The 126,964-nt window shown below is 42.4% G+C and overlaps 2 protein-coding genes and 1 non-coding gene across 4 annotated transcripts; 2 read left to right on the plus strand and 1 right to left on the minus strand.

Annotated features, from left to right (window-relative positions):
• The first annotated feature begins 4,300 nt into the window (after positions 1–4,300).
• Positions 4,301–4,403, plus strand: LOC144667658 (U6 spliceosomal RNA). Its single transcript, XR_013573353.1, has one exon. It is a non-coding gene; the product is annotated as a U6 spliceosomal RNA (small nuclear RNA).
• A 15,195-nt stretch (positions 4,404–19,598) lies between these two features.
• Positions 19,599–29,635, minus strand: alyref (Aly/REF export factor). Of its 2 annotated transcripts, none has more exons than XM_078528972.1 (6): positions 29,258–29,635; positions 27,558–27,689; positions 24,271–24,418; positions 22,926–22,989; positions 22,595–22,760; positions 19,599–19,850 (listed from the first exon to the last, which is right to left on the minus strand). In XM_078528972.1, exons 1-6 carry the CDS (start codon positions 29,528–29,530, stop codon positions 19,836–19,838), a joined length of 798 nt encoding a protein of 265 aa, XP_078385098.1. In that variant the 5' UTR covers positions 29,531–29,635; the 3' UTR covers positions 19,599–19,835. The 2 variants fall into 2 exon arrangements, with proteins under 2 accessions (XP_078385098.1, XP_078385099.1); XM_078528973.1 differs by lacking the exon at positions 29,258–29,635 and adding an exon at positions 28,091–29,219.
• An 8,627-nt stretch (positions 29,636–38,262) lies between these two features.
• Positions 38,263–117,488, plus strand: rgs9b (regulator of G protein signaling 9b). The gene is made up of 19 exons (XM_078571234.1): positions 38,263–38,959; positions 63,918–64,014; positions 69,331–69,381; positions 70,671–70,777; positions 72,313–72,364; positions 73,486–73,544; positions 75,449–75,525; positions 78,015–78,096; positions 79,036–79,107; positions 91,791–91,820; positions 92,148–92,209; positions 93,532–93,645; positions 93,817–93,932; positions 95,435–95,522; positions 96,774–96,912; positions 97,136–97,221; positions 103,798–103,921; positions 112,695–113,194; positions 117,332–117,488. Exons 1-19 carry the CDS (start codon positions 38,897–38,899, stop codon positions 117,486–117,488), a joined length of 2,076 nt encoding a protein of 691 aa, XP_078427360.1. The 5' UTR covers positions 38,263–38,896.
• Positions 117,489–126,964: the final 9,476 nt, after the last annotated feature.

A 126,964-nucleotide genomic window follows, 5' to 3' on the forward strand; every position in this document is an offset into this window, starting at 1 on the left:
ATATGCTTAACAGGAAGTGTTGTCAGGCTATTTACACAAGAAATTTTGTTGGGATAAACTGTCAAAAAGGACTGAGGTTGTAAAAAAAAATGGGATGAATCAATTATTATTGTGCAGGTGATGCCAACCTAAGTTTATGGAAGTATGTAGCTGGCAAGAAGAATACACATCTGAAATGGGTATATATCTCTGAGGGAGGTAAGGAGCTCCACAGTTTCTGAGGTGCTGAAAAATAATTAGGTAGAATAGGACAGACCGCAAGAAACTTAATGTTAAGACTATTTCCAGGGAAGAGGAAGAGCTAAACATTGAAGTCTGTTTTATACATCTGACATGGGACTCCAGAAATTCAGTAGAACATGCTTTGTTCACTTAATAAAATAAACCCTCTGTCACATTTTAATTCTGAGAACCTAGATTATAACTTTTGTTTTGTTTGAATGGCTTCTTGAATGGTTATCTTGTTTTATTTCGCTCACAAGCATCACCAAACAGATTAAATGACGTGTAGGGATTGTAATTTACACCAAGTATGAAACCTCTGTAATGTGACCTATGTCTCTTGTTATAGTGTGCCCGTGATATGTACGCTTACTGCATTATGTGAGCCCAAAGTAAGACTTTGAGTTGCAAGTATAAATATAATATAGGATTTATTCCCTTGAGATAATTGAGATGTTCTGTTGAGAATATTCTAGGTCAGGGAAATCAGGAAACACAACCACACACAAAGGGTGGTGGAAGTTTGAAACTCTCATCTTCAAAAGGCAATTGATGCTAAATCAATTGTTATTTGATTTATTAGACTTTTGTTATCCAAACGCATTAAGGGATATGGGGCAAAGGTGGGTATATGGAGTAGGATCAGCCATGATCTCACTGAATAACAGAACAGGGTCAAGGGGCTCAGCGGCCTCCTCCTGTTCCTATATTTCTGCTCCTATCCTATAATTATCCAGATGGGGCCATCTAACAAGTGGCTCCTCTCCTTGGTTTCTACATGGAAAGAAAAGACAGCCTTGCAATTCTAGAGAATGTTATTACATCTCCCATAACATCAATGAGTGGTTGGCATGAAATGAATTACTTTGAGGAACTGTGTTCTCTGTTGTGCATTGCTAAGCTGATAGAGATCCTGCATTCATTAATAAATGTTATGCTTCACAATTTAATTGATGCTCATTTTATGAATGTGTCCACTTCTGAGCTGGTGAGACTCACCCCAGCTACACTGGTGTTGTGGAGACCTTAGTGGGGCAGTATATGGATTATGCCCCCACCGACTCGTACTTCACTGAGCCTGTGCATACCTCTGGTATCTGTCTAACTTTAAAATCGTGTGCAGCTGGTGGATGTGGAGATTACCCGGTAATTTAAAACTTGCCAATTGATGGGTAGAATGCCAGCTGGTGTTGAAAAAAACAATGGTGAGCTCCTTCTCTGATAGGACATTGAAGATTTTTGTAGAAGAAATAAGAAAGAAATGGGGGCTGGTTGGGGGGAGGGGGGAGGTGCGGTGTGGTGGGGAGCGAGGGAAGAAGACCTCTTTGACTGCAGGTGCTGCAGACAGCCCAGCAGGTATAGGAAGAGTTGTCCGCCCCCAGTGTAAATGCCATTTCGAGCACATTGCACACCTGAAGTCGGTATAGAGGAACATTTAATGATCTTACCAGGTCAGCTAAGGTAGGGGAAAGTATCTTTGATGTTGAAGATAGTTGGACTGAGGACACTGAGGCTGATGATGACTGGCCTCCGACAACCATGTCTGTCTTCCTCGTCATTAGGTTTATCCTTTAGTCCGCTACGTGTACAGCAGCAAACAACGGTGTAAAGCTACATTTATCCTTCCCGTGAGGAGTCTATTGCAGTGGACAGCACCAAAACCAAAGCCAAATTACACCATTAGTCAACAATTCCCAGTAGGGATGAAGTGATGGTGGAGAAATCAGAATTCAAACCAAAGAAATAGCCTGAGTTGGGGCAAATGGGATTAACAAAATCTTAATTTAGGCATCATAATATCATGGCATTCAACAGCAGTTCAAATCATTTCACATTTAATGAATTAGTTATGTATGAAGAAAAACTTTCACAACCTCAGGATGCCCCAAAGAGTTTTTGCAGCCAGTTAAGTGATTTTAAATGTAGTCCCAGTTGAATTGTAGGAAACATTGGACTACAGGCAGTTTTGCAGACAGCAAAATCCCACAAAAAGCAACGTGATAGTGATCAGATAATCTGTGTTGGTGATGTTGGTTGAGAGAGGAATATTGGCCAGGGTAGCAGGGATAACTGCCTGCCCTTCTTCGAAATAGGGCCATGGGATCTTTTATATCCACCCGAGTTTCAGTTTAACTGAATGGAATCATAAGGTGGAATTTTACCAGCCCCCGGGTGGTGGGCTGGAGGAGGAGGGGGGGTGGGTGGTGGGGGTTGCGGTGGGGGGTGGCGCAGGTGGGGAGCCACATCAGGATGGCTCTGCCATGCAGCCCGACTGCTAGTGAAGTTTCGCAGCGGTGGAAACAACAGTGGTGAGTGTAGGCTTCCTGCTGAATGGTGGCCAATTTAGATAATTAAAGGCCCAATTAGGAGCAATTTTCTTGGGCCTCCAGCATTTTGCCGCAGGCGGAGATGCCCCCACCATGTGGCAAGGCCATCTTTCTCAAAGAGGTGGTTTCCTGGGGGAAAGAGGTTACCACCAAGGAGGGGGTCATCGGCAGCAAAGGTTGGCCCCGTTGACCAACGCTACACTGGAGGGATTTCCCTATCGATCGCTGGGGCCTGCTTATCACCCCTGCCTCAACATGGAGGTGCCCTCCTGTTCTCCTTGCTGCCTCAGCAGTGACCACCTCCCTTGGTGGCACTGCCAAGGCTGCAGAGTTTCCATCCCTCTTTGGCCCACCTGCCTTCCTTAATTGGCTGCCTCCACCACTTGTTGGCTCATGAGTGCATCCCCCCAGACAATATCATGGGGGAAATCTTGCCTCCTGCCCAAAGTGTGCTTGGCAGCTGAAAAATGCCCTGGCGTCAGGATTTCCCACCTTCCTTTGGAAAGATCCCACCCAAAGAATTGTATAATGGTTTATAGCAGCAAGAATCCATAAATAGCCATGAATGTTAGCCAAGACCATGGAAGAGCTCCCTGTCCTTTCAATAGTTCAGTGAGAACCCCCCGCAGTGATTCTCGTGTGCCTATATGCATCGGAGACTTGGACAACCTACAACAGGCACCTCGAAGTACTGGAGAAGTGCCAACAGCAGCACCTTCGCAAGATCCTCCAAATCCAGTGGCAAGAAAACCAGTCCAAAGCAAACCTCTCCCAAGCCAACTTGCCCAGCATCAAGGTGCTGGGTGGAACATGTCACTTGTATCCTTGACACCAGACTCCCAAAGCAGCTGTTCTACTCAGAACTCGGTCGCAGTAAGACACTCCCAGGAGGACGGTCGAAACGCTTTAGGGATGTCTTCAAAACATCCATGAAGAGGTCAAACATCCCCATCGACTCATGGGAGACCCAGGCTTGTGACCGACCAAAATGGAGAAAGGCTCATTCAGGAAGGCAGTGAACTCATCGAGAGACTTTGTCGGGAACACACAGACGTGAAGTCGAGGTATCGGAGGGAGCGGACGAGCCTCCAAACAACCCATCTACCCAACTCTTCAAGCAACATGTGGCAGAGGCTGCAGGTCATGCATCGGACATCTCAGCCTCCTCAGAGCCCATCAAAGCAGAGTGGAAACAAGCATTCCTCGATCCCCAGGAACTGCCTAAGATGAAGAAGATCAGAACTCTATCTTGTGAACAGGACCTCATTTTAACACCTCTGACAGCAGAGAACCCTACCATCACCACCCTTCTCCCCTCAGCACCAAACCAACTTGTGAGCATAGATTGTAGCCCTCAGTCCCTGAATCCACAACCTTCTAAACTCACAGGCAAATGTGCTATTCCATCAGCTGAAGACAGCCATCCACTCAGAACTTAATTACAAATAAGTAATGCAGCCTTTTCCACTCAAGGCACAGAATGGCTTTCCTCTGTTACCCACTGCATTTCTCCTCTGTGGAGACTCAGAGCCTCTCGTCTAAGAACAATATATTCATTGTGCAGTAAGGGGAACTTGAATGGGTTCAAACTAGAAAAACAGTTCGAGGCTGACTCAGCAAGTATGGGAAAGATGATGTCATCAGAAACATCATAATTCCAGGAATCAGAGAAGCTCTCCATTCTGTGCCTGAAGGCTACCAGCTCCTCACTGCCATTTATTTAATTTGACTCCCTGACCTTCTGAAGGTGCTCGCTTTGCCAGCGTGTATACTAAAGTTGGGACGATACAGAGGAGATTAGCATGGCCCCCGCACAAGGGTGACACGCAAATTCGTGAAGGGTTCCATGTTTTGCCAAGGGGTATGGGGAGAGAGCGGGAGCACGGCGTTGAGATAGAGGATCAGCCATGATCATATTGAATGGTGGAGCAGGTTCGAAGGGCCGACTGACCGACTCCTACTTCTAATTTCTATGTTTCTATGTAATTAAGTGATGCAGTTAAGTCCTGCCTTTCGCGGCTTTCCTGTTCGCATGTTCACTCATCTGTGTTAAAGCTTTTGTACACCAGATCACCCATTGCGTGAGCAACTGTTTGCTTATCCGTGCTTTTTTTCTCCCCTCTCTCATTAAAGTCACTTTGTCCCAAATGAAATTTATTCCATAAGCCAAGACGGAGCAGAGACCTCGGCACGTTTTAACGAAGAGATGATGTCAAAGTCTCCGGAAGCAGATTCCTTCCTTCCATCAATCCTGGCCGTGGACATTTAATTCTCTGATTTTAAGCGCCTTCCTGACCAGGGTGAGACTGAAATGCAACAACTGAAGCGCAGAGAGATTAACCTGGAAATGTCTGAATCTCTCAGTCCAGAACTGCAATGACACCTCTGTTCAATTTTGAAATGTTCACCAGTTTAATTGTCTTTTTATGTAAAATGCTGGTCTGCCAATTTTGAGGTGATTCATGGTTTCCTTAAATAAGGACTGTCTCTTTGTACAATTTTCAATATATGTCTTGGATGTTAAAGGAGCAGATGAGTCAATAGTTGAATTCTTTTGTTACAACATTAAGCCCAGCCTCTCTCCCGCTGTCTGTCGCACACCACAATTTGCTGAACAGTAACTGCACAAACCATTGCTGCCCTCCCATTGCTGGAACCTATCTCATTGACTCCCATTGGAAAGTATGTTCGTCGTTGGTGCTTTGGCCATTTGCGAGGTTTCATGGGAACGCAAGCCCCGTGAACCTTATAGGTCTTGGAATAAGGAAGGTGGTGACACATCACACCGACCTTAGTGATTTTGTTTCATCCACTGTGTATTTAGTGTCCAGAATTGACTTTGGTGCTGGTCTTTCACAATTTGCAAATCCTATTGAGCTCAAGATCTTGTATCACGTGTTGCAAAAGTGCAGCAGTCGTCATTTTTTATAATCTCCTTTTACAGGAACATAGGCTTGTAATAAAAAAATTAAAACGTAAGAAACGAAGAACTAGGAGCAGGAGTTGGCCACGACACCCCTCGAGCCTGCTCCATCATTCAACAAGATCTTCCACCTCAACTCTTCATTCCAGCTCTATCCCTATAATTCCTTAATTCCCAAAAAAAACTATCCATCTCTACCTTGAATGTATTCAATAGCTGAGCATCCACAGTTCTCTGGAATTTCAAATGATTCACAGCCCTGAGTGAAGAAACTTCTCCTGATCTCAGCCCTAAATGGCTGAGCCTTTATCCTGAGGCTGTGACCCCTGGTTTGACGTTCTGCAGCCAGGGAAACTGCCTCGCAGCATCTAGAATGGAAGCAAAACACTGTGGATGCTGGAGATCTGAAGTTAAAAACAGAAAGTGGTGGAAAAACTCAGAGGGTCTGGCAACATCTGCGGAGAGAGAAACAGAGTTAAAGTCTCGAGTCCAACATGACTCTTTTTCGGAACTTTGGGTTGTGTTAAAACTACTCAGAGAAGCACAAAAGATGCTGCCATTTAACCATCTGGGCTGGGTGCTCTGGACATATTTGCTCAGGCCCTTCCTGCACTATAACTGACATGCAAATTCATACTGCAGTTCCTGTTTTGCATCTGATCTGTGACCCGTGAGGTCTATGTCTTATCAACACTATTGCGGCTGATTTGTACTTGTTAAAACTTTTAACTTTACGTTATATATAAAAAAAATGTTCAGGATATTTTTCAACCACATTTTTTTGTCTGTTTACTGGACAAAGCCGAGAAACTTACCAGTAAATAAAATACTGAGCCCGTTTCCAACAACTCAGGCCTAGGAAGAACTGTCGTCTTTCTGCTTCATGTTTTTATTCATTTTATACAATGAACAACAAAGAGAAACAGTTGCTAAACAAATTTAAAGATGGAGTTTTGCTCCTTAATTTGGTGAAGTTATCAGTAAAATTATGTGCAGCTGGTTTTCTCAAATGTTTACATCATCTAACACATGTTGTGAGAAGCTCATGAGTGGGCAGCACGTGTCCCATCAGGAATATCATTGTCAGCTCTGGTTGGACATACTCCTGACCTGCTGTCATCTACAGACACCCACCCAGCACCCCCACCTACCCAACACCCTCTCTCCATTGCTCATCCAACACATCTGTCATTACAGGGTGCCGCATTCTTCAGCCAATTGGAAGGTGAGAAGACTCTTTGTTCCTCGATTTTTGACAGTCAGTTTTCTTTCCCAAATCCAATATTTCCATAACAAATAAACAGAGAAAATCAAACTAAAACACGTGGGGATCAATTTTCCCCGACACTTTGAGCCTCCAAGGGGGGCGGGGGGGGCCAAGATGGGGTCTTGAGAGGTGAGGGCAGTTTAACTCTGGTTCAGCAAAGATATCAACTTGGTAAATGAGTTGAAGAATGCCCTCCAAACAGTCACATGGAAGATTGCTAATTGCAGCTGATTCCCACTGAAGTTGCCTGTTAGTGCTCATTAATGGGGTTTGATTTTAATTTAAAATGTGATTCTTGCATTCTTCACACTGTTGAATGCATTTATATCACTCCTTCCACAAACTCAGGACATCGCAAAGCACCTTACAGCTCACCAACTACTCTTGACGTGTGGTTATTGTTGTAACATAGGGAATATGGCAGCCAATTTGCAAACAGCGAGCTCCTACAAACAATAATGTGATAATGGCAATACTCCATTACGGTGATGTTGGTTGAGGGATGCTGGGGAGAATTCCCTGCTCTTCTTCAAAATAGTGTTATGGGATTTTCTACATCCAACTGAGAAGGCAGATGGGCCTCATTTTAACTTCTTATCTGAAAGAAGGCACCTTCAACAGTGCAGGACTACCTCTGTACTGCACTGGTGTACTGATCTAGATTTTGTGCTTAAATCTCTGAAGTATGACTTGAACCCACAACCTTCCGACTCTGTGGCATAACATTAACCTTTCCAGAGAAAGTTAAAATACCACAGTTCTAGTCAATCACTGTCTGCTAATTAATGGACTCATGGGAAATTGCATAAGAACATAGGAACAGTGATAGGCTGTTTAGCCCTTCGAAGCTGTATCTTAACTGTATTCACCCGTCTTGGTTCCCTATCCCTTTATAAACTTCTCTAACCCTTTAAGGGAGATGGTGGCATAATGGTAATTTTGCTAGACTCGTAACCCAGGCTAATGCTCTGGGCACAAGGGTTAAAATCCCACCATGGCAGCTGGTGGAAATTGAATTCAGTTAATACATCTGGAATTGAAAGCCAGTCTCGGTGATGGTGACCATGACAACAATCATCGATTGTTGCAAAAAAACCCATCTGGTTCACTAATGTCCTTTAGGGAAGGAAATCTGCCGCCCTTACCTGGTCTGGCCCACATGTGGCTGCAGACCCACAGCAATGTGGATGGCTCTTAGTTGCACCTTTTATTTGGAGGAGGTGAGAGGAGTTTGAGGAGGGGTTGTTCAGTGAGAGAGCAGGTTCAGCCAGACGGGGGAGAGTAGTATTTCCATCCATTGTTTTATCTCTACCTTTTAGCCTATTTCGATCCCTTCCCCCCACCCCACCCCCCCACTAGGGCTATCTGTACCTTGCTCGTCCTGCTTTCTACCCTTAATGTCACCTATTAGCACATTCCTTAGATAATATCACCACCTTCAACACCTCTTTGTCCTTTTGTCTGTGACATCTTTTGGCTATCTCCACCTATCACTGGCCCTCATCCAGCTCTACTGGTCCCCCTCACCTCTCTCTCTCTCTCTCTATCTCTCTCCCCCCCGCCACATCCCCCTTTAAACCAGCTTATATTTCGCCTCTTATCTATTTTTCCTTAGTTCTGATGAAGAGTCATACGGACTCGAAACGTTAACTGTATTCCTCTCCGCAGATGCTGTCAGACCTGCTGAGTTTTTCCAGGTATTTTTATTTTGGATTTCCAGCACCTGCAGTTTTTTGCTTTTATCTCGCCCCTCTTAAGTGTTCAGTTCAAGGGATGGGCAACAAATGCTGGCCTTGCCAGTGACATCCACATCCGCTGGAAAAAAATAAAGACAAAAGAACAAAATTCTATCAATCTCCCTGAAAGCCTAGCTCTAATTTTAAGGTCACACACCCTTGTTTTGGATTTCCCACTAGAGGCAATAGTTCCTCTCTATCCGCTTCTGAGCACTCGCAGGTCATGTGACTGGAATCAAGGAGGGACCATCCTTGACTCTCATTGTAGCCACATGTCCACTCTGCTCCAGTTCTGTCATGTAGTATGGCAACAATACTCTCCAGCTCGGAGAATGGTAAGGTGTAAGCTTGCGCTCATGACTTTGTGGTTGCTAATCTTCAGCTGAGCAGGGGTCACACTTTGCTGTAGGGAAGGGCAGCATCAGAGGAAAAGAAGTTGAAGGGTGTGTAAACAATCGCTTCCAGCCCATTGTTTGTACGTTGTTTCACAGTTTCCTCCACACAATAAAGCCAAGTTTCAGAAAAAGCTACTATTTGCTTCAAGCTTGCTGCTTCTTGTTCTGTGCACTGTAAACCCTGTTTGTACCTAACAGTAAAGGACAGGGTGGCCACAGACATTAGTACAAATGAACTGTCTCATCAGTAGCAGAAATTCTATTTCACGGATTTCCCCTAAATATACAGCAGTATCTCCTCGAAACTGAAGACTTTAGTTTTGCCCATTTTATGGCCAGTGGCATCAGCATAAATGCCCAGCTGTGAATGCTCCTTGGTGGCAGTCATAGCTCCCCACTTCTTGACAGGAACAGCATCACTTTACAGAGAGAACAAGCGCAGGATGCCATTCGGCCCATTGTACCTGTGCCGGCTCTTTGAAAGAGCTATCCAAATGGGTGCACTCTCCTGCTCTTTCCCCATTTCCCAGCCATTTTTATTTTCAAGTATATATTTTGTCTTTTATTTCTGGAACTCAAATAGGTTGGGGAACTGGGGAGTTGTGTTCACCAGTGGTCTTACGGGTCGGGGTAATGGTCCTTGATATGGCTGCATTCCCGTGTTGATCTGTTGTATTCCCTGAAAGTTGTCTGGGGCAGGGGATGAGTGGATTGGGTTGTGCCGAGTGGGATCCAGACTTCATGCTACTTAATACCTGTTTCAAGTGGAGCTCAAAGATCACTTATTTAGTAGGGTGCATGTCACATTGTGTACAGCATGGAAGGAGGCCATTTGGCCCATCATGCATATGCTATCTCATTGAAAGAGCAGTTGTACTTAGACTGGCACCCCTGCTTTTTGTTCAGAACCCGACAAGTTCCTCTGCCTCAAGTACTTATTTAACTCCCCTCTAAAATTATTTATGGAATCAACTTCCACTACTTTGTCAAATCAAATGTTCCAGAGCCCAACAACCTTCTGAGTGAAAAAAATTCTCCTCATCTCCCATCTGGATCTTTTGCAAAGGCTTTTAAATCTCTAACTCTGATTAATTAGCCCACATGCTGGAGGGAATACATTTTCTCTATCTGCTCTGTTAAAACCCATCATCTTGAAAACCTTTATCAAGTCGCCTCCTAGTCTTCTTTGTTAGTACAAACAGGCACAAACCATGAAAATGTGCAAGAAGTAAAAATGTGTCAGCATGGACAGAGGTTGGGGGAACCCAAGATTCCTGCACTGACTCGGACCAGTGTCTGGCAGTAAAGGAATGAATAATCACCTGACTTTCCTTTTGAATTGGTGGTCTCTGTACTGCCACACTCGAGTTTTTAAGCATTTACGACTCTCTTGTATTAGTCTACAACGCTGTCATTGTCACCACCTTGAGTCACCTACCAAAGGCACCTCTGGGCACTTGAGAATTTCCACCAGTAGTGTCTCTACAGGATACCAAGTGGGAAGACTGGCAAGGAAATTCCAGCATCCTCTCCAAAGCCGCCAACTCTCTCAGCGTTGCAGCTGTGGTCATGCAAAATCAGCTCCGCTGGTGTGGGCACTGCAACTGAGTGCCAAATAATCAGTTTTCGAAGCAGATCCTCTTTTCACAACTTAAGGACTGCACCTGATCTCAAGGAGGACAGAGAAGATACTTTAAAGAAACTTTTTAAGGCCCCATTGGAAAGGGGACAAACCGACGTTGGTATGTGGGAGGAACTTGCCACAAACCACACCATGCCACAACACCTGATCCAGCACAGTCAGAAACTGACTGCATAAACTCTGCTGCAGAGAAGCAACGAGAGTGGAAGGGGAGAGGAGAGCCCTAACTTGAGAACTCCAACCGGTCACCCCTCCCCCACACCCTCTTCCTCAGGGCAACTCTTGTCCCCTCTGCTCAAAGACCCGTGGCTGCATGGCTGGCCTACTGAGCCACCTGAGAACACACAACCCATGAAACCTGGTAGACACGACCCTTATTTTGAGGGGCCAATGATGATGACGAGAATGTGTTTTACTGCGATGATAAATTCTTCCTGAATTAGCACTAAGAACAATCTGGATTATACACACTACATATTACCTCGTGAAGGTACAAAAATGAAGACCTAACAGTTTTGCAAAGGATATTTTATCTCATAATTAAACATCCATAAGCTTTCAAAGCAAAATGCTTCTGCTTCAAAGATTGAATCATAGCAAGAAAGAACTTGCACTTAAGTGTCTTTCACGTCCTTAGGATGCCACAGGGAACTTCAAAAGCAATGAAGTACTTTTGATGTGTAGTCACATTGTGACTGATGCCATGAACTACAGCAGACAAGTTACTCACAGCAAGGTCGCACAAACAGCAACACAATAAAATCATCAGAATCTTAGCTAAGTGGTGTTGGTTGTGGAAATAATATTGCCCAGGATTCTGTACTTCAAAATGCTGCAAAATGCACTGAAAAGTCTTTTTTTTGTGAGTGGACCCCTATATTGGTTTTAGTGTTCACATCCACTTCACAAGTTTCTAGGTTCATCATTGCAAGGAGTATATTTCTGTATACTATAGTATTTTTTTCCCTGTCATCAACATATTGAATATATTAGATATACCTGAAGTTTAAGTTCAGGCTCACCTCATTGCACTTGAATGATAGACTTACATGTATATTGTGCTTTTCATGACTACAGGATGTCTCGAAGTGCTTTACAGCCAATGAAGTACTTTTGAAGTGTAGTCACTGTTGTAATGTCGGAGACATAGCAGTCAATTTTGTGCACAGCAAGCTCCCACAAGCAACATGATAATGACCAGATAATCTGCTTTTGTGATGTTGAGTCATAAACATTAGCCAGGACACCTCCGCCTTTCTTCAAAATAGTGCCCTAACATCTTTAATATCCTGAAAGACAGCACCCTACACAGTACAGCACTCCCTCAATACTGCACTAGTTTTTGTGCTCCTGCAATGGGTTTTGAATCCACAACCTTCCGACTCAGAGGCAAGAGCACTACCCACTGAATGACAGCTGCATAATCATTGATTAATATGCTCTTGTAAACATTCTTGGATTTCATTTGTATTTACAGGAAAAGGGTCCACAGTGCAAAATGTGATCCTGGCCCACATGTGCACCTCCTGGAATCCCATATAATAACAAAATTTAATCTATTCTGTCACTGAAAAACAGTGGTTTGCGACAGGATGTGGGCTTCGCTGGCTGGGCCAGTATTTATTGCCCATCCCTAGTTGCCCTTGAGAAGGTGGTGGTGAGCTGCCTTCTTGAACTGCTGCAGTCCATGTGGTGTAGGTACACCCACAGTGCTGTTAGGGAGTTCCAGGATTTTGACCCAGCAACAGTGAAGGAACGGTGATATATTTTCAAGTCAGGATGGTGAGTGACTTGGAGGGAAACTTTCAGGTGGTAGTGTTCCCATCTATCTGCTGCCCTTGTCCTTCTAGGTGGTAGTGGTTGTGGGTTCGGAAGGTTCTGTCGAAGGAGCCTTGGTGAATTCCTGCAGTGCATCTTGTAGATGGTGCACACTGCTGCTACTGTCTGTCGGTGGTGGAGGGAGTGAATGTTTGTGGATGTGGTGCCAATCAAGCAGGCTGCTTTGTCCTGGATGGTGTCAAGCTTCTTGAGTGTTTTGGGAGCTGCACTCATCCAGGCAAGTGGGAAGTGCTCCATCACATTCCTGACTTGTGCGTTGTAGATAGTGAGTACAGACAATCATTGTAGTTGGCTTTGGGGAGTCAGAAGGTGAGTTACTCGTCACACGATTCCTAGCCCCTGACCTGCTCTTGTAGTATTTATATGGCTAGCCCAGTTCAGTCTCGTCAATGGTAACTCCCAGGATGTTGATAGTGGGGGATTCAGTGATGGTAATGCCATTGAATGTCAAGGGGTGATGGTTAGATTCTCTTGTTGGAGTTCGTCACTTGTGTAGCGTGAATTGTTATTTGCCACTTGTCAGCCCAAGCCTGAATATTGTCCAGGTCTTACTGCATTTGGACATGGACTGCTTCAGCATTTGAGGAGTCGCAAATGGTGCTGAACATTGTGCAATCATCAGTGAACAACCCCACTTCTGACCTTATGATGGTAGGAAGGTCATTGATGAAGCAGTCATTGAAGATGGTTGGGTCGAGGACACTACCATGAGGAACTCCTGCAGTGATGTCCTGGAGCTGAGGTGACGGACCTCCAACAACCACTTTCTTTTGTGCTAGGTATGACTCCAACCAGTGGAGAGTTTTCCCCGATTCCCATTGACTCCATTTTTGCTAGGGCTCCCTGATGCCACACTCTGTTAAATGCAGCCTTGATATCAAGGGTAATCACTCTCACCTCTGGAGTTCAGCTCTTTTGTCCAGTTGGCTGGGTTGGATTTGTTGTGCTTTTTGTGTACAGGGTATACCTGGGCAATTTTCCACAGTTATTTGAATGGTCAGTTTTTGAGAGCTTTCCAAATTGGCATATACATATTGGGAATTGTCACATTATCATCTGGTGCGAAATCTTCTCTGAAACCAGCTAATGGTTGCATGGAAAATGGACAGTGACTTGTTACTGTGCAGCAGATGATCAATGTGGAATGGTGAGTGGAGCTCTACAAATTAACCAGACTGTTGCTTTCCTTTGGTTTGCTATCTCAGTAGTGCAGCCAATCATCTGTATTAACAATCACAACACTGACCGCCAGGCAAATGAAGGAAAATGTGTTTGTGTAAATGTAGACTGGATCCAGTCCCAAACTGCAGCTAGGTATTATAGGCTCAAGGGCTTAAAGATGGCAGTGGTGTTTTTTTCCTCCTACCTATGCAATGGCTGGCTCCCAGCCAGCCAATGTAAGTTTCAGGTAAAGGTAAATTTGGCTTTGTGACCCTCACTTGCTTATTTCAGACTTAATGCAATTCTATCACAATCTGGAATTCCCAACCTGAACCGTCTTCCACTTTTTAAAACTGTCCTGAAAACCCACATCCTTGACCAAGTTTTTGGTCATCCCTCTATTTCCTTTAGATCAGCATACACTTTTTCAATTACACCTGCGAAGCTTCTTGGGACATTTCCCATGTTAAATACCATAACAATTTGGATTTATATTGTGTATTTGTTACAAATATGAAGCTTGCAAGATTATGTTTTAGGCCTCTCTTTTAGGGTAAAATGGGGTATCGGAGTCTGCCCGAAAAGGTTAAAGGGTGGGGCTCAGGTTGTCTTACTGGGAAGGTGCAAGATATTCACACCTGTAAACAGACCAGAGTAATTTCACTGGCAATGGATAGATTGTTAGTCTCCAAGTCTTACAGGAACATATTAGGAATGCTAAGGTTTTGGAAATGGTTATAATTTAAACTATTTAACTTCAAATTAAAATGGAATTGAGACACTAAGGATATCTAGTTAGCATTTCCACCTGGATACAAGTGTTATGCAGTACACACTGCCACAGCGATAGGCTTTGAGAAGGGACAAGTCCACAGGAAACTATTGCAGGAAAACTAGCAACCTATTCCTAAGAGTCTCCATTGTTCACTACACAATGTGGGTGGGAGCTCACACTTGGATTGAAGAGACCAAGTTCATGAGGATTTAAGTGGGGCTGGAAGGTTCCCAGAGTCTTAGTTAGAGGGAAGAATCTCCAGGGTAACCCTCACTGTGAAAGTCAGTTTGGGGATTAGGAGTTATGTGGCTACAAAAGGAAACAAGCCCTCAGGATCTGAGAATAGCTTTGGACTGGTTTATGCAGACGAAGTATCCACTTAAGAGGCAGCAAAGTATAAATATGGAAGGGGATTCTCAGCCATTTAATAAGTTAGATGGGGAAACTTTTCTGTAATTTAGAGTATAAGCTGGCTAGCGAAACAGTATTCAATGTTGCTTTTAGTTTGTTTGTTACAGTAAAAGTCTTAAAAAATAAAACTTGAAATCTTGTGTGATCCTTCCAGTCACTGGAAATTCAAATATCTTCCTAAAGGTCACCAGGGAGTCTGTATCATTAAGAGTAACCAATTTATTTATTGTAAAACATTTTTCATCCTACAATTGTACATGATCCTCTGAGTCAGCAGGAAGAGCATGGGTGAGCAATTTGTATACAAAGTTTCAATGAATACATTCGTGGGACTCTTGCTGTTACAACAGGGCTTTCAATGAGATCACAAACTACAAATGCAAACTCAGGTGGTTGTCATCTAAATACATAACCAAATAAACATTATAAAACAATGTACTACTTTGTGGTGAAAGGCAGTGTATGCATAGAAAGGAAGTACCCCAGTTATTCAAGAATAACAGACACCATTTATAATGAATTATCAATAATTTAATAAGAAAATTTTCCATCACATTGTCAATACTTCTGGAAGAACAAGGTAGAAATGTTAACTTCAACCCAAGCATACTGCTGGCATTTTGAAAGGTAACATTATTTCTATTACCATAATGGAAGGAGGAAACACATAGAAAAATAACTTGTGGTTTATCTAACAATTATGTTCTCAGGATGCCCCAAAGCATAAAATAAATTACTTTGAATAGTTCCTGTTAGTAACAGACATTTATCACAAAGCTCTCAGGCAGCCAGGTAATGTTAGATTGTTTTTGGTTCAAGCAGGAATTTTGACCAGACAACTCATTCCTTACATTGTGCTAGGATATCTTTTCTATCCGCGCCAACAGGCAAATATGTCCTCAAATTTAACATCTGAAACCGAGCACTTCCATCAATGCTGCACAAGATTTGATGCTGCAAGTCAAACTTGGAGGCAAGAATCAGACAGGAATTAAGCTAAAACCTGAGAGGATGTTTTCTAAATACAAGATTTGGTACCTGGAATTTTTTTTGACATGTAACAGGCCTGAGTTCACCATTTTCTCCTTGAAATGGAAAGAAAATTGAAGCATATTGCTTTTTAAGTAATTAAAATGACCAGTGGAAGGACTGACATTGTTTAATACTGTGATTGGTAGGTAGTGTGGTGGTTGCTTCATGTCCATGCAAATTTGATGTGATAAGTTGCTGAAAATATAAAACTTAGTCCTTAAGATCTGACAGCACTGAGTTGAGTTGAGTTCTGGGGTTTAGGGGTAAACAGCAATAGAGGTAAGGCTGGGAAAACTGGCCCAACCCATTCCTGCTCTATTATATACATTAGAGATATGAAAAGAAAGAATTTTTGGCCTTGAATATCACAGATCAACTGTATAATTCTGTCACATGGTATAACATTTGTCACTGTAAATAGCATATCCTTCAATTTAAATGCAAGGAAAGCCACAGAAGATACAACATGGTTGTCTTGTAAAAATTTGTTATACAATTAAACATTTTTGTGTTGTGAAACAAGCCAACTTTCAAACCCAATGCCACACGGTTTCCCATCCCAACTGAAGGGCAGTATTTGTGTGATTCATGACATTTAAAAAAAAGGAATGAGGTAAGTGTGTAATGTCACTAACTTTTAATGATCAGATATATTTATTCTGCCCCCTCCCATGCCTAACAAAGCTCCCCCACAATCCTGACTGTCACCATGAGGCAGAAGGGAAGCCAGGAACCAACATCTGATGCAGGACAGTCTTGGTTGAATTCACGTTGAGACAAACATCTTAACCGTATTAAATGCCTTTTCAAAACACAAGTGAATTACCTTCGCGAATAGAATAACCCTATTTAGATAGGCAAATGTAGGCATTCCTTCCAGGTAGCAGTTATGGGTACAAGTTTTTTTTTTAAAAGATGCATTCTCTAGTTATTTCAGGACCCCTTGAAAGATCTGGAGGACTTATGGGGAACTTCAGCTCCACCCCACAGCCCAAAAATCAATAACACTGATCTGTTTATATTCCACTAAGTGTCATGCACTCTAGAATCTGCAATACACTTGCACACAAGTGCTAAAAAACAGTAAACTATAACTAAAGACTTGTACAAAGTGAAAGCCAATCATTTCCTGCTGATCTTCATAACCCAGCCACCCTGAGAGAAGCTAGGAACCTACAAGCATCTTACGGCCAGCAACTTTTAATTTACCTCTGTGAATTTCACCTTATGGTCTTAAAGGAAGAGCAAGCTCCCACAAACAATGTGATGATAACCAGAGCATGTGTTTGAGTGAGGGATAAAAATATTCGTCAGGATACCAGGGAGAACTCCACTATTATTCAAAATAGTTCCTTCACCAGAGGATACAGATGGGACCTCAAGTTAACATCTCATCTCCTATATAACACTCCCTCAATATTGCATGTGTGTTTGTCTGGGACCTGAACTCAGAGGCAAGAATGCTGCACATTGCAGCATTTAAAACTATCTGGGGCTCAATAAAACTGATCGGATGGCATATTGCAAAAAAGGCATTAGTATTAATAGACATCCAGTTCTCAGCATTTATGAACCAGCTCCTCAGATGCATTACCATCTTGATTATTCCACCCATCTATTCCCTAAAATAAAATTTCTTTGTACAAACCCGAGGTGAGATATTTTAGCAGGTACTTTTCTGTCCTGGATCCCAGGAATGATTCATTTCTGCACTTCACAGAAAGCCAAAGGATTGTCTACTCCCACAATCTCATATTACACACCTGTCTCTGCTTCTGTACACCTTCCTCCCAGCATTCATTACCTGAATCTCCCTTCAAACTGCCCTAGTGTTTTTTTTTTCCACATCTTTGAAAACCTCTTTTTGACTATGCCTTTACCCATAATCATCCTACTGTTCAATTCATATCTCCTATTATCACAAAGGTTGGAAAAAATTAAATTTATCGAATGAAATATTCAGAGTTAACTTTACCTGAGATTGTTGCTTATAAACTGCCCTGGTTTAAGAAAGACATACACTGTTAAACCCATCTTTTCACATCATTAATATGATTCAACAGTCATGATGCTAAAAGTGACCAACCTTTCAAAGCAGGGGTCCAGACAGACAAAATGAAGGGAGTGAACTGCATGACAAAATTCCAAATCTGGGAATAAAGAGAGTGGAGTTTTCTACCTCACTTACCTTCTTGCCCCAATATAGTCTTCATCATTGCCATCCAATGCTCTTATACACCCTGCATGTTTGGTGTCACTATCAGTTCTTTTCTATACTCATACTGACTGTGGTCTTATACTGGCAACATTGCACATTTGCTGCCATGCACTGACTGCATTTATCACAATTTTTAATGCAATAATTTGTTGCACACAAATTGCATTACCAGAAAAACAATCCAGTACTCAGTTAAGATTTTATTAAAATGCAATTTATTTATAGCTAACATTAGCAAGTATCCTGGTTAGTTCTACAAAACTAAGCTTGCAAATTTACTAAGGATTAGTTTCACTTCCATTGATTCTTCTAAATAGAAAATTCTGGAAGTGTGTCTGTTGAATACTGTGCTTTTCAAAACTCCTTTACTGTGTGTTTGACAGACAAATTATTGCCCAATGAAAATGATGCCAATGTAGCGCCTCAACTCCCTTACACTGCCAGGTGCTTGAATTAAATTGGGGCTAATTAGATATGCAAATATTTTGGGAAAGGGATCAAAAAAGTTTATTAAAAGCTGCAAACTCAACCTTAATGATTGTGAAATAATGGATGACTGATCTCAACTGAAGTGGGAGGTACTAAGGTTAATTACCAAGTCATTAGCTTCAACTGTTTGAAACAGGATGAGTAACTGCAGGCAATCTTTCAGAATTACAATGGAACACAAATACATCAATAACTGATGGAAATACTAAGCCAGAGTTATGTTGTGCAGTGACATCACTAGCAGCAACTTTTGTACAAACATTTAATAAATGCGTTCAATGATAGGAACATTTGGGGGAAGGGATCTACCCAATTTCCTGACGGCTTAATATATTGAGGATGTCTTACATCCGAATACTGACTTACTTATACGCAAATTGGACAGACTGCAATGCATTTTTAGAATGTTGATGCTTTTAGCTATATTATAGGAATAATAAGTTTGCAATTTATCCAATGTGGCATAAATATGCTGATCAGCCAATTAAACATAAACCATGTAGAGAGTAAGAAATGCACGGAATGTAACTGTAGAGGCGACAGGAAACTCCATGCATTCTAAAAAAAAATTCCTGTAGTTCAAGTCCAACACTTAAAACATAACCAGTCAATTTAACAAATCTTTAGCTCTTTGCCAAAAAAGGATTATGACATTTAAAAAAAGATAGGTATTGACAACTTCATACAGAAACACCTACATACCGATGATGAAAACCCTAGGAGTATTACCTCTGCTTATTTTGCAATTATACATTTGAGCAAGCTTTTTTTGCTGCAAAATCTGCTAACATGCAAGTGTCAAGTAATTTGGCAGATTACAGCATTCAGGTTAGAAGCTTCAGGGTATTTTTGAAACAAGTGTGACCAATGTACTTTTATATCCAAGTTACTTTTATACTTGAATGTTCTTGACAAGTTATAATTCCAATTCAGTTCAACCAACTGGTTCCAACATATCTACACTCCACTGGTATATTTGGTATTAATTGGACAAACTGACTCCAAGTCATCGCACTTTGCATCTTTACCTAATTTCCATTTATCACAATGTATAACATTCAATATCTTACATAGATGTGTTTTACGCTGTGCTGTTACAGGTGACCTCAAGTTATATATAGCCCTCCAAAGTTGCACAATGAGACAAGAAAGCCAGATACATTCAGTTAACAGTGCGCATTTATTTCATGGTCTGGCGGGGCAAGTCCATCCTCCCATGAAGACATGCAACCAGTAAAACGTATCCCAAAATGAAAACATTCAGTACAAAACAGGACTGTGACTTAAAAAGTTACATATATTTAAAAACCTATTTCACGGAGTTACTAGACTACATTGTTCGTGTCCCTCCCACAAGGAAAAAAAAGTCAACCACTGATGAGTCAATTTCAAGGTCACTTAACTTGTGTCCATCTGCAAGAAAAGAAACAGATCAATGTTAAATGTCAGCATATCAATCAGCATCAATATTTTATAGAATTAGAAATTAAATGCAGCTTTTTAGGCAGATTTTGCTAGATCCATACAGAACCAACAGCCTGCAGTAAATCACAGTTTCCTCCAAAATATAAAGTCAGAACAGTGGCAACAGATTAAGTGAATATAAAGGCCATGTGTCCTCACAAACCAGTACAATGCCTCAACCAGCTCTCCTTTGGCCCCCAAGCAGGCCAGTTCTTCCCAACTGGTTGATAGATGCTCTCAACTGCCCCATTTGGACATTGCCTTTCTCAGTTTCCTTACAAATGGACTTTTATTTATAACACTAAAGGAAGGCTATAATTAACATTAAATTCAACTTGTGCCTACTTGGATCCATGGTTGCCTTATTAGGCCAGTTACATGACTGCTGCTTAATCTAAGATAAAAGCAAAAAACTGCGAATGCTGGAAATCCAAAACAAAAACAAAAATACCTGGAAAAACTCAGGAGGTCTGGCAGCATCTGTGGAGAGGAGCGCAGTTAACGATTCAAGTCCGAATGACCCTTCAATAGAACTAAGTAAAAATAGAAGAGAGGTGAAACATAAACTGGTTTAAGTGGGGGGGTGGGACAAGTAGAGCTGGATAGAGGGCCAGTGATAGGTGGAGATAACCAAAAGATGTCACAGACAAAAGGACAAAGAGGTGTTGAAGGTGGTGATATTATCTAAGGAATGTGCTAATTAATGGTAGAAAGCAGGACAAGCAAGGTACAGATAGTTGTTTTGTTTTGGACCCTTAATTAGCACATTCCTCATAATAGCACCACCTTCAACACCTCTGTCCTTTTGTCTGTGACATCTTTTGGTTATCTCCACCTATCACTGGCCCTCTATCCAGCTCTACTTGTCCCACCCCCCCACTTAAATCAGTTTATATTTCACCTCTCTTCTACTTTTACTTAGTTCTGTTGAAGGGTCATTCGGACTTGAAACGTTAACTGCGCACCTCTCCACAGATGCTGCCAGGCCTGCTGAGTTTTTCCAGGTATTTTTGTTTTTGTTTTGGATTTCCAGCATCCGCAGTATTTTGCTTTTATCAAGGTACAGATAGCCCTAGTGAGGGTGGGGGGGGGGAGGAAAGAGAGAGAGAGAGAGAGAGAGAGGGGGAGAGAGAGAGAGAGAGAGAGAGAGAGAGAGAGAGAGAGAATCAAAAAAGGCTAAAAGGTAGAGATAAAACAATGGATGGAAATACATTTAAAAATAGTGGGAAAAGAAAAATCTATATAAATTATTGGGAAAAAAAAAGGGGGGGAAATCGGAAAGGGGGTGAGGATGGAGGAGAGAGTCCATGATCTAAAATTGTTGAACTCAATATTCAGTCTGGAAGGCTGTAAAGTGCCTAGTTGGAAGATGAGGTGCTGTTCCTCCAGTTTGCGTTGAGTTTCACTGGAACAATGCAGCAAGCCAAGGACGGACATGCAGGCATGAGAGCAGGGTGGAGTGTTGAAATGGCAAGCGACAGGGAAGTCTGGGTAATGCTTGCGAAGAGACCGAATAGGAGCGGGCTTAATCTAACTTCATTTTCACATACCAACTCAATTTCAGTCACTCTTTCTCACCGATGAGTCACATTCATCCACACAAATCTATTTCATCTGCCAATACTCTGAGCTACTCAAAACCTACTTAGAGGCCAGACACTGGGTTGTCACCAAATTGCACCAGCCTTACCCCACTGTTTATCCTGCACGAGATACAATTTTCTTTAACTTTAACCCATCCTTTATTTCTTCCTACAAGAACAGGTTCCACTACAAAATGGCTGTTCCAGAAACAAACTGCTCACCACCTATGATCCAATCTTGAATGAATCCACCAATATCATGGAAATAACCAAAATCAAGATCTTTTGCCCCTTCATCTATACTGGTTTACCTAGCTACACGTTCCTCGCCATCTTGTACTATTCCATTAGAACTCTCAACCAGCTGTCACCTAGAGCCTTCATTATAAACTTACCTTACTTATACAACCATGCTACATGTGGTCTTTCTACCCAAGGTTTCTATTACTGACAAAGCCCTTTTCAACCATTTTTTGATTAGATCATAGAGCCCTTCAAGGTTGCTCCGCCATTCAATACAGTCATGGCTGATTTTGTAAGAGCCCACTCAGAGCCATTTGTAACCATCCCATTACTGCCACTTTGAAGTCAAACCCCCACTACTGCATTCTCAAATACAAGAGCTGAAGGCCTTTCCTTCAAATTCCCTGTCCCTAGAGGCAATACATTTGCTTCTCCTAACTGCCACTCCCTCTTCAACAGTGCTTTCCTCTTTTAAGAGATCTACCAAATAAAATAATTTCCTCCGAATCCCAGCAATTTGGCTTCTGCTCCCCTGTAAACAGCACAGAACCCGACAGCAGCACTCCTATTGCCACCCCGAGATGCGCAGACCAAGAAACAAATTCTGGGAGCTTCTTGGTCAGTATGGCTGAGTTTAAACTTCAATTGATCAGCATAGTAGCCATCATTAAGTCACTTTAATTTTTTCCTAAGTAGATATATACAGCATAAACATAATACAGTATGAACTCTCAGGGACAGATTGAAATCACACTAATGCCTTTAATGAATTATTCATGATATTAACGGAAGGTGCAATGGAATATTTTTAAAATCCCATAAAGGTTGCTTTAACCAAACAGTGAAGACAAACACCACCAGACTCACCCTGGCATTATAAGCATCCAGTTGGGCATCCAGCTCTTCTGCTGAAAGCTGCTGCCTTGGATTCCTTCCACCCCGACCACCTCTTCCACCTCTGTTGCCGCCTCTGGATCGTCTGTTTCCACCCCCGAACGCACTACCTCGGGTTCGGTTTAATCCTCGGTTTCCACTACAATTATAAAGGAAAGGTGTGGTCATGGGAAAGATTATCATTCCAAAAGGAGTGACTAGCCAGTAAATCAGTGTGCCATTCCCACAAAATCTTAACTCATTTTAAGTATCAAATGTCAAAATGCTGCAAGATAAACCTGAAAAGAGGGGGGAAAATACTCACCCGACAAGTGGTCTTCTTTGGGCATCAATTTGTGAGGTAACCAGTTGAATGTTCATTGGTCGCCCTTTCCCCCACAAGTAGAAAGAAAAGTGTTAGTTGGCAATTCCAACAGTAAAGCACATTGTGTACCAAAGCAGTATGGCTTATTTACAGATAATTCAAATACAGACTCCCTGCAAATATAGTCATGTTTTTGCTTGTAATAGGGAAATCATATTTCAGGCATACCGTAGATGGCAGCAACAGAAGCTATGATTCTGGTCAGGGGAAACTGAACAAAATCCGCTTGCTCTATTGACCTCAAGAGGGAGGAGAGGTTGAAGTATGAAATCTGCCATTAATTTGCTATATTTTGAAGTGGTTTGTCCCTCTATATATCAGAAGCATTTTACAGCAACCCCCCCTCCCCCATTGAAGCCACTAAAACAACCTGCTACAGTTCAATTGTTGGGCAAAGCCAGTTATCAAAGCTTCCTTTCATACATTTGGAATTATTCTGGTTGGCCCTGTAGATCTCCATAATTTACGGATAGCAGCAGTCAATACACACTCCAATATAAACCAATCACATTACGCTTTGAACTAATGAACAGATGTTACTTCTAAAATTTAAAAACTAACCAATTGCTCAGTCACTGAACACGGAATTTCTCTGGCTACACTACTTCTGAGCCAGAGAAATTCCCATCCACCTTTGATGAAGCAGCCCAGGCCATTAACAAGCCCATGACCCACAGCAGCTCCCACTGGCTTCATAGATCAAAGGTAGCTGCTTAAGAGGCACAAAAAGATCAATATGTTCAACTCCAGCCCTCAGCTGCCAAGCCAAGGCAAAATTGGTGGCATCAGGCAGCCCACGTTTCCTCCAATTAGGGAGGCAAATCCAAGTATTGATAGCAACTTGGGTGTCTACCACCTCAACTTTAGGTTCCCACAGATACAGGAATTAAAATACAAGGAAACTTGAGGCAAGGATTGAGCAGTGTCAATCAGAAATTTGCAACTTAAAATAAGATAGTGGGATCCAGAAAACGTATACTATTTAAGAGGGACCTGGTGTCAGAAGACAAAAGACTTAAATCAACTGAATAATTAGAAAGTAAAACTGGTGCTGCACCTTAAATTTTATTAATGTTTTTGTTATTGTTATAACATTCAACTAGTTATATCACTGCGCTTTCAGCATAGATCTGTCAATTTTACTTTGTCTAATGCAGCAAAGTTGCTCTCAGGATCTGTAACCTGTTAAGCTAATGATTTTAAACTGGATCCAACTTTACTAAAAAAAGGTGCTGCAATCTCATTTTATTCAATTCAAACATTCTACCATACAAGACTAAATTACCATCTAAGGGAACTCCATTATATTGCTTCATTGCCTTCAGAGCATCTGCTTTCCGCTCAAAGTGTACATCTGCTGTCCCCAGGCTGCGACCCGATCTATCATAATGTACAGCAGCTTTCTTCAGTGTCCCAAACTCAGCAAAAAGTTCCTGAAAAATCAAAAACAGCATATAGTTCCAAGGGATCTAAATGAGCAGACCCAACAACTTACCTCTGGAACAGAGACATTGACAAGGCAAAGGAATTTATTCCACTGAACTCCCAATCCTTGATATGGGCTTTCAGTGTATTTCATATTTAATGCCATTTGTGGCTACATTTCACTTTTTTTTTTACAATTTAGAAACAGGTCATGGCATTTAGGTAACCCATAAAGCATGGTTTTAAAACTTCTTCAAACATTTCCAACAAGAATTTGAATGTCAAGAGGTTCGGAACAGGTTTGCTTGCTTTCCATTGACAACTCATTCAATGGAATGTTGGGTTGGCCCTCAAAAGGGATGATTGGGAAGTGTCGACAGGCAATAATTAGTTTAACTATAGAAAAATAAACGGACTAAATGTGAACAGATGCTGTCAAACAATTCTATTTAAGGGACAAAATTCCTGTAACAATCTCTTTCCCTGGAAAGAGAAAAATGCTGACAAGCAGCACAATATAAAAGGAAATAACGCAAGGAAGTAAAGGATCTTTGATACTTGTCATTTTAGCTGTTCATGCTGCATGCAACAGCTTAAATTTAGAGAATGCCCTTAATGCACCAAAAACATCCCAAAGCACTTCACAGGAGCGTTAACAAGGTCTGACACCAAGTCACAAAGTGAAATTAGGGCAAATGACCAAAATCGAGGAGTCATTTAGAGAGGTTTAAGGAAATTCCAGAGCTAATGACCACCAATAGGGGAGAAATTAAAATCAGAGATACATAAGAGGCCAAAATTGGAAGAACAGATCTTGGAGGGTTCTGGGGCTGGAGGGGCAAAGCCAGAGGTATTTGGAAACAAGAGTGAGAATTTTAAGAATGGGGGTGTACTCAAGCAGGAGCCAAATGTAGGTCAGTGAGCATAGTGATGTGCAAACTGGACAGGTTGGAACATGGTCAGTTTGGATTACCCTAAGTTTATGCATAGTGGAATACAGAAGGCCGACCAGAAAAACATTTAGGGATTTGGCCTGCAACTTCAAAAATTGGTGGTAGGTTATGCTCCAGTAATTTTTACTTCAGACATTTAGCTGCATGGTCAAATACCCAATGGCTTTTATTACTCCTAAAGCAAGGGCCATCATTGTGCTGCTGCAAACTTAATCAATCTAGGACTTAACAGTCTCTGATTCTACCAAATTCTCTAAACTGTCTCATGCATTCTGGAGGTAAAAGATTCACATGCGATGTTTAGTCAGCAGTAACAGTAAATAGGGGGCTGGTTAGCTTAGTCCGCTAGCATGTAGTTCAGAGTAGTGTCAACAGCACGAGTTCGATTCCCATTCCAGCTCAGGTAGATTTGGGGACCGGCCTCCTTGCCCTGCCTCAGAGAGTGGAAGGCAATGGCAAACCACCGCTGACAAAAACTGCCAAAAAACACAGCAATGAAGCAATAAGCCAAGGACCTGCATTTGGGCAGAGCACACATGAAGGAAGGATGATCAAAAGTAAACAGTTAACATTTAAACTACTTCCGTTACAATGCATTGAAGACATCACACCTGTTAAAAATACTATTCTGGCAATATCAGGAACAAACAGGGGGTTTCTGTGCTTAAATTGAACAGTCACTATAAGTCAAATGAAGGTGTATATTGTCAATGTAAAGGGCACTTGTTCACTTAACTCTACTCTTCAACTTAAAAAAAAAGGGTCATGAGGACTCGAAACGTCAACTGTACTCTTCTCCGCTGATGCTGCCAGACCTGAGTTTTTCCAGGTATTTTTTGTTCTACTCTTCAACTGACATCTGGTAAGAGTAGCATATACTAGGTATGTTATAAAATGGAAGCTCATGGGATAAAAGGGGTATTAGCAGCATGGATACAAAATTGGCTGATGTATAGGAAACAGTTGTGGTCAATGGCTGTTTAAGTGACTTGAGATGTATAGAGCGGAGTTGCCTAGAACTCAGTACTAAGCCCATTGCAGTTTTTGATAACACATGACCCAGACTTGGCACTAAATGACAATTTTAAGTCTGCAAGTGACTCGAAACTTGGAAGTATAATTTGCAGATAGTAAAAGAGCTCAGAGGGACATAGACAAGCTGGAGGAATGGACTGATACATGGTAGATGAAATTCAATGCAGTAAAGTGGGAGAAACACACCAGTATAGTAATAAAAGCAAAATACTGCAGGTGCTGGAAATCAAAAAACAGAAAATGCTGGAAAAACTCAGGTCTGGCAGCATCTGTGGAGAGAGAAACAGTTAACGTTTTGAGTCCGTATGACCCTTCTTTCAGACCCTTCTGAAGGGTCATATGGACTTTCCAGCAGTGTTTTTTTAAAAAATAGTTTTATATAAGTTTATCACAACTTCCATTGGTAGTGTCTTTGTCTCTTCCTATCAAACAAAGGCAATACAATCTAAAATGACAATTTTAAAGTAGGTGCAAGAGAGATTTGAGACTGCTTGTGAACAAATCTTTGATGGTGGAAGGACATGTTGACAAAGCAGTTAAGCTAATGGGACCCTGGGCTTTATGTAAAGAGTGTATAAAATTGAGGAAATTGTGGTAAAACTATATAGAACTCTGGTTCAAAACCAGCTGAGAGCAAAGAGTACAGTGAGATTGACAAGATGGTCCCAGGGATAAAGGATTACAATTATATAGATTGGAGAAGCTGGATTCGCACAAAGGCCAAAGGGGATATGATAGAGGAGTTTAAAATCATGATGCATTTACAGCGAGTTGAGAAACTGTTTTCAATGACTAAATGTCCTCTGGTTATTGATCCAGTTTGAAGGCGATTGGCAAAGAACCAACTTTTAACAAGGGTGGTTAGGATTTGGAATCCTCTGCCTGTCCAGAAGTAGCCATCTAAAGAGAATCAGGTAAATACTTGAAGGATATGGGAAAATAGAACATTAAGACTAACTGGGTTACTTTGAAAAAGCCAGTAGATTTAATGGGCTAAAAGGCTTCCTGTGCTGTACAGTTGTGATTTTGTAGGCTGATAAATAGCAGTACCAAACAAAGCTCAATCCTACCCAAACTGGAAATACCCAAACAACATTTCCAATCCACAACTCAGAACCAGCAGGCAAAACAAAGGCCCAATATCCTGCATTTCACTTACCTGAATATCCGCATCAGACACACCAAAGTCTAAGTTCGACACCAAGAGTTTTCCGCCAGTTTCAACCCCACCGCTAGCTCCAAAACCACTGTCAAAAAGGTCATGCTGCCACTTGTCTGGGAGTTGTTTCGGCTATAAGAAAAGAGATACACACCTCGCTGACTTCCTACATTTTGTTACCCCAAAACATTGGTTAATTCACATGTCCACCTACCTATCTCTCCACCACCCGTCCCCCAACCCCACATTTAAAATGAAGAATACATGTAGGCAAGATTCAGCAATTGAGTTTTTTTGGGAAGTTTCATTACAAAATAAGGACAGGGACCTTACCTGAGATGGATTAGCTACTTAACACAATGACGCATGAAGTGAATGTATTGGGTAGCTAATTACATTGTTTCCACTCAGTTCACTAAATTAGTAACATGTAAAGAGCTCCTGCATACACAAAGCTAAATGAAAATTAAAGCACAGAATCGGATGCAACTGTTTACTTGGTGAGAAATAAATTCACTTATTTGTTATCCTACCACTGTTTCCACAGCACATCTCGAACTAAAGCCTGGATTCCTTTTAATAGCCACTAGCCAGATACTTTGGTCTGAAATTCTCCTCAGCTGCTGGTGGCTTCTCCTCCAGCGGGAACAGCTGCAACGCCTCCACCTCTTCCAAGCGGGATGCATTCCATTTCTCCACAAATCTCTTGGCAGCGCAACAGTCCATATGGGAGCATTTTGCATTGACTAAGCTCCTTTCAATAGTATGGATTTAAAAAAATGTCCACCACTTGTCAGGACACCAACGAGTGAATGTTCATTTGAAGTGAATGTTCATTTGAGATGCACTTTCAAGTCAAAATGTTCATACAGGTCCATTAAGAAGTAGTTTTGCTGCAGTTCTGTTCAATTCAGGCGATTTTGAAGTATAAGAAGCGTGAAGTTGCCTTTGAGAAGCACAGTACAACTGGGAACCACTGGTGCCTTAGCGAAAAGGCGGCTCTTTTAAGACGTCCTTGCAGATTGGCGACAACGGGGGTTTAAATCGTTTGTAAATTCCTTCATGATCGAAGCATTAATAAAAAAAGAGCGAGCATTGCTGGTGTTGCCGAATAGCTGATCCCACGCCGGCGACATCTTTGTGCTTGGGTCGGGCCGCCATTTTAGCTCCTGAAGAATGGCAGCAGCGGATTCGGGCCCCCCGCCCGGTGGGGGGTGTCAGGGAAGCTCGGAGCCAGAAAACAAAACAATTTTTCTTCTTTTTTAGAAAAAATTGGAAACCGCTTCCACTTTCCTCCATCCTTGCCCGACTCTCCTCCGTCCGATCCAATAATCGTGAAATTTTTCCTCATCCTTCTTTTCTTCCATTTCCCCGGTGTCGAAACTCGAGGGAGTAGAATTGGTTTTAAAATTAAAACGAGCTAACCAAAAAAAAAATACTAGTAGATCTTTTTCTTTTGGGGGGGGGGGTTTCTTTTTAAAAATCGAATTTATAACGGCTGCAACATGGCGCCGCTCCGTCAAGGTTCAAAATTTAAAACCGATAAAAAAAATCACTTCCAAAAAAAATGAGGGGGGAAAAAAAACAAAAAAAAACCCTACAATGATTTTTTTTTTCTCTCTCTTTCTTTCTTTCTCTCTGGATTTTAAATGTAATACATTTTTCTATCATTTTTTTTTAAAACCGCGGTCGCTTCCTACCCTGCTGTACGGAGCCGGTCGGTTTCTTCCTCGGATTGCACTCTGTCTGTTGCGCATGAGGCCTACAGCCAGGCCCCCCGCCCCAGCTCCACCGCGGCCTCCCGCTGCTCCTCGACCGGCTAGGCCGCCTCGGCCTGCTCCCCGGCCCATCCCGCCGCCTCCTCCACCACCTCCACCCCGGCCGCCGCCGCCTCTGCCGCCGCGGCCGCCCGGGCTTTTCTGCCGGTTGAGTTTGATGATGTCGTCCAGGGACATGTCGAGTTTGTCGCCCATTTTCCTCTCGGAATTTTTTTTCTTCTTTAAAAAAACTTTTCTCTCCTTCCTCTCGAGAGCTTCTCTCACGACGGGAGTTTTTTTTTTCTCTCTCCCGCTTTGCGAATAGACGAGGCAAAATAAAAAGATTTGATTCTTCAAATTTGTCGGAGGGGAGCTTTTTGTTTTCCCCCCCCCCCAAAAAAAGTGACGGTTCGTTGCGGCGGTTTTTTTTTTGTGTCTTTTATCTCTCAGCCCGCGGCGCCACACGTTATAAAGACGGTAATGGCGGCTTTAAGGACAGAACGGGCGGCCAGTGGAGAAAGGGGGGTGGGGGGGCCGCAATGCCCACTGCGCCTGCGCCGCCCGCCCCAGCCCCACGCGTCACAATCGAACTCGTCATCGCCGACGCCGTGATCGTACTCGACCAACGAGCGAACAGAAAGACGCGGAAAGTGAGGAGCGGGCGGGTCATTCATAATGAGCCGGTTTGGCGCCTTTCCGACGGAATGGAATGACGTGACGTCAGCGGGCATCTCCCCCCCACCACCCTCCCCTCTCCACCACTCAGGGTATCCCGTTGAGATGCGCGACTTTCAGCATTGGCAACATGCCAAAATCTGAAATTAAAACAGACTCGTCCAGCATCTTGTGGAGAGAGTTAACGCATGAAGAGTTAACATTTCAGGTTAATGACCCTTGATCAGGACTGGGGGAAAGTTAGAAATGTCATAGATTTTAAGCGAAAGGTGGAAGAAGCAACAAAATTGATCGTTTGTGATAGAGTGAAGGTGAGATTCAATTACAAAAGGGTTCATTGTGCAAAGCCAAAAGAAGTGGAAATGCGACAAGTAAAGGTATGTTTAGGGGAGGTGTGACTGACAGGATCCTGAATAGCTGCCGTCTGAAAGCAAAATAAATGAAATAAGAGAGAAAGGAGAGAAGGGGAAAACCAAATCAGCAAAGAAACACAAAACAAAATGAGGGCAGAGGCTGTAATCTAAAATTGCTGAATTCAATGTCGAGTCCAAAAGGCTGTAAAGTGCCCACTGGAAAGATGAGGTACTGTTCCCTGAGTTCACATTGAGCTTCACTGGAACATTGCAGCAGGCCAAGGACAGAAAGATCAAAACAAAAAGCTAAAAGCTACTGCGGATGCTGGAAATCCAAAACAAAAACAGAATTACCTGGAAAAACTCAGCAGGTCTGGCAGCATCGGTGGAGAAGAAATCAGTTGACGTTTCGAGTCCTCACGACCCTTCGGCAGAACTGAAGTATAGTTAGGAGAGAGGTGAAATATAAGCTGGTCTAAGGTGGGGGGCGGGGCGAGAGAGAAGTTGAGGGTGGGGTGGTTGTGGGGATAAGCAAGCAGTGATAGCAGCAGATAATCAAAAGATGTCACAGACAAAAGGATCAAAGAGGTGTTGAAGGTGGTGATGTTATCTAAGAAAAGTGCTAATTAAGAATGGAAGGCAGGATACTCAAGGTACAGCTCTAGTGGGGGTGGGGTGGAAAGACTAACAAAGTTTTAGTTTTAGATTTAAAAATAATGGAAATAGGTGGGAAAAGAAGAATCTATATAAATTATTGAAAAAAAAAGGGGGAGGGGGAAGAAATGGGGTGGGGATGGGGGGGAGGGTGAGTTTAAGATCTAAAGTTGTTGAATTCAATATTCAGCCCGGAAGGCTGTAAAGTGCCTAGTCGGAAGATGAGGTGCTGTTCCTCCAGTTTGCGTTGGGCTTCACTGGAACAATGCAGCAAGCCAAGGACAGACATGTGAGCAAGAGAACAGGGTGGAGTGTTAAAATGGCAAGCGACAGGGAGGTTTGGGTCTTTCTTGCGGACAGACCGCAGGTGTTCTGCAAAGCGGTCGCCCAGTTTGCGTTTGGTCTCTCCAATGTAGAGGAGACCGCATTGGGAGCAACGAATGCAGTAGACTAAGTTAGGGGAAATGCAAGTGAAATGCTGCTTCACTTGAAAGGAGTGTTTGGGCCCTTGGACGGTGAGGAGAGAGGAAGTGAAGGGGCAGGTGTTGCATCTTCTGCGTGGGCATGGGGAGGTGCCATAGGTGGGGGTTGAGGAGTAGGGGGTGATGGAGGAGTGGACCAGGGTGTCCCGGAGGGAACGATCCCTATGGAATGCCGCCGGGGGGGTGAAGGGAAGATGTGTTTGGTGGTGGCATCATGCTGGAGTTGGCGGAAATGGCGGAGGATGATCCTTTGAATGCGGAGGCTGGTGTGGTGATAAGTGAGGACAAGGGGGACCCTATCATGTTTCTGGGAAGGAGGAGAAGGCGTGAGGGCGGATGCGCGGGATATGGGCCGGACACGGTTGAGGGCCCTGTCAACGACTGTGGGTGGAAAACCTCGGTTAAGGAAGAAGGAGGACATGTCAGAGGAGCTGTTTTTGAAGGTAGCGTCATCAGAACAGATGCGACGGAGGCGAAGGAACTGAGAGAATGGGATGGAGTCTTTACAGGAAGCGGGGTGTGAGGAGCTGTAGTCGAGGTAGCTGTGGGAGTCGGTAGGCTTGTAATGGATATTGGTGGACAGTCTATCATCAGAAATTGAGACAGAGAGGTCAAGGAAGGGAAGAGAAGTGTCAGAGATGGACCATGTGAAAATGATGGAGGGGTGGAGATTGGAAGCAAAATTAATAAATTTTTCCAGGTCCCGACGAGAGCATGAAGCAGCACCAAAGTAATCATCGATGTACCGGAGAAAGAGTTGTGGGAGGGGGCCGGAGTAGGACTGGAACAAGGAATGTTCCACATACCCCATAAAGAGACAGGCATAGCTGGGGCCCATGCAGGTACCCATAGCCACACCCCATAGCTCACTTCCTCCAAATAAAAGGTGTGGCTATGGGTACCTGCATGGGCCCCAGCTATGCCTGTCTCTTTATGGGGTATGTGGAACATTCCTTGTTCCAGTCCTACTCCGGCCCCCTCCCACAACTCTTTCTCTGGTACATTGATGATTACTTCGGTGCTGCTTCATGCTCTCGTCGGGACCTGGAAAAATTTATTAATTTTGCTTCCAATCTCCACCCCTCCATCATTTTCACATGGTCCATCTCTGACACTTCTCTTCCCTTCCTTGACCTTTCTGTCTCAATTTCTGATGACAGACTGTCCACCAATATCCATTACAAGCCTACCGACTCCCACAGCTACCTCGACTATAGCACCTCACACCCCGCTTCCTGTAAAGACTCCATCCCATTCTCTCAGTTCCTTCGCCTCCGTCGCATCTGTTCTGATGACGCTACCTTCAAAAACAACTCCTCTGACATGTCCTCCTTGTTCCTTAACCGAGGTTTTCCACCCACGGTCGTTGACAGGGCCCTCAACCGTGTCCGGCCCATATCCCGCGCATCCTCCCTCACGCCTTCTCCTCCTTCCCAGAAACATGATAGGGTCCCCCTTGTCCTCACTTATCACCCCACCAGTCTCCGCATTCAAAGGATCATCCTCCGCCATTTCCGCCAACTCCAGCATGATGCCACCACCAAACACATCTTCCCTTCACCCCCCCGGACGGCATTCCGTAGGGATCGTTCCCTCCGGGACACCCTGGTCCACTCCTCCATCACCCCTTACTCCTCAACCCCCACCTATGGCACCTCCCCATGCCCACGCAGAAGATGCAACACCTGCCCCTTCACTTCCTCTCTCCTCACCGTCCAAGGGCCCAAACACTCCTTTCAAGTGAAGCAGCATTTCACTTGCATTTCCCCTAACTTAGTCTACTGCATTCGTTGCTCCCAATGCGGTCTCCTCTACATTGGAGAGACCAAACGCAAACTGGGCGACCGCTTTGCAGAACACCTGCGGTCTGTCCGCAAGAAAGACCCAAACCTCCCTGTCGCTTGCCATTTTAACACTCCACCCTGTTCTCTTGCTCACATGTCTGTCCTTGGCTTGCTGCATTGTTCCAGTGAAGCCCAACGCAAACTGGAGGAACAGCACCTCATCTTCCGACTAGGCACTTTACAGCCTTCCGGGCTGAATATTGAATTCAACAACTTTAGATCTTAAACTCCCCTTCCCCCGATCCCCACCCCGTTTCTCCCCCCTCCCTTTTTTTTCAATAATTTATATAGATTCTTCTTTTCCCACCTATTTCCATTATTTTTAAATCTAAAACTAAAACTTTGTTAGTCTTTCCACCCCACCCCCACTAGAGCTGTACCTTGAGTATCCTGCCTTCCATTCTTAATTAGCACTTTTCTTAGACAATATCACCACCTTCAACACCTCTTTGATCCTTTTGTCTGTGACATCTTTTGATTATCTGCTGCTATCACTGCTTGCTTATCTCCACAATCACCACACCCTCAACTTCTCTCTCCCCCCGCCCCCCAACCTTAGACCAGCTTATATTTCACCTTTCTCCTAACTATACTCAGTTCTGCCGAAGGGTCATGAAGACTCGAAACGTTAACTGATTTCTTCTCCACCGATGCTGCCAGACCTGCTGAGTTTTTCCAGGTAATTCTGTTTTTGTTTTGGATTTCCAGCATCCGCAGTAGCTTTTAGCTTTTTGTTTTTATCTTAGTGATAACCCCCTGCCTAGCTTCTAAGCATACACCCTTCACTCCATTCCCTTTCTCTCCCTGTTTCACCAGCACTATCATTGGTGCCAGCTTCTTCAGTGTCTACAATTTCCACAATGAGGTCAATAAGGAATTAAGCAAAGCAGTTGCAACAATTCATACTACGAGCTGGTTTCTTTTACACTCAGTTATTGTTTTTTCAGATGTTCAACACAATTGGACTGGTGCTGCATGAATACTGTGAGAAACTTTTAATCAGGATTTGTTCAAGAGTCAAGTTCAGTTCAGCTATGAGCTTTTTTCCAAAACTGTGCCCCAAAATGGCATTGAGCAATGATTAATGGGGAGCAGTGTTAAAGTTAATTATGTGGACTGTGGGTGGGTGATGGAAATTGAAAACTGTTTAAAAAGCATTTCATTGAATAAAACAATAGTTCTAAAGCATTGCAGATCTTTCTTTCCCTTTATTCTTTCATGCGATGTGGGCGTCACTGGCAAGGTGAGCATTTGTTGCCCGTCCCTAATTGCCCTTGAACTGAGTGGCTTGCTTGGCCATTTCAGAGGGCAGTTAAGAGTCAACCACATTGCTGTGGATCTGGAGTCACATGTAGGCCAGACCAGGTAAGGAGGCAGATTTCCTTCCCTAAAGGACATTAGTGATCCAGATGGGTTTTTACGACAATTGATGATAGTTTCATGGTCGCCATTACTGAGAGTAGCTTTCAATTCCAGATTTATTTAATTGAATTTTAAATTCCACCAACTGCCATGATCCACTCATAGCTTTAAAGGATTTGCTGCTGATTAATCTGAAGCCGGCCAACTTTATTCAAAGACACAACTTAACTACAGAAAATTTATTTGCTGTTCAATATTTTTTGTGTTGTTATTTTTGATTCTGCCCATTGTGTCCTTTACAGTAAAATGACAGTAAGAACCCAGTCGGGACAATTACATTGCATTTGACATTTTGCCATTCAGAAATTCATTAGTTGCGCTTGGTGAATGTCACTATCCCCTCTGGAGCCATTATTCTTGGGTCTCATCTGCTGAAAATTGTTACTTCCTGGATATGTTCCCATGGAGAGTGAACATATCCTTTATGATTGTATAAGGTCTCAGTGTTAAAACCACTATAACCTATAAAGGGATTAGTCATAGGATGCAGCTTTTGCCTTCCTCACTTTATCTCCCTTGTCAATTTACAGATGTTTTTCCATATCGATGCTCACAATTGATTTTTCCCTACAAAACACAGAAACTCCTGTAAATATGGGAACCTTGCAGTTGGCAATAAGCATATAATTGATGGTTAAATTGAACAGTTTATGTGCTGGCATTTGAACAATTACTATCAGGTTGACCCAAGTGTCTTGTGTGCTTAAGTCTTTATACCCCCTGATATTTTTCTCAGAGCTAGATTTATAAATAGCTATTCTTTCTTATGCATGCTTTTGTTTATTATTCATTGTTCATTGCATAAAGACTGTTTGATATTTTAAGAACATTTGTGATTACTGCTTCTTATAAATTGCTCTTTTCCAACTAAATTTGTTTAAATCTCAAGAAAGGACTTTCAATAAATTAACTATTTAATGTAAATGATGAGAATAATGTTTTAACAGCGGTGATGTGGAAGAATGCGAACAGAATACAACAAAATAACATAAAAGGATTGGGTAGATATATTAATAGGGTTAGATGAAGTAGGGTAGAAGGAGGCTCATATGGAGCATCAACACCAGCATGGAACCTGATGAGCTGAATGGCCTGTTTGTATGTTGGAAATTCTTTGTAATATGTAAATTAGTTAATTGAATCTGCTTGTTGTGAAGAATTGATATAAGCACACACTCTGCCCCATCCAAAAAAAGGAAAGTGATAGAAATTTTGACATCCACAATGGAGCTGTTTAAAAGGCCGGGTATGTGCAATATTTTCTGCAATAATACAATATACCTGTACCCAAGATAGGATGTACAGTTTTTCATGCATATTTTTCTATTATTATACAAAAAACATGGTAGTTTGGATATTTATGTTTCTATAGCTGCGCTGTCTTCATCTCTGTCAATAAAATCAACATCACAGCATCCTTAAGGGCAGCAACCACATGCTTTGCTCTTGCCAACCATCTCGTCCAGTGTGCTTCTCAACGGTCAAACTTTCCAACCTCCTCTCACACCAACTGCTCACTGGTAGACAATTAGCAGGTTTTAAGTAGTGTCTTATCGAAGGAGAGAAAGGAAGCGGAGTGGAGAGTTTTAGGGAGGGATTCCCAGAACTGAGGACCAATGCAGCTGAAGACATGGCCACCAATGGTACAGCAATGAAAACTGAGGTTAGAATTGGAGAAGCAGAGCGAGCTCAAAGCCTGGAGGAAGTTCCAGAGACCATGGAAGGATTTAAAAACAAGGATGAGAGCTTTAAAATTGCAGCATTGCTGGACCAGGAGCTAATGTAGGTCAGCAAGCACAAGGCTGATGGCTGAATAGGACTTGATGCGAGTTCGGGCATGGGCTTGCAGAGTTTTGGACGAGCTCAGATTAACAGAAGGCGCAAAGTGGAAGGCTGACCAGGTGACTACTGGAATAAAAACAGAAACAGAAATACCTGGAAAAACTCAGCAGGTCTGGCAGCATCGGCAGAGAAGAGCACAGCTGACGTTTCGAATCCTCATGACCCTTCAACAGAACTAAATAAAAATAGGAAAGGGGTGAAATATAAGCTGGTTTAAGGGGTGGGGGTTTGTTGGGACAAGCAGCCAGTGATAGGTGGAGATAACCAAAAGCTGTCACAGACAAAAGAACAAAGAGGTGTTGAAGGTGGTGATATTATCTAAAGGAATGTGCTAATTCTAGTGGGGGTGGGGGAATACTGAAAGGTAGAAATAAACAATGGGTGGAAATACATTTAAAAATAATGGAAATAAGTGGGAAAAGAAAAATCAATATAAATTATTGTCTACTGCATTCGTTGCTCCCAATGCGGTTTCCTCTACATTGGAGAGACCAAATGCAGACTGAGTGACCGCTTTGCAGGACACCTTCGGTCTGTCCGCAAGCATGATCCAGACCTCCCTGTCGCTTGCCATTTCAACACTCCACCCTGCTCTCTTGCCCACATGTCTGTCCTTGGCTTGCTGCATTGTTCCAGTGAAGCTCAACGCAAACTGGAGGAACAGCACTTCATCTTCCGACTAGGCACTTTACAGCCTTCCGGACTGAATATTGAGTTCAATAATTTTAGATCTTGATCTCTCTCCTCCATCCCCACCTCCTTCCCGTTTCTTCCCCCTCCCTTTTGTTTTTTCCAATAATTTATATAGATTTTTCTTTTCCCACCTATTTCCATTATTTTTAAATGTATTTCCACCCATTGTTTATTTCGACCTTTTAATATTCCCCCACCCCCACTAGAGCTCTCTGTACCTTGTCTGTCCTGTCTTCTACTCTTAATTAGCACATTCCTTTAGATAATATCACCACCTTCAACATCTCTTTGTTCTTTTGTCTGTGACAGCTTTTGGTTATCTCCACCTATTACTGGCTGCTTGTCCCAACAAACCTCACCCCCCCCCCCCGCCCCCCTTAAACCAGCTTACATTTCACCCCTTTCCTATTTGTACTTAGTTCTGTTGAAGGGTCATGAGGACTCGAAACGTCAACTGTGCTCTTCTCCGCCGATGCTGCCAGACCTGCTGAGTTTTTCCAAGTATTTCTGTTTCTGTTTTGTTTTGGATTTCCAGCATCCGCAGTTTTTTGTTTTTATCTTTGTTTTTATCTTTTGACTACTGGAATAGATTCAGCGCAGGCTCTTTAGTTACAGCCACTCACTTGATCGGATGACACAGAATCACAGAATTGTTACAGCACAGGAGGAGGCCATTCAATCAATCATGTCTGCACCAGCCATTCACCTAGTGCCATTCCTCCACCTTCTTCCCCAGAACCCTGCATGTGCTTCCTTTTCAGAAAACTATCTCATTCCCTGTTGAATGCCTCGATTGAATCTGCCTCCACCACACACACTGGCAGTGCATCCACATTCTTGGTAGAGTGCAAACCCTTCTTAAAATCTCTTGACCATGATTTGGGTCAACTATCCTAATGCCTGCTTACGTGGTTGGCTGTCAATATTTCATTTGGGACGTTTTCTTTTACTACACGAAAGGCCGTTATAAATGCAAGTTGTTTTTTTTTCATTATTCAGCATTTTTATTAAAGCAAGCATTCTATAATCCAAACGTTCAGTTTCAGTTCCTTAAGCTCAACCATCAAACACACTGCCAATTAAAAAGTGTGGATCTGCTGAGCATTTCCACAGTAATGGATTACAAAACTTTAAAGAAAGGAATGCAAACAACATTCTGTGCATAAAACACCTACCCCGGCCTAGAAAACTTTTCATTTTACAATTTTTTGGGGGTATTTTCCCATTAAGTCTAGGTTTAGCATCACTTATGCCAGACCTGGCAGTGACTTTGTTTCATAAGCTTTGAGGTTTCCTTTCTTTTTTTGTATACATTTTATATTTTGCGATGTTAAATGCAAGTTGTTGTTGCCTTCTCCCAGTGCAGTTCTCCGCTGGAGGCTCACGCAAGCTTGCAGATCGCTTCAGCTGCGGCAAGTGGGTCTGCGCATGTGCGCGGGGCCGGCGGCCGGCCGCTGATTGACAGGCTCCCCGGAGCGCGAGCCGCCGTTGCCCTGGCAGCCGGAGCGGCGCGCGGCCGGCGGCGGGGGGGCGAGTCTGCGCACTAGCCCGCGCTGCCAGCATCACTTGGATACAATTCATTCTCAAAGCTGAGACATTGCAAACCGAGGGGGCAACATGACTATCAAAAGCTTCAATCAGGGCCAGCAATACCGGCCTCGAATGGCTTTCCTGCGCAAGGTAAGAGAGAGAGAGAAAAAAAAAACAAGAATAGTAATAACAAGTCGACCAGTCATTTATTATTAGTGGGAGACAATTTTGTAAAGCGCCCAGGCGGAACCAAGGCTTGGATCCGTGAAGAGAAAATTGGAGCTTTCTTCTTTTGTGAAGTACTAATTAATTTTGAAGTGTAATTTTGAGATACGTGGTGCAAATGTCTCTCTCTCACACATACAAGAATTATTCAAGATGTATCTATAAATAATAACTCCGAAGAAGAGTCATACGGACTCGAAGCGTTAACTCTGTTTCTCTCTCCACAGATGCTGCCAGATCTGAGTTTTTTTCCAGCGTTTTCTGTTTTTATTTCAGATTTCCAGCATCCGCAGTATTTTGCTTTTATTTATTTATTTATTTATGTTAGATTCATTTGCCTACATCGGAATAAGCAACAGATTACTGTCCTGCACTGAAACTACTTGCAACATGTAATCCAGCTCACTGTTTGTTATTTATACATAACGGGAACTGTCTGCGCTCCATGCAACAACCTGGGACTTGTGTGTCTAATGTTTCGTTTGTCCTGTGAGCTTTGTGGGTGAAATTATTAGAAATTTCAGAGAATGTATTTTATTTTTTTCCCCCCCTTCCATATTATTTCTGGGAACAGCCCTCAAAAGAATTAAGGAAAATAATCTCGATCGAACCAAGCCCGGGGTGGCCTCAGGGTCAAGGGAGACGGACGCCTGTCGCACTTTTATCCGATTTCATAGAATTAACTTTACTGAGAGTGACAGGACATCTAATGCCTGAAGTATGCCTCAATCAGACTGTGGACATCAGCAGCAACGGTGATACGTGGAGAAATGTCTGTGCTATTTACTGTTAACAACAAATTAACGAATAAAGATCAACAATGTCGCAAGGGACATTTTAACGGAACTCACTTCAACATTACATCCCATCCTAGACCTTAACCTCATTCCCATGCTGAGTGACTTGCTCCTATTTCCAGCATTGCCTGTGTCGCTCTTTTCGTGTTTTATAAATAACATTCCAACAGTCAGTTAGTCTATGAAGGAAAACAAAGCGTCCAGGCATTAAAAACACTCTTGACTGCCAGTAATGTCCGTGTTTGCTGTCTGCTTCGCCCTGGTTAATCCAAACTTTCCCTCATTATTGCCACTCACGACAGTCATGATCTGTGTGGTGGTTGTATCATTCCAGTTTTGAGCAGACAACACATCGCAGTCCCCAAATTTAATGCGATTTTCCTCAGATAGACCACTGGGATAGTAAAGCAATTGAAACTGGAAGTGTGGCTGAAATTCACACTGATAGAAGAGGCGGTGTTTTGGCTGACGACCCATTTGCTGTGCGTTTTGATATTTTAACAAACTTATTGCAGCTCAGCTGTAAACTCAGGTTCTCTTTGCTGAGTCAGCAAATTGTGGGCTCAAGTCCCGCACAGAAATCTAGGCTAGCATTCCAGTGTAGTACCGAGGGAGTGCGGCACTGTTGGGGGTGCTGACTTTCAGCTGAGACCCTTAAACCCAGGCCACATCTGCTCTCTCAGGCAGGCTCAAAAGATCCTACGGCACTATTTTGAAGAAGAGTAGAGGAGACATCCATCAGTCAACATCACTAAAACAGAGTCATTATCATTGCTGTTTATGGAAGCTTGCATTACAAAGGAAGGGTACAAAAGGACCTTGGGCCCTTTCACTGTCAAGAGAGAGATCTGGTCTAAGGACATGGGTGACAGTTTGTGCCCTTGAAAGGGAGGAAGAAATACCTCAGTTGAGAAAGGAATATTACATAGTATAAGGAAGTTACAACATGGAATACAGTCGCTCAGCTCAATCAGTGTGTGTTGGTATTTGTGGGCACTTGCCCTAAACCTGTGCTGTGTTCCCATATTCCTGAATTATCTTTATCTTGAGAAGGATTCTTTTCATCCAGAGGGTGGTCAGGGTCTGGAACTCACTGCCAGAAAGGGTGGTAAAGGCAGAAACCCTCATCGTATTTAAAAAAAAACATGGGTATGCACTTGAAGCATCATGATCTACAGGGCTACTGACCAAGAGCTGGAGAGTGGGATTAGGCTGGATATCTTTTTCAGCAGGCACAGGCATGATGGGCCGAAAAGCCTCCTCTGTCATACATTTCCTGTTACCTAAGCTGAAACAGGTCAACTGGTTCATGTGCATAATCATAATGATGTGGAGTAAAACACTTGGGAGGATTCACAAGGTTGCTGTCTAATCAAATGGCTTATATTTGGAATAATGGATACATGACAAGGCTTTGAGTGGTTTGTAAATAGTATTCAAATCTGGGTTTTGGAAATGCCTCTGCTTGCTCCTGTCCTAGAATTTTAAAATGGGAACTTTCAAACAGTTATTATTTTACTGTCCCTGATATCAATTTTGGGAGCAATCCAGCATGACATTCACACACAGCTATTATTATTTGTAATGTAATTACTAGTATTTTTATTTAGTGTATTTGAATGCTAAGGAATTTAAGCAGTTCTTTATAAAAAAAAAATATCTGGTGAAAAAAAAACCAGCATGAGATATTTCAGTTTTTTAAAGGGAGAGTCTGTCTGTATCAGGTTCAGATTAATGATAGAATTCAGTATATCTGTATTGGAGATTGCATTGTCAGGGTAAAATACTGCCTAATTTTTTAAAAGGTGTGAAATTTGTAAATGTTGATGTTCAGAGAGACTTGGGTGTACACAAAGTTAGCATGCAGGTACAGCAAGCAGTTAGGAAAGCAAATGGCATGTTGGCCTTTGTGGGTGGAATGGGATTGGAGTACAAGAATAGAGAAGTCTTGCTATAATTGTATGGGGCTTTGGTGAGACTACACCCGGAATATTGTGTGCAATTCTGGTCTCCATATTTAAGGAACAATACATAACAATATAGGAAGCATGGAGGCGGTACATACAAACATACAAATTAGGAGTAGGCCACTTGGCCTCTCCAGCCACCTCTGCCATTCAATGAGATCATGGTTGATCTGAATTGTAACCTCAACTCCACATTCCCACCTACCCCCGATAACCTTTCACCCCCTTGTTAATCAAGAATCTATCTAGCTCTGCCTTAAAAATATTCAAAGACTCTGCTTGCACCACCTTTTCAGGAAGAGAGTTCCAAAGACTCACGGCCCTCTGAGAGAAAAATATTTCTCCTCATCCCTGTCTTAAATAAGCGACCCCTTATTTTAAAGCTGTGGCCCCTAGTTCTAGATTCTCCCACAAGAGGAAACATCCTTTCCACATCTACCCTGACAAGACCCTTCAGGATCCTATATGTTTCAATCAAGTTGCCTCTTACTCTTCTAAACTCCAGCAGATGCAAGCTGAGCCTGTCCAACTTCTCCTCATAAGACAACCCACCCATTCTAGGTATTAGTCCAGCAAACCTTCTCTGAACTGCTTCCAAGGCATTCACATCCTTCCTTAAATAAGAAGACCAATACTGTACACAGTACATCGATGGTTTACTAGAGAGCTGCCTGGGATGGGAGGGTTGTCCTATGACGAGAAGCTGAATAAATTGGGTTTAAGCTCTCTGGAGTTTGGAGGAATGAGAGGTAATCTCACTGAAACATTCAAGATTATGAAGGGGCTTGACAGGATAGATACTGAGAGATGATTTCCCCTGGCCGGGGAATCTAGCACACGGGAGCACAGTTTTAGGATAAAGGACCAATCATTTAGGACTGAGATGAGGAGAAATCTCTTCACTCAAAAGTTTGTGAATCTTTGAATTCTGTACCCCAGAGGATTGTGGATGCTCCATCATTGAATATAATTAAGGCTGGGATAACAGATTTTTGGTCTTTCAGGGAATCAAGCAATATGGGGAGCGAGCAGGAAAGTGGAGTTGAAGCCCAAGATCAGCCATGATGGCATTGATTGCGGAGCATGCTTGATGAGCCAACGAGTTTTCTTCTGTTCCTATTTCTTGTGTTCATTAGGTGATAGAAATAAAAATTGAAAATATAGTCTTTCTTTTTCATTAGTTGTAAAATGACTATTCTTGGATATTTTCCAATAGAGTGAAAGGGACTCTTTACAAATATGAGGATAGGCTTGAACTTGAAAAGGACATAGACATGTTGGTGGATTGGGCAGACAAGTGGCAGATGAAGTTCAACACAGAGAAGTTTGAGATGATTCGTTTTGGCAGGAAGAATATAAAATTAAGGGAGAAACTCTAAAGGAGTGCAGGAACAGAGGGATCTCAGTGTATGTGTACAAGAGTAAGGAGGTCATGTTGAACTTGTATAAGACACTAGTTAGGCTTCATGTGGAGTACTGTGTCCAGTTCTGGGTGCCATACTTGAGGAAGGATGTGAAGGCATTGGAGAGAGTACAGAGGAGATTCACAAGAATGATTCCAGGTATAAAGAACTGTAGCTATGAGGATAGATTGGAGAGATTGGGACTGTTTTCCTTGGAGAAAAGAAGGCTGAGAGGAGACTTAATAGAGTTATCCTTAGGGGTATGGATAGAGTAAATAGTGAGAAACTGTTCCCACTCAAGAGAGCATCAAGAACTAGAGGGCACAGATTCAAAATAATTGGCAAAGGGAGTAAAAGTGATGTAAGGAAAATATTTTCACTCAGAGGGTGGTTGGAGTTTGGAGCGAACTTCCTGAGATGATGGTGGAGGCAGGTCGATCAAGGTATTCAGAAGGGAATTGGATTGCTATCTGAAGAGAAAGAATGTGCAAGGTTATGGGGATTCTGTGAACTGTGAACCTCCCTGTTTGCTATTTGGAAAAAAAATCTTCCATGTATTAAAGAAAACTGATAGTGAATTACAGGCTGGGAGAAGGTTTAATCTGTTTACTTTAACTGGTCTATGGGAAACTGACTGAATTGGGTCAGTTGCCTGTTTTATATCCCTGTCAGAAACAGAAATACCTGGAAAAACTCAGCAGGTCTGGCAGCATCGGCGGAGAAGAGCACAGTTGACGTTTCGAGTCCTCATGACCCTTCAACAGAAGGTTCTGGTTCTTTTGAAGGGTCATGAGGACTCAAAATGTCAACTGTGATCTTCTCCGCCGATGCTGCCAGACCTGCTGAGTTTTTCCAGGTATTTCTGTTTCTGTTTTTGTTTTGGATTTCCAGCATCCGCAGTTCTTTGCTTTTATATCCCTGTCAGGTTTTGCTCTCCACTGGCTTAAATGCAGAGTGTAATTGGGCAGAATGTAAAACTAATATTCCACCCACACCTGGCAGTATCTGCTCAAGTGGTTTAGGGTTTAGAAGCTTATGGAATTTTTAGAAGTTTAGGAATTTATACTCAGAAGTGATCTAATTGAAACATATAAGATTCCGAGAGGGCTTAACAAGATAGATGCTGGAGAGTCTAGAACAAAGGGGCCACAGTCTCAGGTAAGGGTATTTAGGATTTTTTCACTTAAAGTGTTGTGGATCCCTGAAATTCTCTACTCCAGAGAGCTGTGGATGCACTGTCATTGACTATATTCAAGACAGAGATTAATAGATTTTTGGGCAGTAGTGGAATGAAGCAATACGAAGGTTACAGGGTAGGAAAGTGAAGTTGAGGTTGAAGATCAGCCATTGGTTTACAGAATGATGGTTTATGCTTGAGGGGGCCAAATGCCTACTCCTGCTCCTACTTCTTAAGCTCTTTTGTTTTTAGGGTAAAATGTCCCCAGAGCCTAGCTGTTAGAAATAGCCAGTGAGGTTCCACAGCATTCCCATCAGACCCTCCACCTCTACATCAATATTATTTGAAAAGTCACTGTGCTCAAAATGCTGTAAATAAAACCGGGTAGTTATCAATATTAAATTTTGCTTTCATGGATTATAATGCTATTTAAGCCCCTTAGTTCATCACTACTTTGTAATTGACTGACAGATATCCCAGGGATATGTGGCTATGAATAAACACAATAGTCTGGGAACAGTAATAAGCAATGTATTTGTACAAATGTTTCATGTGTCCCTATCAAATCTCCTTGCTAGTTTCCCAGAGGAGTTAACCCAATGGGTTAAAATAGCAGGTAGCAGAATTTATTGCGACTGGTTAAGCATTTATACGATAGTATTGCAGAAAGTAATTTCAAATGCATATTATATTTTGTTTTGAACGGTGATATGAATTCAATTCTTTATGCCTATGTGTGTTAAATTCGCAGTCTATGGCCATTGTAACATTTAAAGGCACAGGATGTTCCAATGCTGTAACAGTGGTTCCTGCCGAGTAACAATGGTGGGACCCTCTGGGAGTATTTTAATAGGTTTCCCAGATCAGTTCAAGGGTCAATAAACAACTCTTCTCAGGCAGCCAGTTTGAGGCAAGAAGTGTCACAGATACAGGGAGAGGAATAGGCCCTATTAAGTAAGTTAAAAGAAGGGATCAAAGAAATAGTCTCTGAACTAAAGAAAGAGCTGCAGTTAGCAGACTAACTCTGTACTGTGGGCCGCTGGGGCAAATGTATCCTTTTGGAGCAGTAGTGTTCTGCTTGGCACGGCCATAGATCTGATTGTGAGCTTGTGAGTTAGTGTTGAGTCACTCGGGAATCCAGGGAGAAGGGATCTCGGAAGGCGAGATTGAAACCCTGCGAGGTAGGCCATTGTTAAAGCTTTCTGAGTGGGAGAGATGTTTGGAGAGAATTCCAAGGCAGGATCTTCAAATGTGGAGATTGGAAACCCTCTTGAGAAAGATGAAGTTTCACTAAGATTGGTTGACTTACAGTGGGGCTAACATCTGGGTGATTTCTTGAGAAATCTATGGACTCTGTCTTGGTTGCATCTGCCATTTACTCTGTAGTGCGGTGTGTTCAACCACAGCTTGTCTTTTAATTCGCATGTACCTCATACTTACCCTAATGTTACAATATAAGATACGTATTGTTTGTTTTATCTTTCTGAACTTGTGTGGTAAATTTTGTCTTTGTTTGTTCAAAACCCATGGAACCTTGTGGTTTTATTCCAAAAGCCAGGGGTCTTTAATCTCAACCCTTAACTACTTCAAACAAAACATTACTGGTTCCTAATCGGACCGCCTGCCGACGTCTTGGGGTCTGGCCAAGGATCGTAACTACAGCCAACCAAAATAATAGGCAAAAAACCATCCTAAGTAGACAGTCAGCACCGGTGGGAGGTTGTGTTAAATACTGGGCCTTTCCCTTCCGCAAGGACCAGTAGGCAGGCTAACTGCTAGTTTCATGTCTGAATGTTGTAATACATATGTAGAAAAAGATGTGAAACTAGAGATAAAAGCAGCAACTCTGATACAAAATAATCCGTTTGGGTGTCAAGCCTGGTTTAGTTGGTAGTACTCTTGCCTCTGGTTGTTAAAAGGTTTTGAGCTCAAGTCCCACTGCAGGACCTGAGTACAAAAATCAAGGCTGACATTCCAGTGCAGTACTGAGGGAATGCTGCACTGTTGGAACGACGTCTTTCAGATGAGATGTTAAACCAAGTCCCATCTGTCTGCTTGGGTGAATGTAAAAGATGCCATGGCATGCTTCAAAGAAGAGCAGGGGAGTAATAGCTGGTGTCCTGGCCAATATCTATCCCTCAATCAACATCACAAAAATAGATTATCTGGTCAATATCTGCAAATTGGCTGCAGTGTTTCCTATATTACAACAGTGACTATACTCAAAAAGTACTTAATTGGCTGTTATGTAGGCAAACATGACACCCATTCTGTTCATAGCAAAACCCCATGAACACTAATGAGATGATGGATCATTTAAATCAGCAAGCAGGATGTCCTAGTCAGTGCATTAAAAATAATGTGCACATAAATTTCACCCCCAAAATGAGCATAGGATTGGAAACTATGAGTCAACTGGTGCAGTAGCTGAAAAAGTCACCAATCTGAAATTCATAACCACCCCATTATAATAGGAATCCGACATGAGCTTACAATGCATTACACAAGCTCATCTGTTCATTAGAAGTACTTTATAAGCAGCTTGCTTGGGAAAGCACCTTCGGATGAGGACAGGGCTGTGTTTGGCTGTGAGTCCTCTCACGTTTAAATAACCTACTGACACATATGGGTGAGGCCAGGGGTCTGCAGCTCCGGAGCCGCATGCGGCTCTTTAGTATCTCATTTGTGGCTCCCAATATTTCCCAGTTGGATCACATTAACATGGAAAAAGCCTAAAAAAAAATTACGCTAAGAAAAGTAAGAGTCGTGTTTTATTGTGGGGATAAAAGGTTAATAATTATGCTGCACTTTACAGTCTCAAATGATTATTTTAAGGAAAAACATCACTGTGCTCAAAATGAACCTGTTTGAGTGATATAGCTAAACCATGGTTATAGATAATTTTTTGATTCCTTCACCCCACCCCACCCCCACTAGGGTTATCTGTACCTTGCTTGTCCTGCTTTCTACTCTTAATTAGCACATTCCTTAGATAATATCACCACCTTCAACACCTCTTTGCCCTTTTGTCTACAACATCTTTTGGTTATCTCCACCTATCACTGGCCCTCTATCCAGCTCTACTTGTCGCACCCCCCCACCCTTAAACCAGCTTATATTTTACCTCTCTTCTATTTTTACTTAGTTCTGGTGAAGGGTCATACGGACTGGAAATGTTAACTGTGTTCCTCTCCGCAGATGCTGCCAGTCCTGCTGAGTTTTTCCAGGTATTTTTATTTTTGTTTTGGATTTCCAGCATCCGCAGTTTTTTGCTTTTATGTTATAGATAATGCCTTTGATTCTAGGGACAGGTGTTATGGTCAAGCTGATTATTGTTTCTAATATAGTTGAGACAATAAATTATTCTGAATCTGTTATAGAGCTTTTTAACTCTAGAGTCAATAGCTGAAAAAATTGTCTTAACGCTACACATCTGAAGTTAAAGTTTGTTTTAAAGATGACTTTACTAACAAAATATTATAAATAAAAAAGTTTAAAAATGCAATAATAAAAAGGCAACCCTTCAGAGTGGATATTACAATGACATCTTCACCTGTCTCATTACTTGTTATCCTAGCTGACTCTTAGTTCTTTCACAGGCAGACATTTGGTGCTTTTCCCTTTTCAATAAACTGATGCTAATCAGGCCCTTGCCTCCTTACCAGTTGTCCTTTAGTCATTTAGGAATGTTTGGAGTGTAAATACCAGCCAATGTGTGGGAGACAGTGGTGTGGTGGTAATATCACTGGACTTGTATTCCAGCAGTCCAAGCTAATGCTCTGGGGACATGGATCAAATCCCACCATGGCAGCTGGTAGAATTTCAATTCAATTAATAAGGAATTTTTAAAAAAAAGCATAGTCCCAGTAATGGTGACCATGAAGCTATCATTGATTGTTGTAAAAACCCATCTGGTTCACTAATGTCCTTTAGGGGAGGAAATCTGCCATCCTTATCCATGTGACTCCAGGCACACAGCAGTGTGGTTAACTCTTAACCGCCCTCTGAAATGGCCAAGCAATCCACTGAGTTCAAGGGCAGTTAGGGATGGGGCAACAAATGCTAGCCTTTCCAGGTATGCACAGATCCTATTAAAGAATAAAAAAAAAATTTGGGTCAAATGAACTGTTTCTGTGCTGTAAGATCGATGTAATTGCAAGTCATCACAAGCTGAAGATCCTTCATTAATCATAAAAGCTCTGGATCCTTCAGTGAGCCTCATGTGCTGTTCTTCTGCACAAGTTGATGGAACAGTTCCTGTTGCCTTTTGACTGCTAATATTCCTGATGTGAGCACAAAGAATCTACAAGTTGTTAATTTTGCATTGGCAAAATTGATCTGAAACTGAGAGATTTGCTTTGATCGGTCCATCATCTGACAGGGAAGTAAAAAGCTATGGTGAAGTAGTGTAGTATATAATCAGTTCACAATCAGATTTACCTGACAGGGAGCTCACATCCATGCTCATGATTGATAATAGCAGTACAGTATAGTACTTCTATAGAAGAAACAGCAGTTGTACTTCTTTCAATTAGGTATTCACTGCTCATGATGTGATCTTCTGTACATTGGGAAAACCAGATACAAATTGGGTCAACGCTTTGTGGTAACATCCCTGTGCAGTCCACAGGCATGACCTTGAGCTTCCAGTCGCCTATCACTCTAATTCACCATCCCATTCCCACTCTGATCTCTCTGACCTCAGCCTCCTATGCTAATCCAATGAAGCTCATTGGAAGCTCAAGGAACAGCACTTCATCTTTTGACCAGGCACTTTACAGTCCTCTGGATTTAATTTTGGCCGAGATTTTCTGGTCCCATCCGCTGCCGGGACATCCTGGTCCTGCCGGAAGTCAGTGCACCTTTGGCTGGCCCGCTGCATCACCTGTGGCAGGTCTCCCGGCCTTTGAGTTGAACAATTTCAGACTATGATTGCCGCTTCCATTATTCTGGACGAGTGCTGGTAATGGTTCTGCTTTTGTCATTTTCAATCTAGTCCCATCTTTTGCTTACTTGCTTGTTCCATTAGCACCCCCTTTTGCCCTGTATAACCTTTTTGTTGTTTAATAATTCCAGCCTCCCCCACAATCACTCACTTTCCTTTTTGCTCTCACTTGCTCACTTAAATCCTTTTTCATCTCTAACTTTTTCCAGTGCTGACAAAAGGTTGTCTGCCTGAAGCATTAATTCTGTTTATCTCTCTACAGATGCTGCCTGGCATGTTGAGTGTTCCCACCATTTTCTCTCTTTATCAGTACTTTTATAGTGTCGCGTCTACGGGCAGGATAGTTAGGCGAAGATGTTGATTAATTCTGGAAAGGTTGCTTCTTTGAATACCTCTGGCAGGATATCAGACAATATCAAGAAAAGATCAGAGCAAGTGCTTAAAGCTGCAATAACTGCCCATCTTACTTTCAATGTGGTATGAAAGGAAACTGCTTTGAAGGGACAGGAAAATGCAGAAAAGGTTCAGTGCTAAGGCAGTCACTAATTTTAACAAAAATTACTAGGAAAGCAGAAGGCAGGCAGCATGTAGCAGATAAGAACAGAATAAAACAGGTCAATCAGCATCTGTGGGGAGAACGGACAGTCAGTGGTCTGAGCTCACAGCTTTCATCAGATCCAAAAGCTAAGATATGGACAATTTATTGGTAGAATCAAGGAAAGGAAGAGTGGAGGGAATAAAATTCTTGAAAAAAAGGTAAACACAGAAGGTGGAATGATGTGAAAGATCACATCAGTCAAGTTGTAGATGTAGACAGAGGCATTAAATAAATAAAAGACATCAAAGGAACAAAGAATGTGCGACTGGCTAAGACAATGGGTGGTCTAAGGAATATACAAAACAACGAAGAAATAAAAACGCTGACAACCTTCAATTAAAAGAGATTTGAGATTCAGATGGTAGATGTGAAATGGAGCAGGTCCTGCAGCTCCTAAAAGAATGAGTTAACAGGTTAGACAGAGACCCCTCTCTCTCTACCAGCACCATGTTTTAATGAAGGTCACCCCATTAGTCAGTATTGTACCTAAAAGTTTAAAAATCCATTAATGTTTTGAGAGCAACCCATTGTGCTCAAAATATCACCCTATCACTGCTAATTTCATTGTGTGATTAGAGTTCTTCTTTTCTTGTCCGATTTAAGCTATTTAATTTTCCATTCTTCCTGTCTTTAGACTGCTCTTTCCTGTATAATGCACCATTTTCCAATTTAAAAATGCATTGCTCCCAACCACTTATTCCTAGTCCTACATTTCATCTCAGTCACCAGGCAGTGTGAAAGAGGGCGGGGGGGGCCTTCTGACTTGGCCCCCCACCATTTAGAAGTGGACTACCGCCCCTCACCTGCCTGGGGTCTCAGAACATGGAAAAATGTGACTGAAGCAACTATGGACTTGCCTGAACCTGGCTTTTTCAACATTATGCTATCAAAGTTAACAGTACCTTCTAGAGAGGTGACTGACGGCACAAATATGTGTTTGGAATTAGGGCAATACTTGTATTTCTGTTTTGTCTGCTGACTCATGCCAATTCCAAAGATCCACTCTTCCTGTCTGTGCCCAGGCTGTCAGTTGGCTATTCGAGCACAGAAGCAGCATGGGCAAACCCAATCCCACCCTAATGCAACCTACACATACCTCCTACCCATCAGAGCTAACTGGACAACAGTCAGGAGCTGATTTTCCCAGCAAAGCGCCTTAGGACCTGGGGTACTGGGGCCAATCTCCCATTGCCGACATGAGAGAGATCAACTAACTCAGTACAGACTGGAGACTGTCCCGGTCAGTTCCACAACGTGAAGACCATTTACCCATAGATCCACACCGGGAGAGCTCTAAGAATGTGCCTTTCAATAATAAATCTTAGTCTTATCTGTTAAAATCTAGTCTTGTCCTTGTGATTGACTTGTTGCATTGAAGGCCTACCATCCACCCCATCCCCGAAATAGTTCTCCCTGCCAGGTGAGTTAGCACTGAATAATCATGGAATAGTATGGCATGGAAGGAGGTCATTCATCCCATCAAGTCTGTGCTGCCACTTTTTTTAAAGAGCAATTTAGTTAGTCCCATTCTCCTCATTCTTTCCCTATATCCCTGTAATTTTTCTCCTTCAATTATTTATTCAATTCCCGTTTGAAGGATGCTATTGAATCTGTCTCCACCACCCTGTGTCAGATAATACATTCCAATTCCTAACCACCCATTGTGTTTTAAAAGTAAATCCTCATGTCCCTCTGGTTCTTCTGCCAATCAACTTATATCTGCGCTCTTTGGTTATAGACCCACCAGCCACTGGAAATGGGTTTTCTGCATTTATTCTACCTAAACCCTTCATGAAATACTTTCAATAAAAAAGAACAAGCATTCTCCACCAGATGTGAAGCATTGCTGTCAGCTTGCTTCTGATCAATGGGAACACATGGGGGAATTTTGATATTGTGTACTACACTGAGTTCACTCAAGCGATACAAAGCTTGATCGATGCATGAATTTTCCACATTAATGATTTCATGTATGCGCTGTTACAGTATTACTACAATAAATCAGCCCAATTGACAGAGCAGCGCAAAATGAAACAGTCAAACTCCCTTTTACAAATGTTAGATGATGTAGAGCAAAGGAGACTCTAATGCTTGGAGGCGAATTTTAATTCTCAAATACAAAGAGGCTGCAGCAAGTTAACAATCGCATTCATTATAATTTTCCCAAACACCTACATTAAGCATCATAATCCTCGGGCATTTATTTTTGTAGTTCTTATTATTTGTAGCTCTTCATTTATTATTTGTAGTTCTAATGTAAATGGCAACAGCAGAACCATTACCAGTTTTTCCATGTTCTGAGACCCCAAGCAATTGAGGTGGCAGGGGCTGGTAGTCCACTTCTAAATGGTGGTGGGCAAAATCAGAAGGACTCCCACTCTCTCACACTACCTGGTGACTGAGAATAAGTGGTTTTTAAATTGGAAAATGGTGCATTATACAGGGAAAGGTGGTCTAAAGACAGGAAGAATGAATAAATAAATAGCTTAAATCAGACAAGAAAAGAACTCGAATAATATAACTAATAATATGTAAAGCTCCATACAACATGCAGGTACTCAATGCAGAATAGAATTTTTTTTTTTAAAGACGTGGTCTGCTTTTTCAGTGCTGCAAGATTCTCTCAGTTTTGCAAATCTCCACCTCTTTTTAACATTGGGATTGTTTTATGAACAATTGATATTATAGAATTCCTGGAGTCAATGAGAATTTCTTAATTCACAGTATTCTTAGGGCAACATTATGCAAATATTTATAAAAATGGGCCACCTTTAAGGCATCCCTCAAACTAAAACTGCGAAAATAAATTGATCGCAACCACTGTTCCATTCTCGGACAGAAGGTACTGGTAATGGTTCTGCTGTTGTCATTTACACCTCCTCTAGACCCATCTTTCGTTGCTTTACCTGTCCCATTATCATCTCCTCTTGCTGTGCACAATCATCTCTTTTGTCATTTAGTCACTTTTTCCCTCCACCCTTGCATAGACCTTGCCTTTGGTTTCATGCCCACCTCCCCACGACTCTGCTTCTGTACTTGTTCATAGACTGTTAGATCTCTAACTTCTCCCAGTGCTCATGAAAGGTCATCAACCTGAATGCAATGAATGTTTCTAGAATTTTCTGTATTTATGACAAACTAATTGCCTTGACTCATTATTATGTCAGTGAAGTATATTACGATAGCAATAAGTCCAGTTTCTCATCAGAATTTACAATAAATGTTAGGACAGAGGTTAACATTAATGGCCCATAATATGACTCTATTGCTACATTTAGCAGCCTGGATTTTGGTGGCAATGCTGTGAAAGAAATGAGGTGCAGGATTCCCTCCGGAACAGCCAAGGAGCACATTGGGAGGCAATTTGCCTTTACAGTTGTGCTGGCAGCGGCAAGTGCAAGCCATTTCCCCTGCCAGCATTTTCTGGTTTTTCATTTTGCTAGCTCTTCAGGCACCTCTCTGACATTGTGCATTGTCCAAGGCACACAGTGACAGCTGCTGCTGTTTCTCTGTTGCAATCAAATCCATCCATCCATCAGTGTTAGAAAGAAAGAACTTGCATTTATTTAGCGCCTTTCACAGCTTCACAACATCCCAAAGCGCTTTACGGCCAATGAAATACTTTTTGAAGTGTCGTCACGGTTGCAATGTAGCAAATGGGGCAACCAAATTGTGCACAGCAAGCTCCCACAAACAGAAATGCGATGATGACCAGATAATCTGTTTTTGACATACTGATTGATGGATAAATATTGGACAGGACATTGGGGAGAGCTGTCCCACTCTTCTTTGAAATACTGCCACGGGATCTTTTGCACCCACCTGAGAGAGAGGATGTGGCTTCAGTTCAATGTTTCATTTAAAAGAAGACACCTACAATGGTGCGACAACTCCCTAAGTACTGGACTAGAGCATTAGCCTAGATTTTTGTGCTCAAGTCTCTGGCGTGGCACTTGAATGAGAGTGCTACCCACTGAGGCATGGCTTACAATGCATCAGATAACATCTGACAGCCAAAGACATCTTTAACAGAACAAACTGCAGCCAAATAATTAATTGTAATGCAGAATGATAATCTACTTCTCAAAACAGTTGATAGTCAGAATTTAGGAGCATGGTATTGCATTTTGAGTCCATGTAGGTGAAAAGAAATGATAATGTTCCAGGCCTGAGTGTGTTTAGCATGTGCTTTGGAAATGATTCAGTAAATGTACTAGTGATAATTAATGGGAGAACATCTATTTGGACAAAGTGATCCTTTCTACTGGATGTGAAAATTGTCCATTCCCTTGGACATCAAGCATTTCGGGGCAGTGGAGACGATCCGAAGTCAAGCCTGAAGATGGTAATTGTTGAGAGAGTTCACTTCATTTCATTGTCTCTTTCCTTGGTGGGTAATTTCCCATTTTCCTTTCTGTCATTTCTATGGTAGTCCCCCAGGATCCAGAAGGAAAAAACAGTAAAAACTGGGAAATAAGAATACTGGTTCAAACTATTTTTTTCCTTCTGGAAGTGACTGTCTCTGTGGGGGAATGGTCGTCCGCCCTTCAATGACACTGCTGAAATGGCTGTGGATAGGGAGTGAACCTTCCTGTGTGATGAGTGAGTGGGCAGACCCTTCTCTACATGGGGAGGAAGGGGGAACAAGAGGATAAGTATCTCTTCAACCAGAAATGGAGCATGTGTGTATGCTGAAGAAGCACAAACATGTCTTTTTTAATGTTTATTTTTGTGAGTTACACTTCTGTTTCTGTTAAAATAGGCAAAAGCAGAAATGTCCTGACATAAGACAACACAGCCTGGCAAATGACAAAAGCTTAACATTGCCTTTTTCTGAATCTGTGTGGAAAGTGCAACAGGTGCCGATGAAACAAAGTGTTCCATCCAATTCAGGCCAGCTCAGCACATCACCAGCTCCGTAATGTAAGGCTGCATCACTCAGACCTCTACACCCAGGCTCCAGACTCATTCACTGTAGCATGAACAACATTTAAGTTCAAAAGGGCATTCTGAATAAGCCATTCCTTTCATAATTTGTTTCCATTTATAATCCAGCACAGCTTCAAACACTGTAATTACGCTTCCTAAAATGATCACTCTTGGAGCAAATAGAACTCATTCAGATTTTAGGCTTGCCTGATCCCCACATGAGTTTATGACTAGCTTTTCTTTCCAAAATGTTCAGCTATTGGTTCAGTTTTGAAGAGGAATATTATTACTGTGATGGTGGGAGTCAGGAGATAGTGAGGTGCTTTCAATGAAGAACATTTACCCCCTTTACAGTTTGTCTTTAAACTGTTGAAGAGAGAATGGGTCAGATCATGTCCTGTTGCACTTGTAGGGGCACAGTACACAGAGGAAGCTCAGGAATGCAGAATTCACCTGTAAAACAGCCTGTCCAATTTCCTGTCTATCAAGTCTGAGTTTCGGAACTCAACAAACCCACTGAACTTCCTATTCCCTCACATCTTTTCTCTGATATGTTAACTGTGCTGGCAAAGTTTGCACTGATGTAGAACCATAACTGGCTCTGGCAAAAATCTGCATTATGAGTATTCTATTTGTTGAAAACAGTTTTAATAAAAGGACAAAACCCCAGTGGTGAAAACTCTCCATCCACTGTAATATGCATTCTAAACTCTGTTTATTTAGTGTGCCTCGGCTGTTTCTTAGTCTAATTGGAACGGTGTTCTGTATTCAGTTAACCAGGTCACTTGACAATTATTTTTCCTTCCTTTCTGGGAATAATGAGGAAATATGACAGTCTTTAATTGCGATGTTCCTCCCAACCGCTTGAGGTTATTCTCATTAAATAATGATGCTTATCTCTGAGAAAACTTGTTTACGTAGGAAGTGCATCTCTCATAACTCTTGAGGCAAAGTGTGCGATGTCAATCCCCATGTCATAAAATAAGGTTTCTGTCATGTTCTGACCTGCAACATAGAAACCAGCTGAAAAACATCAATATCTTAGATTTGAAGACAGCAGCTTATGCAAGGAAAAGGCTGAAGATATCTTTAATGTATTTGTTAAATCTCCAGGGAGGACAATGAATATCACTGCACAATGCCAACAGCCAACAAACATGGGAATAATGAGCCATTCAGCCCCTTGGATGGAATTTTACGGCCTTGTTGTGGCAGGGGGCGGGGCCGGAAAGTGCGGCAAGCCATTCAAAGGTCCATTGACTTTGGTGGGAGTGGAAGAACCCACCAGCGGGAGGGGCCATAAAATTACGCCCCCTTGAACCTGTTCCCCCATTCAATTACATTGTGGCTGATCAGTATCTTAACTCCATTTAGTTGCCTTGTTTCAGTAATCCCTCCTCCTTCAGGTACCATGCCCTAAGAGGGTATTGGCAACCACAGACTTCCATTGCATTTGTCCATGATTATGCTTGGCAAAGTACTGCAGGGGTTTGCCATTGCCTTCTGCAGTATGGCTGACCAGGAAACTCCCCTGCACACCATCAGGCATATTGGAAGGATTTGCAGACTGGTAGTCAATCTGTTTGGCCATGTTCTGAACACACCTTCCATGGTCATCAAGACCTGAAGTGGGACTTTAACCAAGAGCTTCTGGCCCTGAGGTAGGGGATATTACCACTGCACCACAAGACCTCCCTAAATACCCCTACCTAATAAAATCTATCAGTGACAGTTTTGAAATCTTTAATTGACACCCCCCACCCCACCGAACCCGCCTCAAGAGCTTTTTGAGGGTAGGGATTTCCAGATTTCCATTACCTTTTGTGCAAAGATGTGTTTCCTGCCAACACCCCTGAGCTACCTAGCTCTAATTTTAAGGTAATGCCCACTTGTTCTGGACTCCCCACATCAGAGGAAATAATTTCTTTCTATCTACGCTATCAACTCCTTTGATAATGCCAACAATTTATATTTATGTCACACCTTTAATGTAATAAAACATCCCAAGGTGTTTTACAGGAGCATTATCAAACCAAATAAGACAACGAGCCACGAAAGGGGATAGTAGGTCAGGTGACCTAAACTTGGTCAAAGAGGTAAGTTTTAAGGAGCATCTTAAAGGAGGAAAATGAGGTGGGGAATTAGAGAGGTTTAGGGAGGAAATTCCAGAGCTTGGGGACTTGGCAGCCGAAGGTACGGCCACCAAAGGTGCAACAATTAAAATCAGTAGAGCACAAGAGACCAGGATTAGAAGAGTGCAGATATCTCAGAGGATTGTGGGGCTGGAGGAGATTACAGAGATAGGGAGGGAAAATAAGGATGAGAATTTTAAAATCAAGACATTGCTTGACCAGGAGCCAATGTAGGTCAGGGAGCACAGGGGTGATCATCTAAAATACCTGAATTTGATCATCCTTTAATTTTTTTTTTTTGCAAAAATATACTTTATTCATAAAATATCTTCAATCACATTCCAAACCATTTCAAAAACACCATTACAAGGGTACAATCCAGGTTAAACTTTTACAAAATGTATCACCAGGTGCATCAGTACAAACAATATTACAATCATTTACAGCCTTTCATTTTGAGCTGTACAGCCCGAGGGGCTCTAAACAGTTCCCAGTTTCTCGGTGCGCTGTGGCAGAAAGGTCTTAGACAGCGACCCTTCCCCATTGCGCCTTTGCGGCAGCTGCCCCAAGCTTTAGTGTGTCCCTCAGCACGTAGTCCTGGACTTTGGATTGTGCCAGTCCGCAACAATCGGTCGGGGACAACTATTTGTGCTGGAAGACCAACAAGTTTCGGGCAGACCAAAGCGCGTCTTTCACCGAGTTGATGATCCTCCAGCTGCAGTTGATGTTTGTCTCGGTGTGTGTCCCTGGGAACAGCCCGTAGAGCACAGAGTCCTGTGTCACAGAACTGCTCGGGATGAACCTCGACAGCAACCACTGCATCTCTCTCCAGACTTTCTTTGCAAAGGCACAATCCACAAGGAGGTGAACAACGGTCTCTTCCCCACCACAGCCACCTCGAGGGCAACGTGCAGAGGGGGTGAGACTCCTGGCATGTAGGAAGGATCTGACGGGGAGGGCCTTTCTCACCACCAGCCAAGCCACGTCTTGGTGCTTGTTGGAAAGTTCTGGCGATGAGGCATTCTGCCAAATGACTTTGACAGTCTGCTCGGGGAACCATCCCACAGGGTCCACCCTCTCCTTTTCCCTCAGGGCCTCTAGGACGTTACGTGCTGACCACTGCCTGATGGACTTGTGGTCAAAGGTGTTTTTCTGCATAACTTTTCCACGAGGGACAGGTGGTACGGCACGGTCCAACTACTTGGAGCGTTCCGCGGCAGCGTGGCCAGACCCATCCTTCGCAACACCGGGGACAGGTAGAACCTCAGCACGTAGTGACACTTGGTGTTTGCGTACTGAGGGTCTACGCACCGCTTGATGCAGCCACACACAAAGGTGGCCATCGGTATGAGGGCGATGTTGGGCACGTTTTTTCCCCCTTTATCTAGAGGCTTGTACATCGCGTCCCTGCGGACGCGATCCATTTTCGACCTCCAGATAAAGCGGAAGATGGCTTTAATCCTTAATATTCAAGGGAGTACAAGTAAAATGTTCAGAAGGACACAGGTGAAGAATCAATCCTGAGGATAGTCACTACCTCTTTGGGTTTGAGTAGCTTACAAGACTAATGGGATGCATCCATTGATATTGTCTTGAAGATATGCTTTATGCCAAATAATGACTTTTAATCCACCAGCTGAAAGCATGAATTGAACTTATAAAAACAGACTTTTTAAAAACACAGAGACTAAATAAAGTGACGTGAACTCACAGCTCAAGATGGCTAACCCTAATTTGCATTACCATACATTCCACATTTCAATTCGTTGGAGTGAAATTTGTCTGTCTGCAAAACCCAAAGACAATGACTTTAGGAGAGTGTGAAGGATTCACATCTCCTGTCTCATTAGTAAGGCATCTATGGAAATCACCTAAAGTATTCAAGTGTTGAAGACAAGCCATTAACACTAATCACTTGGACAATGGGACCTTGGCTAAGTTAGCTCCCAGACATGAGCTAATCAAGTAACCTTTGAAATACACAGAAAATATCTTTTTTTTTGAACCCCCCTGGCAGTTGGAGAAGGAAGGTCACATGACAAACCACTCTTTTGTTTGTTTTAAGTATGTTTTCTCAGCAGAAGTGAGAACAAGCAGCTTAGGGAGAAGACCTAAGTGAGGTCCCTCCCGCCTCCTTTTTTCTCCAACGCACCTGGTCTCTTGAAGAACAACCGAGTCTTCTACATCTTTAAATCAGAAGCATGGAGACCATTGAATTCAGCCTGAAGCCAGCCGAGTTAACAGACGTTGACTTTTTTTATGGACTCTAATTTGGCCAAGCTATCCTTGCCCACTCTGTTATCTGTATTTGTGTGTGTGAGGATTTTGAGTGTGTGCATGTGAAAGTTGGTACGTATTTTATTATTTTACTTTGATTGGTTTAAGTACAAGAAAGCCAACCTCTTTCTTTGTTACACTCAAGAAAACCTACCCTATTGGTTCTTTTATGACCACAGCGCATAAACAGTTAAGTACTTACTTGAATTGGCAAACAAAAAAAAAGACTTGTTGCTGTCACTTGAGGAGAGGGAAAGGAGGGGAACCATTCAACCCCTCCTCACCTGGTCGTAACAATACGGTCACCATACTTGGATCCCACAGTCCAAATTTACGGATTGGATCAACTCCAACAGTTGATGCTACTCGAGGAAGCTATTGCTGTTTATATCTCTGAAAGAGATTTTTTAAAAGCCTGCAGTATTACCAAGCAATCACATTATATAAGAACACATGCATGTTTAGAAATCTGAATAAATTGGCCAGAATCTCCCAGGAAGGATGCAATTAAATCTCAGGCCTGTGGAAGTTGAACTCGGTTGGATTACATATCCTTTTATTATTAACGCAACAGTGTCAATATTCGCTCCAGGGAAAGACTCACAGGTGTGAAGCTGTACCTGACTCCTCAATGGTGCCATACATTGGAACTATCACCTTCTGCATTGCTGCTTCACTTAAATTGTTATACAAGTAACCAAAACAGAAAAAATGATCCATCGCTATAAATAGAGTAATGCAGTAGTTCGATGTGAAGGAAGTAGGGTGTATAATTAAGATGGAATTCGGTGCATCGATCTTCCAGGAAGTTAATGTCTGTAGAACTCTCTAACAAGAGATAATTGTTCAGAAGTGTCAGGCAAGGAGACATGTCACTGTAATTGCATTAATGGGTTCATTTCTCCACCAAATTTACATGATTTTGACCAGATATCTGTGAAAAGAAACTTAGTGTCGCTGAAGTGGTTCATAGAGAATGTTAATTATAAAATACACATACAAGCACGTTCAATTTATCTGTGGAACTCTCCCGAGTGTCTGCTGATATGATTTCAGGAAACTCAAAATGATTAGTGTGCAATATCGTGCACTTATAGTCAGTTATTGTTAAGGGAAAAACCCAGAACTGGGTAATGTATGTGTTCACTGTTCAAGAATTCACAAGGAAACATACAAATTTCCTGTTGTTTTTCATTTGCCAAAACTGTAATCAATTTCACATGGTTACTGTTTCGTGCAAATTCCCCTCATTTAGTTTCTGACAACCTGTTTGGATGTCATTGTTTTCCACTGGACCACAGCTTCATGGATGATGGCAGCTCTCTGAGACTTGAACTAAGTGCACAATCTTCATTTTGAAGCCCAGGGACTTTAGTGTCTGCAGGCTGTTTGGCTGTGGGGAGCATCACAGCCCAGCCAAATAAACACATTCACTTTTACAGCTGGCATCAACCGAAAGATCAGGAGTGGGAATCCTGAATGTTCAGCATAAAATAAAAACAGAAATTGTTGAAAAACTCAGCAGGTTTGGCAGCATCAGTGGAGAGTGAAACCAGAGTTAATGTTTCGAGTCATTGGAGAATGCTAACTCTGTTTCTCTCTCCACAGATGCTGCCAGATTGGCTGAGGTTTTCCAGCACTTTCTGTTTTTCTTCTTAATCTCCAGCATCCACAGTATTTTGCTTTTATTATACCCTGAATGTTTCCCCTTTTGCCATCGCTCTGTGGATAGAACTTTCGTGGCTGAGGTCAGTAGATTTTGGGTTCAAGCCCTATTGCAGAGAGTTGAGTATAAAATCCCAAGCTGACATTCCCAACCAATACAATGCAGCACTGTCAGAAGTGCTGTCTTTTACATGAGGCGTTAGTCTGAGATGTTCAACTGAGGCCCTGTCTGCTCTCCCTGCTAGATGTAAAGCTTCCCAGGGCAATATTTTGAAGAAGAACAGGGAGAGTAATTCTCTCTGGTGCCCTGACCAATATTTATCCCTCAACCAACGTTTTTAAAACAGGTAATCTGGTCTTCCTTCCTTCCTGTAGTTCCCTCGGTTCAGAGAAAAATGTCAGCCAAGTTCCTTACTCCTGCGTGCAGTGCAATGACCCTTCCTGAGAAGTGCTGAGTGAGGACAGGTCAGGCTCAGCTGTAACAGCTTCTCGATGCTCTCAGTCATGGAGTATGGTGGCTTAGGGGAGATATCGAGTTGGGGAGGTGGTGCAGAGATGCCAGTGGAACTGTACCCCAGGAAGAACCAATTCCTTCTGGAAAAGAGGGGAAGAAAATTTGGTTGGGGAGGATGTTGGGCACAGAGCCTGGAGCTTCCCTTTCACAAGATCTTCATGGCAGCACATTATCCTTTTTCATTTTGAATTGCTGATGATCTCTTTGTCAATGGTAGGGGAGATGAGATTTTTAGAGTATTTCCTTTCAGTTGGTGCATGCTGCTGGTAACACCATGTCCCTGCCACAGAATCTCCAACAAAGGCAGTCATGTGCTGTTAATAATGAAACTATCCTTTTGCTGTATCTCCCTATTACAGTTAAACCACTAAAGTGCAAACCAGTTTTTAAGCAAAGAAAATGTTATGATAAAAACCAGGCTTGCCTGCTGATATAAACTGCATAGTTTGTGCACAAGCCAAGACCAGCAAAGAAAATGAGATGAGGAAACCCACTGCTGATACCAGAGCCTTGGTTTTGCCATCCCAGCAGCAATGAGGATCGAGCCCATCCAACATCTACAGGAGTAAAAACAGAAAATGTTGGGAGACTAAGTGGGTTTGGCAGTATTTGTGGAGAGAGGAACAGAGTTAACATCCCGGGTTGGCGACCTTTCATCAGAATTGCATCTACATGTGTACCTGTGAGGACAGATCAGATTCCAGGCCTCACTGAATTTTCTAAAATTGAGCCCGGCCGAATTTTAAACAAGTGAGAGACACGGGGGAAGACCTTTTACAGAGGGAGCTCAGCCTGCAGCCTACTCCGCTGGAGATTGGATCCAGCAAGGCCACAGTTCTGGATATCTGTGGCCAAGACAAAGAAGTTGCTTCATTCTTTGTGGTGGTGCAGCTCAACAACACTGCTCCCTTTGCTACCCAATAGTTGAAGGTTCTGCCATAGGAGCTGTGCCAAGTGGGGTGGTCCTATTTGGGGGTTGAAGGCCACGCTCCAGTAATAACAGAGCTGGTCATCATATGCAGGGAGATTGCTGACTGAGTGAATGCAGTCACCCAGTTCCCCCATTCTGGCTGCAAGTCCCATTCATCCATCACCCCTGAGGTCTCTGGCCGTCATTGGCCCCCGGTTCAGCAATACCCAATTTTAAAAAGCAAGTGCCCATTGCCAGTTTCCATTGCAGCATCCTTTGCCAATGTCCATTGCCAGTGCCCGCTGCCAGTGATCATTGTCAGTGCCTATTGCCAGTTTCCATTGCAGCATCCTTTGCCAATGTCCATTGTCAGTGCCTATTGCATTTCTCATTGTCAATGCAAACCAGATTCTTACTGCTTGCTTTTTGTAGCAAATTTGAAACAGGTGTAGGAAGAACATGCCTCGTCTCACTGATAGTAGTGAATTGCAGCTCATTATCCCAGCAGAGTGATGGTTTGCTTTTATGGAATTCAAGAAATCTCTCTCGCTCTACAACAAATCTGAGCAATGCCGCAGAGCCTGCAAACTACATTTCAGCTGTTAAGCTCCATTGTTGATACAGTGGGTGAATGTCCTTTTAATTCCGAGATCACCATATTACCTGCACTAATTACCAAACAGGATCATACAGCATTTGCTGTAATTATAGTGATTAAAAACTGTGATTATATCACACAGAAATGCATTTCTGAGACCAGGGGAACTAACCCAATAATTAAGGCAGTCATTAGAGGATATTAGTTGGCTGGATTGAATTGCAAGCTCCTAATTCCACCAAAGCATTTCCAATAGCGTTATAAATTTTAAATGTTTTGCATTCTTTTTCTTTGCTGTTTATTCTTTAATTCGATATCTGATACAGCACAAAGCACAGGGACACTGCTGGTGTGAGCAATTGAAATCTAAGTAAGAAGGCACACAGTGTCAGATTTCTAGTAGTAGGGACCAGCCTGTTCATTTCTCTAGCTCTGGATTACCAGGGACTCCATTGGGTGGAATCGTCCCAGATTTGCTCTAAGCACAGTAGCGGGCATGAAAAAAGACATTTTACTCGCTGGCCACAATGGCGGGTTTTTGTGCTGTATCGTCCCCTTCCCGGCACGTGAATGGGGTGTCAATCAAGTGGGGTTTGTCCTGGTTGGTGTTGAGCTTCTTGAGTTTTAGAGCTGCACTCATCCAGGCAAGTGAAGAGTATTGTGTCACACTCCTGACTTGTGCCTTGTTGATGGTGCACAGGCTTTAGGGAGTCAAGTGGCTCTCTGAAATAGTTGCAAAGTTGGTTGTCCTGTTTGATACTTCAGGGCACCCTTTCAGAGACCAGCTGTGCATCCTGCCATCAGGAGATGAACGTTCAGCCTCAATGGTCTGAGAACGACATGTGTACCACCTCCACAACAAGCACAACCTTGCACAAATGGTGTTGATATATTTGGTTTTTGTTCTTTAGCTTTTCCTTTGATCAATTCTTCTGTCCTTTTCACCCTGTTTGGACCTCTTCTCTCTTTAGATTGAGCCTCTGATAATGGAGATGCAGGATCCAAATACCGGAATTAAAACACAAACACAGAGGCTGATGATAACTACTATTCCTCACGCTATGACAGGTAAGAGGGCCGATATTATTCACTGCTGCCAAAGAAATGATTTCCAATGTGCTACTTGCACAATCCTGGCTGCTGCTCTTGAATTTGTTTCTTAAAGTGGATTTAAAAAAATCTTCCCAACAATCCACTGCAACACCATTCCATCAGTACCAGGTTTACCAGTGGTGGTACATCCATTCCTAAACTATTATACATGCACCGAACCCAAAGGTGATTTTTTTTAAGATGAAAGAACAGATATTTATATAATGTTTACATGACCTCATCACTGCCCAAAGTGCTTCACAGCCAATTAATTATCTTTGAAATATAGTCACTGTTATAATGTAGGAAACATGGCAGTCAGTTTACACACAGCAAAGTTCATAAGACCATAAGAAGATAAGAAATAGGAGCAGGAACAGGTCATATGATCTCTCCAACCTATTCCGTCATTCAATAAGATCATGGCTGATCTTTGATCTCAACTCAATTTTCCCATCCAATCCTCTTATCCCTTGATTTCCTTGGCATCTAAAAATCTATTGATTCAATATACTCGATAACTGAGTAACAACTATCCTCTGGGATGAAGAAATCCAAAGATTTGTAACCCTCTGAATAAATAAATTTCTCCTCATCACGTTCCTGAATGGCCGACTCTTATCCTGAGGCTATGCCCCTGGTTCTAACTCTCCAGCCAGGGGAAACAGCTTTTCAGCACCTAGCTTGTCAAGCCCTCTCAATCTTATATGTTTCAATGAGATCACTTCTCATTCTTCTAAACTCCAGAGAGTACAGGCAGGCCCATTCTACTCAACCTCTTCTCACAGAACCTGCTCATCCCAGGAATCAATCTAGTGAACCTTCACTGCACTACCTCTGAGGCAAGCATATCCTTCCTTCAGTGCAGAGATCAAAATTGTACACTGTACTCCAGTTGTGGTCTCACCAAAGTCCTGTACAATTGCAGCAAGACTTCCTTACTCTAGTACTCAAACCTCCTTCCCTAAGCAACGGTGAGATTCATGGCTAATTAAACTGATTTAGTAGTGTTGGTCAAGGGATAAATTATCCAGAACATTAGGAGAACTCACCTGCTCTCCTTCAAATAGTAATAAAGAATATTTTATGTCCACCTGAGAGGGTTGAAGGCATCATTTTTTAAAAAACATTTTATCCAAAAGACAGCTTTCATTGACCAAAAGCCTGCGAGGGCACCGGAATCCTCAACGTATTTGAATGGACAGCCCAATTTTAAAAAATAATCTCTTCAAAGGGTGGGAAGGAAGAGTGGGGGTTTTATCTTTGGGGGCTGCCCTTTGACAATCAGGGGGCATCCCCGCCCGAAGATAGAACACCCCTTTTCTTCCAACCCATCCACAGCCTTAAACCCACCCTTCCCCCCTGCCCCCACTCCCTAACCTGCCCAAACCCTCCCAGCCCAGGACTTGACCTGTCTCCAGGATGTATGGATCTTCTTCCTCCTCTTCTTGCAGTCCCGGCAGCGCCCACTAAAGCCGCTGCTGGGACTGATGGAGCTGTCGGCCAATCGGATTGGCTGGCAGCTCCCAAGGGCAGGACTTCCTCCCCAGTGAAGAGCTAAATCTCACTTGGTCTTTGTTTACCCTGTCCGCAGCGCGTTCTGTCTGCAGGGTACACCCACCCGCTCCACGTCGACTTTGATTCCTGTGGGGCGGGGGGGGGGTGTGTGTGGTGTCGAGCTGTCCACCTCCAACCCCCCCCCCCCGCCCCCCCAACCATAATATTCAGCACCTAGGATCATTGCCTTCTCCTAGGGCTTCAATTTAATATCTCATCCAACAGACTGCACCTCTGACAGTGTAGCACTCCCTCAGCACTACACTAGACTATCAGCCTAGATTATGTGCTCAAGTGCCTACAGTGGGACTTGAATCTACAACCTTCTGATTTAGAGGTGTGAATGCTACCAAAAGCCATTTCTAATGAAAGGGAGAGGGTGAGAATTTTTTTAAACAGTGTTGTTAACACTTGGCATGCCCGAACAGAAACAGTGGAGGAGGTGGAAATCATGATAGCTTTTAAAAGCAAAGTGGATCTGAAGAAGCAAAATTGAAAAGAATTTGGGGAAGGGGCAGGAAAATGGGATTAAATGGATGACTCCTTTCGAGAGCCAGTATGGGTATAGTGAGGCAATAAACGTCCTTTTGTGCTATCAGATTTGATACTGTAAATATGCAGCAGGCCCGTTAACATGTGAGAAAACGGAATAGGTAAATATAAATTTGACTAGATCTTTCATGAGATCTAATTCCCACCTGTAAATTCAATCTCCCTTTTGTACTTCAGGTGTTTGATTCGCCAGATGTGATTTTCTACCAAACTTGATGCATATTCCCGAAACTCACTGTGGCTTCTTTCATCTCAGTTCCCACTTGCATCATTTCACTCTTGATAATGATTCCAGCCCTTGAAGCACACTCCATGCCATTTCATTTGCATGATTTGAATTAAAGTGTTACAGTTTGATCCACAGTGACATTGGAGGTTTAATGCAGTGTGTTAGAGGGGGAAACTGCAGCCCAGAATAAACTTGACTGAGGTTAACAGTGTATCTTTGCTGTGAATTCCAGTCAGTCTTATCTGTGTTTCTCAATTTACTATTCATGCTCAGCTATTTGTTGTAAGCTGCTGTTTCCTGTATTCCTGTACTATGATGCCACTTGTCCTTTCTACTTAGGAGATAAAATGAAATCAGCTAAAGAGTAATGCCAATGATTCATCCTTTCATTATCTCAGCCTGTTGCTAGGTTACTTGGTCTAATAGTAAGAGGATTACATAAACCAAACGCTGACACCCACATGAGACTGGAGAACCTATTGATTTTGAAATGTCCTTTGTGATTTTAGTTATTAGACAGTAGACAGGGTCAGAATGACATCGTCCTCTAATTTTAGCCCCTGTTCTCCTAAAGGAAGGTACTCCTTATTGGATCTGTGGTTCCTTCAGCTCTGCTACCTGCCCTGCATGGGAGAGGATTGACAGTAAACTCCTCTGGCCAACACCTTCCAAAATTTTGGCGTTCCTCCAATTCTGTCCTCTTGCCCTTCTCGATTCCCTTTGCTCCACCATTGGCAGCTGTGCCTTCAGCTGCTTTGCTCTATCTAGGGCAGGAAAAGACCAAAGGGAAGGTCCATGATGGGATGGAAGGCAGGAGAGATTAAATGGCAAAAGGGTATGGTAACAAGTAAAGAAATAAAAGATGGGTCTAGAGGAAATGTAAATGACAACAGCAGAGCCATTAATAACAGTTACTGTCTGAAGAATGGAAGCCATGGTTATGATCTGAAATTGTTGAACTCAAGTGTTGAGTGCGAAAGACTTTTCCTCAAGCTTCCATTTAGCTTCACTGGAAGAGTACAGCAGGCTGAGGACAGAGAGGTCAGAGTGTGAGTGGGACAGAGAATTAAAATGGCAAGTGACCTGGAGCTTGGGGTCATGTTAATAGACATTTGATGTCATTGGCTCTCCTAATCAGCAGTGTTTAATAATTATGTTTGCTGTTAAAGTGATTCTATGATAGCGTGTGGAAATTTTTAAATTTACAATGGACTGCCTTGAGGTGATTTGATCAGTTTTTAATTAAGTGTAAAAATTTCCTTATTAACTTGTTGCCTGCATTTCTTTTGTGTTTGAATTCATTAAGAATTGCACGAGAGATGCTCACTCACTGAAGGATTGATTATAAAATCTCTTTAATATTGTGCAATGAAGTTTTCATGTTGAGACAGATCCTCGCCTAGAAGAATACATTTAATATTGTGGAAACTAATGGAAAGCTTTAAAATTCAGAATCTACACCTTCAATTTCAGTGACAACATTGAACCATTTCCATCTTTTGCTGTGACTGTTCCACTGTGTTTTTAGGCTGAATAAATAACGGGGCCATATCTGTGTGTGACACAGTGTTACGATGGTCAGCATCTTCTGGTCGGCAAGCGGAGGCAGGGCCCACTCGCCGATGCATAAAATGACGCGGGGATACGTTGGGCATGCGACCCGACATCACCCCGTGTCCTTTAGATTTTCAGTTCGGCCTATTAAGGCCATTAAAAAACTAATTAACATGATTGATGGACCTGCCCGTCCAACCCTAAGGTCGGTGAGCCTCGGAAAAAGCATCAAACCTCATCCACGGGCGGGATGAGGTTTCATGGGGGTATTTAAATTTTTATCAAATGCTTTAATAAAAGTTATGGACATGACCCAACGCATGTGACAGTGTCACGTGAGGGGACACGGCAGGTAATTTTTTTTTATTACCTCAATTTCAACTTTTGAATCAGAGCCGATCTCCCTGAGGCAGCACTTTGCCTCAGGGAGATCTGTGTGTTCTGAAGATCGCATTCCCGGCTGAGGGAATCCCCCCCTGCCCACATAGGGAGCACATAGCGCTTCCTGGCGGATGTCACGCTGGGCGAGCCTTAATTGGCCCGCCCACCTAAAGTGGTGACGCGCTCCTGAACGGGGACGCCGATTGGAGGCCCATCCGCCCGCACTCCCCACCCCCACTCCCCTCCACCCCCGACGGGGGGAATATGTTGCCCTATGTCATTCAGTTGGGTATAAAGCGACACTCCTGCGTATGTTTTCCTTCTGTTTAAATAAAAAGAGTGGCAATTGACACCAGTGTGTCAGCCAGAGTGTTAAAGTGAGCTGGGGTGCAAGGAGAGGGCGGAACTTGAACTTCTCTGAACTCATGACCAAAACTACATCAAACAGAGTCTCCCAACTACAGCAAGATTATTTCTCCAGGGAAAATGCAGTGAGTGGAGGAGAGTTACATAATACAAATTATGTGGGTAAAATCAATCCCAGTTCCTTCTGACAGTACGGTCTCCTGACATGTTCAACAGGGAATAACCCAATCATGTCCTATCTGGCTGGAACTTTTGGTGTCACTCTGTACAGCCCAATCCATTGATGACAGGAAATACAGACAGATTTACAAACAGTAACAACATATTTATTACAAGCCGAAGGAGTAAAGACCATCAACCTTGATCTGTTCGATGGTACAACCAACCCTGACCCCCAAAAAATTTAGCAATAAATCAGCAGTATAGATTCACCGGGTCCATTCTCTAAAGCCAGTGGAAAATAAGAATGTTGGCAGAAGGACAATCCCACCAGAAAAGGAAGGTCCAAAGTGAATGACAGCCCACTGAGATGTGTGTAAGAAAGCCAACAGCTTGGGTTTGAAACTATTCCAACCCCCTTTTGTCCATTAATCTACTGCACTAGGCATTCCCAGCTTTGGCCCTTTTCACAATGCTGCCTGTTCTCTTTGTAGGGCATGATATGTTGGAGTGGTTGATTCAGCATCTACAAATTACAGATGAAGGTAAGAGCACAAGTTTATATTCATGCAGTGTCAGGTCTATTTTTTTATAAAAATGTTTCCCTCAGCCCCACCCTTCCATACCTCAGTCAATCCTTTGTACTGTAATGTATCCTCAGCTTCTCCCCCACCCACCCCTCCCCCCCACCAATAGCTGACTGTTACTTAATGGGTTTCTGTGATCAGAATTCCAAATGTTCCATTGTGGATGTCATGAGATATGGAGCACAGGGAGCAGCAGAAGCTGCAGCAGCTGCTGACAGTGAGAGAGGAAATGGATCTAATACAGGGTGCCACCTGGATCCTTAGCCCTAACGTCCTGGAATGGTGACCCAATGGTTCTACATTGGTTGTGGTTTCTGTTCTTGTCACTCCATTGTACACATATGGAGCAGATTAGGGCTTTTATCAAATGTGCTTCTAAAAGCAGGGTTAACCGAATGAGTTCCAACACAAACCTTCAGTTTCATTATAACAGATTGCATCATGCTAGATTTATAATTAAGGTGAAAAGTTCAACTAGATTTGCAGATTGGTGGAGGGGAACAATTTAGTGAGAAAACTATTAAGTATTTCTGTGCATAAATAAATAAATTTATATATATATATATAAAAAACAGATAATCTATATAATCTATGCATATCTATATATATATTATGAATGTGTATATTGCGAATTAAACATAGTAAACTTGCATTTATATAGCATGACCTCAGGACATCCCAAAGCACTTTACAGCCAATTTTACAGCTACCTATTGAAGTGTAGTCACTGTTGTAATGTAGGAAACACAGCAGCCAATTTTCACACAGCAAGATCCCAGAGACAGCAATATGATAATGACCGGATAATCTGTTTTTGTCATGTTAATTTAGGGATAAATATTGGCTAGGATAGCAGGGAGAACTCTTTAAAGAGTGGCGTGAGATCTTTAATGTACACCTGAGAGAGCAGACAGGGCCTCAGTTAAACAATGACAGCACTCAGTACTGCACTGGAACGTTAGCCTGGATTTTTGTGCTCATGTCTCTGGATGGGGTCATGGAACCTCAGTCTTCTGAATCAGAGATAAGACCACAGTTAACCACAGCTTACACTATATGATGTGTGCATTTATGCAAAATACATATAAATATACATATATATCTATAGAATGTGTGCGTGTGGAAATATATACGATATATCTGTAATGTGTGTGTGTGTAATATATGCCTCTTTTATTCTTTATTTTCTGTTAGTTTAAGAACTTCACTCTAGCTGACCATTGTGTTCCATTGATTGATTTCTTTAGAAGGCTACATTTTGGGAAATATGATTGTGAAGCTTGGCTACATCTACCCATTACAGGAGCCCAGGAACCTGATCCTGCGGCAAGACAGCAGCCTTTACAGGTTCCAGGTAAACAAAGCCCCCTTACCGCTTATCAAAAATGAATAGATGCATTTTGTGGTCAACAGAGGGAGTTTGTTACAAAATCAAAAAAATGTTGGAAAACCTCAACAAGTCTGACAGCATCTGTGGAGAGAAGGACAGAGTTAACGTTTCGAGTCCGTATGACTCTTCTTCAGAGCTCACTTCTTCAGAGTTTGTTCACTGATTTAGATCCACCAATCCTGAGCGGTGTTTATGTTACAAATGCAGCATCTGTACAAAACAGAATGCAGAGAAACTGTTTTCCCTGGCGGGAGAGTCAGTAACCAGAAAATACAGATTTAAGAGAATTGGCAGAAGAACCAAAGGAAATATTTTTAATGCAGTAAGTTCTTATCATCTGGGACGTGCTGCCTCAAAGGGCAGTGGAAGCAGATTCAATTGTAACTTTCAAAAGGGGAATTGGATAAATGTGGGAAAAGGAGAAATCTGAAAGGCTGTGGGGAAAATGCGAGGGATTCAGACTAATTGGATAGCACTTTCAGAGAGCTGGCACAGATACAATAGGCTGAATGGCCTCGATCCCTTGAGACTGTAAGATTCTATGTTGCAGTTGAATGGAAAGATTTTCCTAGAACTTGTTGCTCTCCTACTGGGCAAATCCTGAATTCTTCTAGGGCACAGCTCACATGTAGCTCAAGATGCAGCTCTCAGCTAATGTAGGTACCACTTGGGCCTATTAGATGCTTATTAGGTGGGATTGAGAGCAAGTCCAAAAATGTTCCCTGGAAAATGCCAAAACTGTTACCAGTCAATAGAATCTTACAGAACTGAAATACCCTTCAATAAATAAGCTATCAGGTCCGCAAACATCCTGACTTTATTCAGTGAACAATTTATTGTGGGCTTGGGATACATTTGAGCAGCTTAATAACAACCATAACTAACATTTATATAGTGTCTTACATATGGTAAACAGTCCCAAGACATTTCAGAGAAATGATTATCAAGGTCAGGTGAGCAAAAGCTTGGTCAGAGCAGCAGGTTTGAAGGAGTATCTTAAAGGAGGAGAGAGAGGTGGAGAGGTTTAGGGAGGAATGATAGATCGCAGGGTCTCGTCAGCTGTAGGCCTGGCTGCCAATTTGGAGAGACGGAAATTGGGGGAGTGTAAGACCACAACTGGAGGAATACAGATACGTAAGAGTGTTCTGGGGCTGGAGGAGAATACAGAAATTAGGAGGCAGCAAGATCATGGAGGGATTTGAAAACGAGGATGAGAATTTTAAAATTGTGGCGTTGCTTAACTGGGAGCCAATATACTTTGAGCCAATGAAACCGGAGTGATCAGTGAACGAGACTTGGTGCGATTTAGGATACAGAGAGTAAAGTTTTCAATGAATTGGAGTAATGACAAGCTGTTCAAAAGTATGTTTCTTTAAGTTCAAAATACCTTTATATTTAGAATTTAGCCCATTGTTGTATGTCCCAGTCCACTATCCGTATTCATTTTCTCTGACCTAAGATCATTTATTTTAATTCTTATATCTTTACATCCTATGCAGACTCCTTACTTCTGGCCCACCCAGGAGTGGCCAGCAGAAGACACAGACTATGGTAAGTGTACCCATCAAGTGGTTAAATGTGATCTTCTCCTAACACGCACCCACTCTCAAGTGATCAACAGTAGACTGTTATGGCACAGCTGATGGTAAATGCTGAGTTGTTCAAATCCCAAAGGGAAACTTGAAACAACTTGTTTTGCAATTTGTATAAATTTCGAGATGCGTGCCTTGAATTCAGTAGTGATAAGACCGCAAAGTCTTATAGGTTTTTACAAAACTAGATTAAACATGTATTAATAAGAAAAATGATTTTTAAGCACATACATAGATCTACAAATTACTATGATAACTTCTAAATTCCCTAATCAATCTAACTCCCAGTTACACTTTCATTAAGGCAACAGTAAGACACATAGATTTTAAAAGACCCAGGCCAGGAAACATGATACCCTGAACCAGTTGAATTCAAAGTGAGTTTTCTTAACTTCAGTTCTTTGAAGACAGCAGCTTGAGGCATAGTTCGATTTTAAAATGCCTTCCTCTACACACAGCCTTTGCTCCTTTATACAAAATTTCCTCTTTGAATGCAAATTCTCATTATTTCACTGTCTTTGGACTTTATCTTTCTGATAATAAAGATCTCTCATAGCACTAAATATTACCAGTAATCTTTGGGAAAAATCAAACACACTGTTTCTAAACTTCACCTGGCTAGGTGACACATTTCACTCCCTCTTTTGGAAACAATCTAGACTGGTTTATTTAAAAATGCAAATGTTCCCTTGACACCTATGTTTATCTACTTAACATTTCAAACCTAGCTTTATCTTTTCTAACACCATCAAAGCCTTCAGACCAGTTGCCTTTAATCCAATTAAGTCACACTCACACACACACATATATATAGACACAGATACCACTATTTTACAATAAATGCCAATAACATTATTACATCTTCCTGACAAGGCAAATTGATTAATGCTTAAAATAAACAGAAAAAAAACCTCACATTTATATAGCTCCTTTAACAGCCTCAGGGTGTCCCAAAGTGCTTTACAACCAATGAATTACTTTTGATATCTCGTCACTGTTGTCATGTAGAAACACTTGCCTACATTCTTTTGATTTCTGCTATGAAACTGTGAATTGATGAATGAATTTTTTGTTCAACAGCAATTTATCTGGCAAAGAAAAGTATCCGCAAGAAAGGCATATTAGAAGAATATGAGAAGGTGAGACTTATCAAATACCACTTTAACCCAAGAGTTTAATTCCCTCTATGTGCTGTAAACACATTTCTTTTTTCTCTTCAGGAATTCATGATTATTTACTGTTAACTGGATCCACGCCAGTTGGTGAAGTCAGGACTGAGACACAGCAGCTTTCTTTGCTGAAGAGAGTTTATTGACTTAGTTCACAGTCAGCACCACTTCCCCCCTCTCCCAGTGCCCCTGCTATTCCCATTTAGAGATGTACAAGTACCCATCACCTGTTTAACAATGTAATTGCCATCTTACCTTGACAATGTAGTTAATAAGACATTGACATTTACCAGCAAGTTAAAAGTCAGATTGTGGAATTTTGGATCTAAGGTTACCTCTGCACAACCTTTCCACAATTTCAGTTTTGGGCCTCACACACAGGATGTTTTTCCAGCTGGGACCCACTTCACCATCTCCTGAGGAACTTGATCATCAAGTCTGACTAACTTCACCGTCACAGTTTCCTTGTTGTAACACACTATTACTGTACATTCTCCACAGATATCCATTGTCCTTTCAGTAGATACGTAACACACATTGATGCAGGATATTACACCAGGACCCGGTCTCTGCATCTGTACCATAGTTTAGCCCAATCCCTTGGCATCATCTGTCTCGTAGACCATAGAATGATACAACACTGAAAGAGGCCATTCAGCCCATCGTGCCTGCACCGGCTCTTTGAAAGATCTATCCAATTTTAATCCCACTCCCCAGTTCTTTCCTGATGGCCCTTCAAAGCTATCTACCTCAAACATTTATCCAATTCCCATTTAAAAGTTACTATTGAATCTGCTTCCACTGCCCTTTCAGACAGTGCATTCCCGACCACGACAACTTGTGTCATTATGATCCGGTTAATTGGTAAATAAAATTTTGTTGTTAACAGAAATTTAGTTGGCCAAGAGTAAACATTACCCTCATTTTCCTTTGTCAATCACCTTAACCCTGTGTCCTCTGGATACTGACCCTTCTGCCACTGGAAACAGTTTCTCCCCCATTTATTCTGTCAAAAACATTCATAATTTTAAACACCCCATATTAAATCTTCTCTTCTGGAAAGAGCACAACCCTTTCATTAAACCAGTTGGGCTTTTAAAACAATCCAACAGCTTCATGGACACTGGCTTTTCGCATCTGGAATTGTTTTGAACTTAATTTAAGCTAACAAACAGCCCATAGTGGGATCTGAACTCACAGTCTTTGGCCTATTAGTTCAGGCCGCTGACCCAATAACATAACCACTGACCACCATTGTCCTACTGACAGATGTCAAACAGGGCACCAGGAACGATTTTGTGTGTGACAAAACCTGTGGCAGCCACGGCTTGCATGATCGTAGACTGTTGGGAGGTATTTATTGACCCTTGTGGACGATGTTGCTGGGATCACGGATTCCACACTAGAAAACACAGACAATCCAAATTACACAGTGGATTGTTGGGGCCCATGTGTGGCTGTGTGAGTGAGCTGTGCTTGTGGCTAATTCACAAACAGCCACATCCTCTGCCGTTGATTACAGTCATGGGCTTCAGGGTTGCCAGCAATGAGTGGACATATTTCTGGAGGTTTCATCACATGACCTCCCTCTACCAATCTCCAAACCCAGCCTAAGAGACTTTATTTCCTTTATTTCCAGTATTTTTATAAATAATAAAAGCACAAATTTCAGTGCCCTCAGTAATTTGTTTTTTCCTAGTTGCCTAACAGAAGTTATTCATCTTTAATTCCTTCAGACTCCAGGATAGTCCTGGAGGGTTGGCAACCCTTGAAGACATAGCTCCATTCTGATCTAGTTGGGTGAATGAGAACAGAGTCATTTTAAAGGATTTTGAGAAGGGGGAGGATTTATGTGTTTATTGCTTCTTTTTAAGGAAAATTACAACATCTTGAACAAGAAGATCAATCACAAGTGGGATTTTGTCATCATGCAGGCAAAGGAGCAATATCGGTACGTTCAGGTCATCAATTGGCAATGTTCAATCCCTTCTTACTTAGAGGGTACTGGGTGCTTGAAAATCAGTGAGAACAGCCTAGGAATTTTCAGATGAAGCTTTCTGGAATGTTCTGAGGATGTGAAAGGTGCTATAGAAATACAAGTTCTTTATTCTTTAAATAATTACTCTATGATTAGAGTAATTATTTAAAGAATAAAGAACTTGTATTTCTATAGCACCTTTCACATCCTCAGAACATTCCAGAAAGCTTTACAGCCAATGAAGTATTTTTTGAAGCTTAGTCACTGACTTAATGTAGGAAATGCAGCAGCCAATTTGCACACAGCTAGCTCCCGCAAATAGCAATGAGATTAATGATTGGGTCACCTGTATTTTAGTGAAATAAAAACTAGAAAATGCTGGAAACACTCAGCTGGCCAGAAATAAACTGGGGAAAGTGAAACAGAGTTAAGATCGACTGTTAACGGTTTATGATCTTTCGTCAGGATGCGGAGTGTTTCCAGCATTTTCTATTTTTTTCTTCAGCTTTCCCGCGTCTGCAGTATTTTGCTCTTGTTTGTTTTTAGTGATGTTGGTTGAGGGAATAAATATTGGCTGAGACACTGGAGATAATGCCGCTGTTTTTCTTCAATATAACACCATGGGATCTTATACGTCCATCTGTGTGGGTAGACGGGGTCTCGGTTTAACCTCTCATCTGTCCTTAGTGATATTGGTTGAGAGATAGTTATTGGGCCAGAACACTGTGAGTCCATGGTGGCAGTGGGAAGTGGCAGACATTAGCAATGCAGATTTGTAAACCATGAGAGCATAGTGCAAACAATTTTTTCCTCATCTGCGTAGGGTCAGGGACCATAGAGCGCTTTTTCCACTTGCACGATGCTACCACTTTCTCTTATTGGGAAGCCGCACGCGCACAGGTTTTAATGGGAAGGAAATTGTGGGCTACAAGTGCATGATTTCCCCTTCAGAGTGAGCATGACTTGTCACCAGGACTGTGGAAATGGACACTTCTCTGTACATGTAATATAAACTATAGCCAGCAGAGGGGAGTGCTGAGTCAATGTAAAAACAGGAAGTCCAAAACAAAAACTGCTTTTTTTTGCTTTTAAAAACAGGAAGTGTTGGGTGTGTTGTAGTTTGGAGTTTGTGTTGCGGAGTTTTCACGGTCCAGCTGGAGTTTAAAATATTCTGGGAAAGGAAGAGCTTGCATTTATATAGCACCCTTTACAGCCTTCAAGACACCCCAAATTGCTTTACTGCCAATTTTTTGAAGTGTAACCTCTTGTTGTAATGTAGCAAATGTGGCAGACAATTTTCATACAGCAAGATCCCGCAAACAGCATTACGAGAATGAATAGATATTCTGTTTTAGCGATTTTGAGGGAGGTACGAAAAAGTTGTCCAAGACACCAGGAGAACTTGCTGATTCTTCAAAAACTATCAGGAATTTTCCCCTCCCAGCAGAGAGGGCAGACGGGGCCTCGGTGTAACATCTCATCCAAAAAGATGGCATCTCTGGCAGTGCAGCACCACCTCAGTACTGCACTGGAGTTTCAGCTTAGCTTGTTGTGCTCAAGTCTCTGCAGTGGGATTCGAATGCACAACCTTCTGACCTTGAGTGCTACCCTGTGCCATGGCAAGGAGCTGCAAATGTGTACTGTTGTGAGGTTCTCTTCCATTTGAGTCCTTTCATAAAGAACCCATTACAAATAAGAACCCTGAAGAACCTTCAATATTAATTCTGAAGCCCATGGGTATTCAGAGTCTGCCCCGCTCAGTCCGTTTGAGGTTTTGGCAAGCTAATAATAGGAGAAAATGCTCATGACCCTACTGAGATCATGCACAAGACACACTGTGATCACACGTGGTGGCACAAAATTAAAGTAATAATTAATAAAACATGGTCTGCAGAAGATCCGCTCCGGAGATTTGAGCACAAAATCTATGGTGACACTCTAGTGCAGTACTGAGAGAGGTGCTGCACTGTTACAGATGCCGTTTTTTGGATAAGATATTATACTGAGGCTCGGTCTGCTGTCTCAAGTGGATGTGAAAGATTCCATGACACTGTTTTGAAGAAGAGCAGGGGAGTTCTCCCTGGTGTCCTGGCCAATATTTATCTCTCAATCAATGTCACATCTGGTTATTATCATATTGCTGTTTGTGGGAGCTTGCTGTGTACAAATTGGCTGTTGCATTTTTTTTGCTATTATATCAGTAACTACACTTCAAAAAGTACTTTACGCTTTCAGACATTCCACAGTTTTGAAAGGCGCTATATAAATGCAAGTTCCTTTTTTCAAATGCAACAGGTATTTCATCCGCTATCAACACAAGCTTTATCCTCACAGGTCAGCATTGTGATGTTTGAGAGAGATTTCGGGGCCTGGTTTTTCCAGGATTTGTAGCAGTTTTGAAAACCATTTACGTGTTTGAGAATGGATTTCTATAAATTGCTCATTTTTGTTTTCTTCACCAGGGCAGGTAAAGAGCGTAAGAAAGCAGATAGGTTTGTCCTGGACTGTCAGGAGAGAGCTTACTGGCTAGTGCACAGACCAGCGGTGAGTACTGATCACATATCAATGGTTTAATGAGGAATACCTAAATTGAGTTCATTTATCCCCTTCAAAAGAAAGAGTTGCATTTTTCTCACACCTTTACTCAAACTCAACTTTACAGCCAATGAAGTAATTTTGAAGTGTAGTCAGTTTTGTAAAGTAGGAAACCCAGCTGCCGATTTATGCACAGCAAGATCCCATGAAGAACAATGTAACAATGACCAGGTAATCAGTCTTTGGTGATGTTGATTGAGAGATAAATATTGACCAGGATGACAGGAGAGCTCCTCTTCTCTTCAAGATAGTGCCATGGGATTTTTTACATCCTCCCAAGATGGCAGATGAGGCTTCAATTTAACATAGAATCATAGAATGGTTACAGCACAGGGAGAGGCCATTTGGCCCATCATGTCTGTGCTGGCCCTCTGAAGGAGCAATTCACCAACTGCCATTCCCCCCAGCCCTGCAATTTTTTTCCTTTTCAGATAATGATCCAACTCCCTTTCTGAATGCCTCGATTGACCCTGCCTCCATTTCAATCTCAGGCAGCACATTCCAGATCCTCACATATCTCATCCAAAAGACAGCCCCGCCAACAGTGCCGCACTCCCTCAGTACCACACTGGATTGTCAGCCTGGATTTTGTGCTTGGGTCTCTGGAATGGGACTTGAATCCACTTACTCAGAAGCAAAAGTGCTACCCACTGAGCCACAGCTGGCCTGTCTGAGGTGGTATCGACACAATGGGCTGAATGGCCTCTCACACACACTGTAATCTTTGAATGTCTCAGATTCAATTCTTTCTAAATAAAAGGAAACAAAAGATTTGAAATGTGCTAGTCACACCCAGAATTCACCCTTTGTATAAAACACCAAGAAATTGTTGTGTAATGGTTTATATTGTTGGCTAACATTGCGTCTTCTTTGGGACTTTTCCAACAGCCGGGAACTCTGGATGTCCTTGATTATGGGATTAACCGTGCAACAGATCCGAATGCAGACAAGGTAGAGCAGGTGAGGCCAGCTCCTGGGCCTGTTTGGCGACTAGTTTTCAGGGAGCGGTGTGCTCGGGTTCTCCTGGTGACTCGGAGAAGTAGTGTCTGTCCATGGGCCCTGTGGCCATTGCAAACACGTGGCAGTGCCCTCCCCTCCTCCTCACCCACCCCCTCCTGCACACAACCACTCTGGGGGCAACTTGGTGCGTTGTCCATCTGTGGAAACTGCTTTGGATGAACTTTCCCAAGTGGCTCCTGATTTGTACATGGCAATCAACGCTGACGACCCAAATTGACGGCAGGCAGCATCGCAAATCGGTTCTACCCCACCAGGGATAGATGTTGGGGTGAGGTGGTGGGTGGCGGGGGGGTCGAGTTGTTGGGGCAGTGATCAGAAACCGGACCCCTGACTTTTGTCTCCGCCTCCCCAGTTGAATGGGAAGCCCAGACTGCTCATAGCGGCCCTACTATTGCTGCGGGTAATGCACCACCTCTTAAAGCTGGGATCTTCCTGTGCGAGTGGTGAGCTCAATCTGCTAGTTTCACTCTGCGTGTAGGCGGAATGGGAGAGATGGGCCATCATCGCGAATGGGTAAAAGGCTGTTTCCCCACAGGGAAGGTAGCAGCTTGGGTCAGGGAAGTGCTTGATGGAATTTACATACAAGAAACTGTCCAAGTCAAGATGATGGGATTTCATCTCAAGGGAATAAGGCAGAAAAGTAGAGTTGAGGGTAGAAGATCAGCCACAATCACCACCACCTTCTCAAGAGCAGTTTAGGGATGGGCAACAAAAGTTGGTATTGCCAGTGATGCCCACGTCCCATGAAAGAATAAAAAATAAATGATCTTATTGAATGACAGAGCATGCCCAAGGGGGCGTATGGTCCGCTCCTCAGTGACCCAATACAAAAGCAAAATAGTGCAGATGCTGGAAATCTAAAATAAAATCAGAAAATGCTGGAAATACTCAGGAGGTCCAGCCGAGAAAAGAGAGAAACAGGGTTAACGTTTCAGGTCCTTGACCTTCAGAAAAGGCCATCGTTATTTTATTCGCTGGCATTTAGTTCAATCGTATCTTTCATTTTCCATCTTTGCGTAGATTCCATAAGTTATTTTACCGATCTGAGGAGAATTTTACAATGCCAGTTTACTATTGGTCGATGAATGTGATCGCAGTATCTCATAGTTATGAGGCCCTAACTGAGTTATGGACTTCATCCAACTCCATGACCAATTAGCTGTTATCACCTCTTGACCTATACTAAGAAAGTCTTACATTTACCACCACCTCGGGATGTCACAAAGCACTTTACAGCCAATGAAGTACTTTTTGAAGTATAGTTATCATTGTAATGTAGGAAAAGTTAGCAGCCAATTTGCGCACAGCAAGATCCCACAAACCGCAACGTGACAATGATCAGATAATCTGTTTTAGTGATGTTATTTGAGAGATAGTTATTGGTCAGGAGAATGAGATAATGAAGTATATTTAAGCAATGACCCTGTTGTGGAAACCAGGAACCGTGAGGCGTTAATTTTCCCCCTTTTGACTCTAAAAGAGCAAAAACTTGTATTCAGATAGCACCATTAACATCGTAAATTACTTCGCAAGAGGAATTAATCCCCTCCCTGCCCCCCCCCGACTGTGGTTGACAGGGCCCTGTGGTTGAAGTAGAAGATCAGCTGTGATCTCATTGAATGGTGGAGTGGCCTCCACCTGCTCCTATTTCTTATGATCACCAAGCAAAAATTTTACACCGGGCCACATGAGGAGACACTGGGACAAGTGAGCTAAAGCTCGGTTAAAGAGCTGGGTTTTAAGGAGTGTCTTAAAGGAGGATAGGGAGAGGTAGGGAGGTGGAGAGGTGTAGGGAGGGATTTCCAGAGCTTGGGGCCTGGGCAGCTGAAGGCACAGCCACTAATGGTGCAGCAATTAAAATCAGGGACGTTCCAGAGGCCGGAATTAGAGGACCGCAGCGATCTAGGGGGGGGCACACTGAATACCATCAGACTAATAGGGCAGAATCTTAGGGCCCCAACAAGGCAGGGGCGGGGTTGTAAAATGCGGCAAGCCTTTAAAAGTCCATTGACTTCGGTGGGACCGTAAAATCCCACTCTCATCAAATTCCATCCATAATGTTTTCCTTCAGCCTTCAGCTGCCTAGGCCCCAAGCTCTGAAATTCCCTCCTGACACCTCTCGCTCTCTCTCTCTCTCACTTGCCCCCTTTAAGACAATTCTTAAAACCTACCTCTTTGACCAAGTCTTTGGTCATCTGACCTAATGGGCTGGGTTTTACAGGGTGGGAGGGGGGCTGGCAGTGGTGGAGGAGGGGTAACGTACTGCTCGTCCCCTCTGGAAGAAAAGTTGTTTGTAAATGGCTGAGTTTAAAAAAGGCCGCGCCCCACAGCAATAATACGCTGCAAGTGGCCTTAACAAATCCTCAGTGGAAGGAAGTCCCACTCTCAAGAGCTGCCGTCCAACTGATTGGACCCTAGAGAGAGGGACAAAGTTGGTGGGGGAGGGGTGGGTTTTGAAGGCCAGATAGGCAGGTACCAACATTGGTGAAAAAAGGCCTTCCCACTTGCCCACCTTCCACTGCCCAGTGTGCTATGGCAGTAGCGGTGGATTGAGGGCCTTAATTGCCACTTAATTGGGTAGATGAGGGCCTCAATAGGTCAAAGGGCGGGCAGGCTAGTGGGCACCTTACCAACCCCCTGTATTATGGAGACCTAGTTGGGAGTGGGGGGGAAGGTAGTGGGCTACCCACCCAACATACCTTACGTGCCCCCCTGCCAAAAACACACCTGGCGGGCAGACCATAAGATCCAGCCCAATCAATATCTCTTTACATGGCTCACTGTCATACTTTGTTTTATTACACTCCTGTGAAGTGCCTTGCAATGTTTTATTACATTAATGGCGCTATATCAATCTAGGTTGTTGTTGTATCTGTATAGACATGCTGCTGCATTCACAGTCAGAACCGGACAATTCTTTAATCTCAAGCCCTTTCAGAGATTCCCAGTCCTGCCATTCCGGTGCCGAACATTGGAATCTCCATTTCGCTAGGGAGTTTCTGAGACCTTTTGACTCTGAGCAGCAGATAATTGCCGAGTCTTAGCGGGGGCGAAGGTTGCTATGGGCAACGAGAACAGAAGAGGCTGCCAGGGTTTCACAACGTGTATTGTGCACTTGCTTCAAGTAGCAGTATCTGAACATTCTGAGAGTCGGCTAGGCAACTGATTGTGACTAAAACAAGACATCTGTCGACACGAGGCATTGAGTGAGAGCTTGGCCACAGCTAAATAAAATTCCCTTAATTCTCTCTCTCTCTCTCAGTGAAAACAAAGTTTAAAGGCAAAATAATGAGAGCTGCAAACTACAAGGTTTTAGCTTCTCTTTGAGGTACTGAGGCGGCTGATTTGCTTTGATCTCGGAGATGATTAATATTCCAGCCGCATGGTTATCACAATCTGTTTACAGAAGCTCAACATTAATTATAATTTTAATTGGATTTTTTTTTTTGCACTACCAGGTTTAGATTTAATCATTGAAACTGCTGCCTCTCAGCTAAATCATTGTTTAATTAAAACAAAACTTGTTTCTTTTTGAGATATAATTTCTCACAGAATCAGGGTTTCCTCTTGTGTTGTCACTTCCTGACCCCGCCTGACAAGTCAGAGTTGAGTAGATAGACTAGCCAGGCTCTCAGGGCAATATCCATTTGGAGTAGGCATTGATGGGCCTCTCACTCTAACTTCTTATGGGAAGTACTCAGCCCTAACCCACCAGGTGGTCTCTCCCTCCTGCTGCTTCATAACTCATGCTCCACCCCACTCCGCACGTCCCTGCCTCAGCCCTTCTTTGGAAATATATCGCCGTTCCTTCACTGTCGCTGGGTCAAAATCCTGGAACTCCCTCCCTAACTGCGCTGTGGGTGTACCTACACTGCATGGACTGCAGCAGTTCAAGAAGGCAGCTCACCACCACCTTCTCAAGGGCAATTAGGGATTGGACAGTCAATGCGGACCAAGCCAATGATGCCCACATCCTGTGAATGAACTTAAAGAATTAATTTTTTTAAAAGTGATTTTACTCACTTTTGCTCTTTTTGTTGCCCTCTTGCCCTGTGGGTGTTGATTCTTTGCCAGAATTCAGGGTCCATTGGCTACAGGAACCCACGCACAACTTACCCACGGGACCTCTCTTGACAGTCAGTCAGCAGTTTGATCATTAGGGACTTCATTACTGAGGTCAGTCGCCTGACATGCACTTTCCATCAGTGGTCCCTGAATAATAATTAGACACGACAATGATGACTGATGCTCCTGCCCCCATCCCTCACCCCAGCCCTGTGACCAAAAGGTCAGTAGCTGCCTTGGAGGATTAGAGCAAGGGTTGAGACAGGACATCCAGTCAGTACCTACACTGAGACTCGTTCACTCATCACCCACTGTGCTCATTGAACTAAATTGGGTCCAGCAGCTCAGAATACTTATGCTTGTGTTTAAATTCCCTCCATCGCCTTGCCCCTCCCTATCTTTGTAATCTCCACCTGCCCTACATCTTCTGGAATATCTGCGTTCCTCTAATTCGGGCATCTTGCACATCCCCACTTTTATTCACTTCACCACTGGCAGCTGTGCCTTCAACTACCTGGGCCCTAAGCTTTGGAATTCCCTCCCTTAACCCCTCTGTAATAACTTGATGGAGCAACAGATTTGGTGAAGAAAAGGCTAAACTTTATTTAGGAGACATGCAGAGGTGCTTGCATGCTAGATGTGATCTCTTCGTCGGAAGCCCCGCCCACAGGATTACCCACGCAATAAGCTTATTGGTTGATGCCTCCGTAATTGCATCACATGATGAGTGATTGACAGGAGGTAGGGACAATACACATAGTTATTACACCCTCCTAATGTCTCCTCCTTTGGTTTAGGGTCAATCTTTAACCTGATAACACTGCTGTGAAGCACTTTGGATGTGGTCCTATGTTAAAGGTGCTGCATAAATGCAAGTTGTTGTTGTACCCACCAGCTATAGTGGGATCTAAAGATAGCTTTTAGCATCATGTGAACATTGGCTTTACTAAAGTGTTGTGTTTAGACAATATCGTCATTTCTGACCTGTGTCACCCACTTCCTCACATCCTTTTCATTAAGCAAACCCTCCAAATCTGAGCTACATTTTGCAGCAAGACGTCCAATGCCCAACTAAGAAATTAGTTTGTGATGATCTGCTGCCATTCTGTCATTTCACAATTCTGGGAAGCAGAAATTTTGCACAAAGCTCTGGTTTTTCTTCAACTCTTTTATTAAAAGGTAACGCTGATACCTTGAAAACAGAAAAACAGACTTTTGAAAATCTGAAGAGTTTATTTTCCGATCAGTGACGAGTGATCCTGCTGGTCAGACATCCTGACTTGGATTAAATGAATGAGAAATTGGGCACTGTGTTTCCATGATACTCTGAGAGTGAAGCTTTATGCTGGGAGTGCTTGGTTGGGATCATCCTCTCCCTTATTCTGTTCTCAATTCTGCCAGTGCTTTGATATGCAGGGGCTCTCTCAGTTTATGACAAACGTACATATGAAGAGGAAGGTGGTGGTGTAGTGGTAATGACGCTGGACTAGTAATCCAGAGGCCCAGGCAAATTCTATGGGGACACGGGTTCAAAATTCAATAAATAAATCTGGAATTGAAAAGTTAGTCTCAGATCATGATCATGAAACTATCATCAGTTGTTGTAAAAACCCATCCAGTTCACTAATGTCCTTTAGGAAAGGAAATCTGCTGTCCTTACCCGGTCTGGCCTACATGTGACTCCAGACCCACAGCAACGTGATTGACTCTTAACTGCCCTCTGAAATGGCCAAGCAAGCCATTCAGTTCAAGGGCAATTAGGGATGGGCAATAAATGCTGGACTTGCCAACGAATAAGAAAAAATGTGCAGTAAATTCTGTGTAATGATATCAATGCAGTATAGTTTACTAATTAAGTCTGTTCATTTTTCTCTTTTTGTTTCCATTCAGATTCTTCCTGTTCATTAGTGTCTTGTGACTGTCTATCTGCTGGATCTGTCAGAAGAATGTGACATATTTCACTTCCCATATCTCTGTCTCTGCCCCGTCCTTAAGTCTCTCTGTCCCCATTCCTTATCATTATCCTCAATCACCATCGCTATTTCTGTCCTTTTCTCTGTCCCTATCCCTATTCTTGCCTCTGTCTCTGTCCCTGTTTTTGTTGCCCTCCCTCTCCATCCTCTTGTTCCTATAGAGTTTAGTTCTCATTTACTATAATCCCGCTGAGGTGTTTCCACAATAAACTGGGAAAGAAATGCATGTGGGAAATCAGAAATACTTCAAGCTGCAGAATCCTAATTGTAGTTTTTAAGTTTCTGACAGAATTGAGGCTTCTGCATGTTGGTTGTGGATTGGATTCCCAGGGAGCCACAGGTTATTAGTTTTTATGCTGTGATATTTGTGTAAAGTTAATAGAAACAATTCTTATATTAAAGTTAAAAGCGAAAAACAGCGGATGTTGGAAATCCAAAACAAAAATAAAAATACCTGGAAAAACTCAGCAGGTCTGGCAGCATCTGCGGAGAGGAACACAGATAACGTTTCGAGTCCGTATGACTCTTCAACAGAACTAAGTAAAAATAGAAGAGAAGTGAAATATAAGCTGGTTTAAGGGAGGGTGGGACAAGTAGAGCTGGATAGAGGGCCAGTGATAGGTGGAGATAGCCTATCTCCACCTATCACTGGCCCTCTATCCAGCTCTACTTATCCCTCCACCTATCAATGGCCCTCTATCCAGCTCCACTTGTTCCCCCCCTCCTTAAACCAGCTTATATTTCACCTCTCTTCTATTTTTACTTAGTTCTGCTGAAGAGTCATACGGACTCGAAATCCTCTCCGCAGATGCTGCCAGACCTGCTTATATTAAAGTTGGTTGGGGTGGGGATACTATTTGTATTTAAAAAAAAACTATCTTTACTCATAGCAAAATGTACCCATGGAAATTAGGAGGAAGTTGGGAAATCAAACAGAATCCTTTGTCAATTGGAGGGTAGCAGAAATGTAGAATTAGTTAACAGGGAAACCCATTGACACAGACAATCTGCAGGAGTCCATGGGACAACTTGATGTGTTTTTGGAACAAGGGAAGGAATTGAGGAATGTAGACAGATTGGTCAGATTGAGATCCTAGAAAATGGGGACCATTTTCCATAACTTGGGAGCCTCCTCTCAATGAAGACAGATATAGACAACGAAATTCATCATCCCCTCCAGTGTGCCAGCTCAACCTTTTGACTGACTGAGGGAAAGAGTATTTGAGGACCAGGATCTCAAATCCTGAGACTAAGGTCATGCTTTACCAGGCAGCAGTGATTCCCTATATGCTTCGGAGACTTGGATAACCTACAATAGGCCCCTCAAAATACTACCACCAGAGCACCTTCGTAAGATCCTTCAAATCCAGTGGCAAAAAAGGTGATCCAATAGCAGTGTCCTCTCCACAAGTCAACATGACCAGCATTGAGGCTAATCACTCAAAACCAGCTCCGCTGGGCAGGTCATGTTCGTATCCCCGACAATGGACTCCTGAAGCAACTGTTCTACTTGGAACTCAGTCACAGTAGGAGATGCCCAGGAGGACAGCGGAAAAGCTTTGGGGATGTCCCCAAAGCATCCCTGAAGAGGTCAAACATCCCCATTGACTCACGGGAGACCCTAGCTGGTGACTGATCAAAATGGGGAAGGCTCATTCGGGAAGGCAGTGAACACGTCGAGAGACTTCATCGGGAACACACAGAAATGAAGTCGAGGCATTGGAGGGAGCGCACTAACCTCCAGACACCTCATCTGCCCAACCTTTCAAACATCACCTGCCCCACATGTGGCAAAGTTGGCAGATTGTGCATCAGAGTTCTCAGCCATCTCAGGACCCATCGAACCAGAGTAGAAGCAAGTCATCCTCGAGGGGATGAGATCAGTCAAAAGGGGACTTCTTAGAAACAGTGGGTTTTTCCCATTCCTTGGGCTCAGATAGTTAAACCTTTTCCCAAGCAGTTGCTGTTTAATTGATTCCTTTTTGAGTAGAATGATGCTGCTGTACAGCTTTTGTGTTCTGACTGTTTAGCTGTGAAACTATAATGTTGAATGTTATAAAGTGAAAGACTTGAAGACTGTGCTGAATTACTGGATAAGCTCACTATGAGTTTCTGGTGTTCGTTTAAACAGTGTTAGGGAAAGGAAATGATCTGTTCCTCTATTTCCCGGCAACAGCATCAATCACTCCCTGATCAGGTATAATAGTGGGCAGCTCTACACTGCAAGAGGATGTGACCTTTCCATTTGTCTCACTCAATATTATTAAAGATCATCAATTATTCATGAAACCTGTGCTAATAACAGGAAAAGCAGCTATGTGACTTTGTTCTGGAGATGTGGGCATTGCTGGCAAGGCTGGCATTTATTGCCCAGCTCCCTCCAGCTATTCTGGGAAGGGGCTGGTGAGCCTCTCCTTGAATTGTGGCAGTCCTTTGAGGCGCTGGTGCTTCCATGGCGATAGGTAGGACTGCAGGCCTATCAGAAAGAATCAGATAGGCAAAAGGTAAATGCTGCAGATGCTGGAAGCCTGAAATAAAAACAGAAAATGCTGGAAATACTCAGCAGGTCTGGCAACATCTGTGGAGAGAGAAACAGAGTTAACACTTCAGGTCAATGCCCTTTCATCAGATCTGGGAAATGGATTTTAAGGAGAAGTGGGAGGAAAGGACAAAAGGGAAATTCTGTGATAGGGTGGATGGCAAAAAGGTTGATGGTGCAAGGTAAAAGGAGATGGTAATGGGACAAGTAAAGAAACAAAAGATGGGTCTCGAGTATTTGTAAATAGGAAAAACAGAATCATTACCACAGATGCTATCCAAAGAAAATGGGGACAGAGGTTCTGATCTGAAATTGTCGAGTCTGGAAAGCTGTAAAGTGTCTCACTGAAAGATGAGGTGCTGCTGGAGTTTACCTTGAGTTTCGTTGCAACAGTGCAGGAGGCCGAGGATAGAGAGGTCAGTGTGAGACCAAGGTGGAGAATTAAAATGACATGCAGCAGGGAGCTCAGGGTCACAGCTGCAGACAGAGCAGAGGTTTTCTGCAAAGCGTTCACCCAGTCTGCATTTGGTTTCCCCAGTCTAGAGCAGATTGCATCATGAGCAGCAAATACAATATACTAAATTGAAAAAGTACAAGTAAATTGCTGTTTCACTTGGAAGGAGTGTTTAGAAGGGCCTTGGACAATGAGAGGGGAGGAGGTAAAAGGGCCAGTGTTGCATCTTCTGAGCTTGCATGGAAAAGTGCTGTGGGAAGGGAGTGAGTGTAGGAGGTGATTGAGGAGTGGATCAGGCTGTCCTGGAAGGAATGGCCCCTGTGGATCATAGAGTCTACAATGTAGAAACAGGCCCAATGGTCTCTGTTGGTATTTATACTCCTGGTGAGCCTCCTCTGACTTTTCCTTATCTAACCCTATCAGCATATCCTTCAATTTCTCTAGCTTCCCAATAAATGTTAGTCACCCTTGTGGTCATGGGTTTCGCATTTGGACCACAAAGAGCTGAGTTGCTGTTTGTGCAGGTCAGGATATGGGGTTGTAAACACAGACATCGACAGATCAGCATAATCAACCGCTTTGAACACCAGCCCTTTTATCTCCTCCCCACTCATTGTCCAAGGCCCCAAGCACTCCTTCCAAGTGAAACAGCAATTTACTTGTACTTCTTCATACAAGCCCACAGCTGATACCACACTGATACATGCCTACAACTGTGTTCCCTGGCTTTCTGAGTGAGGTGAAATTGCCTGATTATTGCAGTGGAAATCTGCTTCTGTATTTGAACTGTGTTGAGGTTTACAATGAGCAGAGAGAGAAGGCATTCATTCCATCCGTCTCGCTTGGATTCAAATAAAAATTCAAGAGATGAAAATAAATAAGGTCATGATCAAGAAAAGGCCATTCTGCACATCAAAGCTCTTTCCTGATTGAGGTTCTCTACTGTCAAACTGTGCGGCCCGGAGTGCAGCCAGCATCTAGCCAGCTGCCTTCAGGAAAACCAGGTCAGTAAGTGGCCTAACCAACAGTCATTAAAGATCTTTTACAGGCAGCAAGCAAACAGGATGTGTAATGTGAAGCTGGGGGAATATCTTGATTCCAGTTTAAAACCAAGGGACAAAGCCAACCACTGATTCTACACCCCCGCCAGCCCCCACCGTCCCCAATTTCCCAACCCAATCGCTGCCTCCTTCCCAAATACCTCTCCCATCGTCTGATCCCTGTCCCAACCCTCACTCCTTCTCCACCTCCTCCCCCCACCCTCCCTCTCCCTTTCGCTACTGCCTCCACCCCCAGTGGACATGAGGGGCAGATAATACGGTGTCTAAGTGAAGACCCACACTGCCCGTTAACACCTTGGCTTGGCATCAGAGGGTTACTGCCACCCCAGTGAGTAAACAACGTGTTGGAGCTGGAAAGGAGATAACATTGTGTCAAATCGAGGCGGGTTGGATATTTGATACAAATTTATAAACAGAAGCCATAGATTTTGAATCAGGACCCTGGAAACTCAAACTGATTTCTCCCCCTATGAATAGCTTCAAGCCACTCCTCCCAGCTTTGCTCAAACATTCCCACATTTCTGTACCTTTTGAAAAAAATATTGGAAATGTCGCCACAGTTTCTCTGTGCAGCATAATTAGTTCATGCATATGCATGAACATGCAAATTGGGAGTTTGCCAACAGACTAAAGGCAGCTGGATTATTTATAATGACATTATTATCCAGCTCCCTCTGACAGACTCTACCACAGCTTACAGCTGGATGTACAGATTTCCTTGGCTCCTAATCAAGCCTTTTCCCAGTCTTTTCTGTCCCTTTTTTAATTAGGAACCACTTCCAATTTTTAAAATAATTGTCAGCTGCTCTGAAACGGCAGTTTAACACCCAGAAATGACTCATTAAGTGGTTTAAAGGCACAAGAGTTAGTCGTTTTCTTTTGGCAAAGGTTTTTCAAATGATTCTGTATCAAGTCTTTTTCCACTGAATTTCTTTTTAAACCTGAATTTAATAAATTTTCCGCAAGGAGGATGCTTTCCAGAAATCTGCCGCTGTTTTACACAATGTCGTGTACAAAGCTTGGGCAGGTTTTGTTTGTAAATCACATTTCAGCTGAAACCTGTTGTAAGTCATCCAATGTAATGGAATGTGCAGTGTGAGCCCAGTAGCGCCTCCCCTGCCCGTGGTAAAAAGTATTTGTTCCCAGTGTCCTTAATCTTACCACTAGGTGGTGCAACAGGTAGCGGAAACATTTGGGGGAAAATTCTCTGGGGATTTTATTCGCACTCCGCTCTAACTTAGACAGAAACAACAGACTTAACGTTGAACTTGGAAGCCTCGAGGAAATTGACTTCTCCACTCTCCATACTTGTGAAAATCTTGTTACAAAATTAGTTCAGAAGCTTGTGTAAAACGCAGATGATACTAGTTTTTGATATGGCAAAAAAATATTGGCCCAGATTTTACTGGAGTGAGGCACGTTACAGCCTGTCCTGTTAGACCTGTTCCTCATGTTTCGGTTTAAAACACTTTTGCCCACAAGGTTAATGGAGATATGAGCTGATAATGGCACATCAATGGCAACAGAGTATGTGGGACCAAATAGTGTATGTCCTTAACCAAAGAGATTAAAGGATTGAGAAATAAACTGAGGGGGGACGGAGAAGGAGAGTGGGTGAATTCAATGTCGAATCAGAAACAAGAAAAGAGAGGGAAAGAAAAATTGGATTGAGAGAGAAAAAAGAAAGGAAAGCATTTTTAAAAATTTCCAACAACAATTCACTACTGGAAGAAATGAGACTCAACGCTTTTAATTGTTCATCTTTCAGGCCAGAGAGGTTGATTGGCAGTCATGTTCATGTTGATAAAAGGATATTTACACTGTTATTTACTGGGCTTAACTTTCTGTGGTGTGTTTAATGAAAAATTCATGTGCAAATGCAGGAATTTCATCATACTTGTGGGGTGGTTGAGCGCAAGATGCAATTTTCATGAAACTAACAACGATTTGTCCAGCAACTTGTGACAATTTGCAATTCACAGGACATCTCTTCCTCATTACAAGTTTTTTGGCTGATTTGCACATCAATAATAGTGAACTTTGGTCACACAGCATTTTTTTTCCAGCAAATTCTGCGTCATCGTACTTTTTCACTTCTTAAAAACATTATTGCTAGTGATTGTGAAGTTTCTTCAAAATGTGGCACTGCTATTATTAATATTTCTTAATTTTAAAAATGCCAGTTGCTTTCCTGCCTGCTAATGCTGGCTCCACATCATTGAACGGGGAGCACTCTGTTAAACCCACATGATCAATTTTCCTCTATATTTCCTCAAGATCAGAGATGGAAATTGTCCATCCACCACACTCTAATTCAAACTGAACAATCAGTATTACAGATGCTCATTGATTTGCTGATGCTTATTACAGACAGGTAAAATTTAAGAAACATTCACAAATATTATCATGCAGGCAAGCAGGAGTGGGTACTGCTTAAATCTGAACTCTATTGTACCCACTACATAGCAAAGTCAAGATATTTTCATTTAAAAAATTATTAATAATTACTTTCCTATTCTTTCTACCAACAGAAAAAGACATATGATTATTACAGAAGAGAGGTAAATCTTGTGGCTATATTTTATGTTTCACTTTATTTTGATTTTGTATGAGATGAATCACCTCTGATTCTAAAAAAAAAATTTAGAATAACACCCCGTTTAAATTACTTTAATTGTACTACTTCATAATTTTTCTGCTCAATTTTCTTTTAAATGCTGGAAATGTATTTCAATATTACAGGTTTTGAAACATCAGCTTCAATTGTTGGTCTGATCAATGTTTGTAGGTTTACAAAAGAAATGCTCAAACATTTACTTCATTCTACACATGGACTGATCTTCATATTTACACGTACTGTGTTTGATCTATTTTTCTCTTTGTGATAGATTCTCTACTATCAACAAGCCCTCGTAAAGTCTAGAGTGAAGTCTTCAGTCTCACTGGGAGGGTAGGTTAAGCAGAACGCACTGCCATGTGTCGCTCAGAAGCAAGGGCATGTTAAAATTATTCTTATTTCAGGACACAAATGCAGGTTAGGATCTTATCCATGTCTGCATGCTGAATTGTAAGTACAAACATGACTGAGGAGATGTTTGAGTGGAGGCGATTGCAGATGCAGATATTCCTCCCCATTTCTCATCAAGATAGCTTCCAATTACTGAACCTGCCAACAACACTGTCCAGCTCCACACTATCCCTTTCACTGATACATTGAAATACATGGAATATGCAGCATGGAAACAGGACATTCAGCCCATTCAGTCCATGACAGCCTCTACCCTCCATGTGAGCAAATAGTTGTAACCATATCTACCCAAGCTGTTCAATATCCCTTTCGTGAATTATTATGATAGAAAAAGGTGAGAAGTTTATATTACATATATGAATACTGCACCTACACAGAGTCAAACACCTCCTTATTGCATTGGGTGGATATAAGATATCATTACATGTACACAGTTGCTAAAATGTTGTAAATGTCAGAGACCAATTTTTATATGGTTTTTACATGTTTAAATTGCCAATGGTGTTGCCCATGGTCAGTTGTGTACGTAAAAAAATGTAATATATATACATAAACTCGCTCCATAGAGCCAACTAGTGGTCAGGACTTGACACTGCAGCATGACAGCTGACATAGCACCATTAAATAGAAAATGTTGACAGTGGTGAAGATTGATGGGTATGTTTGATAAAAATTGTGACAGCAAAGTAAGATTTATGGACAAAGCATGTGTGCTCAACAGAAGCTTTTAATATATTAGTTGTAACTTTCCTGAAGTTGCACACAAGACCAAGTGTAGTCTTTAGTGAAATGGGATATGAGAAGGGAGGAGATAATTGGACCAGGGTTCATAAATGTAATTTAGTCCCCATTTTAATTTCAACATTTTTGTTTTTATACAACATACTTTGATTCTTTTTATAGCTAAATAGCAAAACTGGCTGTAATTTGGTAATTAGAATTAGTTTAGAATATGAGTTTGTCTGCAGTAGTGACTGGGGAGCTGCAAGATGTAAAACTGAGGAGCTACAGCACCACCACTAAAGGGACAGTGTGCTTACAGCGTGACAGTTTACATGGGCGATTATAACAATGAACATAGAAATTTCTAATATGAAATATTGACATGAAAACATGGCAACAAGTGTACACATGTACGATATATAATATAGGTATATTTCATACACATTGACTCTGCAATATCCTTACAGTGTTTATTATATTGCACTGCACATTAATACTATGTTTGTTACTCCTTCCTTCAGGATTGTAAAATACTGTGAGCAGTATTTCACCCATGATCCTATAATGTCAGGATGCCTCCCTAGCAACCCTTGGCTCACTGATGATACAACGTTTTGGGAACTCAACACTCCAATGTAAGTGCTCTGGCTGTGATTCTACCCCTAAGAAACACTGGAAAATGATTATTCCCTTTTCCCTATTGCAGAACAGCAATGTAACATAGTTTCCTGTTAAAAGGATTTAGCTTCCAGTTCAGAGCGGCCTAATTACTGATCAGTTTTCTCTTGCTCTCGGGACGGCTACAGGGTGGACAACCCAACGAAGCTGCGAGTCGAGCGATGGACCTTCAGCTTCACTGAGCTGATGAGGGATCCCAGAGGCCGGCAGAATTTCGAGATCTTCCTCAGGAAGGAATTCAGTGGTACGTGGGGGTGGAGGTTGTAAGGACTGGCTGAGATATAGATAAACTAGTGTGATGCTTCCCTGAGCCTCTGGGGATGAGGGATGGATGCCACATGACAGATATTGTAGTTAATTTATTTGAGGGAGCCTGCCATCGGGGCATTAAATGGGGAAACCCAGAAGGAAAAAAACAGTAAAAACTGTGAGATAAGTGTACTGGTCCGAACTGGTTTTGTATACCTTAAAATGGAACACTAGTAAAACTGGGAAATCAGAGTACTGGTCTGAACTGGTCTTTTATACCTTAAAATGGAACACCAGTAAAACTGGGAAATAAGAGTACTGGTCCAAACTGTTTTTTCCTTCTGGGGAGCTGGGTTGACACTGTGGTAGAGCAAGTAGTGAAGTAGGAGTTGGCTGAATGGCCTTTTTTGTTCTGTACTTTCTCACGTTGTTCAAGGAGGGTCCTGAATTGGACACTGGAATCCTCGTCAACATAGCAGACGAGTACAGAACACAAAAGATACAAAATGAGAAATTATGATTATACGATAGTCACAAATAAATGTAATAAGGAATTCAGGAGAAACTCCTTTACCCTGAGGATGGTTAGGGCAGTTGAAGTGAGTAGTATTGATGCATTTAAGGGGAAGCTAGGTGAGCACATGAGGGAGAAAAGACTTGAAAGTTATGTTGATAGTTAGATGAAGTAGTGAGGATCATGTAGAGCATAAACATTGTCATAGACTAGTTGGGCCGCCAATGGTGGAACGATTAAAATAGGGTAAAAGCAAAATACTGCAGATGCTGGAGATCTGAAATAAAAACAGAAAATGCTGGAAAAACTCAGCAGGTCTGACAGCATCTGTGGAGAGAGAAACAGAGTTAAATTTTTGAGTCCATATGACTCTTCAGAGCAAAATAAGGGATGCTTAAGAGGCCAGAATTGGAGAAGCCCAGAGATTTTGGAAGCTTGTAGGGGTGGAGAAGGTTACAGAGAGAATGAGGGGATGAAAGGATTTGAAAATGAGGATTAGAATTTTAAAAGTGAGATGTTCCTGGGAACCAATGTAGGTCAGTGATCATAGGGTGATGGGTGAACAGAAACTTGGTGTAACTTGGGATATGGACAGCAACGTTTTGGATGAGCTTAAATTTATGGAAGGTGGGAATTCTGGAGGAGCATCTTAGAGGTTGTTGAGAATATGGAACTTGCTGCCACAGGGAATAGTCGGGGTGAATACTGTAGATGTAATTATTGGGAAAACTAGGTTAGCATATGAGGGAGAAGGGAATAGAGGGTTATGCTGGTAGAGTTAATTGACGAAGAATGGAATGAGGCTTGTGATGAGCAGAAATTTCATGCATGGATTATTTGAGTTGAATGGCCTGTTCCTGTACTGTATACTTTACATATTTAAAAATAGCTTAATTTCTTCTAAACTATATCTTGTTATCCCGTGTATGTATCTAAGATGTGATGGTTGGATGAATGTTAAATGATGAGGTTTTACATTTTAGGAGAGAACTTGGCATTCTGGGAAGCTTGTGAAGATTTAAAGTATGGAGAACAATTAAAGGTCAAAGAAAAAGCTGAGGAGATTTACAAGTGAGTTGATATGAAGCATCCTCAAGAACAACCACAACTTGCACTTATATAGCGCCTTTAATGTAGTAAAACATCCCAAGGTGCTTCACAGGAATGTTACCAAACAAAATCTGACACCGGGGCACATAAGGAGATATTAGGGCAAATGACCAAAAGCTTGGTCAAAGAGGAGTATCTTAAAGGAGAAGAGAGGTAGAAGGACAAAGATGTTTAAGAAAGGAAATTCTGAGCTTAGAGCCTAGGCAGCTGAGGGGATAGCCACCAATGGTGGAGCGTAATTTAAGGACTCTCAAGAGGCCAGAATTGGAGGTGCTCAGAGACCTCAGAGGATTCTAAGACAAGAGGAGGTTACAGAGGGAGATTCTCTCTCAGGTTTTCCCTTTGGCAGATAGAGAGATCCCTAAATCCGGGGTCACAGCCCAACTGACACTGGAGTGAAGTGAGGTGCGACTCGCTGGAAAAGGGGGACTCACTTCACTTTGCTCAGGAGTCAAGTTGGACCTTAACACCCAAGTCATACTGAATTACTTTGCTTTAATGCCAAATTTGCAGTGTAAAGGCAGCCAGAGAGACAGGGATACAATGACAGATGGAAAAGGATAAAGAATAGAAATAAAATTAATTTAAATCTTAATTAGTAAGAATGAGGTATAAATGTGGAGGAATCAGTCTCTCAGCTCTGAGTCAGAAGGTTGTGGGTTCAAGTCGCACTCCAGATCTAAGCTGACAGTTCAGTGCAGCACTGAGGGAGTGCTGCACTGTTGGAAGTGCAGACTTTCAAATGAGACATTAAACCTAGACCTTACCTGTCTCCTCAGTTGGATGTAAAAGATCCCACACCACCACTTTGAAGTAAGACAGGGGAATGTGAGAATTTGCTGTGCACAAATTGGCTGCTGCTTTTCTAACATTACAACACTGACTACACTTCAAAAGGCTGTCCTGATACCTTCTAATGTTGTACGGCTATTGGTTGTTCTTGATATAGTAGCTATCATTTCTTGTTAAGCAGGAATCATAAGTTAATTTAGATGCAGCGACCACCAAACTGTTGAACTGAGACCTTGTGGTCAGTTTAGTCGCTTCTGTAATCTTCATTGAAAGAGTTCAGAGAACTTTAAACGGTTGATAACAACAACAGGAACAACAGTTAATTCTGCAGAAGAAACATCTGTGAATGCTTTATTTTGACTTTTTTAATATGTCCTGGCCACAACCTAAACCCATTGATGTAGTTTTCTTTGATTTCAGAACATTCCTAGCACAGGGCGCGAGGCGTTGGATTAACATTGATGGGAGAACCATGGAGATTACTGTGAGTGGGCTGAAACACCCACATCGCTATGTGCTGGATGCTGCACAAACTCACATCTACATGCTGATGAAAAAGGTCCATCATTATTTGTTTTTCTCTTTGCAAGTTTCATAGTATTGTCATTTTGTGACCTCTGAGTACAAGATTTTTGTGGGTGGGTCAGCGTTGTCCATTTTCTCCTCAGTAACACAACTCCTTATCAACGATGGCTAGATGAACAAAGGTACTTCATGGGGTAGCTTCTTGAAGAGCAGGCTGAAACTTGTCCTAACACACACTTCTTGTTTCTCTTGCACAGGATTCGTACCCACGTTTCTTAAGATCCCCCATTTATAAGGAAACAGAGGGTAAGGCTCTCATTCCTGAAGAGACCAAGCAAAAAAGGTCAGTACTGGAATGTTTCCACTCTTAAATTGGCCAGATTAAAAGCGGCACTGAGTTGTGATCTGGAATGTACTGTCTGGGAGGGCAGTGGAAGAGGATCATGAGTAACTTTCAAATGGGAATTGGGAAAAAACTGCAGGGCCAGAGGGAAAGAACGGCACGGTATGGTACTAACTGGGTAGCTCTTTCAAAGGGCTAACACAGGCACAATGGGCTGAATAACCTCTTTCTGTGCTGTATCATTCTATGATTTGCAATGTGATATCCAGAGTCATGCTGTGAGGTGGATTTGTGGTGAAATGGAGAAATGGTAACAGGGAGGAAGAGCTTTGGTCTCTAGCAGCCTGGCACTGGCCAGCTGTAGGGTGGCTCACAAGAAGGCCCCGACTAACCAGACACAACAAGAAAGATGAGCACGTGACTTTGAAATATGAAATAAAATATGCATGGGAACTTCCACCATTCTGAATACAAATGTCTAACATGTAGCTGATGGGAAACTCTGAGAATTGTGACGACAGCTGGTATCAGGAACATTATGTGGAGATCAGATTTGTGTTGTGAACTGTGTATATATATCTAGGGTTCTGTTCCTACAGTGGGACTTATTTCTTTATTCTTTCATGAGATGTGGGATTTGCTGGCAAGGCCAACATTTGTTGCCCATCCCCAATTTCCCTTGAGCTGAGTGACTTGCTAGGCCATTTCAGAGGGCAGTTAAGTGTCAACCACATTGCTGTGGGTCTGGAGTCACATGTAGGCCAGACCAGATAAGGATGGCAGATTTCCTTCCCTAAAGAACATTTAGTGAACCAAATAGGTTTGTACAACAATCAATGGTAGTTGTCATGGCCACCATTACTGAGAGACCAGCTGAGACCAGATTTATTAATTGAGTTCAAATTCCACAAGTTGCTGTGGTGGAATTTGAACCCATATGCCCAGAACATTAACCTGGGGACATGGATTACTATTCCACTGACACTACCTCTAAGCCACCATCTCCCCGAATTGTATTGGATTGGGTTACAGAGAGGCAATCACTTCCTGCTGAGCCTCCATCTCAATAACTGTGAGCAGTTCTGGGCACCACATCCTAGGAAGGATACATTGGCCTTGAAGAGAGTTTCGCATAGATTTACTAAAACAATATCTGGACACTCCAAAAGTTCAAGCTACAAGTTGAGACCAAATAAATGAGGTTATTTGGTTGAGTGATGACATGATCAAAGTTTTCAAGATATTAAGGGGAACAGACAGGCAAGATAGAGAAAATAGTGTGCACTAGTTGGGGAGTTTAGGACTGGGGGCTAAAGTCTAAACATTCGAGCCAGAACTTTAAGGAAAGAAATTAGAAAACATTTCTACAGACATAAGATGATAGAAGGTTGGAATTTTCTTCCAAAATTGACGTAAGATCAATTGTTAATTTTAAATCTAAGATTGATAGATTTTTATTAGCCAAAGGTACAGATGAACATATGAATTAAGAGCAGGAGTAGGCCACTTGGCCCTTCAAGCCTTCTCCACCATTCAATAAGATTGTGACTGATCTGACTGTAACCCCCTGCCTTACCCCAATAACCTTTCACCCCCTTGATTATTAAGGATCTATCTAGCTCCGCCTTGAAAACATTCCAAGACTCTGCTTCCATTGCCTTTTCAGGAAGGGAGTTCCAAAGACTACCCTCTGAGAGAAAAAAATTTGCTCTCATCTCTGTCTTAAATAGGCGACCCCTTATTTTTAAACAGTTCTAGATTTTCCCACAAGAGGAAACATCCTCTCCACATACAGCCTGTCAAGATCTTCAGGATCTTACATGTTTCAATCAAGTCACGCCCCTTACTCTTCTAAACTCCAGCAGATACAAGCCTAGCCTGTCCAATCTTTCCTCATAAGACAACCCAACCATTCCTGATGTTAGTTTAGTAAACCTCCTCTGAACTGCTTCTAATGCATTTACATCCTTCCTTAAATAAGGAGACCAATACTGTATGCAGTACTTAAATGTGGTCTCACCAGTGTCCTGTGCAACTGAAGCATAACCTCCCTACTTTTTTATTCAATTCCCTTTCAATAAATGATAACATTCTATTAACTTTCCTGATTACTTGCTGTACCTGCATACTGGACTTTTGTGATTCATGCACTAGGACACCCAGATCCCTCTGAATCTCAGAGCTCTGCAATCTCTCACCATTTAGATAACCTCTTCTTTTTAATTCTTCCTGCCAAAATGGACAATTCAACATTTTCCCACATTATACACAATTTGTCAGATCTTTGCCCACTCACTTAACCTATCTATGTCCCCTTGTAACCTCCTTATGTCCTGTTCACAACTTACTTTCCTGCCTATCTTTGTATCGTAGGCAAATTTAGCAACCATACCACCACTGAGCTCTGTGGCACACCACTCATTACATCCTGCCCACCAGAAAAAGATCTATTTATGGCAACCCACTATTTCCTGTTAGGTAGCCAATCTTCTATCCATGTCAATACGTTACCCCCTACACCATAAGCATTTATTTTCCACAATTACCTTTTTTGTGGCACCTTTTCAAATACCTTCTGGAAATTTAAGTAGAGTACATCCACAGGTTCCCCTTTATCCACAACACATGTGACTCCTTCAAAAAATTCCAGTAAGTTGGTTAAACATGATTTCCTTTTCACAAAGCCATGTTGACTCTGCCTGATTGCCTTGAATTTTTCTAAGTTCCCTGCCATAATATCTTTAATAATAGCTTCCAACATTTTCCCAATGATAGATGTTAAGCTAACTGGCCTGTAATTTCCTGCTTTCTGTCTCCCTTTTTGAATAAAGGAATTACATTCACTATTTTCCAGTCTCATGGCACCTTCCGGCGATTGTTGTAAAACCCATCTGGTTCACTAATGCCCTTTAGGGAAGGAAATCTGCCACCCTTACCTGGTCTGGCCTACATGTGGCTCCAGATCCACAGCTATGTGGTTGACTCTTAAATGTTCTCTGAAATGGCCTAGCAAGCCACTCAGTTGTATCAAACCACTAAAAATAGGTCAATAAGCAATGAAACCAGACAGACCACCCGGTATTGACCTAGACACCGGACACGACAACAGCAAACTCAGCCCTGTCGACCCTGCAAAGTCCTCCTTACTAAAGTCTGGAGGCTTGTGCCAAAATTGGGACAGCTGTCTCACAGACTATTCAAGCAACAGCCTGACATAGTCATCTTCACAGAATCATATCTTACAGATAATGTCCCAGACACCACCATCACCATCCCTGGGTATGTCCTGTCTCACTGGCGGGACAGACCCAGCAGAGGTGGCGGCACAGTGGTATACAGTCGGGAGGAAATTGCCCTGGGAGTCCTCAACATCCACTCCGGACCCCATGAAGTCTCATGGGATCGGGTCAAACATGGGCAAGGAAGTCTCCTGCTGATTACCACGTACAGCGCCCCCTCAGCTGATGAATCATACTCCTCCATATTGAACACCATTTGGAGGAAGCACTGAGGGTGGCAAAGGCATAGAATGTACTCTGGTTGGGGGACTTCAATGTCCATCACCAAGAGTGGTTTGGTAGCACCACTACTGACCAAGCTGGCTGAGTCCTAAAAGACATAGCTGCTAGACTGGGTCTACGGCAGGTGGTGAGGGAACCAACAAGAGGGAAAAACATACTTGATTTCATCCTCACCAACCTGCCTGCCACAGATGCATCTGTCCATGACAGTATCAGTAGGAGTAACCACCACACAGTCCGAGACGAAGGACTGTCTTCACATTGAGGATACCCTGCATTGTGTTGTTTGGTACAATTACCGTGCTAACTGGGATAGATTTCAAACAGATCTAGCAACTCAAGATTGGGCATCCATGAGGTGTTGTGGACCATCAGCAGCAGCAAAATTGTACTCAGCCACAATCTGTAACCTCATCGCCCAGCATATCCCTCACTCTACCATTGCCACCAAGCCAGGGGATCAACCCTGGTTCAATGAAGAGTGCAGGAGGGCATGCCAGGAGCAGCACCAGGCACACCTAAAAATGAGGTCAACCTGGTTTAGCTGCAACACAGGACTACTTGCATACCAAACAGCATAAACAGCAAGTGATAGACAGAGCTAAGTGATCCCACAACCAACGGATCAGACCAAACTCTGCAGTCCTGCCACATCCAGTCATGAATGGTGGTGGACAATTAAACAACTTACTGGAGGAGGAGGCTCCACAAATATCCTATTCTCAATGATGGGGGAGCCAAGCGCATCAGTGCAAAATATAAGGCTACAATCTTCAGCCAAAAGTACTGAGTGGATGATCCATCTCGGCCCCCTCTAGAGGTCCCCAGCATCACTAATGCCAGTCTTGAGCCAATTCGATTCACTCCACGTGATATCAAGAAATGGCTGAATGCACTGGATACTGCAAAGGCTATGGGCCCTGACAATATTTTGGAAATAGTACTGAAGACTTGTGTTGCAGAACTTGTCACGCCCCTAACCAAGCTGCTTCAGTACAGCTACAATACTGGCATCTACCCAGCAACGTGCTAAAGTGCCCAGGTATGTCCTGTACACAAAAAGCAAGACAAATCCAACCCAGCCGATTACCACCCCATCAGTCTACTCTCAATCATCAGTAAAGTGATGGAAGAGGTCATCAATAGTGCTATCAAGCAGCATATGCTTAGCAATAACCTGCTCACTGATGCTCAGTTTGGGTTCCACCAGGGTCACTCAGCTCCTGACCTCATTACAGCCTTGGTTCAAACATGGACAAAAGAGCTGAACTCCAGAGGTGAGGTGAGAGTGATTGCCCTTGACATCAAGGCAGCATTTGACTGAGTGTGGCATCAAAGAGCCTTAGCAAAACTGAAGTAAATGGGAATCAGGGGGAGAACTCTCCAGTAGTTGGAGTCATACCTAGCACAAAAGAAGATGGTTGTAGTTGTTGGAGGTCAATCATCTCAGTTCCAGGACATCACTGCAGGAGTTCCTCAGGGTAGTGTCCTGGGCCCAACCATCTTTAGCTGCTTCATCAATGACCTTCCTTCCATCTTAAGGTCAGAAGTGGGCATGTTCACTGATGATTGCACAATGTTCAGCAGCATTTACAACTCCTCGGCTACTGAAGCAGTCCATGTCCAAATACAGCAAGGCCTGGACAATATCCAGGCTTGAGCTGACAAGTGGCAAGTAACACACAAGTGCCAGGCAATGACCAACTCCAACAAGAGAGAATCTAACCATCACTCCTTGACATTCAATCGCATTTCCATCACTGAATGTGCCCCACCATCAATATTCTGGGGGGGGGGGGTTACCATTGGCTAGAAACGGAACTGGACTAGCCATATAAATACTGTGGCTACAAGAGCAGGTCAGGGGCTAGGAATCCTGCGGCGAGTAACTCACCTGCTTGACTCCCCTAAGCATGTCCACCATCTACAAGGCACAGGTCAGGAGTGTGATGGAATACTCTCCACTTGCCTGGATGAGTATAGCTCCAACAACTCAGGAAGCTTAACACCATCCAGGACAAAGTAGCACACTTGATTGGCACCCCATCCACCACCTTCAACATTCAGTCCTTCCACCACGGACAGTGGCAGCAGTGTGTACCATCTACAGGATGTACCGTAGCAACTCAGCAAGGCTCCTTGGATAGCACCTTCCAAACCCACGATGGTTACCATCTAGATAGAAGGACAAGGGCAGCAGAACACCACCAACTGGAAGTTCCCCTCCAAGCCACACACCATCCTGACTTAGAAATATATTGCCATTCCTTCACTGTCGCTGGGTCAAAATCCTGGAACTCTATCCCTAACAGCACTGTGGGTGTACCTACCCCACATGGACTGCAGTGGTTCAAGGTGGCGGCTCACCACCACCTTCTCAAGAGGCAATTAGGGATGGGCAATAAATGCTGGCCTAGCCAGTGACACCCACATCCTATGAATTAATAAAACAAATGCTCTCCTGCCCGATCATCACATTACTGTCTGTGGGATCTTGCTGTGTGCATATTGGCTGCCATTTTTCCTACATTACAACAGGGATTACATTTTGAAATAATAGGGATTACATTTTGAAATAATATATTTAATTAGCTGTAAAGTATGTTGGTGTGCCCTGAGGTTGTGAAAGGTACGTTATAGGTGCCAGTCCGGCTTTCCAGACAGTAAGTTCCCAATGTGAACTGTGTCTTTGGGTGGAAGGTTTAATCATTCCTCAGACATGGGGAAAATAAGAGGAATGTGAGATACTGAAAGCAACAATTTGCTTTTTATATAGTGCTTCATTACACCCTAAGGATACAGTATCATAACTAATAAGTTACTTGAAAAGTGCAGCATTTAGGCCAATTCCACCACAGCCACGGTTAAGTTTGGCAAATACGCTGGAGACCGTGGATTTCAGATATGTATAACACAGTGGGTGGTGTATTCATTCACTGTATCACCAGAGGGGCTGTGGGCTGAGTTATTTATCACTCATGAATAGATGTACAAACGTAGCAGAAACGATAACTGTTTTCATGCATCTTATATAATGATATTTTGTTGTTTTCAGTAATTTCCCTTTCATGAAGAGACACAGACGCTCCAGTCCCAGCCCTGTAATCCTGCGGCAGCTCGAGCAGGAAGCAAAAGCAAAAGCAGCCGCCAGCGGGACGAAGGTGGTCGACATAACACAGGTTATGAGCAAGTTAGATCGCAGGAACCAGCTGACGCAGCAGCCTCCCAAACAAGAGACTCAGTAAACGCTAAACCATCATTTCTACAAAATGCTCAACAAATTAAACATTTAACATACATAAGGGCATGTACGCAGTGCTCGAAGTGTGAGAGGATGGGGCACATGATAGCATCAGCACCACACCAAGCTGTAATAGCATTTAATTGTGAGTTTCCTTCCACACCCTCCCCTTCAGCAAGTCTCCACTAGCCTCTCTTTTTATGTCCTTCTACTGCCTCATCACCCTCCACCCTCCTCTCCTGCCCTCCCCTCCTGTCTTCTCCTCTTGCCCTCCCCTCCATGCTCCCCTCCTGCCCTCCCCCCTTCCAGCCCTCTCCTCCTACCCTTCCCTCCATGCTCCTCTTCTGCCTTCTCCCCTTGCCCCTCCTGTTCATCTCCCTGCTCATTCTGAACCAAACAATACGCAGTGGACAAGGAAGACTGTAGGTAGAATTTATTCAGTCATGTTATGAGTGTTCTCTGTAAATGGGGTCTGCTCACATGGGAAAAATTGTTTGATAAACCTTTACTTTGCTCGTTTACCAATGGCGCAATGATGTAATTCATGTTGAAATGCACCATTGCTTCACTTACATGGAATAATTTTGTGGTCCCAATCACCTATAAGTTCTTTCACCACTAAGAGCGAATACATGCAGGAGCGCACATTTATATTACACAAGTAAAGGAACCTATATTGATCACCAGCTCAATGAAACAAGGCATCAATTCATTTTATTGCCACCCAGCCATAGCACCATACTGCCCAGGAATATCCTCAGAGATGTTTTATCAGTGGAAAGCGATTTCCACAGATAAACAGCTTTCATTTGCAGTAAAGTTGTGGGGGCAGAGCAGGATCAGCTCCCGGGAAATCTCATTGAAGTGTACAAAATCCATACAGGGCTCAACAGGGGAGATGCAGGATGTTTCTCCTGGCTGGGGGTCTAGATCCAGGGGACACAGTCTTAGAATAAGAGGTAGGCCGTTTAGGATCGAAATGAGGAGGAATTTCTTCAGTTAGAGGGTGGTGAATCTGTGGAATTCTTTACCTCAGAGGGCTGTGGAGGCTCAGTCATTGAATATGTTCAAAGCAGAGGTCGATAAATTTCTAGATACCAATGACATCAAGTGATACAGGGCTAGCGCAGGAAGATGGGGGTTGAAGTAGAAGTTCAGCCATGATTGAGTTAAATTATGGAGCAGATTCGAGGGGCTGAATGGCCTACTCCTGCTTCTTGTTCCTATGAAATTCCCAGCCATTTCCTTGATTAATGGAATCCAGGTTAATTATTGTATATTTATATAACACCTCATCAAGTTTCACACAAGCATCTCAAACCGTTTCAGTTATAAGAAACTAATTTTGCAATGAGTAACTGTTGTTATGTAGAGAAATGCCATTTTGCATTAAACAATATCCTACAAACAGCAGTGAGAGGAATGAGCATATCACCTGTTTTTTGGGGATTCTTGTCAAGGAATGTTGGCCAGAATACTGAAGACTCCTTCACTGAGGTTCTTTAACATCTACCCAAACAGGCAGACGGGTCCTCAGTTTAATATATCAACTGATGGATTTGGAGTAGCTCTTGACCTCAACTCATGAGCAAGGGGCTGTGTTGGCTGAGCCAAGCTGATACTAAAGGGCCCATTTTCCAAATGAGAGATCCCAGCACAGAACTTTATCCTTTGGGAGCAGGTGCTGTGCAAACATTTTTCTGTCTGATGTGCGCTGCCAGTAATCCTCCAAAAATCAGGCTTAGTGCTAGCTTTTGTTTGATAATTCTTTTATGTGAAGCACCTTAGTACGTTTTACTACAGTAAAGACATTGGGCTGGATTTTCCACACCCGCCCGCCGCGATCTTCCGGTCCCGTCGCAAGTCAATGGACTTCTGGCTGGGGCACCGCCTCGCCCGCAGGTCCCACCCGTAGCGGGGCTAGAAAATCCCGGCCATTATATAAATGCAAGTTGTTGCTCTTCATACAATTGCACCAACTACATGTTATTTAGAACTCAGCTACATAATGTAAGTCAAGAGGGGCTGTCAAATAATTCTTTTTGTGTGAGCAGTGCTCCATTATCCAACTGCTCATAGAGATTGACTGTTTCATTCAGTTTTCTATTGCTTCCCCATGTGCAGCCCAAACCCATCCCCCGCATCCTACACCACCATCTCACCACAATTCCACACCTCCCACCATCACACACAAACCCACCCCCAGCACCCTACACCCCCATCATCCCATAACTCTCCCCAACATGCACCACAGCATCCCAGAATCACCACCATCTCTTGTGCCACCTTGTTTTTAAGCTTCCCTTCGAGCCCTGTGTATAACGTACCTATCTAAAACTGTACCAATAAGTGTCTATGCAAATCTAAATATTGGCTATTGAACGCAGTAGCTAGCAATAAACAGTGTAAAGCTGAAGCTATTGCCGTTTGTTGATGAGATGTAATATTTCTTATCTTCAGCTCATTATTTCCTGCCACTCTCGTAGTCACTGAAGGTTTACAAAGGAGCCTATGTTGGTGGGTGGAGGGATTCAGAGGATGGGTTCTTATTAAAGTGCATCTCTGGACTGGCAACTGAATGGCAACATTTTGTGTGGGGAAGTGTGTGATCTAGTCCTGTAGCTCATGGAGATGTGCGGGAGCTGGAGGGCAATGTGTATCAGGTCCTAACAAGGGCTAGTGAGAAGAGGGATGAGAAAAGTCTTTAAAAATACTCAACAGAATAAAGAATAACTGTTGCACTGACATAGAACAAGTCATCTAGTGACAGAGAGCTATGCAAACACAGATTGGGTTCATTACACTGTCCTTCTCAACTCTTAAATGTGAAAATGTATAAAAGTTTATTAACGTTCCAATGCTGCTGTCAGGATCAATATCCATTTTATGAAAATTTGTTGCAAAGAATGGTCAATCACACCTTTTAGATAATTTCTGTCTATTTCTGTCAAAGTTTTGAACATTTTTGTGCAAGCAGTGAATTCTGATCCCATCTTCAGGGGGGTGACTGGGAGAAGTTGCTGAGCCCAACAGAGCAAAGTTAATGGGTTAACATCAGTAGGTGCTGCCATTATCAGGGGGGTTGTTGGTTTGTAGTTACTAAAGCTGAAAGCGCGGTGGAAATAATGAGTTAACAAGCTGAAACAACACAGGTTACACCAGCTTTGTATTCAGGTTTTTGCTCCATAAAGGTGGAAATTCAGCACAAGAGAGCAGCGAAATCCTGCTCCAGTTCCGAGGCTGGTTCTTCACCAAGACTCACAGAGTAAGTTGATGTTTAGATGGGTGGGGGGTGGGGTTGCGGGTGCAATGCTGTCAGCTGCCATGACAACCACCATGGCTGACACAACACTTCAAACTCCAGTGTGCAGAGTGGGCTGTATTTATTGTGCATCCCAAGCAGTCTGGATACCCTCTGAAACTTGGATGGCATTATTCATTTGTGTGTGCACTGTGGTGCTATGAGTTTTGCTGTGCTGAGAGTTTGATCTGGCTGGGGTGGGTGGGGTAGGACTATTTAAGGCATCAGTGTATAACAAAAGCTATTAGTGACTGTCTCCATTTGGTGATATTAATTCAAATATCTAATGACACCTGGCTAACAACCCCACCAAACCCACATCTTTTAAGTAAAATGATTCAATGTAAACAGAAATAAACCAAAGGGATATTAAAGTTAATGGCAGCTTGTAGCTGCTGCTCTTAAAGAGTTCTTGAATATTTGTATGTAGGCATTAATTAGGGTATAAGTGACTATGCTAATAAGAGGTAATGGTTTGTGCAGTTTAAATTACCTTGTAATTGTCAATCATTGGCCCTGAAAGTTTGAATTCTTTATTTCTTAATATATAATTGAAGAGGGAATGTAATGTGTTTACTCTTTCCTCCTGTACTATATTTGATAGCCTTTTCACTTTATCATTTTAATGCTTGGTCTCATTAAGTTTCAATCTGATTGTAGGGAGAGAGCAAGGGGACGCTATCTGATACAATCAAACCACTGCCCAAAATATCAAATGTGTTTTGTTTGTGGAATCATTTATAAAATGATGTCTTTTTGTTGTAAAAAAATTTTCTATATGCATTTACTCAGTTAAATAGTATAATTTGGTTTGAGCATCTTAAAATTATCGCCAAAATGTCTGTGGGAGGGGGTCTGGGAAGAATTACACTGAGCTTTATCATCTCAAGCGTTTCCCCATGGAGAATCTACGACAGTGCAGCTTGTCCAGGGTCTGTAGGATGGAAGTAGTCTCTGGGTTCAGCAGCCTCTCTGCTCTTTCCCTTTTAAAAAGGGTCTTAGGATTGTGTTTGGCTTCTATGAATCTTCTGTTCTCTGCTCTTGTTTAGGTGGCTCTGTCATCTTCCTGTCGGATATACATGAATAGTCTTTCCTCTTTGATTTGTTTGATGTCATGCAAGTGCTGCTGGTGTCTCCATAGTGGTCTGCTTTTACATAGTCATATATCATGGTTAGAATTTCTGCATACTTTAGAAACTTCATTTCACCATGACATTGATTTACCATGATTCAGTGAAATAAAATAAAATCAAACTATAGGATAGCATATGTAGACCAAAAGTAGAGAACACAGGACAGAACATGCAATAGGAATGAACTGCATCTAAGAAAACACACAGGTAGTAGGAGGCTATATATAGGATATCACACAGGTAATAGGGAGCTCCCTACAAGGGAACACACAGGTGGTTGGAGGCTATAGATCAGATAATATATGAGAGTCTGTTCCAATGGAGTAATACATTGGTTCAGTTAACAAACAATAGAAACAGACTCAAGCAGATTATCTGCGTCATCACAACCTTGAGATGTGTTACTGTTTTGAAGCAGGTTTAAATATGCAATGTAAAGAGCACAAGAGTAATTTTATTCTAGTTTTAAAGAGCTGTGCAATTACGATATGATATTTTAAAGTAGTCAATCTTGGCTTGTATTAGGTGATTCAGCTGCAGTGAATAACTTGCTGGAGTATTAGATTAAATCAGGGTGTCAGAGAGTGGGGAGATATGGGCTTGTGCCAATAATAGATCCACATACCACGGAGTTCCTGTTCATTGTTACCAACATATGAATTAGCATTGTGCTACTGTGGGATGGTAAGAGAGCAGTAGAGCCCACACTGCCAGAGTGAAGGGCAATTTATCACCAAGTTGCTTTCTTATAATTCCCAACTTCAACATTGACCATTATCTGGGAGTAGGTTTCCCATAAGCTGTAATTGGTAAAGCAAGGAGGAGAAAGAAGGGTTTGCACAATGAGTAACTGGATTGCCAGTGTCCCACAAGATTCAAACCACAATGACAGTAAACCATGGGCATTACGCAAAAATGCTACTATGACAGATCCTTCGAACTGGTACGGTAGTTTCTTGTTTTCACTGTGTTGCAATGGAGAAATGACATTGCATATAGCTCAACCGTGATCATAACTGAATCTAACTACTATGTTATAAAAGGCTGTGACCATCCCGCCACAAGACACATGCCAAAATAAAACTGAGGGGGTAAAGTTCATTATGGTAGTGTGGTTAGTGGCAGTAACAAGAAGCTGGAAATTCTAATCAAAATTCAGAAAAGGTCATAGAGTCCTAATGGTACAGAAGGATAGATCTATTTGGTCCAGGTCAACATACGAACAATAATGGATAGGAAAAGACCCACTGTTTGATCCATTCTGTCCCACACAATTATGATGTCTTGTGCCTCACAATATATACAGCCCCCAACAAGCCACCAAAAACAATGTGGAAGCTACAATTTAGCCCAATTAGATGGAAAATTCCTCTCTGATCCTCTTCCCCCTTGGGTGATCACAACCAATCCAGCAGAGCACTCTGGGCCTGATTATTGTATCTATTTTTGTATGAAATGATCTCTGACCCTCCAGAAGCAGGTCCAGCTGTCAACTGAAAGAATTCAGCAAATCACAGGTCTACCTTTCTCTGGCAAAAAAATACACCTCCCAACATCTAACCTAGTTCTGGCCTGTCATAGCTAGAGATTGTTATGTGATTAGTATTGGGAGCATGTCTCACACAACATCTGTATTTTAAAAACTAAATTCCACAGACTGAAGCTCCTGTGAAAGTGTGAACAGTGGATTTTCAGAATGGCATGTTTTGGCTGCAGGTTCTATTTCATGTTCATTTAATAAAAATAAAGTAGTGTCAATCATTCCACATCTGCTTTGTGTGTTTTCTGTTGAGTCTAATTGATGTTTTCATGTTGTGCCAAACTCTGGGTTATCCTGGATTTGACGTGTGTTGCATTGTAAAACTCCAAATCTGTTTCCTCATTTTCATTGTGTCTTTCACATACTATTGTTCAAATATTCTACCCATGCATTTGAAGCCACCATCATTGTTGAACTCCATCTGATGCCTTTTTGCATCTTTACTTGAAACTCTAAAACATGCACCTTTTACCCAAAGCACATCCCTGACACTTCCCCTTTTGCACAGAATCTAATGTTGCCTTTATCAACAGTCATCTTTGTATTCTGCATGGCTTCATTTTGTGCTAAAATAATCACTGTTGCAACAAGTTCCCCCTCTAGATATTTCTATTTATCTGCCGACTTTTGACGAAATAAAGAGTAACTCTGCTACTTTATGAACCATCATCCTTACCCACCCTGTCTGAGATTTTTCAGTGTTTCTCTACTCCATACAATTCATTGGTGCTTGATTTTCTCCCATGTGCCGCTTTTCCTTTAACGGGTGTATTTCAATCCATTTTTTCTGTTGTTTTTAAATATTGCACTACCCCTTTGATTGCCCCCACTTCCCTTTCTGTGAGGTTTCCACATCCTCAAGCAGCAGGCAGCCTGATGCCAGGAACATGACCATGCTGCTCTGCAATGGGTTGTTGAGAGGCAGACATGGCACTGTCATGCTCTAATGCCCTTCCTGCAGTGGTAATCCAGTACATGATGGAAAGTGGGTTTGTGGTTATATCCTGTTAGCCACAGTGGTGTACTGATGTTGTCTTGAGCTGAGTGTAATTTATATTTCTGTTTTGAGAGTGGGAATTTGTTTCTTTCAGAAGTGGTGTTCTTTTAACTCCAAAAAATAAAATACAGGATGCAAAGTATGCAAGGGGATTTTCCTCTTTTGCATAGTGTCAAAAAATATCATCTTTATCAATAGTGAAAGGAACAAAAGCTAAATTGTTACTGGAAATAAAAACCTCACAAATTGCAACACACAAAAACCCCTGGAGTCAGACATCATATGGCTCCTCACCCTCCCCACTTGCTCCTCACCCTCCCCACTTGCTCCTCACCCTCCCCACTTGCTCTTCAACTTCACTACTACTCAGCCCTGGCGCCATTTAAAGTAAGAGCAGGTTAGTTGCTTATCATTGACACTATACATTGCAATTAAGCACTGGGTATCTATTAACAATTCTGTCTAAGGATTCACAAAGCTTTCATATCATCTAGTTGGCCTATGATGCTTATGTTATGAGTTTCCTCATTGAGTTTCAAGTTTGTGGCTCACTTACATATACCTATTTACTGGTCATTTTAGCAGACTAATGTTACTGAGAGTTAAATACGATATAAATAGTCCAAAAGAATGTTATAATTACTATGAATGTTATAATTATTTTGAATGTTAGAAACCAACATTCAAAACCATTATGATCCTTTCCTTTATATTGGAACTACTTGTCAATGGAGCTGGTCCCACAATGCGGTAAGATTGTGACTTTGTGCGATAGTGTAGAATGAGCGATAGTGAAGCTCTTTTATATCTTTCCCAATTCAATTTCCATTGGCTATCTGACTAGACATAGCTCCCGGTGGAAGCACTCAAATGTATATCAGCAGTCAGTGTTTAATTTTAAACATCTGTTTTGAGCAATAGATTACCCAGCTCACACTAGTTCAAATCAGCAGTGTTTTTTTCCAAACATTTTGGGATCATTCTGATCTTATCATAGAAAGATTTTCCATTTATACAGCAACTTATCATGTCACTCAGAATCGCCCCAAAGGATTTCACATAAAATGGATCACTTCAAAGTGCAATTGCTGTGTTAGTTCTCTGAGCCTCATCTCACATTCATGCTGAACAGGTCCCTAAACAATGATGTTCTCCGTGCCTAAGTCAGAATCATTGATGTACTCAAACAATGAATGAATGACAGTTGTCAGACCAACTGCAGGGCACTCCAAGTAAAAGCAAGAGGTGGGGTTGATGGGTGCCAAGCTTTCCCCCTCCCTCTGTCCCTTTTGCCTTTAAAATCTTGAAGGTCTCCACTGAGACCCACCCTGCAGGTGGACCCCATTTGCTAGATTCAATTGAGGCCTTTAAAACAAAATTAGGTAACTGAAAAGAAAAACATTGCAGGATTACGGGGATAAGGCGGGGAAGTGGGATTCAGTAAGTTACTCTTGCATTATTCTCTAAAACCTCTTTTAGCTGCAATATGATCCTTGTGCCTGTCAGGGTATTATAATGGATGTTTCTTTGTGTTGAAAGAGTTGTGCAGATGGTAACCAGAAAATGACATTGGAATTCTCTACCCCAGAGGGCCATGGACACTCAGTTGTTGAGTATATGCAAGACAGAGATCGATAGATTTTGCCCTGATCTTACTGAATGGCAGAACAGGTTGGAGGGGTCAGATAGCCTACTCCTTTTTATGTTATGTTCTAAACTTTTTTTTCTTTTTTTTTATAGATACGTAGGTTTACTGCACCTGTTCCCCACCTGACAGTATACACAGGCTTATGTATCCCACCTTGTTCCCCAAGCCCGTCCTTATCCAATCCTGCCAACGGTGATCTGCCCTTCTGCTCCCCCAGATACATTCCACTACCAAACAGTGCAATCTGCCCCTCACCGATCAGCGTAGCCATAGACAGCACTCCAGCAATGGAAAGAAAATGGGAGCAAAATCATTCTATTTCTAATCAATTTTCCTCAGTTGCTGAAAGCACAGAGTTGTCTATTGGGTCCGAATCGAGTACCTGCCACCAGACACCACTGTCCATGGAAACCAAACCTTCTCAGAAATCTAAAATGACTCTGTCCTTCAGCAAGTTTTTGAAACGGGGATGTACAAATTCGCCAGTCTTTGCAACTTTGTCTCCCAAGTGCATCTCACTGAACAATCGAAAGATCCAACCGTTAAATGGTGAAGAGAAACAGCTACAGCAAAAGCCAAGAAGAGTGTCCAAGTAAGTGATTTTGCTTTTCTTCCACTGTTTTTCAGTTTATTTTAGATCTCAAGTAATAAGTTAACACCTTGTAGAGTTTTAGAGGTTTCAAGTTTGTGGCTCGCTCACAATATCTATCTATTTAGATATCTATTTACTGATCATTTTAGCAGACTAATGTTACTTAGAGTTAAATATTATATAAATAGCCCAAAAGAATGCTGTAATTATTTTGAATGTTAGAAACCAACATTCAAAACCATTATGATCCTCTCCTTTATATTGGAACTACTTGTCAATGGAGCTGGTCCCACAATGAGGTAAGATTCTTATTGTATACATTTCTACTTTTATAAAGTAAAATAAAAACTTGCATTTATATGGCAACTTTCACAACCACTGGATGTCCCAAAGCACTTTCCAATCAATTAAGTACTTTGAAGTGTAGTCACTATTGTAATATAGAAAATAATATATGGAATTGTATGAACAGGGTATTCACAGCTGTGACCAATACCGTATGATAACCAGTTAGCACATTCAATAGCCCAGGGTCTTTCAGATGTTGTAACATACACAAGAAATTGTGTAAGCCTTCACTGAATAACAAAAGAAAACTTGTGCAAAGTTCAGCATGTAATAAAGGCATGGCAATAATCATGGGTGATTTTAATATGCATACAGGCTGGACTAATCAAATTGGCAAGGGTAACCTTAAGGGAGAGTTCATAGAGTGTATTAGAGATTGTTCCTTGGACCAATATGTTGTGGAACCAACCAGGGAGCAGGCTATTCTGGATTTGGTTTTGTGTAATGAGATGGGATTAATTAATGATCTCATAGTAAAGGATCCTCTAGGGAAGAGTGATCATTGCATGCTAGAATTTCAAGTTCAGTTTGAGAGTGAGAAACTTGAGTCCCACATTAATGTTCTGGAGTTAAACAAAGGTAACTACAGAGGCATAAGGGCAGATTTGGTCCTAATGGGCTGGGCAGGAAGACTACAAGGCATTGGTGAGACCGCACCTGGAGTACTGTGCACAGTTTTGGTCCCCTTACTTGAGGAAGGATAGAAACATAGAAAATAGGAGCAGGAGTAGGCCATTCAGCCCTTCGAGCCTGCTCCGCCATTCATTATGATCATGGCTGATCATCCAACTCAATAGCCTGCTTCCACTTTCTCCCCATATCCTTTGATCCCTTTCGCCCCAAGAGCTATATCTAACTCCTTCTTGAAAACATACAATGTTTTGGCTTCAACTACTTTCTGTGGTAGCGAATTCCACAGGCTCACCACTCTCTGGGTGAAGAAATTTCTCCTCGTCTCAGTCCTAAATGATCTACCCCGTATCCTCAGACTGTGACCCCTGGTTCTGGACTCCCCCACCATCGGGAACATCCTTCCTGCATCTACCCTGTCTAGTCCTGTTAGAATTTTATAGGTTTCTATGAGATCCTCCCTCATTCTTCTGAACTCCAGCGAATATAATCCTAAACGACTCAATCTCTCCTCATATGTCAATCCCGCCATCCCAGGAATCAGTCTGGTAAACCTTCGCCACACTCCCTCTATAGCAAGAACATCCTTCCTCAGATAAAGAGACCTAAACTGCACACAATATTCCAAGTGTGGACTCACCAAGGCCCTGTATAATTGCAGCAAGACATTCCTGCTCCTGTACTTGAATCCTCTCGCTATGAAGGCCAACATACCATTTGCCTTCTTTACCGCCTGCTGCATCTGCATGCTTAACTTCAGCAACTGGTGTTCGAGGACACCCAGGTCTCGTTGCACATTCCCCTCTCTCAATTTATAGCCATTCAGATAATAATCTGCTTTCCTGTTTTTGCTACCAAAGTGGATAACCTCACATTTATCCACATTATACTGCATCTGCCATGCATTTGCCCACTCACTCAGCTTGTCCAAATCACACTGAAGCATCTCTGCATCCTCCTCACAGCTCACCCTCCCACCCAGCTTTGTGTCATCTGCAAATTTGGAGATATTACATTTAGTTTCCTCATCTAAATCATTAATATATATTGTGAATAGCTGGGGTCCCAGCACCGATCCCTGCGGTACCCTAATAGTCACTGCCTGCCATTCGGAAAAAGACCCGTTTATTCCTACTCTTTGTTTCCTGTCTGCCAAGCAATTTTCTATCCATCTCAATATCTACCCCCAATCCCATGCGCTCTAATTTTACACACTAATCTCTTATGTGGGACTTTGTCAAAAGCCTTCTGAAAGTCCAAATAAACCACATCCACTGGCTCCCCCTCATCAACTCTACTAGTTACATTCTCAAAAAATTCCAGTAGATTTGTCAAGCATGATTTCCCTTTTGTAAATCCATGCTGACTCTGTCCGATTCTGCCACTGTTTCAAGTGCTCAGCTATTAAATCTTTTATAATGTAGTTGTAGTTGCATTGGAGGTGGTTCAGAGGAGGTTCATTAGATTGATTCCAGAGATGCAGGACTTGTCTTATGAGGAGAGACTGAGCAGTTTAGGCCGATACTCGCTAGAGTTTAGAAGGATGACAGGAGATCTAATTGAGGTATATAAGATGCTAAAGGGGATAGAAAAGTAGACGTGGAATGGATGTTGCCCCTTGTGGGGCATTCTAGAATGAGAGGCCATAGTTTTAGGCTAAGGGGTGGTGGATTTAAGTCAAAGATGAGGAGGAATTACTTTTCTCTAAGAGTTGTGAATCTGCGGAATTCACTACCTCAGGATGCAGTGGATGTCAGGACGCTGAATAAATTTAAGGAGGAGATAGACAGATTTTTAATTAGTAACGGGTTGAAAGGTTATGGGGAGAGGGCGGGAAATTAGAGTTGAGGCCAAAATGAGATCAGCCATGATCATATTGAATGGCGGGGCAGGCTCGAGGGACTGAATTGCCTATTCCTGCTTCTAGTTCTTATGTTCTCCTGCTGGCTTTAGTAGCTAGCAAAAGTATGAAACCACATATGTTGTAACAGCTCCACTTGTGAAGTCCACCAATTATATTATATATTGATTCTGTGGGGTGATAATGAAGCACTCTAGATATTTACGAAATCATGTGATTATATTACTGATTTGTAATCATAACTAGGTATCCATTATTATCTGGAAGATGCTTCTAAGCATCAGTTGTTCCATATATCATGAATCAGATATAGAATATAAACTATGCTCTCCATTTTCTGTTATTGTTTCTGACGTTGTAACACTATTGTGCAAGTGCCTAAATAGAAACAGTTTGTTTATTGTTTTTATTAATTTCATAACCTTTTCATTTGTAAATCTAATGAGATTGTGGGTACTTCAGATCTAGTTGCTGCTAAGTGTTCTTACTGGTGAGTTATTCTGGTGTTAAATTAAAAAGTGCAACTAGAAGTACTTGATAATTATTACTTGTTATCTTGATGTGAGCTTGATGTTTTTTGACATATTTAATAGTAGGCCAGTCAGCTCCTCGAACCTTCCTCTTTTCAGTTCAATCAAGACTGATCCATACCTCAACTCTATTTCTTTGCACTTGTTCCATATGTCATGATACTCTTACAAATAAAAATCTACTGATCTGAGTCTTGAAATTTCAGCTGAACCAGTATTTACATTATTATTTGGGGAGAGAGTTCAACATTCCTACTACCCTTTGAGTGAAGAGCACATCTGCATTTAAAACAACTCAAGCCTTTCCAGATGATTAAATGCAATGCCTGATGGCACATTAAGTCAAGCAATCCAATTCAGAAAGGACTCAACATAATCTCTGGTACACTGTGATGATAAATGTGTGTGTGGGGATGGAATAAGTGGTAGGGGCGTTGCAATTAGCATCAGTGTTTCTGGACCAGGAGGGAGTGAAATTGGATAGGAGTGGGCCGAGCTGTGACACCTCAATGTTGACACTGATACGACACCCACTGACTGGACATGACGCAGATATGAAAAATGACCACTTGGCTCAGGTATTGGAGAGTGTTGGTGCTCATGGAACTGACGCATCGCAGCATGAGTTAGCACTTTCAGTAATGATAAGGACTAAAAAAAGAAACTGAGGGCAAACAGTCAGACAATGAAAAATCTTAGAACAACTGTGATCCTTAAAGCATTCAGAGTTCTTTTTACTGTTTGTTGTATTTGATTCTATTCCCTCAGCTTTTTCCAAATCAAAGTAGACATCCCGTCTGAGAGCAGAATTTACCCCATAGACTCCGAGGATGAGGATGAAGATTGTCATCGTACCTACAAGGACTCTGCAAAGGAAGTCATTTGTCCTTGGGAGAGTGTGGCAGAGGAAAGTAAAGCAGGATGATGGGAGTTCAGCTTAAGACCAATGGACTATGAGATACCCAAGTACTTGAGCTGCCTTAATTCCAGATTCAGGAAACCAGCTCTTCTGCTATGTTAGCAAATACAGTTAAAGTAGCACCCAACTTGATGGTGGTGTTTTATTTGTCACATGCTTCATTTTCTTCTTTGGTAAATGATGACAAATCTTCACTTTTATTTTTCTTGATAGAACACTTTCTGTTCCCTCATTTAGGTCATCCAGGTTGTTATAGCATTGCTTTTCTCTGCTAAGAACTGTGGGTAACTAAAGCTGTCGTAACAAAGTAAAACAGCTGCTGGGCAGAAGTGAGCTCTAAAGTAAAGAACTGGGAAACTCCAACTGCACCACACGCCCATAATTCCTCCCAGGAAAAATATGCCACAGCGACCTGGAAGGTCTAAAGAACCAAACCTATGGAATAAGAACCAGCAGAGAGATGGCGATAGTAATTGCAGACTTGGGTTTGCAATGCAATAAAAAAGGTTTCATTTCTGCATTTATTTTCCATTGAGATTCACTATATGTGTATTTATAAATATATACATATAATATATCAGAGTAAAGAATGTACACACCTGTTGGAAATTATAGTCCTGAGCCCTTATTGTTTAAGGACCATTCATATTCAGACTGTAAATGGAACTATAAGATCTTAGTTCTAGTTAAGAAAGAAGTGCTTCTCATTTTCTCGTATAAAGAAGTATATGATCTTGTTGGCACCAGAACTCTTCAAGTTGTATGTGTTCTTATTGTATACATTTCTACTTTAATAAAGAAAAAGAAAAACTTGCATTTATATAGCAACTTTCACAACCACTGGATGTCCCAAAGTGCTTTCCAGTCAATTAAGTACTTTGATGTGTAGTCACTATTGTAATATAGAAAATGATTTATGGAATTGTATGAACAGGGTATTCGTAGCAGTGACCAATGCTGTATGTCAACTAGTTAGCACATTCAATAGCCCAGGGTCTTTCAGATGTTGTAACATACACAAGAAATTGTGTAAGCCTTCACTGAATAACAAAAGAAAACTTGTGCAAAGTTCCCCCGCTGGCTTTAGTGGCTAGCAAAAGTATGAAACCACGTTTGTTGTAACAACTCCACTTGTGAAGTCCACCAGTTATATATTGATTCTGTGGGGTGATAGCCAACAGTAATGAAGCTCTAGATATTTATGAAATCATGTGATTATATTACTAATTTGTAATCATAACTAGGTATCCATTATTATCTGGAAGATGCTTCTAAACATCAGTTGTTCCATATATCATGAATCAGAGATAGAATGTAGACTATGCTCTCCAGTTTCAGTTATCATTTCTGACGTTGTAACACTATTGTGCAAGTGCCTAAATAGAAACAATTTGTTTATTGTTTTTAGTAGTTTCATAACCTTTTCATTTGTAAATCTAATGAGATTGTGGGTACTTCAGATCCAGTTGCTGCTAAGTGTTCTTGCTGGTGAGGTATTCTGGTGTTAAATTAAAAAGTGCAATTTCAAATACTTGATAATTATTATTTGTTACCTTGATGTGGGTTTGATGTTTTTTGATGTATTTAATTGAATACTATTCAGTGAAGCCCTGAAATATTCTGCCACCTCCTTAACTCTTTTGAGAAAACCCCAAGTGGATGCAGGAAAGTCATATTACAATGGCCCAGGTCTTCCCATCTCCAGATAGTCAGAGACCAGACATATCCCCGCAAGGTGCACTATGGGACCCCTTGGAAGCTCCAACACACTGACTCCGTAGGAATTGCCTGGAAGTCTGAACTTCTAATGGGTAATTCCCCTGCTCCCCAGGACCCCCTGAGAAAGGTTCCAACCCTGATTTAGAGTCGGAGTCTTCAGATGGTTCTGATTTACTTACGTGAATAGTTATCCAGGAAATGTTAGATAGAATCTAACTCTTAGGTAACTATATAACTGACCCCCCCCTCCCAACTACCCCCTCAACACCCCGATTCCTCCAACCCCCTGACTACCCCCCCTGAACCCCCAACTCCTGCCCAACCCGATCTCACCACCTGACTCCTCCACTGACCCCCAGATTTCCCCTGACCTTACCTCACCACCCTACCCAGCTGCCAGCCTACGCCCTTACCCACTTACCTCACCCACCCTACTGCTTTACCCACTTACATTACCCACCCTACCCCCATACCCACCCTCCCCCTCCCTTACCCACTTACCTTCTTTCCATAACTTTTCAAAGAAGCTTTGGGACATTTAAACTTTTTATTTATCTGAATACGACAGCTAGTGCCATAAGAAGGTAGCATCGCTTCCGTGTGGTTCCCTTCGCTGATGTCTCTGAGGTTTCCTGTGCTGAGTCAGTTTGGAAGGAAACTCCATCAGAGGATTGCCCAGAAAGATCGGAGGAAGGTCGTTTTTTGGGTACTTTTTGTCTGATCAGGGTTGGAAATAGGGGGTTTTGATCCTGATCAGAAGATTTGGGTCTGCGTACCCATACTTCCAGGAGCCCTTTGATAAATGTTTCATGTGAAAGGATGTCTTACAAGATCAAGGCAGTGAGTATCACTTGGGAAAACTTGGAAAAATGCAAGACTTGCATTTATATCGCACTTTTCATGCAGCAACCAATGTGCACACAGCAAAAGCCCACAAAAGCATTGCCATAATGATCATTGTTTGTGATGTTGGGGTAAATATTGACCATAACATTGAAGAATAACACCCTGGCTCTTCTTTGGCATAGTGCTATGGGATCTTTTACATCCAACCAAGCAGGCAGGTTGAACCTCAGTTCAATATCATTTCCGATAGATGGCACCTTTGACAGTGTAGCACTATATGTCAGCCTTGATCTTTGTGATTAAGCCCTGCAGTGGGACTTGAACCCAGAACCTAGCAACTGAGGGGCAAAAAGTGATACCAACTAAGCCACTTAGAGGTAAATAAGGAAGTGGCTGAGAGAAAATAAGCAGGTGGTTTTTCGGAAGAATAATGTCAGGTTGGGAGGTCAATAAGCAGGGGGCATAGATTGGCAGAAAGATTAGAGGGGAGTTGGAGAGATTTTTTTCACCCAGAGGGTGTTCAGGGGGGCTGAGACTCTCTGCCTACCACACTGGAAACAATAGTCTCCAAACTTTGCACAAAGCCCTGTGCCAAGTTGGAGTTGGACTCCACCATGCCCCTCAACAGTGGCAACAAGCTCTCTGTCAGGCCTGCTAATGCACTAAGCATCTATATGTGCATGTCCAATAGTCTTTTCCTGTACCCTGCCCTATAGAAGTCCTCACATGAGCCTTCTGCAACAGAACTCATCTGCGACCATGCTCTCTGATGAGTTGGCACAAATGCTGTTCCTTCCCCCAGCCTGGTTGCAGCCCATTCATGCCCAGTGATTCACCACTTGCAGATCCCACCTCTATACTATAAGGGCAGTATCTGAGCTGGTGGCTGCAAGTATCAGATCAAGAAGCAGTGATTCTTCTTCAGGCGATCTTCTGTTCCTCTGGGCTTCAACTGACTGGCCAGGCAATGGTTCTCGAGTACTTGAATGCATAAATGCACAAAGGGAGGTATGGGGTAAGGGAAGAGGGAGTGGCTGCACACCTCAGCAGGGGGTCCAAGTTCGTGAGAGGCTTGCACCAACTGAAGCTAGCCTGCACTACTATCCAGGGTAATGACATGTTCCTTATGCACCCTCTTAAATCTCACCACCCTCATCCCACAATCTGGTGTGCTGTAGAAGTTGCAGATGGTGTAATCACGAACTTGGACCCCCTGCTGAGGTGTGCAGCCGCTCAGTGGCCTTTTCAGCTGCACACCACAATCATGGAAATGAGCAGGCAGCATGAAGTTTGTGTACCGCCCGCATCCCTTCAATTTGATTAATCGGCCATCATGCCAGAATTGAGTGGTTATCCAATTTAGCCACCACTATTTTTTGATTAACCTCTATTCTACTCTGTTAAAGCACGGCAGAGTGTTGTACCTAAGGCTCTTCACCTGTTTTGAATTTTAATAAAAACTCTCAGATTGGCAACCCTCCAGCACATCAGTATACATGTAGATTGAATTGCCCTCCCACACCTCCCTTTCTGCTATAACACAAGCCAGTTTATGATCAAGCATTTCATATAGACTGTGACATTTTTATATTTTTGTATATTGTATGTCCACATGAATAAGAATGCCATAAGTGTGAAGTTATCCACACTTTGATAGAAAAATCAGAAAGCCAGGATATTTTTTTAAAAGTGAGACACTACAACTTGTTGATACCCATAGGGGCCTAGGTATCTGTGTTCATGAGTCATTAAAAGCTAGCATGCAAGGGTAGCAAGCCATTAGGAAGGCAATGGTATATTGGCCTTCATTGTAAGGAGATTTGACTACAGGAGTAAAGATGTTTTGCTGCAAATTGTGTAGAGCCTTGGTGAGACCACAGCTGGAGTATTGTGTACAGTTTTGGTCTCCTTGTCTGAGGAAGGAGATACTTGCCATAGAGGGAGTGCAATGGAGGGTCACCAGACTAATCCCTGAGATGGCAGGGTTGTTTTGTGAGGAGAGATTTAGGAAGCTGGGTCTGTATTCTCTAGAGTTTTGAAGAATGAGAGATGATCTCATTGAAACTTACAAAATTCTTACAGGGTGTGACAGGGTAGATGTAGTTAGGGTGTTTGCCCTGGCTGATGAGTCTAGAACCAGAGGGCACAGTCTCAGAATAAGGAGCAGGCTATTTAGGACTGAGATGAAGAGGAATTTCTTCACACAGAAAGTGATGAATCTTCAGAATTCTCTACCCCAGAGGGCTGTGGAAGCTCAGTCATTGAGCATGTTCAAGAGAAGTCAATAGATTTCTGGATACTAATGGCATCAAGGGATATGGAGATAGCCCGTTGGTTGAGGTAGATGATCAGCCATGATCTAATTGAATGGTGGAGCAGACTTAATGGGCCAAATGACCTACTCCTGCTCCTACATTCCTATATTCCTAGCTATGTAAGCAAATGAAAAAGCTATATGTATATGTACATGAAAACAGGATATTGTCCACCTGCATTGTCAGAAAATCTTTGATTATGAATATTACACTTGGTACGCTCCACAAGATGGAATCCTATGGTGTTAGTGGGAATTTGATACTCTGGATTAGGAATTGGTTCCAATCCCACAATCAAAACATGGTTAACGGATGTGAATCAGGCAAGCAGGTTATTAGAGGTAATCCCCATGGATTGACGGTAGGCAAACTATTGCTCATTGTTCTTACTAATGATCTGGATGGTGGCATTGAATGTACAGTCAGTAAGTTTGCAAATAATACCAATATTTGTGCAAAGGTTAAGACTGCAGAGAAGTAGAAGGTTCTGCTAAATTATTTAGAGGCACTTGGGAAACGGGACAGACCACAGACTTACTCAGAAAATACTTATCATTTAGAGAAAATGATACAGAAAGAAGCTGAGTGGGAAAGAGATCTAGGTATTATTGTGCACAGATCACTGAAGATTCACAACCAATTCAGTTAATTGTGACTCTTAACAGCCCTCTGAAATGGTGTGGCAAACCACTTGGTTAAAGGGCAATCAGGGATGGGAAACAAATGCTGGCCTTGCCAACGACGGCCACATCCCATGAAAGAATAAATTAATGCAGACAAGCGGTAGCCAAAGCAAACTGGTTGTTGTTTAGACTGTATCTGGAGTACTGTGTCTAATATTGATTCTCTCGCATACTGCGTAATAATGGCCTTGGGAAAGAGTTAGAGGAGTGCTACAAGAATGATTCCTTGCTCAAGGAACTTTAGTTACTCAGGTGGGGTTAAAAAGCAGGACCTATTATTTTGGAGCAGCATAGATCTGGAGGCAATCTTATAGAAGTATATAAAGCAGTGAAAGAGTTAGATTGCATGCTTATTGGTAGATTATTTTACTTTGACATATTAGGGAGGACCAGGGACTTGCGTATAACCTATACCAAAGTAGGAATAGCTAGCTGTTAGATATTATTTTCCCAGAGAGTAGTGAGCCTCTGAGATGCATTGCTGCCTTAAGTGATGTGTGCTGATTCTCAAGAGGGAGCCAGACTAGTTTTTGGCTGCAGCAGAGATCACATCTTGTAGAAAGCAAGTAGTTTCACAGTTAATGCATGCACGGTAAATGTGATTCGGACTTGTTTCAATTGCCTGAGGTGGTCAGAGAGGAATTGTCTAAAGTTCTTTTTCCCCTTACTGGCCCTGTTCTTTTTCTTGTGTTTTTTTTGACTCTCCTGATAGTTGAAATGACTAACCAGGTTAGGAATTAACTGGTCCAGTTGTTACTCGTGTTGGGCAGGCTTGATGGACCTACGTTTATTTTCCAGCATGACATTTTCATTTGTTCATAAAGCCTTCTATGGAAATATGGGTGAAAACTGAGAATTAGAAAAAGGATCATAAGAAGGAATGTGCATTTATATAGCGTTATTTACTTCCTAAAGTCAAACCAATGTGGTTCACTGCGAATGAGCTACTTTTCAGTATTTTCATTTTTGCAATGCAGGGAAGCACAGCAGTCAGTTTATGCACATAAAGGTCCCATAAACTGCAATGAGATAAATAACCCATTTAATATTGGTAAATGATCAGTATTATTGATGTTGGTTGAGGGATAAATGTTGGCCAGGGCATTGTGATAACTCCCCTGCTCTTTTTCAAGTAATACTATGGGGTCTTTTACTCTGTCTCAGGCAAGCAGATAGGGTCTCACCTCAACATCTCATCCAAAAGATACCTCCTCCAACAGTGTGGCACTCCCTCAGTACAATAATGCACTGAACCATTAGTCTAGAACTAAGCTAGCAACTCATGTAGTCATATCTCAACATATGTCAATATGCCTTGGCAATAAGAGATGTGGGCAGAGTATCAATGGCAGGTCAGGGGCTAAGAGATAAATGTGTGGAAGAAGGAGGATGCTTAACTCCTACTGTTCTGTGGCTGTGGCATATTTAAGTGTGCAGAAATGGCATTTCCTCATTGCATACATTCACCTGGAATTTCTCCTGATTTCCTGCTTTAACTTCCATGGGAAATCAACTGAACCCCAGGGTTTCCACCAAAGCGACACCAGGAAATCAGGAGAATCTTGCCAAAATTCCCCTGCCCTCCTTCATACCCTTAAATACTTTGAGCTGGACTCAGTGAAGGGAAGAGTGTGGGCGGTGATGTTGCAAATAAGTGCAACCAGCCCATTATGTTTTAGCATCAGTTTACCACTAATACAGATAGCAGACAATGTAATATCATAAGTAGCAGCTGACTTATAAACAGGAATTTGCTTTCATTTTTGTCAACCATGTGGGTGGGGAAAGTTTGTTAATGGTATTTGTGCAAATGAAGTGACACAGTGACACTAGAATAAACAGAAATTGCAAAATGTGGCCATAGATTGAAAAAGAAAAGGAGAATCATAAAATAGTATAGCACAGTAAGGGGCCATTCAGCATATCGAGGCTGCACTGGCTCCTTCAAACGGGAACCCAGTTAGTCTCCATTTCCTGCCCTTCCTCCATATTCCTGTAGTTTATTTTCCTTCAGGTACTTATCCAATTTCCTTTTGAACACTACTGTTGAATCTGTTTCCACCACACACTCCCCTTCATTGCCCACACTCTACCCTCTCCTACACATGCTCCCCTCCCCTCCACCCACTCTGCCTCCCCACCCCCTCACTCTCCCCTCCCCCAAACACTCTCCCCATTCTCTCTTCTCCTCCAACAATCTCCCCTCCCTTCCACACAATCTGCTTTCCCACATCTCACACTCTCCCCAACCCCCACACATTGCCTCCCCTCACCCTACACTCTCCCCTCCCCCGACCTCACAATCTCACCATCCCCTCCACACCCTTTGCCTCCGCTTACCTCCACACTCTCCCCATCCCCCCATGCTGTCCCCCTTCCTCCACAAACTCCAACTCCCCATCGCATACTCTGTGTCCCTTGCACTCCATACTCTTCCCCTCACGCTCTGCCACACCCCACAAACTCTCCCCTTTGCCACATGCTGTCCCCTCAATCATGAAACACCTGAAAAAGAATCCCCTTTTGCAAGCATCGAAATTTTACTAACTAGTACAAGTGATGAAAATCCTGCTCTGGATCACACATTTATTGTGCATGAAGCCTACATGAAAATGTAGATACTTGAGAATTACTAGAAGGCCACATAACAGTGGAACACATAACAACCAACAAAAGTGCAAAGCGGGGGATTCACAGTGACATTTCTGAGTGATGGGCTGGGACAATAGGATAAACTACTTTTTGAATTTCACCAACCTATTCCACCAATGTGTTTCTGGCATGTTATTGGGGTAGTCTATTTTTACTGATGGTGCCAATACATAGTGTATGGCTGGACAGATATTATTTCTAATGTATGTCATTGCTTGGGATACATTGGCCCTGAAAGACCAAAGTTCCACAAGTCTCTGCCATTTCGTGGAATCTCCTCACTGATTTGTATCATATTGAACTTCTTCCTGACTCTTGCAAGAGAAACGATGGGCAGAAGTGCATGACCATGACTTCCTAAGCCAACGTCCTCCTCCATAGTTGGCACCTGTTATTATAGCGGAAGTGCATGAGTCTCCATGGGATTGCATGTGGGCCCCAACTGGTGGGCTCTGCCTTTTTCCCCCAAAAATATGCTTTATTCATAAAATTTGTAGACATACACTACAAAACATTTTGGCTTGAAAATTATAGAGTGCGCAATAAAATTCAACTTTTCTCCACACAGCATGATCCACTCTTAGGTGCCTCAAAACAATTGTAATAATCTTGATATTTACAATTTACATTCCATATCAGAAATTCAGCCTGACGGCAGGCAATTCAAACTAAAGATTACAGTAAATGCAATAGAATTCAATTTTTCTCTATACAGCATGTTCCGCCCTGAGGTGCCTCGATATAATTTAAATCCTCTTAATATTTACAATGCAAATTCATAATTAGCCATACAGCCCGAAGAGTTTTACACAGTTTCCGCCCCTCGTCATGGACCTTAGGCAATGATCTTTCCCCATTACGCCTCTATGGTGGCTGCCCCAAGCTTTAGTGCATCCCTCAGTACGTAGACCTGAACCTTTGAATGTGCCAGTCTGTAACACTAGGTTGAGGACAACTCTTTGCACTGGAAGACCAGCAAGTTTTGGACACGGGTGGGCACTACCTATAAAAGACTTATGGCTTTGCACCAGCTGCTCAATGAATGGACTGCTTGTCAGGAAGCCTGCACACAATGCTGGACAGTTCAACCTTCTACTTGTGGGGTCAACTCAGATCGCATCGAATTAATGTACTCAATCACAGAGTTTGTGGTCACCTCTATGCCCTCAACAGTGGGGCTCTCAGTTACGGAGCCTGTGGTGGAGGCTTTGATGGAAGCTCAGATTACTTACAGATTCGTTCAGGCTCTGGGTTCCACACCCTCCCT

This window comes from Cetorhinus maximus, chromosome 24 (genome assembly GCF_964194155.1).
Source record: "Cetorhinus maximus chromosome 24, sCetMax3.hap1.1, whole genome shotgun sequence".
Lineage (NCBI taxonomy): Eukaryota > Metazoa > Chordata > Chondrichthyes > Lamniformes > Cetorhinidae > Cetorhinus > Cetorhinus maximus.

What these genes read in the sequence shown, in the direction of transcription:
- alyref (XM_078528972.1), bottom strand. Translation starts at nt 29,530, where the DNA reads ATGGGCGACAAACTCGACATGTCCCTGGACGACATCATCAAACTCAAC. An exon ending in GACCGGCTCCGTACAGCAGG is followed by an intron (nt 27,690 to 29,257) that starts GTAGGAAGCGAC and finishes CTTTTCTTATAG; the next exon opens with CCGAAACAACTCCCAGACAA. An exon ending in TAATGGAGTTCCCTTAGATG is followed by an intron (nt 22,990 to 24,270) that starts GTAATTTAGTCT and finishes TGTGGGGGAAAG; the next exon opens with GGCGACCAATGAACATTCAA.
- rgs9b (XM_078571234.1), top strand. Translation starts at nt 38,897, where the DNA reads ATGACTATCAAAAGCTTCAATCAGGGCCAGCAATACCGGCCTCGAATG. An exon ending in GGCTAGTGCACAGACCAGCG is followed by an intron (nt 78,097 to 79,035) that starts GTGAGTACTGAT and finishes CTTTTCCAACAG; the next exon opens with CCGGGAACTCTGGATGTCCT. An exon ending in ATGATTATTACAGAAGAGAG is followed by an intron (nt 91,821 to 92,147) that starts GTAAATCTTGTG and finishes TCTTTGTGATAG; the next exon opens with ATTCTCTACTATCAACAAGC.